The sequence below is a fragment of the Podarcis tiliguerta genome, assembly GCF_965153285.1.
Source record: "Podarcis tiliguerta genome assembly, chromosome: 11".
In the NCBI taxonomy this organism is placed as follows: Eukaryota; Metazoa; Chordata; class Lepidosauria; order Squamata; family Lacertidae; genus Podarcis; species Podarcis tiliguerta.
The window spans coordinates 43,811,295-43,955,473 of NC_139544.1; the positions used below are offsets into that span (position 1 = coordinate 43,811,295).

The 144,179-nt window shown below is 43.0% G+C and overlaps 1 protein-coding gene across 1 annotated transcript; it reads left to right on the forward strand.

Moving 5' to 3' along the window:
- Nucleotides 1–24,377: 24,377 nt before the first annotated feature.
- Nucleotides 24,378–110,411, forward strand: FGF10 (fibroblast growth factor 10). Its single transcript, XM_083403214.1, has 4 exons — nt 24,378–25,262; nt 25,411–26,366; nt 99,881–99,984; nt 104,817–110,411. The coding sequence occupies exons 2-4, from the start codon at nt 25,964–25,966 to the stop codon at nt 105,033–105,035; spliced, it is 726 nt and encodes a 241-aa protein (XP_083259340.1). The 5' UTR covers nt 24,378–25,262; nt 25,411–25,963; the 3' UTR covers nt 105,036–110,411.
- Nucleotides 110,412–144,179: the final 33,768 nt, after the last annotated feature.

The following is a 144,179-nucleotide window of genomic DNA, read 5'->3' on the forward strand; positions in this document are numbered from 1 at the left end:
GGAGTGCCGCTGCCAGTCAGGGTAGAACAAATTGAGCTAGATAAGACCAGTGTTAAATAAGTTGAAGTTCTTGTTATTAAATATACCAAGAAAAAAGCACACCAAGAACTCAGGCCAAGGTAAATTTCAATAGACTATGGACTAACATGAACCTACTGGTTTCTGTTCCATAATTGACTTCTGACTTCTGCTCAATGATTGAAACTAAGACCTCCACGTCAAATCTGACTATGGACTAGCATGAACTTATCTCTACTCACAAACTCTTACAGTGATACCTCGGGTTAAGTACTTAATTCATTCTGGAGGTCCGTACTTAACCTGAAACTGTTCTGAATCTGAAGCACCACTTTAGCTAATGGGGCCTCCAACTGCTGCCACGCTGCTGGAGCACGATTTCTGTTCTCATCCTGAAGTAAAGCACTATTTCTGGGTTAGCAGAGTCTGTAACCTGAAGTGTATGTAACCTGACGTGTATGTAACCCGAGGTACCACTGTATTTCTAATTCTGTAACAAATTATTGTGTTATACATATCTTTATGAGTTTGAGTTTATAATCTCTGTTAGAGTTTGTAATCTCTATTTGAGTTTGTAATCCTTGTCAGAATACATACTTTTGAATGGATTAGTTTTTGTTACTATTGACTAGTGATTTGCGAGTAGGGACAACTCCCACTATTGAAACTTACATTGGCCTGAGTTCTTGGTGTGCTTTTTTCTTGGTATAGATAAGACCAGTGGCCTCACTCATTATAAGGCAGCTTCTGGTGCCCCTATGTGTTTCCCAATAGAAGGGGAGGCTCTTTAAAGAATGGATGGACATACTACCTACTTAACAATATTAAAATCAAAGGAACTTTCTGCTTTATTTTGGTGAGGGTGGAATATATTTCAAAATGATATATGGGCCAATGGGTCATTTAAAGAGCTAGTGCAGTGGAAAGTATGATACTTTTGATAAGGAAACTGAATACAAATCTCTGTTAGCCATGAGTGAGGCCATAGCCACTCTACACATTTAAAGCACTTGTTGGCATCTGTTTGCTTTGAGAGACAGTGGAGTGCTGCTCTGGGAGTCAAGTCAAACCGGTGCATTGCCAGAATCAAAGTGACCTCCCCAGGGCACAAGCCTGGACAGTGTGTGTGGAGGTCCCGGGCTGCCCAGATGATAAGGCCCCTCTCTCAGCCTCGCTGATGTGGTCCAAAGGAAAGCAGAGCAATACGTTTGACACCAGATTAGCTGCAGGAGTTGCCAGAAGGAGGTGTACAAGGTGCCATCTAACTGCCTTAGGAACTCACTAAGGATTTGTGTAGGGTTTGCTCCTTAACCTTTTCTTCTCCTGAAGATATTCCACAAGGCAGGTGAAGTTTTCCTTCTCCTTAGATGGGCTACCTTCCCAGGTTGACAAACCCCATTTGCTCCCATTTAAAGCACTCTGATACCACTTTAACAGTCATGGCTTCCCTCAAATAATCCTGGGAACTGCACTTGCTTGGAGTTCCCTATCTTGCACACAGAGCTACAGTTTACCGAGTGGCTTAATAATCATTCCCTCTTCCTAGGGAGCTCTGGGAATTGTAACTCCTCTTCCAGATCCCACTTGCTCATGTGTGTGTGCTAAACCTTGGTTTGGTTTACAGTGACATGTGGACCAAGCCAGTATGTGTGTTCCTTTCCCCCCCCCAAAAAAAAATTTTTATTGGTTTTCACAAAATTAAAAACACAATAACAAATAAACAAACAGGAATCATAACCTTATTAAAACTAATCTTCTTAACATTGTTAAGTGACTTCCTCGCATCCCCCTAGTTGAATTTCAATGCTTATCATTTTAATGGTTTTCCAAATCAAAGTTCTTCTAATCTTAACTTAATCACTTAACATCTCTTTTTCTTCCCAATTCCGCATTAAACATGATAATTCATCACATTACTTATTTAAATCCTAAGCCTAACTAGTGATTACAAGCTTTTTCCAATTAATTTAGTATGTGCGTTCCTATCATGAAAATCCATCTAACATGAAAATATGCATCTTTGGTCAATTGTACCTGCTTTTTGAGAGCAAGTAGAGAAGTGCAAGGTTGTTCGCTTTCAATGCATGGGATGGCTGTTTCCACTGGACCTACCTCTAAACCAACATAGCCAATGTCCAGGTGTTATTAGACTCCAGCTCCCATCAGCCTCAGCCAGCATGGCCAATGGTCGGGGTGATGGGAGTTTTAGTTCAGCAGCACCTGAAGGCAATTATGTTGATTACCACTGATCTGCACAGTCTTCTCTGGTTTAGGTTGGGAAAGCTAAAGTGATTTTGTTGATGCAACTATCAGGAATAGTGTTTTCTCTAATGTTCCTTTTTGTCTGGACTCAACAGGGTAATGTGCAATCAAATTTGCATATAGTTGAACTCCAGACAACAGACAACAGGGCTGCTAGACACAAACGTATCTGTCAAAAGTTAATGAGCATCTGTTTACTATACTTGGGCTGTAGTGTTAAAAACACAAATTTAACTCAGCTCCCACCCCCCACCCCAGTAAATATGCCTGCTTTGAACATGAAGGGGTTACCTGCAGACAAAAACAACACAAAACAAAAAACCGTAACTTGAATGTATAGAGAGACTAAAGCTGATCCCTGTAATTTAGCTCTTTTGTAGTACAGCAGTCTAAAGAAACAGATAGCTTAGTTGTTTCAGATGTTAGACTTCAATGAGCCAGGGTGGATTTCTTTTAAGATGGCACCAATTTTTATCTAATTTATTGGCTTTGTAGTCTTTATTAGTTTGCTTTCTTAATGCCAACAATTAAAGAGGGATCCACACTCATTTAGTGGTCACCTTCTTCTTTTTGGAGTCCATATATTCTTTTATATTTAATTCCCATGTGGATTATTGGTGTGTCTTTAAAAAAAATAAATCACCTGTCTCACATGATCAGGGCCAGCTTTCAAGATTTAGTAACCACAAGTACAATACCTGAATATCATCTAAAGTTGATGAATAATGACTAGCTAGCTATATGACTGGCCATTCTGTGGCAAAGGAACCACAACAATGAGTTATTACAGGACACGAGAACCATTGCAAGAGGGTCTATGAAGTGTCAAGCCTGCACACTTCAGACAAGGGATCATTGCTCTGTAGTTCAGACAGGATAGTGGAGAAATTAACTTCAGTTCACATTTAAAGACAAATTGACCTATTTTGCCATTTTCTCTATCCATTTTCTCCATGCCATGCATAATTTCATAAATTTCCACCATGTCACCTCTTATTGCCTTTTCTCTGAACTAAAAAGTCCCCATTACTGCAAACTTTCCTTGAAGAAGAGTTGTAGCAAAAGGCAGCATAAACCTTCATAACAGGGCATCTGGCGGGCAGGATTGGGCTGCGCCAACGTAAGATCCACGGGATCCTGGACAGATCCTTCTGCCCTAACATGATGGCAACGGGGTGAGCTCCCGTTGCTCGGTCCCTGCTCCTGCCAACCTAGCAGTTTGAAAGCATGTCAAAGTGCAAGTAGATAAATAGGTACCGCTCTGGCAGGAAGGTAAACAGCGTTTCCTTGTGCTGCTCTGGTTAGTCATGCTGGCCACATGACCCGGAAGCTGTATGCCGGGGCCAATAAATCAAGATGAGCGCCGCAACCTCAGGGGTCCCTTTACCTTTACCTTTATGACTGTTTAAAGTGCCATCGTGGTGTTTTAAATGTGTGGAGTGAATGTAGCCTGATTCACTTCATATCATGATTTAGCATGGTAACTCAATAGCACAGAGTCTCCACCTGTTGACATTTCCTAACATCTTTCCCCTCCTTACCTTCTCACTTCAGACAATATGGCCGAACTCTTGGCTCACATTTTTTGGATGAAATTGTTTGAAACACTTCCATAATTAGCTAGAGCTCTGCCTGGAGAAAGCTGAGAGGAGGAATGAGTGTGTGTGGGAGAAGGGGAGCCTGCCATGTTCAAGATTGTAAAACTTCTGCAGTTTTATAAGTAACACCAGAAAGAGCGAACTCCTGCATGCGGCCGTTCTCATGGCTTTCATTAGCGCAGGGAGTTAATCAAAAACACTTCGACCTCAGGCAAGTACCACTCTGCAACGAGAATATTAAAAGCGGTATAAAAACATCATGCTCACTCTTGCATTGATTTGCTTAGTCCTTTTAAAAATAAAAATAATGAAGCAGTTTTGCCTTTAAGAGAGAGAGAGCACTGTAGGTGTCAGCTAACACCTGGCATGTCTTTGAATTTACTATGTGTGTGCAAACAAATGAAATCCGATCAGTCGCTCTTGAAGGAAGTTACAGAATATCCTCCGGTTGGCTCATCAATTGGATGATCATGGGGATGGTTGAAAAATATAGTAAATGGGAGTGGTGAGATGGTGGGAGCAGAGTGCATATATTCAGGGCTATTTTTCTAGAAAAAAAGAGGAGCCGGAACTCACCACAAACGCCTCCCTTGTTCTCTTATAATGGCAATGGTGCCTACCTGAGAGGTGCCAGAACTGAGCTCCAATGTGTTGCAGCTGAAAAAAGCCCTAGCATATATTGGTGCTGGAAGGGGGTTCCAGAGGGAAAGGGAAACAAGACATTCCAATGAAAATAAAGGTGAAAAGTGGGACTTGAAAGGATCTTGAATAGTTTCTTGCAGGGTATGCATAAAGGAGCAGAACTTTAAAAATGGTCCCAGCCACCTGTAGCTTCTGGAACTTAAGCGGTGAGAAAGGGGGGGGGGGGCTTTTGTCAATGACCCCCATGGCATTAGTACTAGTCTGAGCATTTGAAAGACTGAAAGTCTGAGCAAAGGGTGATAACTGAGAGGTGGAACTTCATCTCCGCTTTCACCTGTTTGAAAGCTGCTGCTGTATGCTGGGAAGACTGGCTACTAAGTGCCCAAGAGTGGTGATTCACTGGTTTGTTTTGTTTGTGCGGTTTTTTTGGTTGGTTGGTTGGTTGGTTGGTTGGTTTTAAACCAAATGAAAGAACAAAAAACATTTAGCTTAAAAACAACAACACTTTATGCGCTGATTTCTTTAAAAGCAAAAAAAACACCATTCACTTCAGAAAAAGAAAAAGAAAAGTATCATGTGCTTAGTAGAGAGCCTCCCTACATCCTCACACTTAGAAGAAAGCCAAGCCAAAGATATCACAAGGTTTTCAGGAAATGGGAGCACTCAGGAAGATGGCAGAATGAAGACCACCGGAGAGATAACTTGGAGAATGGAAGAAAAGACTCTAACAAAATCTCTCAGCGATCTCAAAAGTTGAAGTGCAAAAAAATCGTGACACCCTACTCATGAGAACTTCACCAAAATTTTCTCTCCCCACTTGATAATTTTCAAATGCAATTACTTTTCTCTTTAATTGACGGCAAGGGAAACTGTGAAATAAATTTTCAGCACATTATTAATTGTACCTTCATAGAGGATTGTCTTCTGTTAGGAAAATGCCATTATCAACATTCGGAGAGTTTAAATATTAGATTCATTTGTCCCAGATCTTAAGCTTTGGGAACTTTAGGATGATGTGTGTCCATTATAAGTTATTCTGTTGCACTAATTAATAATAGAGTGGATGCTTTTGAGTATTTCTGTTTACTCAGCTTGCTCTTCTATGAAACTAATCCACACCTACATTATTTATGATTAATGAGCACCTCTCCAGTTTACAGCAACTAAATTATGCAGAATTAAAGGACAACAGACAAATGAATTAATGGAGTCACACCAATTCAGACTGAGATTATTACATCTGTTTGCTCATGATTATCCACAAAATATATTGATTGCAGCCAAACTGATATAACTTCATGGATTTAGAAGAACAGACTTTAGTTGCATTAATGTCTCATGCTCATGAAAGATGGCTTTGGAAGGACAACTGAGCACATCCTTATGACTTCAAATAATAATGATTTGCAGTAGTGAGCATGCAAAGTTGCTCTCAGGTTGCCTTAAATTAACTGCAAATCAGTGACAATGTTGAGTGATCATGTCCTGAAACAAGAGGCATCTATTGCGTTTAGAATAAGCCCAGGCCTTCAAAATAAAGATCCGCAAAACACCAATATACAAAAATAATTTCTGGAAAGCTGTGTTTATTTGTTCATTGGCTACAGACAAACAACCTCTGAACAGGAAATCAGTATTCAGCATCAAATTCACTACAATACATCATTTATTCAACACCTGCAAAATGACAATCACAGCCATCAAATCACAGTTCAAAGGGGCAGCACTTGACAGTTCCCATAGTAGTGAAGAGCATTAATTTGTGTAGAATCAAATCTAAAAAACACACACATGAAAAGAATGTGCTTGGTGATATTATTGTGCCAAGAGCTAATCCTCTGCCCCTTACCTGTCTTGCCATGTAAGTTATCCCATTGCCTGGAACTGAAATATTTCCCACTCCCACAAAAAGAATGGACCCCTAATTTCAGGAACCCAAATTTGCCCCTGAACATTGTGGAAAATTATTATTTTTTGTGGTTTTCAGTTTAGTCATAATGGGTTGTAGCCAAATAAATTCTACTCAGAGTAGACCTTTTGATATTAATGAATCCAAGTTAGTCATGCCTATTAACATAAATGGGTCTACTCTGAGTAGGACCAGCATTGGCTGCATCCCAATATTTATAAAACAGGTATCAGAGTCACAGCCACTACAATGCTACACCAAGTGAGAGAGACCAGGACTAGGTTATGCTGCTAAAGGGATAGAATCAATAAGGACAATTCTGCTTAGCACTGCTAAGTCCTGGATTCCAAATTTGCTATTGCCATAGCGGAAACATTTCCACAAGTGCATTGTAGCACTAGCTGTCAGGCTGAAATAATGCCTTACATGCCCTTTTGTAGCTTGCAGAATTAGCTTTATGAAATCCAGCTGTTTCAAAGAAATCCCTGACTAGCAGTGCCATCTAGCATTTTACAAAATGCTGCAGTGTTCAGATTGGGTGGGTTAGCATTTATGAAACCGGCCATTTGGTGCAATGGATGCATTTATGGAGTTATTTGCCATCCTTGAATACATAACAGGACATGTTTTCACAATCTGTGAATTACCCAGTGCAAAATCTGAACACACAAACCATACTGGCAATTAATATGTCAGAAAGCTTGGAATCTGACGTATCCTTTAAGAGAGCAGAGAAATAGGAAAGAAGAAAAGGGTTGCATTCAATAGCTTCAGGTTGTATTGCAATGTAGCGAAAGTGCTGTAAAGACAGAAATAAGGGATGGCAGGCATTTAGGGTGTCCCACCCCCACCCCCACCCCAGCTTTGTTTTAAAGAGCCCACACCAATGTGAAATGAACACAGGGGAGTGCAGCACAAAAAAATATGCCAATATATTAATGATCAACATCTGCCTCCCATGGCTGCGCAATTTAACTTCTCATAATTTACTGTCATTATAAAATAAAAATGCTCTGTGTACATCTTAGGCACTTTTTAATGTGGTAGACCAGGTCCTGAACTTAGGTCCACTTTGGAGAGAAGTGACTGCAAATTTATAAACAGTGGAGCCCAGAGTAGAGTTTTACCCCAATTCATCAGCAACCAAGCACTTGCTCTTACAACATGAAGACTCAAACAGTCCCCTGTTTTCAACCTTAAGTGGCACAGCCCAACAGGTGCCTGAGTGGGCGGAGTCCGTTCAGGACCTGAAAATGCTTCACTGTGAAGCTGCTACCTACAGTTGAAAGGCTCAGCAAATGAGGGAAACGACAAACAGATCTAGCTGTTCTTGACATTGAGGCAGGTCTCACAGGGAAGGGCCGTAGCTCAGTGTTAGAGCAGAAGGTCTCAGGTTCAACCACTAGCATCTCCTGGCAGGGTTGGGATAGACCCCTGCCTGAAGTCATAGCGAACCGCTGCCAGCCAATGCAGGCGGATGGACCTAATGGTCTGACTCAGTAGAGTGCAGCTTCCTAAGTCCCTTTATCAGGCATGTCCAACAGGTCAATCGTGATCTACTGGTAGGTCCCCGGAAGGTTTTGGTAGATCGCAGTCGATCTCTGGGTCCCTTTTCTTAGCGTTGGCAAAACAGAATCCAGACCTGTTTGTTTCCCCTGTGATCTGTTGGTGAGTGGCTGTTCCCCTTTCACCCTATGAATGGCCAACAGCTTAGCCTAAAAAGCTCAACAACTTTGATCTGAACCCCCCAAAAAACAGGGGTAGATCAATGTCAGCTTTTAATTCTGTGAGTAGATTGCCGTCTCTTGGGAGTTGGCCACCCCTGCCCTATATGGCACAGGGTTAGAAGCACCAATGTTGCCTCTGCTGCCAGTCATGCCCACCACCCCACTTATCACCAGTGGTGGTTCCTTGGGCAATACTGGAAGACAAAGGGCCCCACGTTCAGAAGGATGCATTTGCTTGGACCACAGCAGTCAGATCTGTGTTGGGAAAGCATCCAGCCAACGCCCCCATCTCTCCAAAAGAAACCCAAAGCATAGATGTCCCGAGGGAAGTTCATCAGCCTTCACCGTATCAGAGGAACAGATCAGCAAGCACACATGGTGGACACAGTGTACAGCATGATAGGAAGGTGCATTTGCCAAAAGCCATTTAACTGTGTGTGTCTCTGTGTGTTTTTATAAGCAGTGGAAAGCAAACCTTTTTTAAAAAAAAATTAAAGCATACAACCCTGGAGGGAAGAGGGGCACCTCCACGCTACAAATTCTCTCTTATGAAGCTGATTAGATGCCAGAAGCCCTGAAAACACAATTACCATGAGCAAAGCCTGAAAACTATGGACTTCTGTGACTGTCTGGCCCGATCCAACACTTCAAAGCACTGTGCCACAGTACAAAATACATCTACAGCACAACTCACCCAAGTTCCACTAGTAGAAGTCAGCTTGCCAGTTCTAAGTTTTAAAAGATACTGGACCTCTAGGTGGAGCTAGGAGGCAGAGAGAGGGGGGAACTTGGTGGATTATGGGCAAAGCATGGAAGAACGTGGTAGGGCATGGAAGAATATGGTGCCCTACAACCTGGTAAAACCTGGATTGTGTGAGTTTTCACTCCTGAATACTAGCAAGCCAGCACAATGCAGGTTTACTGCTCAAACTAGTAAAATTCCAGCTGGTTAGTGTTTCAAAGTCCGGGGCTTTTTGCACTTGGTTCTGTCTGTTTTGCCTAACAGGCCATGAGCACTTAAGACATGTTTTTGGCCTTGCTTTTTTGTGTGTTCTTTGTGGGAGAAAATTACATCTTCCAAAAGTAATATGTTATATTAAGCTTTTAGGCTTTGGACTCCAAAACATACAATGCGTTGAGGCATCTCTTCTTTCTTTTTATAATTAAAATCAACTGTCGGAAACCCAATCCCTTCAGAAAGAACGTGGCACCACAATACCGCTTTTACTCTAAAGTTTCTTATTTTTTTTCCTCCCAGTTCAAGGAAGCAAAAATATGTGCTGACTAACTGAATGCCTGTTACAGGGAAATTTCACTCTTCGTCCAGGCAACCTCTGACATTTTTTTGCAACTCTAATAACCCAAAATGTAGTTTATGAAGCAATCAGTATTTCCACTGGAGCTGTAAAGGAAGAAGTCTTTTTCACGTGCCACAGAATAAACAAAAGGTGTTTCCTTCTTTTCTTAGCTGGAAGCTATGTTACTATAAGGCCGATGGAGCAGGAAGACTGAGCTAATAACTTTGCCATTTGTGGATGCATCAATTTGCTGTCACTGCCAGTGAAACCGATGAAAAGTGTTTTCCTATTGCAGGAAAAGTAGCAAAATTACAGAGGCTGCAATCCTACCACCTATTACTCATAAGGAAAATACTGCTCTGCCATCTAGTCAAGAACTTTTTCCTCAATGATCAGAGTGGCCGTCCCATTAAGCAACCTGAGGCAGCCTAAGACATTTGTCTCAGGTGGTGGACTGGGTGGGGTGGCAGAGTGGCGCCCCCATGGCCTACACCCATGGCTCATCTCCACTTCCCTGCCACCCCAATGCCTTAATTTTAGGAGGGGTGGTTTTTAGATTGAGGTATTGTGGGGCAAGATGGACCCAGGGAGCTCCCACACTGCTCACACCGAGAGCCAGTGTGGTGTAGGAGTTAAGAGCAGTAGACTCGTAATCTGGTGAACCGGGTTCATGTCTCTGCTCCTCCCCATGCAGCTGCTGGGTGACCTTGGGCTAGTCAGACTTCTCTGAGGTCTCTCAGCTCCACTCACCTCACAGAGTGTTTGTTGTGAGGGAGGAAGGGAAAGGAGAATGTTAGCCACTTTGAGACTCCTTCGGGTAGTGATAAAGCGGGATATCAAATCCAAACTCCTCCTCCTCCTCCTCTTCTTCGTTTTCACACTGTTACAATCTTAGTATTTGCTGTTGCAGCAATCTGACTGGTGCTGCTCTTATGGGGCTCTCTGAGGCCATTTCGCTCTGGTCACCCTAATGATTCAGTCTGAGGAAGGGCTGTCTGGACATAGGGTCCTTCCTCAGAGTGAGGCATTGTGGGGTGAGAGCCCATATTTTGCCTGTGTTGGTGCTATTGAAGCAGCAGCAAAAATATAGAGATGGTGGTGATGATGAGGCCAGGGGAGGGGGGAGGGTGTGTGTGGTGGAGACAGGCTCCCCCAGGTGTCACCTCGGGGGGGGGATGTGACAAAATGCTGGGCGGCACTCACCGTGGGGTCTGCCCCAAATGGTCCACCACCCGCCTGCCCCTCAGCTGTAGGGTGGCTGAGTGGGAGGAGGCAGGCAGACTCCTCAGAGGCCCTGCGGAGCGCCCTGCCCCAGCTGGCCCCCACCCCTCGGGCAGCTGGCCCTGCCCCTGGGCACGGGCACGCACACCGCCCCAGGTACCCAATCAGCTTGCTCCACCACTGGGTGAGGCCCATTGATCTGGCATTTTGCTGCCTGAGTCAGAGTATCAAACTCTCCCCACTCAAGTCACGGTCCATAGTATCCAAGGCCGATCAAGGTTTATAAGCACCTACGGCAGAAAACCCCCAAAGCATATCTTCTCTTTCCTGGCAGTAAGAATACAACAATAATACATCAACAATTTGCTTCACTTTCATGACACTCAAAACCAGCTGCTTGATGTGGCTTCCTCATTCTACCCAATGGTAGGGCTGGCTGATAAAGACGATACAATATGCCTCCCTTGTTGTAGTATTCAGAAGTATGCTGCCTTAGAACACGGAGGGTTCATTTACCCATCACTGCTAATGTGCAGCCAAATCAGCCTCAAGTTTTCATATAAAGACAAATGCCTCAACCACAAAATCCCACAAATTCATATTTTTTTACTAACCTCAAATGAAAGAAGAGTTTAAGCCACTTAAAGAAGATACGGATTTGTGGCCCAAAACTGTCTGGTTTCCTTCTCCAGCTCTAAAATTATCCCGAGCATAGCGGATGGGGTTTGGGCTGGGCTCTGGCTAGGAGATTGTTGTGGTGAGCCCTTTAGCCACAATGAAATGGATGGATTTCTGCGGGCTTATTGGTAGCACAAAATGTCACACATTTCCCTTTAGTCTGGCAACATGAAATGTCAAAAGAATCAGGTTGCTTGATTGAAATGATTGTGCGGATGCACGGAAAAGCTTTGCTTATTGATCCAGATATATCCAAAATGTTTGGAAAGTAGGATTTTGGATTCATGAAATTAAGATTCATGAAAGTAAAATTCTGGATTCATTCCAGTGTTGTTTGCTGCAGCCTGATGCATTTCAGGTTGGGGGGGGGGGCAACAGAATGTGTCTTATCTAGCATTTGGGGGGGGGGTTGATTCAGTTTGTATTTAAAGGCAAATCTATCAAATCTGCACTTTTCAAAACAGCACGAGAACTGAAACACAGCCATTCGTTGAAATCCAAACTTACCTGAATTTTGTAATGGAGTTATCCAACCAAATGCACCTATTTACAAAAATGCACCTATTAGTCAAAATAACATATCAAAATGCATTACATTGGGGGGGAGTGCTTGCAAAAATGCGTACATTCATCAGAACTGCACACCCAAAGGTGTTTATTAGTAGAAATTTGCACTAAAATGCCAAAAAAAATATCATGAATTACAGAATTAACAAATTGCTGCAGTTGTCCCATGCACACAATGATTAAGTTGGATATGATGCTATATTTCTTCAGCATAATTTTTTTAATATTAATACATAATAGATATACACTTTGTTGTACATATATATATGCCGTTTACATTACGAAACCTGGACTGAATATATGTGTGGCATCGCTGTAATAAAACAGGACTGTGTACATGTCATCATTGTGAAAACTGAATTGTTCCCCTGTCCTGGCCCACCCCATGCGTCTCTCGAATAACTCTGGAAAGATCCTACAGCTTTGACATGAGTGTAGACCTTTTCGGAAGTTGTGCTGATCATGCAACAGGGGCAGGCAGGCACGACTCTACTCTCCCACCAATGCCCTATGTGCATTCGGTGCACACAGTCAAAACATGTGCACAATCTTACTGCCAGCCTTATTTCCCAGTTGTCTTTGAACAAGGCACTGAGGCCAATACCTGCCCAGTCAAAGGAAGAACAATAAAAGGAACATAAATATAGGTGGAGAAGATTTTCGTTCTGGCCAGGATATCTTGGCAGGCTAAATGTGAAGGTGTTCTGCATAACAAGCCTACAGAGGTCAGGAGGGCCCTGGTTTCCCCTGTGATCAGGAAGGCCCTGCCTCTCACAGCACAGTGCCGCCTGACGCTGGTGCAGCTCCAAAGAGCTGTCGAACTAATTCTGTGAGCCCAAGAGGTCTTGACATTTGGTGTGGCCCTTATCACAAACAATTGCCCCCGTGCCACGGAGCCAGTTGTTTTTGAAATGGAAGGGAGGCTTGACATCAGTTTGTGATAAGAAATTTGGGTCTGGGGGTGGCGCTGCCGTGCAAAGAGAAAGATTTAAAACATTATATCACCAGCTAAACATTGTGACACACCGATATATCGTGATGTCTGAAATAAGGGTGGAACTGTGTAGAGAAGAATGGAGTAATGTCCTGGCAACGGCTACTACTTAGGGGTCTAAAACCAATACATTTTTACTTACCGCATTTTTCGCTCTATAAGACACACCAGACCATAAGGCGCACCCAGTTTTTGGAGGAGGAAAACAAGAAAAAAAAAATTCTGAATCCCAGAAGCCAGAACAGCAAGAGGAATCTGGCTTCTGGGATAGCCTCTTGCTGTTCTGGCTTCTGGGATAGCCACACGAAGCCTCTTCAGGGCAGCAGGATGAAGGAAGAGGCTGTCTGTCCCCCCCCCCCCCCCCGCCTGGAAGAGGCTGTGTGTGGCTAAGGCAGAAGCCAGAGCATCAAGTGGGGCTCCGTTCCTCCTCCCGCTTCGCAGGAGAGGCGCTTCGCTGAAGGGGCGCTGCGCAGCTCTCCCTCTCTGCGCAGCGCCATTCACTCCATAAGACGCACTCACATTTCCCCTTATATTTTAGGAGGAAAAAAGTGCATCATATGGAGAAATACAGTACCTTTAACATATTGTTACAACTGTTATTTTATAGTACAGAGGAACAGGGGCAGCAAGAATCACAAGAAAAGTGGTGACAGGCTTCACTATGTTCCCCATATCACAATTATTTACATAGCACACGTGCTCATTGTGATTCGCAATATATATTTGCCATGTCAAATATGATGAAACCGTTATCATGATGTGGACTTCAAACCCATTTTGGATAATATATTGATACATTGTCCAGCCCTAGAGCTCAGTTCTAGCCGGCACACAGATAATGGCCTGTTTCCTAATTCAAACCTAAGTGGCCACATACAGTATGTATTATATGTGGTTTGCATAAAATTTGCAAATACTAATTTATATTTAAAATTTGCAAATACTAATTTATATTAAATAGAGTGTTGTTTGTGCTGTACTTTTGTACTGTTTTGTTGTTGTTAGCTGCCCTGAGCCCGGCTTCGGCTGGGGAGGGCGGGATATAAATAAAATTTATTATTATTATTATTATTATTATTATTATTATTATTATTATTATTTTAAGTACTATAATTTAAAGAGAAGTAAATGCTTCCTATATTCCCAAGACGGTGATCAGGTGAGTGTCCCTGCTCAGTCTTTCATCCAGGGACTAACTGCTGGTGTGCAACTGAAGACCCCTGCTATCCTTTCTTATGATTATTTTGTCTTTAAATTGCACTTGGAATAGACAGCTCTTCAAACAGGGATTCCCCCCCCAAAAAAATATATAAGAATGCCCACTGAGATTCTATAGAACACAAAGAATGTCCTCAGTACTGTAGGACACATGACCACCCTATTGAAGCCCCAGAGTCTCTGAGGCAGAGATTGGGTGGGAAGGGATGCTGGCTTCTCAGAGACATAGCAGGAGCTCAGTCAAACACAGGACATTGAACTAATACATTGGGTGAATCATCTTTCATAAAAACAATCTCAATAATAGAAGGGTGGCGTGCAAATAGTAAAGAGCAGAGCAGGGAGGGGCAGTGCGTGTTCTAGCAAAGACAAGGAAACACAGATATTTCCTTTCTTTATTTTTTCCCGGAGCCCAACCTGTTTTGGTGTAATGTGTTCGACCCCTTTGCTTCTGGGAAATGACCAGAGTGAGACCACTTTTGTAAGAAGTGGCTCCAATGCTCACAAACATGGGAGAAACGCCTTGTCTGTTGGCAAAGTAGGTTTGCTAGGACAGTCTGTGGCTAGCTGCTCTGTGGATTCTGGAAAAGCGCCCGTTGGGCTTTTCTAATATGCTGCAATTTTTCAGAAGAAGATGCCATTCTTTCACATGCAAATAGAAACATAAGCAATGCAAATCCCATTGTTTGCAGTGGGATGAGGTGCACATCAAGCCTAGTGGCGTGTTTAGGGGGAGCTTAGCATGAGGCTGCAGTGATTTGGATCTGTGTGGCCAATTTCTCAAAGGGTTGTAAGATAGAATGACTAAACTTCAGACAGCCTACTAAATCTAACTAACATGCTGGATGAATTTGAAATAATGCTCGAAAGAAGATACCGTATCATTAAGCTTTTGCTCATGTACTCTGATGTTTGTGAAAGCCTAAGCAATTTGCTAATAGCTCTAAATCCTGATTCATTTCAGTATTTAGAGGTTCTGATTTAATCTGACATTTCCCACAATTTAATTAGATTATTCTAACCAGAGCAAACTCGTAAAAGTATGGTCCATCCCAAGCCATGTGGCCCACAGCAATGGCAGGTAATTAAGCTTCACAAAGATACAAAAAATAAAATTAAAAAATGACAATAGCAATGCTGGGAATGAGCAGTGGCCTTTATATACACCTTAGCTCTCCCCTTCAAATTGAAGCTGGCTTGGGAGTCCATAAAACAAAGACTGAACCTGACTGACCAGTTGCCCTCCAGCAGTTGTTGGTTTGGTTTTTTTTAGGAAATGAGGCACCGTATTTCAACATTTTTTTCTCAAACCAGCAACCAGGTACCTGTTACCAATTTCCAGAGGTCACTTGTTCAGGAGCCCTTCTTGAGGAAGCAAGATGGGTCACAATTCTGCAACAGCATGGTCTCAATACTGCTGAATGCAATTGCCGATCTACCTATGGCCTTGAAATACATGTGCAGAACTGAGGAACATCAAACTGGGTGCCTTATGCTCAGATACCTGTTTTTCTCTCTTTCCCTTTCCTCATTGTAGCATGGTCTAATCTTCCTCTGTGAATGATATAGAACAGATACTGAAACTTACAGCCCTCCCTTCCCAAACTCCTGATCTCTCTCATCCATTGGGACAGCTCTGAGGGAATACCCCAAAATATAAAGCTGGCCTTCATAGTAAAAATGAAATTAGTTAGAAGAAGAGAAGAAGAAGAGTTTGGATTTGATATCCCGCCTTTCACTCCCCTTCAGGAGTCTCAAAGCGGCTAACAATCTCCTTTCCCTTCCTCCCCCACGACAAACACTCTGTGAGGTGAGTGGGGCTGAGAGACTTCAAAGAAGTGTGACTAGCCCAAGGTCACCCAGCAGCTGCATGTGGAGGAGCGGAGATGCGAACCTGGTTCCCCAGATTACGAGACTACCGCTCTTAACCACTACACCACACTGGGTTATTCAATATTAGTCCAATTTTCAACATTTGTATGTTGAAATTCTCCAGATTTTTGGCTTTTGAAGGTATTGAATATAAAATATTACCAGCTAACAGCTGTCAAATATGAAACACGACTACATGTCAACTATCCTCTCGACGTCAATCTTCAAATACGTTTCAAATAATGAAATCAAATGCTACTGGGTTGATTATGCACTATCATTGGGTAACAGTGATCTGGTGCACAGTCAACATGAATCGTGGGTAAGATTTAACATTGAGATTTAAAGGTTCAAAGGAAGTTAAAATGACTCTGAACTCAGAATCTGAGATTACATTGAGAAACACTGTGAAGAACAAATTAAGTTATTAAAAACTCATAAACTTAAGTATGGCTACTGAATAACATTGTTTCCCAAAACTATGAATGGGTCTAGCATCTTTCAGTTTGTTATGTGGCTGTTCTAGATTAGCATTTTGTTTTCCACCTTTGGTTTATTTTAATCAAATCAGAATTAGATGGCTACCTATGGTGCCCACAGAGGTGGATTTCAGGCAGTGTGATTGGTTTCCCCGCTCTGGGCGCCAAGTTGGGGGGAGGGGCACCGTAGGCAATCACAACTATGTTGTAGTGCACATGCACATCAAGGTGAGAGGGCACCAAATTTTGGCTTCCCACAGGGCACCACTGATATTTGAAATACCCAAGTCCAGTGGCGTAGCGTGGGTTGTCAGCACCCGGGGCAAGGCAAGTAATTTGTGCCCCCTAACCCATGGATTTGCGCCCCCTAACCCTAACCCCCAGATGTTGCGCCCGGTGCGGCCGGCCCCCCCTGCACCCCCCACGCTATGCCACTGCCCAAGTCCACCCCTGGGTGAAGACATGACTTTTTACGCAAACAATCCTGATTGTTTCCTTCTCATAGATAACCTAGTGTTAAATGTCTGAATCAGCAAAACATGTGAAGGATATGCCTTTTACCTAAGGCACAAAAGCCAAATATGCTGCTGGCTAATACATCTCTAATAAAACCAGTTAAAGAACAACCACTTGCCCTGCCTTTGTACTGCGGTTTTCTATATGCTAACTTTTCTTCCTTCCCGGTGCACCACATTTTTACCATGCTATGACAGCACTAAGCAGATCACTCCATCAGTGCAAGCATTTGTGCTTCCCTGATGGAATGACAGTCCCAGATTTAGCATGGTGTGGGCTGTTCTCCCGCACAGAATGCTGAGCCAAGGGGGTGCATAACACAATAGTAAAACCTATATTTATACGGGTACATACAGAGAAGATCCATAAACAAGCAACTGTACCAAAATGAATTATTGTGAAAATAATAAATATTTAGGTGGAGGGGCACCAAATTTTGTCATCGCTCAGGGCATCTTATTATGCAAGTGCACCCCTAAGCAATCTGCTTTTTCAGGGGCTCTCCTGACTCCACCAAGACAATTTTGCACAGGGGGTTTTGCAGGGAGAGGAGAGGCAGGGAATGCCCCATTGCACTTTTGGAAGTCCTTGCAGGGACTTCCGCTGGCGGAATCTGGCCTGTTGGTTTTAATGGGTATGCTGTGACATAGGTGTGTGACCTTAGGGTCATATACAACCCTTAGTCTTTAAAGGATAATCCTTATGTGTAATGGTTTCCATAAGAGAAACCACATGATCTCTCTAATGCAGGGATGGGAAACCTGTGGCCCTGCAGAAGTTGTGGGATTAAAACTCCCATAATCTCTGACCAAAGTTTTCTCATTCCTGCTGTAATGCAAAAATTAGTGCCATGACTCAGTTTATACGTGTGTGTGTGTGTGTGTGTGTGTTGTATACGGCAGCTTCCTATGTCTGATAGCTAAAATAACATGGCAGGGGCTGGCTACTGCTTTGTTATAAACTTTGGGTAAAGGTAATACTTTCAAGTGAAAAACAAAGTAGACAATAGGAATACAGTTTCATCATGTTACAAAATCATTTAAAATGGATTGAGCATATATCCTCTGCTGGGGTAGCCTATTGCTTCAATGTGAAAAGCTCGGGGTTTATTCTTTGCCCTGAAAAACAAAACAAAACACTGAGTTGATAAAGTGAAATTGTGACACCTCTTTTCTGTTTTCTGAATTGTATTATGAGCCCGTTGCAGCACGGATGTGTCAGAGTTCACAAATGTTTGTAGGACTACATCAAGATGAATAATTTGCAAATTTGCAAAGGTCTTGGAGGGGAGAGAGCGAGAGAGAATGAAACACAATTTTAGAGGTAGTAGGTACCTCTTCTAACCTAGGACCTGTACTGAAGATAGCTCCCTTTCAAACCTAGCAGGGGGAACAATTAATAAAGGAACCCATTAAGGTCTGATTGTTGCTGCTAAAAAGGAAGGTTGAATTTCAGTCCTTTGAAGTAACTGAGAATGATTCAGGCCTCATTACAGAGATATAATCTACATTCATACATTTATGTTAGTGATTCAGATCTATTGGGACAGATTGAATTCCGTTAAATAGTGGATCTTTCCTCTGGAACTTTTCTCAGGCTTTTTCAGGCTAACCTAAGAGGGGGCCTAACAATACAAAGTAGTAGGGTACTTAGGGATTCCACTGTGCTATAAAAGAAAGGCTATACAGAAAGTAGGAAAAAAGGAGTGAGATATAATCTAAAAAGCTATGTCAGCTTTTCATTGGGCCTCTGTTTTGTAAGTGCCCATCCTGTCATCACACAGTATACAGAAAAAAGGAGTCCATGAGTGTTTCTTCACCAAATATTGCACCTGCTGTAGCTGGATTTAATAGGATAGTTTCTAAGATTATTTTTAAATAAAACATTTTGTTCATGCAATCAAACCAAAGCTGCAAAGAGGATCTAAGCAGAACTTTTAACAGCAGGGGCATTGTTGGGGGGGGGGGCAAGGGGCTTTCAACCCAGGTCTTTTGCAAATGGTCCTGGATCCCCTACTCTTTCCTTTGCTCTTTTTAAAACTTTATAAATTTGCCGCATTATTTATTTAAAGCATTTATATACCACTTGCCCACTAGCATTTCGAAGAGTTGAATCGAAAACAACCATACAGCATAGAACATTAAGAATCATCATAAAACTGAACAGAAACCTGAACCACTACCTGAAAATGCCTGAAAGCACAGATTCTAGGAGTTATGAGCCATGCATCCAAACCAACAGAAAGCCCCCAAAAGTTCTCTTTGATCTACAAGTGATCAGGTGTTCCTTATCAAATATATACCCCACTATCCCCCCCCCCCAAAAAAGCAGCCCAGGGCAGGAAACATATCTGTAAAAAAATGCAATTCAAATAATAATAATAATAATAATAATAATAATAATAAATTTATTATTTATACCCTGCCCATCTGGCTGTGTTTCCCCAGACACTCTGGGCGGCTCCCAATCAAGTGTTAAAAACAGTACAGCGTTACAATTAATATATATAATTGCTAAAAACATCTAAAAACAAGGCAACAGGTAACTAACCATGTGTCCGAATACTCACCCAACCAGAAATGTTTTCAACAGACATTTAGAAGATCACAAAGATGGCACCTGCCCAAACTGCAAGTGCTGCTAGACTAAGGCCATGACTGCAGAATGTACATTGCACCACACTTGTAGAAGTCAAGTTCTGTAGACTGATTGAGACAGCACATATAGGGTAAGACAATCCCTTAAGTAAACTGGTCCCAAGCCAGTCACGGATGTATATACCAGTAGTAACACTTTTAACTCAACCTGGTATTGAACTGGCAGCCAGAGCAGATGTTTGAGCACAGGTGCAACACGCTTACAGACTCTCACTCCTGTAAGCAATTATGCTGTAGAATTTTGCACTAACATCAAGCAAAAGGAAAGCCCCGTGCAGAGTGCATTGGAGTAGTCCGGTTCTGAAGTTACCAGTTCCTAAATCACTGTGGACAAGCAGCCCTGGTCCAGGAACAGCCGCAGTTGTCTAACCAGCTGAAGCCTGACACACACAAAATCTACTCACCCACAGAGCCTTTATCTTGCTGGGATTCAAGTTCAGCTTATTTGCCTTCATCTAGACACCAGTCCAAGACCTGCAGGGACTCTCCTCCTTCAGATGTCATGGAGGAAGAGACCCAAATACCCTAATGAGTACTTGCGCGTTATCCTGGGCCCAAGTTGCTAAGGGCCTTGTACATTACTACAAGAACTTTGAACCTGGATAGCTAGTACAACCTTTTAAGCACTGGTGTGCTGTGCTGGTGGTTGTCTGACCCCATCAATAGTCCGACCACAGCATTTTGCACCAGGTGGAGCTTCCAGACCAGGTGGAAGGGAAGACCCACATTGAGGCAACGTAATAACCAAGTGGGTGCATGAGTTCCCAACCACTGCCACCCATCTTAATTTCCCAGGGGGAGCTATACAGATAAATTAGGGTATTTATATGCAATGTAACATAACAAAACACTTGCACCATGGGCACGTGTCCCAGACCCTTACAGTACGTAGCAATGCCCCCAACTTCTGCATATAATAAAGCCTTTATTATTTCTTTTTTAAAAAAATGTAAGAACACTGTACATATCTTAAAAATATAACTGCCCTCCTCCCTCAAAAAAACCCACAAAACCAAAATCTGAAAGCACATTGCACATTAAGGCTGCAGCAGTGGCGTAGCGTGGGTTGTCAGCACCCGGGGCAAGGCAAGTAATTTGCGCCCCCCCACCCCCGCTGCACTGTCCCTCCCCCAGATAGTCCCTTGCTCTCTCTCCGCACCGCACCGCACGCCTGGCACCCTCCCCTCCACAATGGGCGGCGACCCGGCGGCTCGGATCGGATTCGCACAGCCAGCACTGCAGTGAGAGAGAGTGAGTGAGCCAGGTAGGGGCAGAGAGCTGCGAGTGCGAGCGCCCCCCCCCAGATGTTGCACCCAGTGCAGCCGGCCCCCCTGCACCCCCCACGCTATGCCACTGGGCTGCAGTCCTATATGTGCACTTAGTAAGCCTCACTGAACTCAATGGGGCTTCATAGTTGTTGGTTTTTTAAAAAGATAAATAGGATTTGCCTGTAAAATTACTGAAGTAATAGTTAATGAATTAGCACTACTGAAAAATGGAACACTGCTTGCAGTTTTCATCACTATTGTATCACAGATCTTGTTTAGATAAAGGCCACTGACCAGCTCTACTGATGTGCAACTAGTCACACACATCATCTCTAGTTGCCTGAATCAGGATAAACATTCAAATTAGATGGCTTTAAGAGGGATCAGACCAAGGTTCCTCAACCTCGGCCCTCCAGATGTTCTGAGACTACAATTCCCATCACCACTGGTCCTGCTAGCTAGGGATCATGGGAGTTGTAGGCCAAAAACATCTGGAGGGCTGAGGTTGAGGAAGCCTGGATTAGATAAAATCATGAGGGATGAATCTATCAGCAGCTACTAACTCTGATGTGTGTGTTCTACCACCATAGTCAGAGCAGTGGCGTAGCGGGGGGGGCCGGCCGCACCGGGCGCAACATCTGGGGGTTAGGGTTAGGGGGCGCAAATCCACGGGTTATGGGGCGCAAATTACTTGCCTTGCCCCGGGTGCTGACAACCCACGCTACGCCACTGAGTCAGAGGCAGCATGCCTCTGAATACCATTTGCTGAAATCACAACTGGGGAGTGTACGGTCGCACTTAGGTCCTTCTCGTGGGCTTCCCATAGACATCTGGTTGGCCACTGTAAGAACAAAATACTGGACCAGATGGGCCCGTTGGCCTGATCCAACAGGACTCATCTTATGTAATTGTCCATATCAAAGATCACATTCAAGCCGTTCAATGGGCATAGATAAATGCCACCATGTACATGCACATAAACCGAAGCATGCGTTCCTTGGGTGGCTCTCTTTCTAGATTAGGGCAAAAGTATCTTTGTAAAGGGGGTCAACCTATCCATTGGGCTGAAATTTACCTCTACAAGGGCAAAATGTATCACAGGCAGGTGTATCTGGTTGGCCACTGTCAGGGCCGGATTTAGGTTTGATGAGGTCCTAAGTTACTAAAGGTAATGGGGCCCTTTATATGTCCAGCTGTCCTTTGTCAACAACATATTGTTGCTGTTTCTTTGTGTTGAATACAGTGGTACCTCGGCTTAAGTACTTAATTTGTTCCGGAGGTCCGTACCTAACCTGAAACTGTTCTTAACCTGAAGCACCACTTTAGCTAATGGTCCCTCCTGCTGCTTCCGCACCGCCAGAGCATGATTTCTGTTCTCATCCTGAAGCAAAGTTCTTAACCTGAAGCACTATTTCTGGTTTAGCGGAGTCTGTAACCTGAAGCATATGTAACCTGAAGCGTATGTAACCCAAGGTACCACTGTATATGCTACATGGTAATTTATGGACCTAATAGGTATCTAAAGCCATTTGCACATGTTGCCATGCAACCAGTCCATGCAGAATGTAGGCACCATATATATAGAATCGAGCAAACCAGTGATATTTTAGGAAGCCGGCTAGCAGGCGGCGCCCATTACTTACATCATAGGAGCCTACACAATACACAACACTGTTGCTGTACGTAGGTTTTATTTGTTTTTTAACTTATATTTTGGAAATGTACATCGGGGGGTTTTTTGCTTTGAATTTTTTGAGGGCCCCCAAGAGAGAGGGGCCCTAAGCTAAAGCTTGTTTAGCTTATACGTAAATCCGGCACTGGCCACTGTGAGAACTAGATGTGCCATTGGCCTGATCATCAGACATTTCATTCATAACCCTATTAAGCAGCTAGTTATATCACTGAGTGAGTTGGATTATAGTAGATATCCATAATTTCTGGGGCCTCTATGTAATTCCCCAATGTACACATTCCCCCTCCTGTATTATAGAAACTTGCCAATTGAGGACTATGCAACTGATGTAGTAGTCCATGAAAACTTATGCCATAATAAAATTGAAAAGGTGCCGCACAAGTCTTTGTTGTTTTTACAGACAAACATGACTATGCTTCTGTATGTTCCCAATAGCTTCCCCCCTTTTCTCTGTAAATAAAGACCTCAACCGTTCCCTAAATCAAATGCAACCCCACAACTTTCCAAAGCGTTTAAGCACGTGGATCAAACATTAAGAACAGCTATTTCAGAATGGCACAAACAACGTAATAAAACACACGAATTCCAGAACTAGACTTTTCTTTTTCTTTTTCATTTTGAAGGCTGTTTAAATGTTTCCCCCAGAATCATAGCCCATAAATTTCAGAAATGAGTCTTTGGTAACAAAGTGCACATCATAATTAAAGAAAATAATTCCTAATTTTCTGCTGCAGCATTCCCAATACACTCGAAAGCCCAAGCTAATGAATCAATCCAATCTGAGAACTATTTGTTCTGTACATATGTTCTGCTAGTCAAGGAAAAATTGATTCCAAATGCATATAATATAAATGCCCTGGCTATTTTTCCATTGCATTCCATGGATCAGCATTTTATTCAGATCATGCTTTCTTCCAAGTAATCCGTATGTTTACATATGAGAGAATTTCCTTCTTTCTGTCTTTTAATTTGGAAGGCTAATGTTGCAATAATTACTTTATGCTGGCGTATGCCAGCACAACACTGTTATGGCATGTAACTCTCTAACAGCAGAGTAATCTCACAGGTCCTTAGGAACTATCCAGAGAGAGAGAGAGAGAGAGAGAGAGAGAGAGAGAGAGAGAGAGAGAGGGGCAGTCTCTGATTCCTTAACATCGAGGAAGGTATACAAATTTGGCACATCCCACTGGAAGCCTGTTAAGTGTTGGCAACAACAGAGTTCATCACAGGAAAAGCCTAGTATATCTGTCATGATAGCCCTTGTGGAACATGACAAATTCCCTGGGAGGGGTGGATAATAACAGCACCTTCTGTGGGAAATAAATCACTACTTGCCCTTCATAAACAATAGATGGTTACCAAAAAAAAAGTTTTCAAAATGGAAAATGTGCTTCTTTCTGGTAAAGGAAATTGCATTAATAATAAAAAAAAACAGACAGATTTTATGGGCAAACCTTTGCAATGCCAATAAAAGTCCCCCCCCCCCATTTCCCCCTCTTATTTTCTTTTGAAGTCCAAGGCGTGATTTGGTAAGTTGAGTCATGTTAGCAATTAGAAATTGGCTCATTTAAGGGGGGCTTATTTCACGGTGAGTTGGGGAGTGATAAATCTTGAGACGCTCAAAAGGAAGAGTAAGCTTTAAAAGTGCAGTCCCCCCCCCCTTTTTTTGTTTCAGCAACGGAAGCCAGAAATCATTGATTCGTTAAAATAAATGGGAGAGGGAGTAAGAGAGAGAGAGAGAAAGAAAGAAAAAGAGAGAGCGAGAGCGCGCTGGAGACCTCCAGAGAAGTTAGAAGGAGGGGAAGCAAAGGGAGCTAATTATGGATATCTGTATTTCCCTCGGACCAGCTTATAAACTGCTTTCTTAGAATTTGTCTGCACTTATATCCTTTCTTCCAGATCTTACCCACACGGCCTCCTTTCTTTATAGAAGGGGTGCTCGGGGCGGGAGGAGGGAGAGAGAGTCCGTCAGCAAAGCAACAAGCACCAGGTGGCTCTCAACTACACACTGCCAAAAAAATAAAATAAAAACCCTTCTCTAGAAAACAAGTTTTAAAAAGAGGGGGAGAAGGAGGAGGGCTCCCTAGAGGGGATTGGCTGAGAGGGGAAGACAGGAAAATTAGTAAAGCATGAGTCTCTCAAGCCATGCTGGTGGCCAGAAGGACTGCTTGAGGAGCAATTAGCTGAAGGCTGCTGCTTGCTGCTGCTGCTGCTGCTATAGGAGAAGAAGCAAAAAAGAAAAAAAGAAAGGAAAAGGAAAAGGGAAAAGGGCAGATTCTGTTGGAGTCTCTCTCTCTCCCGCTCCCAGTAGGCGCTTGCTCATTGCAACTTGCAAAAGGGTTTCAGATGTCCCAGCACCGCTGCTTGACCCCCTGCAAATAAAACTTGACCACCAGAGGCACGTCCCACCTCTCTCCTTCCTAATCTCTAGCATTTAGGATACAGCTTCCAACCTGTTGGCAACCCTACGGAGAGAGAGGGGGAAAGGACTTGTTTTTCTTTTTCTTTTTTCAGGAAATATATATATACAGATATTTGAGATACAGATATCTATCTATTTCTGGAAGATTCAAGAGAGGGGGGGTGCAAGCCCCTGTTTTCTGCTTTTGAGAAGGACTGCGTTTCTGGGCTTCGGTGAGAGGAAGGTGCAGAAGTTGTTCAGGGTGGGGGGGGCGCTGACCCCCCTCCCGTTTCATTTTTGCTTTCTCCCGGATTTTTTCCCCCTTGTCCGCCACCAGCTCCGCTGCAAGTGTCGTCGCTCACCCGCCTTGTCATCTCTCTCTCTCTTTGCAGACTTTCCCTCCTTGCCTCTGCGAGAGATGGTGCACAGGGCGAAATAGCCTCGCGCGCTCGCAGCAACAACAGCAGCAGCAAAGCGGCAAACCAGCCCCCAGGAGTTTGGTGATGGGGGGTTGAAAGGCCTGGGGGAAGAGAAAGAAAGAAAGGAGGGAGAAAGAAAAAGATCGCCAAGAAAATCTGCAAGCCAAACAACCGCCTGAGCTCGCCCAGAAAACTGTAAGGCAACTTTGTGTGTGTGTGCGTGTGCGCGCTTGTGCGTTTTTGGAAAGGACTCGAAGGATTAATAAAAGGAGGGCGAAGGAAACCGAACCAAGGAGAGCGCGTGGAAGTGGGGGAACCCAAAGTGGAGCGAAGGCACCGTTTCCTGCGGAGCGCTTGGCCCCCTGAGGCATGGAAGTCGGCGCCCTCCCTCCAGGCCAGATCAGCGCGCCGAGGTCTGTGAGCAGGAGGGCTCCCCATCAGCTGTCCCCTCGCCTCTCCCCGGGGTTCCCCCTTCCAGTATGTTTCTTTTCATGAGGCATCTCCCCGCGCCCAGAGCTTCAGTACAATGTGCAAATGGAGACTGATACAGGGTGCCTCAGCCTTCGCCCACCTGCCTTCCTCCTCCTCCTCCTCTTCTTCTTCTTCCTCCTCCTCCTCCTCCCGCCGCCGCCGCAGCTTCGTCTTCCTGCTGCTGCTCTGGATGTCGTCGTCCCTGGCTGCCCCCTGCCATGAGCACGGCCAAGACATGCTGCTCCTCAAGGCCACCAACTCTTCGTCGTCGTCGTCGCCATCCTCCTCCTCCTCCTCTTCCTCCTCCTCGCCCGCCAGCGCGGGGAGACACGTGCGGAGCTACAACCACCTCCGAGGAGACGTGCGCTGGAGGAAGCTCTACTCTTACAACAAGTTCTTCCTCCGGATTGAGAAGAACGGCAACGTCAGCGGCACCAAGAGGGAGAACTGCCCTTACAGTAAGTCTCTCTCTCTCTCTTCTTTTTTTCCCCCTCCTCTTCGCCTTTCCCTCGAAACGCGGGGATGGTGGGCCGGGGAGGGTGGCGTCGCGCAAGGAAGGTTGGCGCTCTGCGCGCGCTCAGAGGCGCCCTCGCCCTTCTGAGGGGTTTGGAACCGAGCGCGCGAGAGGAATTGCGGAATTGCGCCCTGGTTTTATGTGTGTGAGCGAAGTTCTCTTCCCCAACCACTTCCCAGGCATTGTTGAAATGGCTTAGAGCGTTACCGTTACCGTCCTTTTCATCTCTCTCAGAGGTGGAATCACTGTGGGGAAGAGAGAGAGAAGCTTTCATCGTGAAGCTTTCTCTCTCTCTCTCCCCCTGCCTCTCTCAGCATCCCTTCAGGTCGGCGCTGTCTCTCCCTCGTCACTGGAATAACCAGCCGGCCCTTTGCTGCGCCTCAGCCGGGGCAGGAAAGTGTGAGGTCTTAGGGAAAGGCGGCAAGAGCCAGGAAAGTTCCGAGCACAACTTAGAAAGTGTCAAAAATGAATTAATAAAACCGGTGCGCGCTAGTGCGTCTGCTCACACTCAGACTCGGCAGATCAAAAGGCTCGGCGAAGTGAAGGAAGGGGCTGGGGCGGAGGGAGCTCTGGCGGTATCCTGACACGAAGCAAATGCTCTCTTTTGACAGTGCTTTTTAAATTGAGGGGCGATCTCTTCAAAGGGAGGGGAGGGCAACTGGGCAGATAAAACGAGTAAGATCTCTTTTATATGGCCAGTGGGTGCTCGAGGGTTCCCCTTCACTTCTCAATCTCCCCCTAAATTTCATTAGCTGGAAAAGCTGGTACCCTATGGAGTTTATACCGTGACACTCATGGGTTTTGTGTGTGTGTGTGTGTGTGTGTGTTGTGTTGTCAAATTCTATGTGTGGCTTGGTGGCGTCCTGTCAGTCCTTTCTTTCCCCCCCCTCGCCCTGCTTTAAACGGTCTCAAGTTGCATCCCTGAGAGAGCCTTGTAAACATCTGGGGCTGCATCAAGTCATCCAGACCTCACACACATCTCGCTGTCATTTTTTTTTCTTTTAAAAAAAGAAGTCATTCTCACATATATATCTCTTTCCAGACTGAAGTGGATATAAGTAGTTATTTTTTTAGTTGCTTCTCACAGCCTGTTTCAGGATAGTTTTAAACGACTCTGTCCTGGTGGGTAGATAAATAAATAACTGCCAAGACAAATGTCTCTAGATAAGCTGATTTTTAAAATAATAATTAAAAATTGCCTCTTGATATTGATTGGGAATCCAGTGAATTCATTTTATTCAATGTTTTGTTCACGCATGGCCCTTTCTCACTCACTCGTCTCAGGTTTATCCTCACAACAACCTTGCAAAGTAGATTAGACCTAATGATGACATGGTGAATGTGAGCAGGTTGATCCGGTTTGTTTCAGGGAGTGTGTGAAGGTGTGAATACTGATCTTTCCTGGCCAAATCAGTCTACCACACTAGCCTCAGGAGACAGTCAAGGGAGAAACAGGTACACTTCTTTTCTTTTTAAGTACACTGCTCTACACACACACACACACACACACACACACGACCTATAAATAGTGTGTGATTAACTCTGTGCCTCACAGCTATAGCTGGACAGAGCAGTGCCAATTTAATCCAAACAAGAAGCATAGCTAATGGGGGACTTCTTTAAACAGAAGGCAATGTGCAGTTTTGAGAAGTGTGGACAATGTTGCATCTTGCAGAAGATAACTACCGTATAACTCTCACTAACCCGTTTATTTGTGCTTAGTTGGTTAAAGCAGCTGTGCTTTTAACAACTCATACATTCCTCTGCTGTGGCCCCTGCTGGCTGGCTACACTTGACTTTCTGTCTGCTTTCACAGGCTTGTGTTATTTATTATCACATGTGTCAATGTGTGCAGCGGGAAATGCTTGCTCCGTTGAAGAACCACTGTATATGCCAGAGACATTGTTTAGTTCAGGCTTTGTGAAACAGTAATGCCAGAAAGCAATCATATGACACAGAGTATTCTGGGATGCCTGAGGACTGCTTCATGAGTTCCAGGAGAAGCAGGTACATATTAAATATTGTACAGTGCAGCATATTGTATTGGTGCGGTGATAAACTGGGAGTTCAGACAATGGAGACCTGGGTCCAAATGACTAGAGCAGTCATCTTTGCTCTGCTTCACCTACTTTGCAGAGCTGTTGTGACACAGAAATTGGACAACCACCGTGAGATCCCTGGAAATGATGATATTAATATTTTTTGTTTTCAAATATATAATAATAATATCCAACAGGCTCAAAGCATTAGGAGTGGTGACAGCTTAAGTGGTTATGCTTGTGACAAAGGTGCAGCAAGCAAACTCAGTTTTCTAATATTGCCTCTGACCAGAGCTGTCCAGACAACAAACCCGTTTTCATGTGTTCAGTGAATGTGCAAATGTTAGAATGGGATTGGCCAGGGTTCCTGCTCCAGAGCCTTGCATTCACAGTCATGCCAAACAAACATGGACTGTCAGTAGCTGGTGGCATGAACCCCTTACACAGATCTGTATGAACAGCCAGCCAAACCTTCTTGAGAGCTTTGTGCACAGTGAGAATGCAGTATGGTTGAGGCCATGAGCTTCTATTCTCTAAAGACAGCCTTAGCTCTGCATATTCGTCTTGCTGTGTTCGTGAAAGCACATTGCAGGGCACCAGAGTTGCTCCCCAGGTGTGTGCTGGGTATGCCATTTGAGGAACTGAGCACATACAGTTGCCCCTGTTTTATGTGTTGGTAGTATTAAATTCTGCATGCTAAATATTTACTGTGTACTTGTGTCAAGCCGGCGTTGACATATGAAGCAGACCTTTGTTTTCGACTGGCTGTTATCTTTATTCATGTAGGCATCTCCTCTTACAGAGCTGGCTCATTGTGTTTACGGAAAGTGCAGTTCTTAGGGCTTGTGCTTTTCTTTTTTCTTTTTTCGCCTTTGCAGGATTTTCTCTAGGGTATATTAGTTTTATCCTAGAGATGTTGCCATCTGTCGTCACCTTATGTTAGAAGTAGGCTGCATGTATTCTGATCAGAAGTTCCCCTCTGCTCCTTCTCTGTCTCACAACCCTAGAATGAAGATTTACCAAATGAAGCTGACAGGGCAGCCCTTTTCAAGGCAGGCTTCTTTGCGTAACTTGCAGAATTCAACCGCTGCAAGATATAGTGATGGCTGACAGCTTAAACTGCTTTGAAAAGGATTATTAGACTCGTGGAGGTCTGTCAACAGCTATTAGCCATGATAGCTTAATGGAACCTCCACAAACAAGTAGAGTATACCCCTTAATACCAGGTGCTGGACAAACATGCTAGAGAAAGCTATTGGTTTCATGCCCTGCCTGTTAGCTTCCCATAGCCATCTGGATAGTGTTTGGGTCAGATCCAACAGGGCAATTCTCATTCTTTCCCATTCTGAATTTGCTGCCCTCTCAGTCACAGTGCATTCTGTCTTCCTATGCATTTTGCTTTTGGAAATAGAGTTTTGTTTGGTCATAATTCTGACCTTGGAAAATAACATGGTGATATGTTTGCCACCTGCCTCTCTGCCTCTCTGCCTCTGCAGCTTTTTAACATGATCCACAACTTGACACAGAGGTGTGTAGGTTGGTAGTACTGCCGTTGCAACCCACCTTAGATCCGGCTGTGGTGAAGGAGTGGGTCCCGACTCATGAGTTGATGACCAATGTGGGTGCAAATGGTCTGAATGCACCGTTAGTCTATGCTTCTCATAGGAAGATATCTGTTAGATACATCTCCCATTAAAATTAACTTGTGACTTTATGTTAACAGGAGATGTATCTAACAGAGAACCCTGCAGGCTATTTCTCAGTGTGGCCACAGAAGAAGACCTCTGAACAGATATTCACAAAAATAAAACCCACATTTTATTTTCAGCCCTTTGGGACACATTCTCTTTTGTTTTGGGATTCATTTTGGATGCTCTTCAGGTTTTTGAGTTTTTGCATTTCTTGCAAGTAGCATTCACGTGGAACGTTGGCCACATGGGTAAGCTGGGATGCAGAGGACTTCAGGCGACAGATAATGGCTGCACCTAATGGCAGCAAATTGCCAGTTGTCCATTTGTTTGCAATCTGAGCTTTCTACTGCAGGTGTCATTATCTTGGGCAGATGCTGGGGATGAACATAATGACAGCAGTTTAAAGATGGGTGCTTGGGAGCAAAATTCAGAGTGATGTGGGTGAACAAGGAGGACATAACTTGGAGCCTTATTTAAACTGATTTTCCTTGTCTGTGTATGCAGCACTAGCACAGCAGAGTTCAGGGCAGGCTGCTATATCAGTTGCTGCTTTTGCGCGCATAGTGGGTAAGATCTGTTTTGACAAGGCATGGGGCATGTGCAATGCCACCTGGGCTAATTCTTCGTGCCAATTCTGGAGTCATGCATTTAAATGGGTCCTGACTTCACTGGGCCTGATTGCCTAGGTTATTCTTAGGGTTTCAGAGGGGGTGGGGTGGGGAGAATAAACAGAAAGTTGGGGAAAGTAACCAGCACCCGCTGATTAAAGTAGCTTCAACAAGATTCATTTCCATAGCAGGTTTGCTCTATAAATACTGTATATTAAGCACTAAATAAAGGTTTACTTTGGCAGATGTTTTCCAACTTGATTACACAGAGCTATTACCTCAGCCTTTTCTATACCTTTAGGATAATGGGAATTGGGGGTGAATTATGGTGGTTCTGTCAAAAGTCTGGGACAGCTTGCATAATTTAGCATTGCTGGAGTATATCTGTCACTAGATACGCGTAGGATGGCTTGGGTTTTGTTTTATTTTCTTTGCAGTTAGAGCTTTGCCCTGAAACTTGACCACTCAGCACTCCTTCTTACCTCAGTGTTGCAGCTGCAAAGGTCCCCCTGAAAAGCTGCTCTTGAGAAGCTGATTTCCAGGAGTGAAAAAAGCAGCTGTAAGTCTCTCTCTGATGATGATGACTTATAACATGTGTGAAATAATAGTTAGGAGTAAGCACTCCAACTTCACCCCAGAGACGGCCCATGAAAAGTTTGAGGATTGGGTCTCTCTCATCTGTAGTAGATTGCAAAATAGAGGACCAAATTTTGGGATGTTTGCAATTCTGTCCTAAACATGATTACTCAGAATTAAGCCCTAAAGAGTTTAATCTGTCTTACTTTCATTCTGGATAAGTTTGTATAGGATTGCAACCCCAGTATTGGTCTAAAGATGGGAAATGTAGACCCATGTGAATTTCACAGTGATAAGCTACTGATGGGGGGTGGGGGGATAGGTGCTTGTTTTTGTAGTTGCAATCTTGGGGTTGCATTAGGAATATGTTCTGCTGATCTTTCAAGCATTTGTTTTGGGGGCTTCAGGCTCTGAATAATAAATGTTGTCAAAAGCAATTTGAAACTGGGGAGCAAAACGAGTCAATAGCCTAAGGATGCATTACATATAAACCTTGACAGCTGCTTTTTCCTAGGGAAAAGCCAATTTGGTAGGGGACAGTTTCGAGCAGAGAAGTGCAGGGGAGGGGTGCGTAAGCTGTTCTCCTCCTGCCGCTCTTCTTCAGTGATTTTTCCTCTTGCCACTTGTACTGCAGCTATCCTTTCCCAAGCTGATACATACACCCAGCCTTGTGAGTTCCAGTTGAATTGTAACCCCTAGGAAGAAAAGCATCAAGGGGAGAGGGAGCTGCAGTGGGAGAAATGACAGCCACCTAAAAGGTTAAACACACACATGCACACATTATGGATTCACCAGTGTTAACAAGGTTCTTTAAGACCAGGATCCAAATCCTCACTCAGCCATGCATCTCATGGGGAAATGTGGAACATAAATACAATATTAAATAATTTCACAAAAAGGAGGTTGCGTATTCACAGGGGTATGGGCTATTGAACAGCATAACTGTCAACCTTTCCCTTTTTTAAAGGGAAATTCCCTTATTCTGAATAGGATTCCTCGCAAGAAAAGGGAAAAGTTAACAGCTATGTTGAACAGCGGTTTCCAAACTTCTCCTTAAATAATCACTTTCAACTTCAGCTTGTTTACTGAAGAGACGCTTCCCGCCTGCCGTGGAAGCCCTCTGTTTACTTGCAGAGGATTCTGGGACATATTGTAGGCTAGGGCTAAGAAACCTGCGGCCCTCCGGGTGCTGCAGTACTGCACTTCCCATCATCCCTTGGCCAATGGCCATGCTGGTTGGGACTGATGGGAATTGGAAGTCCCACCTCATCTGGAGAGCCACCGGTTCCTCATCCCTGTTCTTCTGCTTTGAACAAAGTTGGCTTCTGTTGCACCTATGCCCTAGAACATACCCATTGTTCTCCACATGGCTGCACAAACTGTCTTTCTCGGAAGTTTGTCTGCCATTGCTCTTGTCATTGACAAACTCTGATGGGTTCCTGAAGATCCCTAGTATTTAGTTTGAAAGCTACTGCTATGTAGCATAATTCCTGTCACAGGGAGTTTATTCCCAACATAGCCTGAGTCCAGCTCCTCAGTTTTAAAACCATCAAACAATAGTATGGCCAGTTTGCACTTGCTGAAGAGGCTTTGCAGTGTCTGGTTACATAAAAACGTTGGTTCCTCTTGAGTCTTTGTTGGCCATTATATTAACTTGAAGGACTGTTGGAAAGGTTAAAATGGAAATAAGAATGTGACGAACAACAGGTGACCATGAGAAGGAATGAATCTTTTGGATTAGGCAGCAGTTCTTGGATGTTTTATAGGAGAAGGATAAGTGGACAGGTCAATCCACTTGCTGAAATACTGTTACGGTGCTTCCTACACCAGAGTAGCATTCTGTTCCTGGATTCGTTGTGAAGGTTATTACACACCACTGACGCAGGGACGCATCATTTAGGGTTGACCCGAGTTAACATTCTCTAAGCAATAAATGTTAAATGCAGCCTGAATGCAATAAATTAGGCATTTATTTGTTTTTTAATAGTATGCATGTCCAATTCAATATCCTTCTGCCTTCCAATCCACTTTCCATTTGCGTTGCATCTTTAGATTGTAATCCTGAGGCCAGGGGCCATTTTTGGATGTTCCCCTGACTACAGCATTATTAGTGATGCAGTTATATATCTCATTCTAACCATGACACTTAGAAATCACTGATTGCTGCAGATCGTGTCCCAGCTTGGGATAAGGCAGGCATAGGCAAACTTGGCCCTCCAGATGTTTTGGGACTACAACTCCCATCACCCCTAGCTAACAGGACCAGTGGTCAGGTCCACTGTAGTTCCAAAACATCTGGAGGGCCGAGTTTGCCTATGCCTGGGATAAGGCTTCGTTGTAGTAACATGAGAGTTTGAATGGAAATGCAGCAATTGGTTTTCATTGTACTAAAAGCATTTCACAAATATGCTGCTCGCTTTTTTCAAATATGTCCTATAAAATACAAATGGGATCAATTTCTCTGCCATCAACACTGCTCCTCTTATTTTGAGATTGGATCTAATCTGTAAATTTGTCCATGTCGGCAACCTTGAGTATCAGTTTCTAGTCTTGCTCTGATTGTTTTGAAATTTAATGGGGGAACTGCTTACTTTCTTTCATTTTGGGGGAGGACTTCATATATATATATATATAATGATGATGATGATGTTTTGAAAAATGTATGTGGCAAAACTGCTATTTGGTTATTTTCTTTCAGTAGTTTCCACATTAAGAGACAGATCTTACTTGCTGTCAAGAGTAATTAAATCATTTCAACAATTCTATAAAATAAGTGAGATAACGGCAATTTAAATTCAGAGCTAAAACCTTAACCAGAATAAAAGCAGAATTAGCAATGTGTGCTGTTTTATACTGAATGAAAATGCTTCTGTAAAATCACATTTAATGTTCCTTCAAAGTTTTGTCTTGCATGTTAAACAAGTAAATTGGTTTTTCTTAGAAATAAGTCTTCACAATATTACTGTTTTTCACTTTCTAATAAAGGTTAGTTCATGTTGCTGATAGATAAAACAAACAAACATGACATCCAGAAAATAGAAAATTATATACGGCCTTCTAATAGATACTGCTGTTTCCTGGGTAGGGAAGTTGTTGCTTTTTATTATACCAACTGCTTTCTCATTTAAGCCTGGACCCAGGTTACATAATTTATAACCAGTGACTTACAACTGTGGGCATTTAGGATTTATGAATGCGGAAGGGATTGTATTCTTTAGTGTCTACATGACACTCTCCTGTTACCTTTACCACATTCCCATAGGGTAGACCCTCCACACACATCACCAAAGCTTTATCATAAATCTATTAAAAATATACAGTTGCAAGGAGCCTTTGTCTTCATAAATCTGATTTATAGCCACCTGCTAAAGATGACTATGAAAACATTTGGTAGGAATCACCCTGACAACCTGAGAGGAGTACAACACAAAGGCCAAAGGAGCTTGAGTGTCCCACGCTATTTCAACAGGGCTAATCTTACATAAGCAAAAAACACATGCTCTGGTGGGGATTTTGCACAGGGAGATGGAGCATCACATAGGAACATAAAGTAGGGGAAATGGGTCATGGCCCCACCAACCTCAATCTGTCCTCAGCCAGCACCAGTACCACCCCTTACCTGCTGTCAGAAACTGGTTGGATGCAAAGGAATGCTGGAGGAACCAGTTGGGGAACCCTCAAGGGAAGCAGGCTCAGTGCCCAGGGAGAGGTGGTGGGATGATGATGAGTAGTCAGAGGGAGAAGACTGGGAGGAGGAGGTATCAGAAGCTGAAGAGGTTACAGGGCTTAGTGAGAGGGGAAGGTAGTTTCATGCGGCCACAGTCTCAGATTGCTTTGGGTAAACCTTGGAGAGAGGGGGACTTAAGCAGCTGTGGAGAGGCAGGGACCTTCAGTCTTAGCAACTGCTTCATTGGGGAAAGACTTATCAAAGATGAGTTGCTGTGTCCATTAGGCCTGACACTCCTGTGCAGATCCTGTTTTTGCTAACTCCACTTGCTTGGTGCAATTTACTGCAGGTTTGCTCCTGTCACCTGCCTTCATACTTACAACCAGCTTGGTGGGTGACACTGCCTGTCAGCTTCCCCCTCCTTAATCTCATCGTCACCGTGTTGGAACAAGTTCTCAACCTCAGGAAAACTGATTATAAAAAGTGGAGAACTACAAACTGACAATTGCAGCTGGTCTAAGAGCTCTGGCAAAGGTTTAAAAATGGTGCCACCTGCTCAGTGATAAAGGGCCTCTCCACAGATGGTTTAGGTGGACCCTCGGTGATACTGTGATGATCAGGGATGGTTAATACATCTTCAACATTTCGTGAAGATCTGCATATCTGAGTCATCAGATATTAAATTGCCATCAGGTAAAACTTTCATATTCAGCCACTGAACTTCAAGTCACCCATTCAGCCACTGAAGGGTTGAGAAGCCAAGTGTACACGTGTCTCTCTCTTTGTGTGTATCGGTCTTACGTTGCACCTTTAGCTTAGAAATAAATATTTTTGTATGCAAAGCACTCACATCTAAAGTACTCCCACTAGAGACTTGTTTAAGCCTTTGGGAGTTAATACGTTAGGGAATTGCATTTTTTAAACCTTTGAAACAACAAGTTTAACAAGCTCTACAAATACTGTGTAGTTTTCCATTGGCTTCAGTGAAAAGTTTGATGGGGACCATAGTCTACCTTCACTCTTGTACTTAAGGCACAACAGTCTACAGTAGAGCTGGGTGATGAGAGCTTGTACACGTACTCCACTGTAATGTGAATAACATAATTATTAACCCCCCAAAATGTGTGTGGATTCACACATGTACATGAACTGGACACCCACCCACCCCTGCTTCTCAATCTATGGTGAAATGGATAGGGCAGCTTTGGATTACTTCTAATTTGTTTAGGGATAACTTTTACTACAAAATCTTAAAATCATAAACCTTTTTGAACTTACCCCCCCCCTTTTTTTTTTTTACTTATCATGCTCCAATCTTCTTTGGAATAATTCAGGATACATTCTAAAGCACACACAAAAAGAAAGTAGAAACCATTTCTCAGAATTCTGTATTCTCCTTCTCCAGTGGATTGGTTATTAAAGCAAGGTTAATTATATTTGGTCCAGATTTTTATTTTTATTTTTACTCAAATGCGATCTAGGAGATATGAGGACCTTTAAAATGTGACTTGGGTCACACATTTAAATAACAGCTTTACAGGCATTCTTTGCTTTTAAATTAGGTCACTGGTGTTCTTTCTTTGAACACTCTGTTCTAATTGGAACAATAAATCATTGACGATATGCAGAATAGATTCCCTTCTAAGGTGGACAACTGGACTGTGCCTTATTACTGCTCCTAACATGTGCAGTGCATTCTGTTATTGCCTGTTAAGAGACATGGTGTCAGTATGAAAGCATTGCCTTGTTTCATTGTTCAGCTAAAGCCAATCTCCTCCTGCATTTACTTGACGTTAATTAATGAATTGAGGCATACCTTCTACATGCCTTTTGCTGGAAGAAGAGCTTAGGGTGCCCTAAGATATGTTAAATCAGGGTCATAGATGACATAAGAGATATCACACTTGCAGATAAGCATTTGTGTTCTCAAGCTTAGATATTTGCGAAAGCAAAAACAAAAAACAGTAGCAAATAGATTTTTTCCTTATCCCTTTGCATAGGTCATGACTTACCCATGCAAAGGATTCTCTTTATTCCACTTCCATTGATTGATCACTGTATCATTCTGGGTTTCTTGTTCAGAAAATGTATTTCCTCTTGGTATATCACAGTCCTATGCTTATTTACCTGGGAAGAATTCTCACTGAACTCAGTGGGGCTTATGACTGAGTAGGCATGAATAGGACTAGATTGTTAAATGTAGTTTATTAATTCTATCTCAATTTTCTCCAGCTTTTCAGTTCTCCCAACCCAGACAGGGGAGAAAAAAAATTCAGCTAAGCGAATTGCAAATTTGTAATACAGCCAAATTCTTCACATCCTTCTGGTTATTACTGTAATATACGAACATGACATATGCAAATGGTGCAGACACTAGCTATATCTAACATGTCCATACCTCAGAGTTTTGCATTCAGGCCGAGGCAGAGTGCGTTCATCAACTGGGTTTGCTTTATAGGCAAATCACACTGGTGGAAAGTAATAGCCTTTGATTGTTGTTCTTCTTCGTGCCATTTGAATCTATGACATTCAAGTCCATTTATTTTCAGTTTGTAGTGTTGATTCCTACCCCTTTTATTGCCTCAATCCATGAGATTATTCAAATCCTCTTAATCTAGTGTACATCTATTTAGGAGTAGGTTACATCGAAGTCAACTTGCATTACTTCTGACTGAATTCTGCATTGGATTTGACTGTACACATCTGGACAGAGAAATGAGTGTTTCTTCTGTCCCCCACCCCAAGTGGAAACAGCTCCAGATTGCACCTGGAAAAGCTGTGTTTTCCATAACCAGAGTTGAAAGCTTGTTAAATATGGGCAATTCTTATTGGGAGCTGCACACCCTAGTTGGACTTGATGGTTCTTCTCCCTATACAACTACTGGAGCTAGCGTACGTAGCTTGGTTAGAAAACTAGCTTTGATCAAGTAACACAACTGCAGGAGGGGAGGGGTAAATTTACTGACTCCTGTGTGCGTACACGTTTAGATCAGGCTGCTCAAATGGCTTCTGAAATGCGAGCAGATTTGTCCTCACATGTCAGATGTTTTGGTACAAGACCCAGAGGTGGACTTAGCCTATAAAAGAAAACAGTCTTTTAGTGCTGGAGGTGCAGCTCCCTGAAATTATTTACCTGACAAAATCAGGCAGGCACCTAGCATGTTGCTGTTTAGGCGCCTACTGAAGACATTTCTGCTTAGGAAGGCTTTAATGGAAGATATTAATGTCATAATGGAAGATAAATTTTATAGCTTGTGAAATGGTGCTGTTGCTTTTAAAGGTTGTGTGGATGGGTTTATCCTTTTTAGTGTTGGATTGATATTATTGTTTTTAGGGCTTGTGTTTTTTATTTTCTATATTGTACACTGCCTTGATGTTTTTATGCTATGAAGCGGTTTATAAGTGTGTTTAATAGGTAATGAATAAATATTTGTCTATCCTGGTGTAAAATCGATACATGTTTGCTGCATAGCCTTGCATGGCTTTCCAAGCCCTGTTCATGCAGCAGCAAATAGAAACATTTTCTGTTTACCACTCTGTTGGGTGGTAAATCAGAAACAAAAGCATGGGACAATGGATTAGGATAGGGTCACTGAGTAGCTATAGGCCAAGAAAACTACATGTTGTAGCCATGGTGTTTGTGTTAAGAAGCCTATTTTCACATCCCCGCCTCTCAGGTGTTCTGATGATAAGTGTTGGCAGAACATTGTCACGGTATAAATCTGTGAATTCCTTCGGAGTTGTTGTGGATATTTAGTTAATCTACAGTGATTAGTATATTGGAAAGCTTCTTTTTGGACTTAATTTTTGTTATAGGAAAGAGAAGTTCTGTTCACATGCTGAGATCTTAGATGCATCAGGTTTCTGGTGGAAATATCATTGTTTCCTCTTCGCTTCACTTTCTAATCTATCTTCTCTTCTTCAGCCTATCCAGAATTCTCTTTCTGAGGTTTCCTGGCATTTACTCTTGGCTGATGATTGGCAGTCATTATTTCATCCTTTTAAGGGGACCACATCATTAGACCGTTAACAGTCACTTACTTGTCTCAATAGAAGTTTCTATAGGGATTGGGGAATTTTCAGCACCTCTTCAAACTTTATTTCCCAGGATCCTTGGGCCATGACAGTTTAAGTAGCAGAAGCCTATGAACACTTTGGATATAGATAAATGCTCAGTTTCGAGAAATCATTTTAGAGCTAATCACAATCCTTTTTTAAAAAAACCAAACTAAACCATTCTGAATAATTGAGTGTTACCATCAATCATCACAACCCCACTGATGCAGGCATCTTCAACCTTTACAGACCCAGGACACACTTTTTACCCAAACATGCACTTGGGGATCCATTTCTTAACCATTTACTATATATTTGCATGGTGCTCGTGCTCCTCTTGTGACCTCCATTGGATCAGACCACAGCCCACTAGTGGGCCCTGACCCACAAGTTGAAAACCAGTGCTCTAATGAATTTGTTATGACTTGCATTTTTCACATTCAAATGCTACATTTTTAGGTGTATGCATATGTGAAGACTGGGAATGAGGAAGAATTTTGATTCAGCATTTAAAGGCGAGCCTAACACAAGTCACACTCTTCACAACAATATGCAAACTTCACACTTCTCCAAATTTTGCAGTGCAGAATTTATCCAGACAAGCAATAAGTACCGAAATGCATGTAATAGGTTAAAGTGAGCACATAAAGGTATATATTAGTGGAACTAACATATTAAAAATGCATTATATTCAGGAAAATGGCTTTACAAACCTATCTGTGTTAGGCAAAAATGTGTCTATAAGGAGAAACATGCAGTAAAATGCTGGTTTATTTTCATGAGGACTAAAAAAATACCACATAATTTCATTTTCCAAGGTTAGAAAAATGAAAAACTTAGAGAAATCAAAATTGTCAGATCCACCCATCCCCAGTGAAGAAGACTACAATTCATAGCCATTTTAAATGGCTGAGAAGAACCTCGGAATGTGTTGCTACTTCTGGTTAAATTGTCCAAATTGGCCTTGCAACTTGAAATATATACTTTGTGAATGTGTTAGGTTAGCTTTTAAAAAATGGTGAGACTTTGTAACAGGGCTGGGGAACCTGTGACCCCTCTGAAGTTGCTAGCCTAGGCTTTCTTCATCCCTGACAATTGACCATGCTTGTAGTTGGAGTTGAAGAACATCTGGAACTCTAAGGCTCACTACCTTTGCTTTCTAGAAACGAATTAAGTAAAGCAAACGAAAGAAATGTTATGATAATTCAGCATGTTATATGCTTCCCTGAGCTACCCTGCAATTAAACTCAGACATTTCAAATACTGAGGTGAAATATTACCTTATGCTTTTTAGTTAATATTAAGATATTATATACACTCGTTCAAAAGTAGTATCCACAACTTTTGTGTTGTGCATAGAAATTGGCAAGTTGAGAGAGAGAAACTTCAGTGTCTCCTGCCAAACACAGAAGCCTGTGAGATGCCAAAATAACAATGTTTGACATAGCCTTGTCCAGTTCTGGCACTAAGTGATGATATTTCAGCATGGCGTAGGTTGGAACTGGTCTGGAAACTGTGCTGAGGGGAAAGGCAGGCACAGTTCAGCCCCCAGCTAAATCCTTTCTTAGGCAGCATGCATGGGGAAGCCGCACAGGCTTAAAATCTGTTGGCCTACTTATTTTATTGGCTCTCAATACAGCTTACAAAAATTAAAGTAAAACATAAAGACACAACTGAAGATATCAGGAATGCCTTTAATTTAAGTTACAACTTTTAACACACACACACAGAGAGAGAGAGAGAGAGAGAAAGAGAGAGAGAGAGAGAGAGTGCTGGTACACAAATGCATTTCTTCCTTTACTTGATTCTTCAGTACCCGATGACTCTCGGTTAATGTGTGAATTGTCTCAATTGAAAAGTTTTGTTTGAGATGAGATTCAAGTACAGTGGTACCTCTGGTTACATACTTAATTCATTCCGGAGGTCCATTCTTAACGTTCTGAAGGAGCATCTCCACCCCCATCATCTAGCCCGGACACTGAGATCCAGTGCCTTCTGGCGGTTCTCTCATTGCGAGAAGTGAGGTTACAGGGAACCAGACAGAGGGCCTTCTCGGTGGTGGCGCCTGTCCTTCAGATGTGAAGGAAATAAGCAGCTATCTTCTCTTTTAAAAAAAATCTGAAGACAGCTCTGTTTAGGGAAGTTTTTAATATTTGATGCTGTATTGTTTTTAACACTTGATTGGAAGCCACCCAGAGTGGCTGGGGAAACTCAGCCAGATGGGCAGGGTATAAATAATAAATTATTATTATTATTATTATTATTAACCTGAAACTGTTCTTAACCTGAAGCACCGCTTTAGCTAATGGGGCCTCCCGCTGCTGCTGCTGCACCACCACCGCGCAATTTCTGTTCTCATCCTGAAGCAAAGTTCTTAACCCAAGGTACTATTTCTGGTTTAGAGGAGTTGTAACCTAAAGTGTATGTAACCTGAAGCATATGTAACCCGAGGTACCACTGTATAGGGTTGCAAGGGACCCCAAGGTTCATCTTCTCCAATGACCAGCAATTTCTGTGTCCCTTCCATGAAGAACTGTCATATAGACATAGCCTCCACTACTGGGCTAAACAATCTGACAAAGGTGCCTGAATAACCTTACAATCCCCACTCCCACCCCCTTTTCAAATGTCCATAGAAGTGAAGTGCTGCCCTTTAAGATACCTATTTCACATGAGTTTTTGGTTCAAAAATGTGTGGTATGCAAGAAAAGGAATGAATTAATAACATCTTCCTGGTAGTTACCTTCCCTTGGGCAGCTGTTGTTTTCTCTTTATGCTTTCCAGAGAGAATATTGCAAAGTCATGTTGTGTCATCAGAAAGAAATAAAATAAAATTCAGTTCTCCCCAGTATATTTTTTGGCTGTGGAATGGAAGCATCTTTCTAGGCACGTACGCATGCATTTAGCCAAATGTTTTTGGAGGTTTGGCAGCCACTGGCACACATGCATTCATCTGGAGAGCCAGTCATCTGTGGCCATGTCGTATGGTGGACTTGATCCTATCACAACCTTTTCTGCTTGGGTTCTGATCAGTGGTGTGTATGTGGTAGAAATTGTTTTGCCATGCAGCCAGATGAAACATGCAGTGCCTTATCTTCTTGGGAGTAATGTGCAACCCACCTGCACACCTGTATGCCACCATCAAGGCATTGGGTACTAAGGAAGAAGGGGAGGAGGAGGAGGAGGAGGAGTTTGGACTTGATATCCTGCCTTTCACTCCCCTTAAGGAGTCTCAAAGCAGCTAACATTCTCCTTTCCCTTCCTCCCCCACAACAAACACTCTGTGAGGTGAGTGGGGCTGAGAGACTTCAGAGAAGTGTGACTAGCCCAAGGTCACCCAGCAGCTGCATGTGGAGGAATGGGGAAGCGAACCCAGTTCACCAGATTATGAGTCCACCACTCTTAATCTCTACACCACGCTGGCTCTCTTTATGCAACATTTCATTGTCAAAATTAGGCAGCCCTTGAAGCACTGAGAATCTATGCCTCCTATGGATGGGTGGATTTGTCTCTTTGTAAAGGTAAAGGTAAAGGACCCCTGACAGTTAAGTCCAGTTGCAGATGACTCTGGGGTTGCAGTGCTCATCTCGCTTTACAGGCCGAGGGAGCTGGCATTTGTCTGCAGACAGTTTTTCCAGGTCATGTGGCTGGCATGACTAAGCCACTTCTGGCACAATGGAACACCGAAACCAGGGCAGTGCACAGAAATGCCATTTACGTTCCCGCCAGAGCGGTACATATTTATCTACTTGCACTTTTTGGCATGATTTCGAACTGCTAGGTTGACATGATCTGGGACCAAGCAATGGGAGCTCACCCCGTTGTGGCGATTCGAACCACCGACCTTCTGATTGGCAAGCCCAAGAGGCTCAGTGGTTTAGACCACAGCGCCACCCGCGTCCTTTTTGTACTCCATGTCAATTTTACCATATGTTCACTCATAAATGCATTCTGTCCCATTTCTGCATAAACCTGCATTTTTTCAAAAAACAAAACCAACCACCATGAACAGTAATATTTAGATACACACCTCAAAAATATTGAAATAAGTATATTATCTTAATGTATGCATTTCTTTGAACTGAAAACTCTGTTGCAAAATTAAGATAAGTGTGAAATCTGAAGGATAATAGCATCCTCATCTATGCATTAGACTGGGACTTGTGAAATAGGTTACTTCCTTAAAAACATGGACTGAAAGAAATTCACCTCCATGCTTAAAGCATCTTAGTTACTATCTGTATCATACACAAATCAATAACTATAGCACAAAATTAAAAGATCCCAATATACTCTGGCACAATGCAGGAAAATCAATCATTTCGTAGTAAAAGCACCAGTTGGAAACCGAGTGCTCCTAGTGGTAGATTTCCAGTATGATTTGAGTTAATGTGGTTTGATATTTGGCACCATTTGTAACCTTGAACATTATCATAATTGTTTCTCTCTCCTGCAGACGCAATCCTCTGTGAATATGGTTTCACACAAAACCAGCAATTGCAAGATAAACAGCAGTTGATTGTGGTACTTTGGAAAGCCTATCTTGGCCCTAAAAGTCCTCTCTCTCTGTCTCTCTCTCTGGCAGGAAGGAGGGAAGCATATCAAATAACATCAGCATTTAACATCTGAATATGGGTTTTCACCACTTGTCCCATGGAGAACTCTGTCCCTGATTTTCCTCCCTTCCCATGCGGTCTCTCAAAAACATGTTTTTTATTCTTCTTTTCTTTCTTGTTTTCACCGCACCTCCTTTCTGGAGAAGACAGCAGAATGTGTGTACACTACCTCATGCAATAGATTTGGAAAGGGGGCATTACACACCCAGTTGCCTTTTTTTACCTGCAGCAACACAATTGCATGTATTTCTGCACTTGTGGGGTTTTAAATGTGTTTAAGGGGTTCAATGATGGCATAGTTCAATAGCTTTAAACCTTTTCAGATCTGAGGTCCAGCTTGAGCCCATCTTGTGCTTGGAGTTACATTTATTTTAATTTTTGAGCAAATATTCCTGTCCTCAGTACTCTGCCTTTCTTCTTCCTATTCCCCTTCACTTGATGCCGGTTTTTGGCACCCATCGATACTGCACTTTTATTTATTAAATTTCACTTTTACCCTGCCTTGCCTCCAAGAAACGCAAGGTGGCATACATAGTTATGATCATTGCTTCCTCATAAACAGCCTTGGACACTAGGTTAAGCTGAGAGATAGTGACTGTGCTCAGAGTCACCCCGAAACATCCATGGCTGAGTGGGGATTTGAATCTGGGACTCCCCAGTTTGAGTCTGATACTATGATTCAGGGATGGGAAGAGCCTGTGGCTCTCCAGATGTTGTTGAACTCCAGATCACATCAGCCTCAGCCAACATGGCCTGTGATCACGACTGATAGGAGTTGGAGGAGTCCATCGACATCTGTACCAACACAGGCCCCTGCTATCCCTGCTATAAATGCTAACTCACACTTGACCGACTTTACTCATCAGGAGAATAATATTTCTGGTTTTGATTTTTTTTGATGCTACAATTTGTTTTTCTGCACAAGCATTTCAAGAATGTAAAAAAAAAAAAAAGCGTGTTCAACAAGAGGAAAGGAAAAACGAAAGACCACTGAGAGTGAAGGGTGGAGATGTAATCTATATTGGATAATTACCTCAAGGAATACAACAGAACATAGTGGAGAAATTTCACTCACCAGTGAGGCCCCTATGGTAAGGTTATATAAGGTTCATTAATAAATCTAACTTGGAGATCAAATAAAAGCTGAATCGCTTGCGTAGAACAGTGCTGCAAGCCAAAGAACCTCATTAGTTTGAGAATGGAACTGCGTAAAACTTCTTGAAGGTCATTTATATGCCGAACAGACATATACCAGGACCAGCATTTTTTTTTTATCATGTGCCCACATAAATCAGAGAAAGTAAAGCAGAATCAAATCAACACTAGGGTAGAATAAAGAATGTAAGCAGACGGATGCTGCCATGTTCCCTTGCAGGTTCTCATTCGTCATCCCACAGGCTATTTAGCGGGCAAGCCGCAAACTGGATTAACCTGCACAGCATACCTTAGAAAGGGCCAATTTGGACAGGTGCAGCCCAGGATAGCTTGCTCTCCTATGTAGCTTTGGATTCTGGGGTGCAACTTTAAGCTGAAGCTTTTACAGGGGATCCTGAGGAAGGCATCCCTCTCAGATCATGTGATGCCTTCATGGGCACTCCTAAAAAGATTTCAACTTTGATTAGCCACCCCCAAGTTTGCATCAACACAGCCAGTGGTCAGGTAGAATGGTAGTTGTAGACCAGCTTCGCTAGAGGGCACCAGGTTGAGGAAGGTTGGCTTAGGTTGATTTTGTAATCTAGCCAGCCAGGCAGAACTATCTACCAAAGTGGTCTCTCTTTATAACACAACTATTGCCTACTAAACAGTTCTGCCTGATAATGCCTGAAGGAATAAATAACACAGCTTCAGTGCTTTTTTGGCAACTTTCCCATCACCCCTCCTATAGGGGACAGTTTTTTCCCCTCCTTCTCCCAACCTGGAGAGAAGTTGGGTTAGTCCAAAGATAGACATTGGGATGAGCTACAGATATTCCAGATTACTTCTCTCTTCAGCCCCAGTCAGCATGGTCATAGAATCATAGAGTTGGAAGAGACCACAAGGGCCATCAAGTCCACCCCCTGCCAAGCAGGAAACACCATCAGAGCACTCCTGACATATGGTTGTCAAGCCTCTGCTTAAAGACCTCCAAAGAAGGAGACTCCACCACACTCCTTGGCAGCAAATTCCACTGTCAAACAGCTCTTACTGTCAGGAAGTTCTTCCTAATGTTTAGGTGGAATCTTCTTTCTTGTAGTTTGGATCCATTGCTCTGTGTCCGCTTCTCTGGAGCAGCAGAAAACAACCTTTCTCCCTCCTCTATGTGACATCCTTTTATATATTTGAACATGGCTATCATATCACCCCTTAACCTCCTCTTCTCCAGGCTAAACATGCCCAGCTCCCTTAGCCGTTCCTCATAAGGCTTCGTTTCCAGGCCTTTGACCATTTTGGATGCCCTCCTCTGGACACGTTGTGGACCCTGGTCAATGGAGTACCAGGTTGCTTATCCCTGGTTTATTCCATTACCAACTGCACCATCCTGAAGTCCTGATTATATAATAAAACAGCATCTGGAAGTGTTCAAAAATTCAGAAAGGAATTGATCTAGTCTAGTATTAGATGTGTAACGAGCCCCTCCTATCCGTATGGTCACTTCTCCATGACCTGACTTAAGGGAATATGTGAAATTCATTTCAGTTAGTAAACGGTATTCTGTGGCTCTGCGCCTCAGACCACACACCCAGAAAGAAGCATCCAGATTTTTCTTCAAAATTTACCGTATTGGCTTTGCTTCCCAGATTTTGCCACATATACACTTGCAGACAGAGCTCACAGCTGATTCTGCTTATGGAACAGGAAGTGTTTTGCAATGGCAAAAGGTTCACAAAGGGAGGAGGAGGAGGAAAGAGAATGAGGGCTTCTACAAAGAGATTATTTTGAAAAAGGCAATGTTCCCTTCACCACCGGTTCTGTGCATGTGTTATAACGGTGAATAAGGCTCAGACAGGATGGCCTGTCTTGGGGTAATAATAATAAAAAAGACATTCTGATGTGGCAAAGGGGTTTGAAGATGAATGTGTTTCCAAACTATTTCCAGTGCACCTTAAGAATCTTTTTTCATACTAAGCCATAGGCCATGCTGTTGACATGAGAAGTCAGCATATTCATCATTCGTTCACTGCATTACAACAATTCACAATGGTGAATCCTGGAACTGGAAGCGACCTCAGAGCTCATCTAGTCCAACCCTCTGCTGATATAGTGTATCTGCTGCTACAGCATTTCTGATTGGTTGCCACATGGGCTCTGCTTAACAGTCTCCAAAGGAGGATGGGCCATCATCTTCCAAGGCAATCTGTTCTATTGTCAAACAGTCCATACCATCAGGACATTCCTCCTAATCTCCTCTCTCACAATTTCAACCTTTGTTCAGGGCTTAGAGTTACAGAAGACAAACTAGCTCTATCATTTTTTGTGACAGATCTTCAAATATTTGAACATGGCCATCACATCACCCTGTAATGGAGCCTTATTCAGGCTAGACATACACAGACATACCTTACAGAAGCCAGTCTCCAGGACCCCCAGCCCCACACCATGATGGCAACATAAAATGGCCTCTCACCACCTTTCTTGGAATAATCCAGTATTGATGGTGCTTGTTTTCTGAGCAAACCTTCGTACTAAAAACGCAACACGAATGAGGGCAGGGATACACCAGAGAAAGAACAAAGCATGCCTGTTCAGCCTTCAAATGGGCATAGGATCTAGAATTGGCAGCAAGTAGGAGCCAATGTGTGTATGTTTATAGGGGAAGCAAAATACATGTGCATAGAATGAATTCGAAATATAATATCATGTTGACCAGAGTTGAGAACTTGTGGCTTTTTAGATGTTCCTGGCTTTCAGTTCCCATAACCTCTGACCAACGGCCATGCTGCGTGGAGCTGATGGGAGTTGGCATCCTACAAAATCCAAGGGCCACAACCTTGACTTAAAACACAACACCAGAAAATGTGCTGCTTGTGAAACTGCCCAAAACATGGTCACTACCAGCACTAATGTGTTTCCCCCCTTGCTTGTATCAAAATATTCCTGCCAAGTAATCATGCTCACTACATGGGATATAAGAAAACCAGACATGCTTGCCTCACAGCCAGCCAGATCCTTACTGCTGCCTGAAGGATGTCTTGTTTGAAGGAAAGTTTTGCAATCCTGGTTCAGTTGATCTCAGCAAACTGGCTATCCAGCAGCTTGAGTTGGCCAATGATTTTGAGCAGCTGCAGGACCTCTTGCGAAGAGGCCATCTGGGAACTTAAATTTGTGTTGGACTAACAGTGGTCAAATAATCTGGGGCTAGAGAGAAGGTGTTGTTGAGCAGGTGCAGATTATCTTTTCCAAAATTCTTCAAGACCGGATTGATTGTGCACAAAAAAAAATGTTCATGTTATGCTTTTCATGTAAAAGGTGAGCCATAAGAATGTTACTATATAATTCCTGTTTGCTGTGTAATATTATTACCCGCTTTGAAGGCAGGTTGAAATTTTCTTTTGCAAATATTGTTTTGTACAGCTCCAGTTACGCAATAAAATTAATCAGATATGCTTAAGGGCCTTTGGCTGTTTACAGCACTTGCTATTAACTACAATCTGCAGAGTATTAAGGGATGTGGTGGGGTGATCAATCTAATAAACTAAATGTGGCTGGGCACATGAATGTTAAAAGTTTTCTTTGGTGTGTGTTTTTGTTTTTTGTTATGGAGCTTGGGAAGACAATTTGTTATATCCTGTGAAGTTACATCTAATGCTATAATTGGCACAGTGCCTCTCTATGATGCCATTTTGGGTTACTTCCTAGCAGCCAATTCATAAAATTGACAAAAAGCAGGAGATTCTTTTTCACCACAGTTTGGCACAATCCAGCAACAGCAAGCTGCATTTGGAAACAGTCTCTTTTCTTCATGGAACCCCTTATTGACCACACTCTGTACATGTACAGAGAGTGATGCAAAGGGTAAACAGCAATAAATAAATAGAGTGCTATTCATGAGTGGTAAACATGGAACAAGCATTTGTGGGGTTAATTTTCCAAGACTTTTTTTTTTCCCCCAAGAAAAAAATAAAGAATCTCTGAGAGATTTTGGTTCAGTTAACACTGTTTAAAACTCTGTTGCTATTTCATATTGATGAATAATGGAATTAATGAGCTGAAAGTGGAGGACTGAGAGGATTAGGAGACAATCCTATTGCTTCCTTCAAGAATATTAATATAAACAATATTAAAACTGGACCCACAGTTACACCCAAAATTCATGGGTGGTGAAAATCAGAAGGCTGTGTTGCAAAAAAAATAATTTTCCAGACAAGGACTGAAGTTTCCAACAATTGAAAAAGAGCTCACGAAGGAGGAAAATTCGTGTGTGTGTGTGTGTGTGTGTGTGTGTGTTGTATTCAGTCCACAGAGTTGTGTGCTCAACCAAAACACAGCCTTGTCTGTAGCATCTACTCCTATAAGTCTGACAACTTTTCCTACAGATAAGGATGTAAGTACGCATTGTTTTTCATCCCATCCTGTGTTTGTTGCGTGCAGCTCTGTTTCTGTTCCGCTGCAATCCATCTTCTGCCAAAAGGTACATTATTGGTTCTTGCTGTCTGCCCTTGGTGAAAATACACAACTTAAGTAATTTGTGTAAACTACGTTGTCATTATGTTATTCCACCCCTTTCATTTCAATGCAGAAGAAACGCAATGCAAATGTGGAAAAGCCATAATCAGTTGCATATTGTTTGCAGACTGAAAGCAATAGCGGTTGTATTTGGTGGATTGATTTCCATCCCAGACATGGGACAAATAAACGAACACTCGCAATTTCTGTTCCCACTTCCGTTTGTGTCTGAATTCCCCAAGTACCGGACTCCTAAGTTTCATCGCCAATTCACAAATCTCTTTCTCTGGGACAATTGTAAACTGGCAGAAGGTTCCCCACAAAACAAATACTTTGCACATAGCAGCCATACACTGAATGTAATCCCAGCCTTAACATCCCAAATCAAGCCTCACGTTTGCAAAACTGGTCTGGCATGAAGTAAAACCAATCATGAGCAGGACCAACTGGGAGAGGGTTGAAAAATAGCTGCACCTTGAGGCTAAATGTCTTCTGTGATGATAGAAGCCTTGTTCACCCTTTTGACGTAGAGTTTCCCCTCCCTCATGGTAGAATGGCTTCATGTTTGACAGATATTCCACAGATTTACAGGATGTCTAAAACTAATCCCAAATTTCATTCAGATAAAGTCTTTTCCTGTTTCAGCAAACGCCTTGTTAATGACCTTCCCTCTTTATATCAGTAATTTGCAACTGAATGTTAGCATTCTGTGTACAAATGGTAGATTTGTTTTTTCTGGCGTGTGTTGAGTGGGCGGATGGGGGGCGGCTGGTACTCACAAATCGTATGTCAGAAGCCACTAAAAGTGTCAGAATCCCACAGCAGGCTTTTGGTGGCTTGTTAATATCTTCTCCTTTCAAGGAAACAGCCTAATTCACTTAAATATAATGAAAGCCATGCCCTCAATGGTGAAACCTCTAAACAGCGTCAACGTTTGCAAGTCCTGCCTTCTTTTTTCACCTCCTCCTTTTCTGGCTTCAACCATTTCAACATGAACTATGATGTTTTTCTGTCTGTGGTCTCTCAGATGTCACACATGCGGAAAAATTGAATCTGTAGTTATTGGAAGGGGGGGTTCATATGCAAAAAAAGAGAAAAAGATAGGCATTCTGTAACTGGTTTCCTTCCACCCTCATCTACCTGCTATCTTCTAAACTATTATCTGCACCATGTAAAAAGAATAATCCTAAATGCAGTCTGGACAGTTAGGAATATCCAAAGCTGAAAGCACAGAAATATTTACCTAAGGCCACCCAGTATATGCATGGCAAAGAGGAGATTTCAACTGGGGACCCGTCCCAAATATATCCAGCCCCACAATGATGATACTACAATTGGAAATTTAGTTCTTTATTGGCAAAGTACATCAGCTCCTAAGGTGCAAGAACAGCAGGCACTGTTCCTGCTAAATAGCTAGCTAGGCATCACCTTCTTCAGACCTGTGCCCCAACCCAGATGGTTGGAGCAACAGCACAACCACAGTTAAAACCCCTGCAAGCAACCAAAAACGTCTCCTGTGCATTAGTCCCAGCTGCCCCTGCCACTTCAAACCCATCACTGTCCTTGGGGACAGTGTTGGGGGGGGGAGAGATTTTAATGGTCCAACTCTCTCTGGGACTGTATCTTCCACCTCTGCACCTCCCTCCTCTTCTCCCTTCTCTGCCCGACCTATTCCTTTCCTCCCTGCCTCATGGGTGGCACAGAACCCCCAAATCACTGGCCCCTCCCCCTGTATCCTCCTTCTGCTGCCTCCTTTGCTCACCCTTCGGACTCCTGCCTGTCCCTGACATCACCTCAGATCAGTTACTTCACTTCTGTTTTACAGTAGCTCATTCTGACACCCCTCTGTTGCAAAGGTGTTGACAGCAAACACTGAACCTGAAATCTTTAAGGCATCTCTCATCTGTCAGTCAACATGTTCCTTACATTCTTTTTCAGTTTTGGGTGGCTAATCAGTTTGATCTGTTTTAAATATTTTAGCTATTTTGCCATTTATTACCCTGTTCCATAGATGGCATACCTTGCAAAGCAATCATCTTTGCTCATTATTCAGAATTTCCTTGGGAATTACTGATTCTAGTTTCTGTGGCCAGTGCTATAGACCCATTGGCTGAGATCCCGAGCTCCACATGACTCTCTGCACATCTCTTTCAGTGTGGGGAATGTTCCACATATACAGTCAAGAGAATTAGGCAGGTCTTGCTTCTACAGAGCTATATTCCTTTGCAATAGAATCACATCTGTTGGCCTATCTGTTTCTCTATCTATGGGTGCTTCCAGATGATGTGTTTACCAAGCATTAAGCCCGATTTGTTTGCATGTAGATTTGACAACATTGGCTACTTAATGAGCATTCATTCTGATTTGTTTGCTGTATGATGTCAAGGCAGGTTGTCATCCTATACTTTCCAGCACATTTCACTGTCACTTTCCTTATTGCAAAAAGTTTGATTTTTTTCCAGGGAAGCAGGTTTTCTACAAACAGTTTTAATTGGGCAACCTGGTTTGCTGGTATGTGATTAAATCCCACCAGAGTGTGGAGTGGGGGCAGGCAGGCAGGCAGATTGCTGGGCCAGCTTGGAGCTACCACAGTGATTGGGCTAAATTTGGTCACATGACAGCACCTAAGCCAGCATGGGATCCAATGGCTAGCTGCCATCGACTTGGATCCTACCAACTGCAGTTCTGGCTGCTCACAAGTCCAGTGGGCAGAATGAGCTTGTGTGACTCCATAGGCAGCAGCCAACTGAACGCCAACAAAGACTGGCAGGGCAGGAGACGGGGGCATTTCCACTCATTTCAACCCCATGAGCCTGCCATAAATGGAGGTTGAAATGCTTTATTGGCTAGCAACCATCACCTCATCTTGTTTCAGTGAATTGTGTAAAGGAATGAAGAAGGCACATGCCTAGTACACTTTCAGAAATATAATAATATGCTAGTGCTCGTTTTTCAAAATCAAACATTTGGAAGGAATTAATTCCTTCATGTTTAGACTCCAAAATGGCTCCTAAATAAGAAGTCAGGGAGAGAGGGAATTTTCCATGCATACAGGGCATTCCATCTCTCTCTACTTAACATCTTTTTTGGTTATGGATGCTGAACTCCAAAACCTTAGGCTGTTACACTGACAACTTAGATGCTGTATTAGTTTGACGATTCTTTATGGCATTTCCTGTTTTCGCCAGTGATGGATTAAAACAGGTATAAAAGGACCCCAGGGGTAGAAAACAAAAACTGGGCTGTGTGGTATGTTCAGGTTAAAAAAAATCTTAAATATTACTCCAGCTTTGAACTGAGAGGGTGGGCTTGGCCCTAAATTTCAGTGTTGCAAGCCAAAATCTCAATCTTTCTTTCTTTTTTCAAGAAATGAAAAAGAAAAAAACAAATAAATAAAAAAATCATTCCTTTGTACTTTACACTTGGCAAACCCGGGGAACTAAAGTGCTCATGCTGTGAGTCTAGCATCTACCCAACATGTTTTCATAAAGCTCTAGGAAGAAAGATAATATACTTTGGCCCTATTTGACACATGAGTGGGGAAAACATTCTGAAATCCCAAGAGTAACAGAACAGAGTGGCCAGCAATAAAGGTAATGGCACAGCATGTTGTAATGTGGCAATGTAGGGGAAAAGAAGGAAGACCAGAAGGGATATGCCGTATTGCAAATTATCTGCCCCTGGAATGTTCTGTACTTTGGAGCAGCCTATCATGTTTATGTGTATTTCCCAAAAATGTCCAGGCGTGGTCAACATCTGGCAGCTCCAAGCCAATTGTGGCCTTTAAAAAATGTCCTCCTCTGTGTCCCTGTGCTCCCCCGCACCGGATTGTGTAGCCATAATTTCTATAGCATTAGAGCCAGTTTCATGTTGGCATGGAATTACATTCAAGAACGAGGAAGTAGAGAACTGGGTACTTCATAGCTAATCCAGACCCTCCAAGGGTTCCTATTTTCCAGTGACAGTCCAAGATTTACAGAAGCTGCCCCAGTTTCTGATTTGATACAAGAATGTCCTGCTTTTCCTTAGGACATCTCTACTTCCATGAGAGAAATGTTGGAGGTTATGGTAGAACATCCCTATTTTCGTGAGAGAGATGTTGGAGGTTACGGAGTTATGTAACCCCTGAGCCAAGGAGATAAGTAACTATACAGCTTTTAGAAGACATCTGAAGGCAGCCCTGTATAGGGAAGTTTTGGTGTTTAATGATTTATTTTGTTTTTATATATGTTGGAAGTCGCCCAGAATGGCTGGAGCATTTATACTGCGGGGTATAAAAAAATAAAGTTGTTGTTGTTGTTATGGAATAGGACATCCCTATTTCTATTGGAGAAATGTTGGAGTTTATGCATAACCTAGAGGTAGGAAATGCTTTTGCCTGATAGACAAGCTGATTCCCTTCCCTCTTCTCCTCAACCCCTGATTCCATGAATAATCTTCATACCTGCATGAAGTTAGCTATAATAATAGCAGTGCCCTCTGCCTATTCAAGCAACAGCACCATCAATTCCAGGATAGTTACTCTGCCATGGCCAGGAGAATGGAGGTGACACCATTGCTTGGTGGTTGCCTGACAACTGCAACATGGTCACCCTCTTCACCGTTGCCCTCCTCCCAGATCAAAGGGATCTAGCAAAGGCAGGAAGCCTAGGGCAAAGGACAGAGCCAGAAAAGGGTGGAAATCTTGTGAGAGATGCAAAGCTAATCACCCACTTGGAGACCTCTTGTAGTTTGGGCCAACACTATTGGAAGACCCTTCCAGAGATCTCTGAAAATGGCTTCCCTGGCACAGGCATTGCTAGCTGCTCAGCCAAATCACTTCAGCCTAGCTGCTTCCTTTCCTAAAAAAGCAAATTAAGTTTTCCAGGTGGAGGGATTCCAGGCCGCTTTTCAGAGTTCAAGGACATTCTGTTAATGGTGCTGCATGGTGCTGCTAATATTCTGGTCGTGAATTGAACTCATATGCACAACAGTGCATGATTAGTGCATGGTTTCATAGAAGATATCTAAGTTAGGTGGGGTATAAATATTGTGATGATGATGAGCTGAGATAGGCCATGAGAGAAAAGCAAAACACTCCAAAAATACTCAACATATGCCATGTATAATCCTGTTTGGAAAAGGGCTGAAGTTTTAACAATTATGATTTCTATAAAAACCTTCACTCTACTGGCTAGGGCTGATTGGAGCTGTAACCTAGAACATCAAGAGGGTGCTAGGTAATACATTAGAAAATGAATTTGTAGGTTTTAACACTCCTGAAAGCTATGCTGTACGTTTGAAGTTTAAGCTTGTTGTGTTTTCCAAAGAGTCTTTGGTGATTTATTAACAATGTATATAAACTATTATCCTGCAGTGGTTATTACTAATTAGTGCTGTGCCCAAACCAGTTGTGCAATTTCCATAAAGTTTCCTTGTGCTTTTGGTTTTCTATGTCATTCACAGGGCACCTTAGAATTTCTTTAGGATTTTGGTGCATTGGGTGGGTTCCTCACCACCACCACTTCATCTTTCCATTAAATGTTTTTCCTGCACTCTGCAGCCTCCCTGGCTGCCTGTACCTTCTTGATGTGAAAAGGCCCCAAAGATGCACCTGCCCTGGTTCATCCCTTTGAGATCACCAGCACACCTTCCCAATCTTCAAAGGGACATGCAGAGTGAAGGAGCTTCACCCTGGCGTACCTCTTTGAAATTGTCAGGAAGTCCAACATTCAGGTGGCACCTTGTCCCCATGGAGTTGGTGCACTTGACCCCATGGGCACCTGGTTGGCCGCTGCGAGAACAAAGTGCTGGACAAGATGAGCCTTTGGCCTGACCTAGTAGGTTCTTCTTATATTTTTATGTCCTTAATGTGTATTTTGGGTATGCCTGGAAAGAACGTTTAGTGTTTCTTCAGCCACACACACATTTTTTTGAATAAAGTTTTAAAGTCCAGCATTAAAAGCAGCAAACTCTATGGAGCGCTCATTGAATACATTTCTTTGTTGTTCCATGCATTTTGCCTCATTGCTTCCATCTGCAATTGCTTTGACAGTCTGCTGAACATATTATATCTGAAATGTGCAATGCATCAACAAGAAACAAGAAATACTTTCTGGCACACCCCATACTGGTGGCAGTGGTGGTACAGGATGAAATTTATTATCTCTTCCCAAATATAACAGATCTCCTGAGATCTGCATGGAATCCATGGCAGGAAATCATTGATTTAATGGAACATCTCCACATATTGTGCCTCTGCACATAGTCTGTAGAAAGATTGATTGCAAAAATAAATTCAAGCAGTTTCTCAGACATCGTAAAATCATCTCCTCCCTGCCTCCTCTCTTCTACACCCCCTCCAAGCATCTGACGCTGAGTTTGGAAACATTATTTTGTTCCAAATCAAACCTGAAACCCAATTATGGATATATATTTTTCTTAAGCTTTTGAGTCCAGCAAAAGAAAGGGTTTGGGCAGAGAGAAAGGAGGAAATGACAAGCAATAAGATCAGAAGATCTACACAAATAACCTAAAATGATATGTGCATAACTTTAAGGTATGTCATTCCTTTTAGCTGCTCTTAACATTTGGTTCTTAACAACAAAAATTTAAACTTTCCTCGGTTTTTCTTTTTTCAAACTCCTTCAGAACTTCAGTCCTTCCTGGATAACGTTCAGTGCCTCCCCAATTTCACCATCCATTAATTTTATATTCAGGTGTAATATTGATTAATGTTACTTTAATAGTATTGAAGGAAGCAATGGACTTGTCCCCAAATCCTACCTGCCTTCCTCTCCTAGTGCATTGCAACCTTCACCCGCTAGAATGAACTAGCAACAGTTTAACTCAAGAATGGTTTCTTTTTGGCATCCGTCTGTCTCAAAAGACAGTGGATTGCTCCTCCGGGGGTGAAGTTAAACCACTGTGTTAGCAGCGTTGAAGTGATCTCCCTGGGGCATAAGCCTGGGCAGTGTATATGGAGGTCCTGGGCTGCCCAGACACAATATCCCCCACTCTTGGCCTCATTTATGTGGGGCAAAGGAAAGCACAGCAGTACGTTTGGCAGCAGCTTGGTTACAGAAGTTGCCAAAACGACGCCTACAAGGCACTATCCAACTGTCTTAGGGATTCGACTCCAGATTTGTGAAGGGTTTCCTTCCTTTTCTTCTCCTGAGGATATCCCACAAGGCAGTGGGGGGTTTAGTATCAAAGTTTTCCTTCTCCTAGATGTGCTACCTTCCTAGGTTGATGAGGCCCACACCAATGAAGAGATGAAAACTGAATTATAGAAATATCCTAACACCCTAAAGTTCCAGCACCGAAACCTCCTTCATATACTGAGTGGGCCAAAATCTTTCAAATGACAATTTTCTGAGAAAAACTGTTGGCAGATTCCTCTTCCCGCTCTTGCTGACCACAAAGAGCCTGGAGAATTTTGGGAGGCGATTTTCACTTGTCCCTAGATTCTATGAGGTGCAGATGTATCCTAGACTGTTGTCATTTATGAGACAGTCTGGGAGATGGCTGGCTCCCATACCTTATTGCTCAATGCTTATTTATTTATTTATTTATTTATTTGTCATTTATTTTAGTTATTTATTATATCCCAAGTTTCAGGACCAAATCTTGTCAAGGCAGTTTAATCCAATTATGGTAAGCTATATCAAAACATAACAAGTCATTGCGATTTTCCTCAGAGGGTAGTTCACCATTTAATGTTCCAGGAATGATATGCAATTTTGGAACAGCTTACCAAGCAGATGATTTAAAAGCATGCCTCACTGAGTTCAGTAGGAATCACTCCCAAGAAAGTTGGTATAGGGTTGCAACAATTACAATTGTTTTTGTAACTTTGCTTCATGTTTGGGACTCCTATCTGCAATATCAGTAGATAGATCATAAAGGTAAAGGTAAAGGACCCCTGACAGTTAAGTCCAGTCGCGAACAACTCTGGGGTGTGGCGCTCATCTCGCTTTACAGGCCGAGGGAGCTGCCATTTGTCTGCAGACAGTTTTTCCAGGTCATGTGGCCAGCATGACTAAGCCGCTTCTGGTTAAACCATGCTTGCTTCTGAGATCCAACTCTGTATGATGCATCTTTAGATACAGATCTAGAAGTTTGTGGAACATGGACAGAAGCTCTGAGCTATGCACTGTTCCAATCACAAATTTTGAATTATTGTATATTTCATTCATTTTTTACCTCTAGAAGTTTTCAGAAACATTTAGAAGTCTCCCATCCAGTATGATGCAACAGAAATAGGATGCCAGACCAAAATATTAAATCTGGTGTTCTGAAAGCCTAATCAAAGCATTTAATCTATCGGAACCCAAATATTGCTACTGTGGCTCCTTAGCCAGAAGCCCATGGGTTTGGGGCAATCACCAAGCACAACTTGTTTGTACCACACAAATCCACCTTAGGTCATGAAAAAGTTCCTGGAATTTACAAACCAGGATTGAAGCTGACCAGTCACCATCACTCTTAAAAAGAAACAACCACATTTTAAGCAAATAACAGTATTTACAATTATCTGCACTATGTAAACATATGGAAATGAGTAACAGACAGATTTTTATTCCAGGAGAGGACGGATATAATATTGTAGCTAATTTTGTGGTGCAAGTATAGTCCATGCTCTACACTGTTACTCCACTTGAAAACAGTAGCATAATGCATTTAATATCTGGTACTTGCATGAATTAACTTTTAATCACTGATAGCAACTTATCCACTAAAAAGTGCCATTTCTTTCTCTCTTTTTTGAAAGGTGAGATATGAATGACCCAGAATCTTATTCAATATCAAAATGTATCTTTATTTTAGTATGTAATGTGGCTCTTTGAGTATGTAAAGCACAAAGAACACATTTTAGCAAAATTTAATAAGATCATTCTTTCTATAAACACCTCCTATCTATGATCCACCAATACCTCTGTTTCAGGAGCGTTTAAAATAAACAAATGAATAGAAACCTTGATAGATGTGTTTTCCTATTGTGACAGATCTTTCTGATATAATATTTCCTGGGGCCAGTGTGTGCCGTTTTATCTGTTCATCACTTTTCCTGACAGATGTATCAACAGGGGATATTCTCAGCAAACTGACTTTTAAAATATGTCATGGCTAGAGTGTTCACCATTACAACTGATGTATGCAGATAATGTACACCACATGGTTGGTTGGGCTTTTTGTTTTTTTCCTTTAAGAATCCATCTTCGCGTCTGGCTTTAATCATTGACTAATCCATGAAATGTTGCAATCTTGGATTGGAAGAGCCATTACACTCTTCTGTAGAATATAACTGTGGATTATAGGTGAAGCTGCATTAAGAGACTACAGGAGTTAATTATGCCTGAAGGTTTCCAGTGCTATCTGCATCAGCTGACGCTCTCGGAAAGCTATATAAACAATTGGGGAGGTGTTATTAGTGGAAGGAGAAATCAGCCAGCATTTTCCTTAACCGGCGGCAATATCTTTGGGAGGGCTGCCGAAGTTCTGCCTCTTACTGTACACAGCCCTCTCCCACTGTCTTTTGTACCTCCTGACGTATGGGTCTTCCATCCCTCTGGTTATCCCCTTTGCCAGTGGCTCTGAGACCACAAGGGAGACCCGGTGAGCTGCCGCTTTTCTAATTTTTCCTGGCAAGGGCAATGCCGGGCACCGTTTCTTTCATTATGTCCCTTTCAACAACCCCTTCCCCCTTTCTCCCTCTGTCTTCCTCCTTTTTTTCTCTCTCCCTTTCCTTTCTTGGAAGGAGTATTCTTGGGGGCCAAGTCATCAGGCCAAACTGTAGAAAATGTAAATTTCTATATGTGAAAAAAATAAATAAACTACACCTAGGAATATAAGGAAGTGGAATCAGACCGCTGGGACGTCTAGCTTAGTATTGCCTAGAATAGGGGATGGGGACTTTTTACAGCCTTTCTCAGAACCCTTCCAAGAGCCACACACCAGAGACAAATGTGGACTGAACAACAATTGTAATTTTTACCTTTGTACAGTAAGCTAGTTTCAACATACTCAAGTACTCCACTCTGTGTCCTCCACCTGGACGAGCAAGAGTAATTATCAGAGTTCAAAACAGGGATAATGAGGGGTGTGGACCAGGGAGAGTTCCAAATACCAGGTGGGGAGGTCTGGAGGACCACATCTGGCCCCCAGGCCTGAAATATTCTACAATCAGGCTGCAGTTCTTCAGGGTTTCTGAGAGGGGTCTTTCCCATCCCCAACAGGAAGTGCTGAAGGCTGAACCTGGGACCTTCTGTATGCAAAACATTGGCTCTATCGCTGAGCCATGTACCTTCCCTTACTGCTGAAGCTATTAGGATTTGAAAGAAGAGAAGATGCCAGCCTTCTTTTCTGGCCAATCCACACTTGCTAAGAAACTCAAGCATAAAGGTCAATTTAAGGTACCATCAACAGCAGTCGTGCATCTCCTTCATCCTCTCTGTGTGTCATCTAGAGAGGAAATAATGTGGCATCATGCTGGTGTCATCATGTGATGTGTTTCATACACATCTACTGCCCTGCAAAAATAAGGGACATGTTGCTTTTTCCTGTGGGAACATGGCTGCCATTATGGGCACCTTGCTCTCATGTGATTGGGGGTTGAGCTCTCACCCTGAAAAGGCACTTTTCCCAGTCTACAATCACCTGGAAGATGGTGTTTCAGATTTGGGCCATGTCTTGTTGGAGGGTTTCCTTAGCGGACTTTATTGCAGAGGGATATCTTCGTGATAACCGTCATAGAAGGCTGTCCACACAATAGCAAACATCAATTCATTGTGTAGTGTGAAACAGTGAATGTAAACTTAAAGACTTTAACAAATGATTCACTACATATTACCTTAGCGCTGTCTCCCCTCTACCCTGTTCTTATTGGGGAACCTGTCCTGAAAGAGGCAGGGGTGAGAATTTTCTTAGGCTGCATCTGAACTGATCACAGGTGAATGACTAAGGAGTATGTAAACCAAAATGATATACTGCCACTTCAGATTCCTTGGAGAGATGTGGCTGAAATTCTCTGCAATCTCACTTGCTGAGATTGGTAATTTAAAAAGTTTATCAGTCTTTCCTTACATTGTGTTTAAGGAAGTTAAGGACAGATACTTATGATTTTAAGAGGAACATAGACCCTTCAGCCTAGGAACTGAAGACAAGATAGATCACCCACCCTATTTTGCCTTCACAATAGCCATGTGAAGTTGTTTAGGATAAAAATCCAAGGCCTCCCAGTGAGCCTCATGGATAGATGGGCATTTGAACCCAGGTTTCCCCAGCTCAGCTTCAACACTCCATGTACAACTCCATTCAAAAAGTGAATGGTAATCCTCCTGGTCTCTTTGAGGGAGGCAAGGGTAAAGGAATGTCATGTACATTAGATATGCTCAGGTCCTCTGTATCTGCAAAGTATCGGATTAATTACATAAGAGATGCTATAAATATCTAAAATATCCAAATACATTAGAGAATATTTGAGAATTCAGACCTGGCCCATTGCCCAATTAAATACGTGTTTATCAGCTTGCCTTTACCCGCCCCCCAAACCACCATCTCTACCCTTTGGCATTTTTTTCTATGTATTCCTGCCCCCTCTGCCTTACCATTCATCCCATTATTCTGTTTCTTTCCTCTCTGGCCTATACTTTCTCCTCTATTTGCATTCAGCCGGGAAAGACGGGTATGAAGGGAGAAAACTGAAAATCTCCAACCCAGCTGCTTGATGCTGATACTTGGGGAAATGAACAGTTTTAGTGGGGATAGGGGGTGAGGGGGAAGTGCTGCTATCTCTTCAAACTTGAGGGATAGCCCTTAGGAATTTGAAATATTCATTTTCCAGCCTGCCATGAGGAATGGATGAAGAAAAGTTCCCTAGGCTAGTATATATACATCGATGAGCTGAGCGTATTAGTGCAGCTGTTTCAAACCACTTTGGCAGATGCTTGAAAAATTAGAGCTCTTCTGAAATGTTCAGACACTGGAGGATTCCCTTTCCCCTTCTTATTGATGTTATGCAGGCTTCCTAAACCTGATGCTCTCCAGATATTTTGCACTGCAACTGCCATCATCCCTGACCATAGGCCATGCTGGATGAGGTTGTGGTCCAACCCCAGGATGGGAAAGGCTGCCCACGCACACTTCGGCTTTTCTTTCTGTCTTAACACTAGCCCAATGAGTGTATCGTACCAATACTCTTTACATGTTTAAATAGTTTAGCTACAGGATCAGAATCCAATGATCTGACTATACTGGAAAGAAAGTTACTGTGCTGTGCACATGTACCAACAATTAAAGTAAACTAAGGACTCTTACAGGAAGTGAGCTACTGCTCATGATGATTACATGGTACCTCTAGAAATATAGATTACTCTTTGCTTTGGGCATGAATAAGAACAAACCTCCATGCCATCTTCAGCAGCAGCAAAGCAACCTTTTAAAAACATGGGTGATGGCAGTGTGCAAATTACAGGCTGGGGGTGCCCTTCTTCCCCTTTGTAATGGCCCCCTTTAGCTATTGGTTTAGATCAGGGGTAGCAACCTTTTTCAGCTGTGGGCCGGTCCACCATCCCTCAGACCATGTGGAGGGCTGGACTATACTTTTTTGGGGGGAGGGGGAATGAACAAATTCCTATGCCCCACAAATAAGCCAGAGATGCATTTTAAATAAAAGGACACATTGTATTCATGTAAAAACACACTGATTCCCGGACCGTCCGTGGGCCGGATTGAGAAGGCGATTGGGCTGCATCCGGCCCCTGGGCCTTAGGTTGCCTACCCCTGGTTTAGATTCTAAACTTTGGAGCAGTGGCGTAGCGTGGGTTGTCAGCACCCGGGGCAAGGCAAGTAATTTGTGCCCCCTAACCCGTGGATTTTAGTAGGGGCAGAGAGCTGTGAGTGCGAGCGTGCCCCCCCCCCAGATGTTGCACCCGGTGCAGCCGGGCCCCCCTGCACCCCCCACGCTACGCCACTGCTTTGGAGTGCTTGAGGGAATGATTTCCCATGCACACATCCCACATGTCTCTTTGTGGCTCTGTTCTTGGCTGAGGTAGGCAGTCTGGTCTTCAGCTCAGTCTCATTTTGTTTACTCGTGCTACCTATCCAGAAAGACCCATGTCCAGTGCTCGGATTACAAGAGGGCCAGAGTCCATTTGCCCTTGCCTCCTTACCTTTTGAGATGCCTCCCCCTTAATTACTGTTTATAGAAAGCTGTAGGGAGCATGAATCAGCTAAAACTGGGAGGAGGAGGAGGAGGACGAGGAGGAGGAGGAGGAGGGAGGGAGGGTGGAAGAGTTGGGAGACCTGCCTTTCCCCCCGCAATTTGAACACTGTTGATGAGCTATGTCATTCAGTCATGTAAAGGAAAGAGATCGTAGGCATTTAATTAGCTGGATAAGTGAATTTGCTTACTACGTGAGCACTGATGTTCACTTGATGTGTCTAGAACCATACCTGCCTGCCAGGGTGGAGACTGAGGCCAGTACGCTGCCTTCTCTGGACATAGGAGGGCTGAATTGAGTTTTTGCTATAGACTGGCAAGAAGTTGGTTTGTGAATCATGCTGTGGGCTGTTGCTGCTCCGAAGATAGAGAAAGTGGTGTGTATGTTTTCCCACTGGAGAGTTGAAAGCAGTTTGAAAGAGAGTTCGCAGCTCACCATGTGTAGTCTCATTTCCCTTTTCTATCGGCAAACAGGTTTCTGTAAGCTACTCTTGTTTCAAAAACCTACAGGGCCTACAGTGGGATAAAGCAGTTAGGTATTTTTGTCGTGTTGTTAGCCACCTTGAGCATAGTTTGAATTATGGAAAGGCGGCATACAAATAAAATTATGTATGTATGTATGTGCTTCACATGGGTAAGGTCCTAGGCTTAGTTTCCAACATTTCACATTAAAAAGGGATGAGGTAAAGTCCTCTGCCTAAGGCCTAGGGTTCATTGTAAGTCACAGCAGATAGCTCTAGACTAGACAGTCAAATAGTGTAACCTACTGTAAGACAACTTCCTGTGTAGGGGTGGGTGAATCTGTAAATTCTGGTTTCCCTTGGTTTTTCATTTTTCCAATCTTAAGTTCAGTTCTCTACATTTCCACATCAGTTTGTGATAGTTTTAAAGTCTCGTGAAAATTCAACTGCTCTTTAGTGTGAATTTCTCCCAATATAGACATCCTTGTATGCAGTTTTGTTCAATCTAAACATTTCTGCAAAGCAATTTTATCTTACATTATGTTTTTTCATATGCCATTTTCGTATACATTTTTCTATGCTACTTCGCATTGCAAAATTCAGAGACGTGTCCATTTCAAAGGATGACTATGTTTCAGTTCACATGTTGCTTTGGAACATTCCAGTTAAGAAGGTTCACCTATAAATGCAAACTGCACCAAACGTCTCCCCCATCCCTATGCCTAAGTCCTTACATCCTTAGCTTGGAGTTGCCTATGTACCTGCAAGTTCTTTTCTTCCACTCAACCCAACTCTGCCTTATGTTCTTAAATAAATTTTATCTAATTACTAAAGGAATCCCAAGCCTCAGAGGTCACCTACCTTAACAGGGGGGTGTGTCCTGTTGCCACATTTCCCCATGGGATAAACTCTCATCTCCCAAGGATAGCTGCCATGGCTGCCACTGTGCAGTTGTTACTGTCTGGGGACAGCGGATATAGTTAATGTGCAATTTTGCATAGGTCCCATCCAGTGGCGTAACGTGGGTTGTCAGCACCCGGGGCAAGGCAAGTAATTTGCGCCCCCTAACCCATGGATTTGCACCCCCTAACCCGTGGATTTGCACCCCCTAACCCTAACCCCCAGATGTTGCGCCCGGTGCAGCCGGCCCCCCCTGCACCCCCCACACTACGCCACTGGTCCCATCTTCACTCTACATTTAAAGCAGTATCATACCACTTTAAACCACTATGCATTCTCCCAAAGAATCCTGGGAATTATAATTCCCCTCACAAAGTTACAGTTCTCAGAGTGTTTTAACCATCAGTCCCTCTTCCCAGAACCACCTGGGAATTGTAGCCCTGTGAGGTGAACAGTATTTCCCTAACAACTCTCAGCACCTTTACCAAACTACAATTCCCAGGGTTCCTTGAGGAAGGCCCTGGCTGTGGTTTGAGACTGCTTTACATTAATAGTACAGAAGGGGCCCTGTTAGCTTTCCTGAAATAGCTTGTGGGCCAAGAGTGCCAAGGCACATACAATTAAAATCTTTTCCCCAAAGCATTCCTTGACAAATAATAATAATAATAATAATGGATTTCATTTTAAAGTTAGAAACGCAAATGCATGTTAAAGTGTGGAGATATAACGCAAGACATTTCTTGCTGTCAAAATGTGCTTAGAAATGTATAGCAGAGGCCAGCAGGATGTTGCGGGGGGTTGGGGAGGGGGGAAAGGTACACATTTTGCTGGTGTCAGGTGCCAGTAAATGTCTGCATTTGTTTATACATTAATACTGCATGCGAAATCCAAGATGGTCAGTCGCCAAATGTTGCGCTGTGCTGTCCAACTTGGTTCTCATTCTGAAATCCTCTGTGCCAAAAGTGATGTTTATAACATTTTAATGTGTTGTGTAAGAAGAGAACTAGGTAGTTAAGCTGATTGAATAATTAATCTTACTGTCCTGGGCTGCATGGATTTAAACCGAGTGTACATTCATGGAAAAGCATTTCTTTCGAAGGAATTGAAATAGGCTTGGCGATTGCTGCAGTTTAAAATCCTCCAGATCAGCATTTTAAGAGTTGATTCTGCTAATAAACAACATGTAAGCTGCTGAATACCAACACCCACACACAGGCTTCTGCAGTCCTTGGCCGTGCTTATACCAGAGCAATTTTTTTTTAAATAAGGAAAGAACCAGGTATAAAACAGTGTGACTGCAAAGGAGGTACACATTTGAAAGCAACAACTGAGCTACCCTGCCTTATCTTATTTTTTTTTCTCCTTACCCCATATTTCTTTTTCCTGGCTCCTTCAAACCTTGTTCTTTTTTCAATCTTATCATTTTTGAGAATAAACAATGTCTATAATGAGCGAAATACTAATATGCTTTATGTGACATATTGAATTGAATTTTTCATCATTTTGATTTATGTCACTGGATAAAAACTCGGAAAAAATTCAAAAAACACTGGAGAAAAACAACTCAGAAAACATATATAAGCATATATGCTTAATACAGCCACTGAAAGACAGTCAAAAGTGGGAGGTCTTCTTTATTACACTTCCAGAAAATTCAGGATCCTTCTCTGTACACTCTTGCCGCACAGTGCATCATATTCTCAAAGGGCTGAACTTTTGGAGTCAAACTGATTTTTTAAACAAATCATAAGAGCGTTATCTAAACTGCAAATCTCAGGAAATTGAAGCATTTCTCTCTTTGCGCCTAGGGCAGTTCCTGCTCTGAATAGACCATATGCCCCTAGTGACTCTTTTCGTGATGCACAATTTGGGAATTAGCCTCTACAACCTATGGGGATTTGGAATTAGTGAAAGACCTTTCCCAATGTTTCTCCATACATTTCTAGTGCTTTTTATGCCACATGGATTAGAAACAGGACAAAGCTTTGGGCACACTAGAAACAGCACAGGGAATGTCAGAATTATAGTGATGGACTGTCAGGGCTTAGTTAGTATTAAACTTGTAGGTTTGGGACAAAAAAAGATCCTAACAGAGTTTCAGCCGCCATCTCCTCCAATATGGGCATTCATGCTCCCTGGCCTCCATCACCTTAATTTCTTTTCTTTTATAACTATCACTTTGAATTCTCCAACCAAGTAACCTGTGCAAAAATACATACATTAGAGGGAAGTGTGCACAGACATACAGCAATGCATCATGTCAGGGGAAATTCCTTATAAAAAATGAGAATCTGCTCTAAAATGCTGACAAATGTTCATGAGGACTTCTTTAGAAATGGAATTTGCAAACTGGAAGTGTGGAGGACTGAATGTTTTGATCATCTGCAGTTTGATAAACAAACTGCCTGCTGTGGGAAGTTTTTAAAAGATTCAGATTGTTATTTCACATTTGTGCATTGATAGTTCAGCAATGGTATGGGGGAATGGATATGCAAACTTTATAATGACTCAAAATATGCATGTTAAAGAAGGGGACTTTCTCATCATTTGCGGGGGGGAAAAACTTCCCCTTGCGCTGTAATATTTTTCTAACGTCTCTCAATTTATAACCTTCTTTGGAGGATCTCTCTGTCAAGTGCTTAAGAATGTGTGACTTTCTGGCAAGGCACATCCATTCAACAGGCTAATTATATCAAGCATGTGCACTTTACATTTGCAAAAGCTTTGAAAATGTAAACTAATTAATGTTCCAGAAGCACAGGAAGCAATAAAGTTTTAGTAGGGCTTAGCATGGAATGGAGCAGTGCAGCTTTAATCAGTCTGTTGGACTAAGCGGGAAATTGGCTCAGATGAACACCCTGGTATTGGGCTAGTTGGAGCTCAGTGTCTGAAGCAGAAACTAATTGGAAGCCTTGGCTATGTGCAACAGTCCTTCATGGGTCCTTCTTACCCCCCAAAAATATGCCCTGGCTTTTCAGGTGTCCAATCAACATGTTTAGCCTTAGGACGTCCACAAAGTAGTATATTCATAGAGCAGTGTCTCAGTACTATACAAATCTACTAGGAATTGAAGTCCCATTGAGCTATCCCTGTCATCTCTGGGTAAGACTGGGTAAGACCCACTGTTGCCAGTCAGTGTAGACAATATTGAGCTAGATGCACCAATAGCCTGACTATTACGGCAGCTTCATGTGTTCCAATTCCAATAGGTAAAGAATGGCAACACTCAAAAACACAAGCTTACTACTTCAGTATATTATATAAGAACTTTAAAACGCAAAGGTAAAGGACCCCCGACAGTTAAGTCCAATCGCAGACGACTCTGGGGTTGTGGCACGCATCTCGTTTTGCAGGCCAAGAGGCCGGCGTTTGTCCGCAGACAGCTTTTCCATGTCATGTGGCCAGCATGACTAAGCCGCTTATGGCGCAATGGAACACTGAAACCAGAACAGCGCACGGAAACGCCGTTTACCTTCCCGCCGGAGTGGTACCTATTTATCTACTTGCACTTTGGGGGGGGCGTGCTTTCGAACTGCTAGGTTGGCAAGAGCTGGGACCGAGCAACGGGAGCTCACCCCAGCACAGGGAGTCGAACCGCCGACCTTCTGATCAGCAAGCCCAAGAGGCTCAGTGGTTTAGACCACAGCACCACTCGCGTCCCGCTATAATAACATAGATACTTATTTATTAAGGAAAAAGACATATAAATTGGGGTCACGTCTGTGGGGTCGCGGGAGCACAGCCAGTTTAAGCAAATGCTGAAAATGGGTTTATAAACTTGGCAGCCCCCCACAAGTTGGGAGCCAGGGTGACTGCTTGTTGGCTCTCGTTGCATGTGTAGAGGAGCAGATTGCATGGAACTTACAAGTTGGGCATGCGACTGGCACAATTTCTGAAATCATGGCAGCTTGAAAGGAGCTGTTTGTCTTCTGCCCATGGAGATGCACCACCTGTACAGCGCACTCAACTCAGGGTGAAGGTGACTGTAAGTGTACTCTTTGTACTGAGCACTAGAATGCCACTGTTTTATACTTTGGATTTGACAAGTACACCCGTGCTGAAGAAGGTTAACAAACAGGTATATGCCAGAACGTTTATTTTCGGAACGTGAATTGGTTCATTATAAGCATTTCGAGTATCTTCCCTACAGTTTCCAGAAAGTTTTTAACTTTTCAAATTTGTATGATTTCCACCACACACACACCCCTCATTAGAGGAAAGTTTTATGTGCCAGCTAAATATATCCAGCCAATGACAGCTCTTAATTGTACAAAAGAATTTCCTCATGGGGGCAAATAAACTTTCTTTCTACTTTATTGCTTATTGGACATATGGATCTGTAGTCCACTAACTAGAAGCTTGTGCAAGGACTTCTGCTTGTGCAATGGGACTTTCCCCACTTTCATTTCTGTGCAACCCATCCCATTGGTTCAGGGAGGTTGGAAGAACCCCATTTCCACCACCGCCACCCGAGAACAGAGGAGGAAAAGGGAAGATTGATCCATCTGTCAAGCAGAGATTATTTGTTTTCATGTAGACTTAGTAACTTTGGCTTGGCCTGGTGATGTGTTCTCGTTTCAACTGAGAATTGCACATACAGCACATGCAGTCAGCACATTTCTACACAGTGGTTTGAGATTCATGGGAGAACAGTTTAGAAAAAAGGGGAGTCAAAGGAAGCATGATAGAGGTGTATAAAATGATGCATTGGTGTGAAGAAAAGGAATAGAGGAAAGATTTTCTTCCTCTCTCATAACGCTAAAACTTGGGAAGACCCAGTGAAGCTGAATGTTCAGAACAGATTCAGAACAGACAAAATAAAGTAGTTCTTCACACAGTGCATAGTTAAACTATGGAATTCACCCCAAGAGCCCACTGATAGGATGGCTTTAAAAGAGGATTAGACAAATTAATGGAGGGTACAGTGATCAATGGCAACTAGACATGATGGCTATGTTCTGTTTCCACTTGCTGATGAACACTCATGGGGAGAGTGATGATGCACTCACAACCTGCTTGCAAGCTCCATTTTGGGTCATTTGGTTGGCCATTATGAAAACAGGAATGTTGGACTAGATGGACCTTTGGCCTTATGCTCGTCTGCCATGAAAGAAATCAGGGTGAGTTTGGTATATGGATGGTAGTGGTGCCATACAGTGTCTAAAACTAGCAACTCACAGGCAGTATCTGGCTTTTGGGTGGCTACCATCTGACCAACAATCACTGAACAATACTGTCCTACAGTTTCATCATATGCAGCCAGAAAATTGGTGGACCATGTACTCCTCTATTGTTTCCCACACGAGGCATCTCAGATTTTGTCCTAGGTCTGACCACTGGTGGAGGAAGGGGGTGCGGTGGGTGCGGTCCACCCCAGGTGTCATCCCTGGGGGGGTGACATTGCTAGCCCCGCCTCCAGATGCACAGCATGTGCACCGCTCTGGGTGCCAGAGCAGCTAGCTCCACCTCTGGGCCCGACTCCTGGAATTCTTAGTAATTCAGTCACTCACAATCATCACAGCTAGGATTGCAATCTGATGGATGTTTTCTTTTGCCTCTTTGGATCTTGCTGTTTTCTGTCCTTGCCAGGATTGTTGAATGTGTGACCCTCCCAAGCTGAAGACAGCACATGAGCCCAGCCAGCAGAGCTCATTAAACCGCCTGTTTTTGATGCCTGCCAGTGACAGCGGGTGAGGGGGGGGACCCAGCTGTTATCAAGCACATGGTAGAGCGCAATGCATGACTGCTGCTGAGGCATATAGAATTGGGCCAAGAACATTTAACACGTGTATGTTGTTAATGACATAGCATAATTCTCTAAGAAATCTGTGAGAGTAGTGTTCCCCCACTTCTGTTCAAGAAATACTAATCCTGGGTCACATCCACACCATACAATCAAAGTGCATGACACGTCTTCCCCAAGAAACCGAAGAACTGTCATTTTAAATGTGTTTTGAATGCATCGTGTGGTGGAGCAGAGGTCTGCAAGAGCTAGTTGCAGGAGAGCATTCCATTGCTAGATGGTGTGCTTCCATCTTCATTTGATTGGAGTGTTTCAAAGTAGGTGGTATGTACTTGTCAGTCAGCTTTTGCCAACTTCGCTGCTTGCTAAACGTTCTCCTGCTCTCTTCGTAAGTATTTATGTCCCAAAAGAATGAGTGAGAGCTGCTGAGTGAGACAGTTGCTGATAAATTATTGTGCCAAGTGCAATTCAAAATAGGGAGGTGCCCAAATAAAAAACAAATGTTTCAGCAGATGGGAATTTTTTCAGCGAAGGATTCAGGGTTTTTGTTTTTGTTTTAACAGGGCTCCGTGGTTGGGATCTGCTGCTAATTCTAATCCTACTGCTGAACGCTGAAAAATATATTTGCTACACTCAATAACTTCTAAAGAGCTGTTTCACACATTACGCAAGGCAAGCCAAATTTGCCACTGCGCACACACTCAAAGAATCCCCATGACGGGGTGAGCTCGTTGCTCGGTCCCTGCTCCTGCCAACCTAGCAGTTCGAAAGCACATCAAAGTGCAAGTAGATAAATAGGTACCACTCTGGCGGGAAGGTAAATGGTGTTTCCGTGCGCTGCTCTGGTTTACCAGAAGTGGCTTAGTCATGCTGGCCACATGACCCGGAAGCTGTATGCCGGCTCCCTCGGGCTGTAAAGCGAGATGAGCACTGCAACCCCAGAGTCAGTCACGACTGGGCCTAATGGTCAGGGGTCCCTTTACCTTTACACACTCAACAAGGAGCGTCACCCAATCCAGTTTCCCCAAAAGTATAATACACGTTTGTCACATTCATGTTTTACATTTTTAGCTTTGCACTTATGCAACTACTGCACGACAACCTGCAGTTGCTGCTTGTTAATTTAGATCAGGGATTGTGAACCTGCAGCCTTCCAAATGCTATTGGACTTCCAACTCCTTCAGCCTCACCCAGCATAATTATTGGCTAAGGATTATGGGAATTGTAGTCCAACAAAAACTAGAGGGCAATCCCAAGCAGGTATGAAAAACATAGTCATTGAGCCCATGATTGGTGAGTAGACCTTAGCTGATCACAAGTAGTCCAGGCCCACAAAATACAAATAACAGGACCCATCTGCACTATACAATTAAAGCAGTATCATACCACTATAAATAGTCATGGCTTCCCACAAAGAATCTTGGGAACTGTAGTTTGTAAAGGGTGCTGATCGTTGTTAGGAGACTCATATTCCTCCCAGAGAGCTACAATTCCCCGAGTTCCCTGGGAAGAGCGGCTAACTGTTGGCAACATGGGGGAGCCATGATTGTTTAATGTGGTGTGATACTGATTTAAATGTATGGTGCAGATGGGGTCTTAGTTTAACCACCATGTAAGCCTTGTGCAAGCAAGATGAATGCTCAATAAACATGTCACTTGCAAGAGCCCTTAGCTGTGATTCTTTGAGAGAAGCCATAATGGTTTAAAGTGGTATGATACTGCTTAAAATGTATAGTGCAGATAACGTCTAAGACTCAAAGCATTCCATTTGGGGTAGTATTTTCAACGTGACCCTGAACTTGCCCTTGACAAATCAGAAATGTTTGTTTCCTTATCTCAGCAAAAGCCCTTACTTTCTACTTGGACCCCACTTCGTTTACTGATATCTTGAGGCCTGGTCACTAGAAAAACCCTTTTTTTACTCATATATTCCACATTTCTTAGGTCTTTCTCACTCCAGTCTCTATAATGAATTGTATCTCATGGTGATAGATGGATAGATAAAGCAGGACCAACCTTGACACAGAATTTCTTGGTCATAATCCACCTATTATTTAACTCCAGCAAGATAAATACTGAAATCATTCATGTCATTAGAGCAAATCTGCCAACAATTTGAGTGCTTATCTTATATTGATCCATCACTAAGATAATTAGTGCTCGGCCAAAGTATACAGACCAGACTTTTATCAGCGGGCAAAAAATGGATTAATCGGGGGGGGGGGTTGGAATATGAAATCAAAGAATCTAGGATGGGAGTGACAAAGTGGAAAGGTTCTTCTTCTTGACGTTCAAAAAGTGTGTAGCAATGCTCACCAAAAATGACTAGCTGTAGTCTTATTCATTGCCACCTTCATTGCAGCACTAGTGTTCTGTATTTGAACATTCGAAGACTTCACAATGACATAGTTTGTGCCTGAACACAGTCTCAATAATCCCAGAAATCCTGTTGGGATTAAAAAGCAATTGTCAAATCCCTTCAAAGAGTGTAAGAACATAGGAAGCTGTCTGCTGCTAGGTCAGCAGACATCTGACAAGCCCTGCCGTTGCTCTCCAGAGTCTCAGGTGCTGCTACCTGATGCTTTTAGTTAGAAGAGTAAGAGGCTGAACATGAAATCTTAGTGCTTTGGCACTAAGGTGTGGTCCCTCCCCAAATATTATACTATCTCACCTGAGTTTTGGATAGTAATCTAAAGCTGCAATAATTCCTCTAGGCTTGAATTTTCCAGGGCTTGGGGGATAGTAATCATGAGTTAACTTTGGTTACACATGTTCTCCATGCCCAACAGAGTTACGACTGAGACTGCATTCAGACCAGTGGCGTAGCGTGGGGGGTGCAGGGGGGGCCGGCCACACCGGGCGCAACATCGGGGGGGGGGCACGCTCGCACTCGCAGCTCTCTGCCCCTACCTGGCTCACTCACTCTCTCTCACTGCAGTGCTGGCTGTGCGAATCTGATCCGAGCTGCCGGGTCGCCGCCCACTGTGGAGGGGAGGGTGCCAGGTGTGCGGTGCGGAGAGAGAGTGAGGGACTATCTGGGGGAGGGACAGTGCAGCGGGGGGGGGGCAGATTACTTGCCTTGCCCCGGGTTAGGAGGCGCAAATTACTTGCCTTGCCCCGGGTGCTGACAACCCACGCTACGCCACTGATTCAGACATGGGTTTATTGCATTGGTTTTGCTGGTTATAACACTAGGGCATCTGTCCTGGTTTCCAACATTCATTTTACACCACGGTAGCTGTTTGCATTATGGACCTGTGGCTTTTTCACCTATATATTGTTCCGTCGTGCTACATTTTAAATGACAGGAAAGAACTGTATGCTGCCTCAAAACACCTGTGATTTTCTAAGTTAAGATGGGTTGCAAACATTATTTTTTTTCTGGAAACAACAGTGAAATGAGAGCTAACTTTCGACTAGGTTCCACTAGATTTCCAGAAGTGGCCTTTTACAAAATGTAAAAAAATCACATAAAACGTGAAAATGAACAGATATTCCATGAAGATGGAATAAAGTGCCACCTAAATGCAGCCAGAGTGCATATTCTGCAGAACACACATTATTGACCAGGTTTTATCACATACAATTAGCTTCCAGTGCCTTTGTTCCAAAAGGACCAATTTCCAAAAGCTTAGTTAAAAAAAAGAGGGTTCATTTTAATTACCATGCAGACCACAGATATGCAACAGGTCCCCGTACATGCAGGAAGTCCCAGGTCTAATCCCTTGTATCTCCAATTGAATGGATCTCAGATACAGCGACTAGAAAATACCTCTGCCTCTTGTGTGGTGTGCCTCTGACAGTTGTAGCAAATAATTCTAGCTCTAGCAAATCCAGCTCAGTACAAGGCAGTTTACTGTGTTTGTTCTGCTGCAAGCAGCTTATTCATTGCATACTTGTAACACAAAGGTGAAGACCTTTTTCCAGCCGATGGGCCACAGTCCTTTGTGGGCAACCTTCTGCGCCCCACATGCTAGGAGTGGGGCAGGGCCAGGGGCAAAAGTGGGTGAAACAACTGGTGTGACTCTTGCCTTTTGTATCAAACTAAGTTGCGCTCTGAGTAGACCCACTGAAATTGGCCACTTCCATTAAATTCAGTGAGTCCAATCTGAGTCAGACTAACACTGGATGCAATTCTTCGAATCTTTCTTTACATTTACAACATGACTTTGCAACATGGTCTTCTACGAAGTGTAAAACTGGTGCTGCAGCATGCAAGGACTGCGAAAAATTCATGCTATCCTATTTAGCATAGCAGAATCATAGCACTGTAGAGTTGGAAGGGGCCCTGAGGATCATCTAGTCCAACCCCCTGCAATGCAGGAATATGCAGCTGGTCCATACAGGGATCGAACCTGCAACCTTGGCGTTATCAGCACCATGGTCTAACCAACTGAGCTATCCAGGCTCATTTCTTGTAGTACTTTTATTTTTTTTAAAAAAAAAATGATCTTGCCTTTTTTTTCTTTTCTTTTTTTTTGCCACACTCTAGGAAAATATTTAGGAACACATTAATCAGTTGGACCTCAAGAAACAGCTGTCTTTTAGAGCAGGGGGATTTTGTGAAGAAAGATGTTCCATCACCCACTTCCCTACTGAATTCCATGAAACTGTAGAAGTTATTTATCCCAGCTCCCCCCTTCCCCCACCCCCCGCTGCTGAAGAGGAAGTTGCCAGGAGAGCTTGTCATAATCCTGTGCTGGGTAGTGTGGCCCCACACACTGTGACTCCTATCATCATAAATTTCTCCTTCCCCTTCCCCTTCCCCGCTTAGACACACACAAAAAATCTATTGCATTAGAGTTAACCTTTTCAGTTGATGTAGTACCTGGCAGCTCACATAACTCTGACAGATAGAGAAGGTGTCAAATGCTCAAAAGCACTTGAGAGCAGAGGCACTTTAATCTGTCAGCGGGTGATCATTATGCTTATGGTGTGTGACATACTTGTGATCACAGCTCTTGCTTTAGAGCTAGTTGTCTGGCCTGTGGACAGCCATTTATAATTGGTGCAGGGAGCTCAAAATATTGTTTTGCAACAAGCAGAACCTGTAGCTCAAGTTCAAGATCCAATGCAGAGATTTTTTTGTCCTTGGATACCCATACTGAAAAATCTTCCCCCAAATTATTGATAGAGTCAACCAAGTTTTACTCCGAGTAGACCCAACTTAAATTAATGGCCTTAATTCAGTCATGTTCGTTAATTTCAGTAGGTCTACTCTGAGCAAGACTTAGTTGAATACCTCCCAATAATTGCAAATGAGAAGTTGGGAGGAATTCAACATTGCTTGGATGGAGCTGATTGTTCCATCAGTGGAAGCATTCTTGTTTGCCAGACAGAACAATATCCCCTCTCCTCTCCATCCCATGCACTATTCTGGGCGTTCTCCTGCCCCTACCAAGCTGTTGGGGGGGCATGTGTGGGGAGGAGAGAATGTCTCATTGTGCTAGTGGCTCCCACTAGCGCATCTATTTAGTTTGATCTGGCCCAATGTGTTTTGACTGTAGCTGAGCTTCATCTCTGACTTACATTTAGTTCTTAAGATTACATTGCTATTGACAAATTTCGGTACAAGTAAAACGATAGTCTTTATTGACCAATTCTTGAATTCCTAAGTTGTCCTTCAACTACAAACCTGCAACTGACGTGTCATGTCTCATGCATAGTCCTTCTTCATGCAGTCTGCAATGTGTAGGTGTCCAGCGGTGGGGACCACTAGATGTAATCGTATACCCAGTCTCAAGAGTGAGTCTTGGCATTCAGTTCTACAGCAGCCTTCTGTATGCAAAAGTTGATGGAGCTGGGAACTGCCACTTATATCCCAGTTAAATTATTTTTTTAAAAAAAACAGACAAAGCATTTATATCCCACTGTTGGACTTAAAAGGTCTCCTGCTGCTGCTGAAATTGGACTTGAATAGAATAGGCTGTGATACTTGCTTGGCTGGGAAAGGTGTGAGTGCCCACATCCATGCCTCCAGTTTGCAAATGTACCCACAGGCTGAAAAACATTGGTGACTCCCAACGTTGGTGAATTTTACTGAGCTGAATGGCTCAGCATGCATATCGTCCCATTTTGAAGAGGTGACTTTTTATTGTAGCTGCCTTCTCTTTCTAAGATCTCCAGCTCCTGCTCTTCATACGACCTCTTCACTCAATATGGTTCCTTCTTTGAAACAACCACATGCAGCTGCAGTGGCCCTTTCATTTCAGCAGCACATGCACACATTCCAAGCAAGGCCCCTGGCAATGGAAAAAGAAACAAGGAAGGTTTTAAAATTGGATAGTTAAGAGTATCAGATTTTGTGGATGTGTATAAATAAGTTTAAAATAATGGAACCAGGAGGGAGAGTTGGAGGGAAGTCAATTAAGGTGTATGATTTGGATTGTGATGTTTGGTTTTGGTTTTTTTGTTATTATAAAATTAATAAATTGTATCTTAAAAAAGGAAAAAAGGAACAAGGGAGTGATAGGATTGGTCTACAAGAAAACAGTAGCAACGTTTATTGAAATGCCTTTAACAATATGTCCTTGGTGCATCTTCCTTCAAAAAGCAGTGCAGACTATTCAGCTCCTCTTGAAAAAGTTGTATGGGTTGACTTTGGCATGCATAAATAAAATGGCCCATGGATTCTCCAGTTCTCCCTTAAACAAATCCACAAACTAAAATAACACACAGTTTATGTTAACATGTATTAGTCTAATTATTGTTCCTATATGTGCAGGTTGATTTCAGGTTAAGATATAGATATTGCAAGGGCAAGTATGGTCTGCAACAACCCATGGCCCTCCAATATTCTCCATGGGGACTTTGTCCTCTGCTTTGAGTAAGACTGTAATAACTTCACTATCAGGATTTGACACGTTGCAGCCAGGTAAAAGGGGAAGGTGTGAAGCTGGGCAGGTGTGTGTCTAGAGAGCGAGGGTGGCCTTTAGAGGGACTCCTGGGGGCCAGATAGGCCACAGGAATTGGAAGGCTATAGGGTGTTCCCACCCTATTTTACAACTTGCTTTCCGCCCTCCCTCATATTTTAAATTTCAGCTTTAATAATCAATAGGGGGAATCACTGGATTCCCTTTATTCACAACATTCCAGCTATAATCTTTGGAAACATCTTATTGGACTTAAAAAGTGAATGGGGGGGCATATCCTGGGTTCAAACACCTCCCACACGCACACCAAACTTTTTTATATTATCTTTGTCTCCACACCTGAGGGAGGGAGAGGAGGCCCAAGCAGCTCTTTCAGAGTGTGCTAGATGAAACGGAATATACTAATCATTACACCGCTCACTAAAATTAATAGGCTACACGGCTTTGACTCAGATGTGGAGGCATTTCTGATAAATAAAGTTATACTGATGCTTCTTTGGTGTTGCAGCAGTTCAAAGCGGCTAGGAAGCTTTGGTTACATTTAACCTCCTTGTAGTTCTTTGAACTTGTACCTCAATGAGGGGGAAAGATGAGAAAAGGGTTTTCCTGAAATTCTAAGCACATCAAAGGCTTAAGAAACTAAACACGTTGGACAGATGCTTTTGTCGACCTGGCGAATATCTCCTCTTCCCATCTTCCGCAGCACAATCGTTCCCATTTCCTACCAATAAGAAGGGGGAGTGCTAGCATAACACCAGGATAATAATACAGGGCCTCAGTCAATATCCATCGTGGCATCTGCCAGTTCAAGTGATGATGCCCCACAGAAACCTGCTGAAACAATGGTGAGAAGAGGAGGTTGTGGCTGAACTTTACCTCCGTGTGACAGTGCTGGCCCTCTGTTCCGCAGCTTCAGCATCTTGCACTCTCCTTTCCTGTCTCTGCAGCCCTGAAGCAAAACAACATGATCAGAGAGGCATATGGAATGTGTTTTAAGCTTCTGGCCAAAGCTGGAGGGGGGGCGGGCTGGAGGGGGGGGAGAGAGAGAGAGTGGAATTTGTTATTTCTGGGAAACGGGGCTTTGGCTCACCTCATTTCAAGGAACAGGTGCATCAGTTGATCTGTGTCCGGTAGACTTTGGCCATTTCCTTAGACTACAGAAACATGGGTACTTTTGCTTTTCTTTTTCATGCGGCAACTTATCCGACAAGCAATGTTTTAAATTGGTCCTTAACCCACCCACCCCACCCCAACAAAACTTACTGCTTGTGATTTGGTAGTTTCTGAATGCAGGAATTGAGCCCAATACAGGATTTAACATGGGCAGAGGGAGAGCTTATATATAGCATTGCTTTGTTTGTTTCTCATGCTAAACCCTGCGTTGTCACTGCAAGGACCTTTTGACAAAACTCTGACAAAACAGGCATTCCCAAAGGATTGTGTGGGTGCATCCAATGATCTCATAGGAGAAATGAACTTGGAACAGCACAATGACATCACATTATTGGCACTCTTCCAAGTTAAGAGGATGCATAGCTTGTATGTTTTGGTGTGCAACAGAACACCAGCCAAAGAAGTATACCGTATTTTTTGCTCTATAAAACTCACTTTTTCCCTCCTAAAAAGTAAGGGGAAATGTGTGTGCATCTTATGAAGCGAATGCAGGCTGCGCAGCTATCCCAGAAGCCAGAACAGCAAGAGGGATTGCTGCTTTCACTGCGTAGCGATCCCTCTTGCTGTTCTGGCTTCTGAGATTAAGAATATTTTTTTCCTTGTTTTCCTCCTCCAAAAACTTGATGCGTCTTGTGGTCTGGTGCGTCTTATAGAGCAAAAAAATATGGTATATAGTTTCTGATGCTTGTGAGTTGTCTTGGTGAAACTATTTGGGAGTTAAACCTTTTGATATCTATGATGAAATATGTTGTGATTTTAATCGTAACATCCAAGATTAGGTTTGAGGCTTTTTCACTTAGAGAAATGGTGAGCAAATGGGGAACATGGAATGGATGTGTAAACTTTTGCAGGGTGTGGTGAAAAGTGTGTAGAAAGAAGTTTCTCTCTCTCAGGATACTAGAATTAGCTCATCCGATGAAGCTGAGTGTTAGAAGAACAAGGGGACTTCTTTCTCCACACAGTGCCTAGTTAAACTATGCAAGATGTGGCGAATGCCATCAATTTAAGGTAAAGGTACCCCTGCCCGTATGGGCCAGTCTTGACAGACTCTAGGGTTGTGCACCCATCTCACTCAAGAGGCCGGGGGCCAGCGCTGTCCGGAGACAATTCCGGGTCACGTGGCCAGCGTGACATCGCTGCTCTAGCGAGCCAGAGCCGCACACGGAAACGCCGTTTACCTTCCCGCTAGTAAGCGGTCCCTATTTATCTACTTGCACCCGGGAGTGCTTTTGAACTGCTAGGTTGGCAGGCGCTGGGACCGAACAACGGGAGCGCACCCCGCCACGGGGATTCGAACCGCCGACCTTTCGATCGGCAAGCCCTAGGCGCTGAGGCTTTTACCCACAGCGCCACCCGCGTCCCACCATCAATTTAGATGGCTTTTAAAAAGGATCAGACAAACTTACAGAGGGTAAAGCTATCGCTGGTCATCAACCATTATATTTATGTACATAAGTACTTAAATACTTAACTATGGAATTGTAGAGTTTTCAGGACAACCCCCCCCCTCAAGACAGCTAACAAAAGAAAAAGATTTTCAGATATTCATAGTAGGATAAATATGCTTTAAATTAATAGCAGAAACATTGTGTTTCCAAATGATTCCCATTACATTTCACTTGCAATGGCACAGACCCCTCAGTTACGTATCTTCCTTCTCCAAATCCACTTGTGATGCATGCTTCTGTGTCCGTCCACCAAAGTTGTTCCGAACCCTTATATTATACCTTCCCCTTTTGGCTCCAGCCCGCACCTCAGATGGACCCGTGCCCCCGTCTGTGGATTTATTTTTTGTTCTAATGCTGGAAAGATTTTGGAATTTGAACATCATGGTTAGACCGTCAGGCATGGTTTAGACCATCTTGGCTTCATCTCCAAAGCCCTTCACATCCGCGTGACAGGCAGAAATTGAGCAGGTCATGGAACTGGATCCAAGCGCAGTGGAAGAAGGGCTGCTTCTTATTCTCCCTCTGGCAGCCTCAGCATTACTGAGCTGGTAGCTAGCAGGACAGGGAGCTTTCTGATGGACCTGTCTTCAGGCATGATGATAAAGGGATACCTGCTTGCTGGTGCTTCTTGCTCTGATGCTCCCCAGGAATGGCTATATGCTACATTCAGGATCAAAGGCATCGTGCCTCTGAATACCATGGGAGTCCAATGAGCACACTGGAGAGCTAGTGTGGTGTAGTGGTTAAGAGCGGTAGACTCGTAATCTGGTGAACCGGGTTCGCGTCCCCACTCCTCCACACGCAGCTGCTGGGTGACCTTGGGCTAGTCACACTTCTTTGTGTCTCTCAGCCCCACTCACCTCACAGAGTGTTTGTTGTGGGGGAGGAAGGGAAAGGAGATTGTTAGCCGCTTTGAGACTCCTTCGGGTAGTGATAAAGCGGGATATCAAATCCAAACTCTTCTTCTTCTCCTATGTGAGGAGTGAGACGCTGGACCAAATAGGTCTTTAGTTTCATCCAGCAGAGTTTTAATCATGTGTTTTTAAGTTTGATCCTATGGGGAAATCAGTTTTTTTCCCCCTCATTTGCTTGTGTAAATGCATTTAAAGGCTTTATATGTGGTGCTGAGCATTTACCAGGAATGGAATTTTCTGAAAGCCTCATGTCAGGCTTCCTCATATATATTTTCTAATTTCTGACTGCAGTCCTAAGCAAATTTACCACCCCCCAACCCCTGATTGTACTACTTTTTTGGAACAAGTCTCCCATTTTATGTTCATTATTACACATACAATATTATATGCATATATTTAACTCCGGGGCTGGATCTAGACACATCAAAGAAACCTTTCAGTTTAAAGGGTAAATGTAAACAGGGAAAACAGGCAGAGAAAAACAGGGCTCCATGTCACCATCTGGTGGCACAATGTTATATTGCATATACAATGCATATAAATCGCTTTTTCTTAACCAGTCTAGCTGAGTCCCAGGTTTCCTAAGTAACTAATACATAAGCAGAAACACAAAACAGTGTGTGTAAGTGTGTGTAACTCTGTTTTATTAGCGCGACTTGGCTTTAAAAAAGAACGAATGAACATCCTCCCGCTTTTTATTGCACTTCCAGTTGCCTCATAACATGGAATCACATTATAAATATGTGAGTTGCATTCTACAGTATGAATGGGAACCAGTTGTGGTGATTGTATTTGCAAGATATACCAGTACAGTGCTGACTTGCAGGTTGGAGAGTCGTCAGTGTGGATCTGACCTTGATTTAAAGAACAGGACTGTATGGCACATCCCTATTCAAAAGTAGAAATCCTTGCTTTTATTCACCAAGAGGCTCTACTGAAATTGACCATTTGCACTGAAAGTATCTGTCTGAGGCATGTCTGTGGGAACAATGAGGCGACTGAAAAATTACTTTCTTTTCGAATTGCTCATCTGTAGAATATAATACTGTCTTCTCCCTGTTGCCAAACTTCCACACACGGGCAGTTCATAAATAACTTTTAAAAGTACCATCCAAAATACCTCTTATTTTCTGCAAGCAGGGCCTCAATTGCCCTCTTCCAGAGGAGAGAAGCCAGGAGGACCATGAGGTTCTTTTTATGTGGAAACAAATATAAAATGCATATGTACTGGGGGATGAACACAGTGCTGTCAAATCCAGGCAGTTAAACACTCAAGAGTCTCTCCCTTTTGAATCGTAAACTTTCCAAGACCAGGGTACGTAAGGGCATCCAGTCTCTGAAAAGAACTGCTGCTTGACGGCTACTTTAAAATGTCACCATTGTGTCAGCTGTGTGAAGAGCACTGGGTTTAGATTAAAACAAAGGGTGGTATTCAATTAGGTTTTACTCAAAGCAGACTCATGGAAATTAATGGACCTAGCTAAGGTCCCATCTGCACTGTACATTTAAAGCCGTAGGTATCAGACTGCCCTAAGCAGTTGCGATTTCCCACAAAGGATCCTATCCCCCTCACAGAGTGGCAATGCCCAGACTTCCCTGGGAAGAAGGGTTAAACCACTCTGGGAATTGTAGCCTCTCCTTCTGGCCCTTTAGGGCTCTCGCCAGGCCACACCCCTTTAATGGTGCCTTTGTTGACTCATTCCTTGCACTCTGATCACGCTTCTTGCTTGTCTCAATGGGGAGGACAGAAAGCGGTGTGTGAGTGCATGTCAAAACTGGCCTACTGTACAAAGCTTCATGTGCACACTACCCCTAAGTGCACAGGGCCCTTTCATGCTGTTGCCAAATGGATGGCCAGAAGCAGCCACAGGCATCGCTGGCAGGATTCATGCATCCCTCTCACACATATTTTCAACCTGTGCAAACTCCCCTCTAGGAATGTGAAAAGAAGATTTCAAAATATCCCAGTTCACACACCATGGCTTAACAGGAATGAGCGAACGTGGCGGTTATGCAGAGCGAAGATCACAGGTGCTGCACTCCTCACACGGTCATGCTGCTGTCACAGTACCCCAAGCTATTCCATGGTTTTGGCTTAGCATTATGTCAGAAGAACCCAGACTCGTGGTTTTTCTCCCACAGACAAACCAGGAGCGGTAAACCAGCAACAAACCTTGGCTACAGCTTGTGGGGTTTTTCTGGAGCAAGACAAACCATGAGCCTGGGTTCAGATGTGACACAAAGCCAACTCATGACTCAGCCAGAGGTGGTACAGCAGCAGCAGGAGGACCAAAGAGATATTACCCACAATCACAATCCTATGTTCCAGAAACCTGCATGTTCCTTGTTAAGACTAAACCAAGGTTTGGCTTACCCTAATATGTGAACCAGGTCAAGTATAATTTTATCAACTTTTGTAATTCTATAAACCTAAGTCGTTTTTTCTTCCAATTCTTTTTTCCCCACCACCACAGATTGGTTACGCCACTCCACTTTCACTGATTTTTTATGACTGCAATCTTTTTTTCTTTTTTTAATGCCCTTCTGTTCAAGAACTACTCATAACTGCATCCCCCCATGAGCATTTCATTCTCATGCCCCCACCCCCACACTTTGGGGATTTCCTTATCTTGCTTTAACAAAAAGAAAGAAATGAAGAATGTCAGCTTTGCTTTACTCTCCTATAATAAAAGTTCACAGCCTTTAATCATTACCAGCAATATTAGTGGCACACCAGTGTTTACATCCTAAATATGCTTCTAATTTTCCCAGTCAAAGCCAAGTTGTTGGTGATATCTTAATGTTTTGTTCGTTTTAGGCAGTTAATGCCAAACTTCAAGGTTATGATCTTGAACTGAATATTTCCCAGATGTGTGGTAAAGTGAAAGGTGGCACACCTAACAGAACCTGACTTCCTATCTATGTTAGTCTAACTTAGGTGAATTTTAAGTCAGGCTTAATTAAAGAATGAGCCCCGACAAGCTTTCACCTTTGCAATGGCTTGAGATGAAAGGTTCAAGATTGTGTGCGTGGTAACATAATCCACATGTAGGAACCAGCTGTCACAGTCTGCATAGTTTATAGCGCCCCCTTAACCAGTCTCTTGTCCAAGCTAAGTTGTCTTGGGAGAGCTAAACTATGCACATATATTATTGGATTTAGGGCCTTTCCTTCCTCTCGCTAAAGTGGCTTGCAAAGACCCTATTAACTTCAGTGATCTGTGTGATTCTGGAATATGCTCAGCTCAGCATCTTTCAATAAATGTCCAAATGATCCAGTCCTAATCAAGCTTACCTAGAAGTAAATCCCACTGAGCTCAGAGGGCCAGCCGGAACCCAGTCAATTCTGAACAATAGCTATTGCTGGGAAAAGTAACCAAAAATTTAAGGTATATAGTAGAGGACAAACAAAAGGCTTGTTTTCAACTGCATGGCAAAGATTTATGAATGAGGACAATTTTGCTTGCAGTAAACAAGTTTCCTGTGCATGTATTATTTATTCAATTTATATCCTGCTCTTGCTCCTGAAGGAGCCCAGGGCAGCAAATACGTCAGTGCAACCTTTTAAAAAGCATTCTAAAAACAATTTCAAATATTTTCTCAACTGATGTTTCCAGGGTTTCCGGGAACTGTTTTTTTCAGCCATCAATAGCCTGAGTAAACAGGAATGCTTTGATTTTCCTCCTGAAAGTCAGTAATGTGGGAGACAGAAACATTCCACCAAAAAGAAAGTTCCACGAATGGGGAGCCATCACTGAAAAGGACCTGTCACAGGTCAGTGCCCACCAGACACCCACCCCCCATTAATATTTATTTAAAATCACTTTTTTACCACCTTTCACCAGAATGGCAGAAACACTATGAAACCACACATATAGAAATGTTTTTAAAGTTTGAAATTAGAAGTCTGGTTCACTGTGTGCAGTTGGACTTTATCAGTTCTGTTCCAACAACTTCTGTAAAGCCTCCTAGCATACGGCAGGCTAAAAACCTAAATAAGTAAACAAAACTTGAGTTTGGAACTGAAAATGTCCCCGTGGCATTAGCCAGGGACTTTCAGCAGAAAACATATTGTTCACCCTAAATTTGCTGGAGAGCCAAATACGTTCTGTACAAATCATATTCTCCAAATCATAGTGTTGACATAATAGGGATCTTGCGCTGAAATGGATTTAAAGTGACTTGGGGTGAAACCACTCACTTCTATCGCCAAGAAGATAATGTTTACTCTGAAGTATTCAATGGAGATGTTTTGACTCAGAGATTCCAGTATGGCAGTGTCCCATCATAGCTGATAATGAACAGAAGAAGAAATCTTCTGGATCGGGCTCAAAGCCCATCTGGTCCAGCATCCTGTTCTCTCCATAGCCAACCAGATGCCTGTGGGAAACCTTCAAGGCAGGACCCAAACACAAGAGCAGTCTCTTCTCTTGCAGTTTTCAGCAACTGGTATTCACAAGCATTACTGCTTCCGACTGCTGAAAGAAAAGCAGACTTGGGGGAGAGCTACATTTGGTAAAGGGACGCGGGTGGTGCTGTGGGTTAAACCACAGAGCCTAGGACTTGCCAATCAGAAGGTCGGCGGTTCGAATACCCAGGATGGGGTGAGCTCCCATTGCTCGGTCCCTGCTCCTGCCAACCTAGCAGTTCAAAAGCACGTCAAAGTACAAGTAGATAAATAGGTACCACTCCGGCGGGAAGGTAAACGGCGTTTCTGTGCGCTGCTCTGGTTCGCCAGAAGCGGCTTAGTCATGCTGGCCACATGACCCGGAAGCTGTACGCCGGCTCCCTTGGCCAATAAAGCGAGATGAGCGCCGCAACCCCAGAGTCGGTCACAACTGGACCTAATGGTCAGGTGTCCCTTTACCTTTTACCTTTTACATTTGGTAAAGCACATTGGATCACACTTTTTCACTGAGGCTATACAACTAAGCTAAATTAAGATCATGCTTAAGTTCTACGATACTCAAAGTAAGCGTGGATAGAACTGGGCTCTGTTTTCCATGTAAATACTTGAAATCTGTGTGAAAAGGTTCTGTATTAGGAAGAGGGTCTTCACCTTATTTCTGAAAGGAGGAAGTAGAATTATTGTGGATAGCCAAGACATGGGGCAACAGGCTTGCGCAATCAGATCATGAGGTCCACTGCACAGAACGCAATGACTGCCTATCATCTGAGGCTATTGGAAAGCAAGCTGGTAAAACGATACAGAAGTAGACCAGCGCATAATGAGATCTGAAGGGGGCAGAAAACAATTGTGCTCTTCAGACAGGCCTTCCAGGTTTCCCAGCTAGACTTGAAACTTTGCCGTCTTGCTTTCGGTTCTGGTTTTTTTTGTTTTGTTTTGTTTTAATGAGGTGTTGAAAGAATGTTTAGGGAAATGGTACTTATTGTTATTACATCAGAGTGAATGTTAAAGCATTTGCTCCGGGGAGACAAGCCACATGATCCAGACAAGCGGTTGGGTATAAAAGATGAAAATACTGAGAAAGACATATGTCAGGTGCATGCAGTATAGTGTGCAATTGTTTACATATGTGTCCGAGAGTCAGCGGTCTTGGGTTCTTTTTATTGCAATTGCATAGGGAGCATGGAAAGGCACCTTGTTAACCAAAGCGTAGCAACGAGCAGTTTCTTTTGAACCACAGCAAGTTGCCATTGGGGTGCAGAGAGCTCATCAAAGGTGAAGAGGAAGTCAATAAAAACTACAGCCAAGTCCACTATGTCTCCATGACCTGTAGAAATTCATTACGCTATTATTCTGATTGAGATAAAGGATATTTACTTTATTGGAATGCGTGTCCTGTCTGAATAAAGGAAGCTGCCTTATACTGAGTCACAGCATTGGTGCTGTCTAACTCAGTGTTGTCTGCAGTGACAGGCAGAGACTTTCCAGGATTTCAGAAATGGTTCTCTCGCAGGCCTACCTGGAGATTCTGGGACATTCGGCCAGCAAAGCAGATGCTCTGCCACTATCAGGGACCATGCTGAGGAGGGCTGCACTGAGGAGGAATGGTGGGAGCCTCCCCCTGCTCCTGGATCAGGATCCTGAATCTTCCCAGGAGCAGGAGGACAGTATAGATTTGGAACAGTGGTTTGCAGAGGGACATAGTTCAGAAGGCAGAAGCTGGGAAATACTGGATGGGGAACAGCTAGGAGAAGCACTGGGAGAGAGAGGGTTAACACTGTCTCTGGAAAGTGTTCATCCGCTCAGCCCAAGGTCAAAGAGCAGATAAGGTGGCAGCACAGAAAGCACAGTGGTTACGAGATCAGGTTACAAGATGTGGTAGTGATGTGGGTGACTTGGAGGGATGTGGGTGGAACCCTTAATTGGGAGCACCTTCATTCCTATGAATAGATTCTTTGTTCTCTCGCTGTGATCATTAAAGTTTCTAACTGGTAAGAAGACTCCTTTCCCTTTGTTCTGCTTATCTACTGCCAAAGCAGGGAGGAAGCTGATTCCCTGAAGCCTGACAGCCATTGAGCTGCAGCCCTTCCCGCAAGACATCAGACCCTAGGAAGCTACCTGCCTTACACTGAGTCAGACTGTTGCTCCATCTTGCTTCGTATTATCTACACTAACTGACAGTGGTTCGCCAAGGTTTCAGACAGAAAGCAATTCCAGCTCTAGCTGGAGATCCTAGGGATTGAATCTGGGGCCTTCTGCGTGCAAAGCAGGTGATGTACCAGTGAGCTACAGCCACACTTTCTAGCAGTTTTAAGAAGATATCGACAGTGCAACTAGGGGATGAAAACCCATCTCAACAAAAATGGAGTGTTTCAGTTCGGTCATTTCTGAATGGTTTCATGTCTGATCACCTTTTTTTGGATGACCAGTAAGTCAAGCAGATGAATTTGGACAGAGAGAGGCAAAAGAGAGTAGTGGGCTGACTTCATAACAGGACACTTGGCATCATTTTGATAGCAAGTGATAGCAAGTGATAGCAAATTGGGCAATACTGAGTTATCCAGGCCTTGTAAATGCTAGAACACAATCTAATTTAAGTGGCAGGAGAGATCTGTGCCTTGTGTGGGTCAAGGGAAAGAAGACAGAAAAGACGGTTGTCTTGCAGCAACAGGTAGCAATAGGCAAAGGATACACTAAAAGTGATTCAGAGGACTGGAATGATTTTGCATCATTAACTTTTAAGTGGGGCGCAGCTGGAGGATTAATAATGCAAGTTCCAATAACCCAAAGGCCTCAGTTTTTAGCGTTGCCTTGAGCTCCTGAAATATTTAACTGGTAGGTGACCATCTGGTAAGATAACATAGTTTTGACTAAGTATGTAGCGATCTAAGAGAACTGATAAGAAGCCCTCCCTGAAGTAGCTCTGCTGCAGGGAACCTGCACCCTCTCAAACCTATGCCTGTCTTTTGACTTCTTAACACAACAGCTGCTTTATCAGTGGTGCTTGTCACCCAGTTGCTCCGAAGGGAAGGGAGGGGAAGGGGGTTTCTGGTCAGACTCCTAATTGGATTACCATTAAGTTGGGCTAGCCCACCGACCAAATGGTTCACAGAGAGGGCTTCAGGAATTTTACAGCCAGTGATGCAAATAAAATATACATTGGGGTTAGGTATGTTTATGTTTGCAATCCTTAGGGGTTTTAAGTGAGCTGATAAAAAGGGAGGAGAACAATTGAAAGTTGGAACCATTTGTGAATGTTGCTCCATAAGAAAAATTCAAAAATCCATAAGTGGATTGCGGGGGACATGTCTCTAGATGTAAATCACTTTCCATCTTGTTTAACTCTCAGACTCAGAGCTGCCGATAAGGAACAAAGCACGGATGATGCCCAACTTGTAGCATGAGTGCAGCATGTGTGACACATGGCAGGAGTGTGTGTCACATCTGAGTAAGAACCACACGCCTGGGAACTGGCTGTCCCATTCTGTGCTGATTCCTGGGTCAGAAGACTTGGAGCGCACCTAGGCAGTTTGGGGCTGCATACATGCAGTCCTGTACACTAGATCATCATCATTTTATTTGTATGCCATCTTTCCACAGTTAAAACAATGCTCAAGGCGGCTTACAATATGAAAAGATTTACATGGTTACAAACATAGCAAAGTAGTCATAAAGATAATAAAACACATAACCAAACTGAACAATTTCCACATAAAAATAAAGATACGAAAAATTAATTTCAATAACAGCAAAAACTCCCGACAAAACTTCCCCCAAAATAACCCAGTCCTTGCTGGGTGGCAGCAGCAGAAGCAGCAGTTCTTATGAAGCCTGTCAGGCCCCGCCCTGGGCCAGGTGGAGAGAGGCAGGAACGGGGCCCTTGGTCTCCCAGCAGGTCAGACTAGATGGCACATTCTTGTGCTTTTGACTAAACTTAATGGGACACCTCCCAGCATACACCGAAAAAGGGCTGGCTACTGCTAAACCAAGGAAAGTAGTTCTGTGAAGGAGTTGGGGACCTTCAAGAGATAATTCTCAGCATCCTCACCAGACTACAATTCCTAGGCTTATTGCACTGTGGGGAGACTATGACAATATATACCAGTTGCAGTACAGATGTGCCCTTGTGTTATTCATGACCCATGAATTCATGAGGTGGCAAAGCTACTGGCTGCCTAATTTAACATGGTCTGATCTTACTTGCCCTAATGCAGTGGCAGCTCTCAGTACTTATTGCTGAAGAAAGCAAACAAGAAGTACCAAACATGGCATGGAGAATTAGTTGAAAAGTAAACCAAGGCAGATTTGTCGATTTGTTTCAGCTGGAAGCAGTGCTCATTCTTCTTCATCTGACAGTCATTCCAGCATGGAATGACTAACGCTACTGGACCGAGTCACTTAAGAAATATTCACTTGCTTACTCAAATGAGCCCACCCATGAGAGTGACTGCGAAGAGTACGCGGCAACACTGTTGAGAAAAGGGTGCATCTAATTTTGGGCCCAGAATACGCTCTTGCTACTTTCCCGCTGTGAAGGCGAAGAAAACAAATATATCCGACAAGTATCTTTGGTTCTGTTTCTTATTTGCTTTTGAAGCTCTCTCTTGCTTCATACCCAAAAGCTAACGATGCATTTAAAAACTACAAAGCAAGCCACTTGCAAGGGAGAGAGTAATACTTAACACATATATTGAATACTAGCTTAACCTCAGCTACCAAAAGCCAACAAACAGAAGAACACAGTGCTTTCAGAATATCCTCACATGCAAACTTTGGTCTCTAGCGCAGGGCTGGGCGGCCTCTAACCTCTAGTCCTCCAGATGTTCCTAGACTGCAGCTCCCATCAGCCCTGACCATTGGCTTCGCTGGCTATGGCTGATGGGATTTGGAGTCTAACAACATCTGGAGGGCTGCTACCCCTGATCTAGCAGAGCATTAAGGATAGCTGTGAATAAATTTCTCCACACTCTTGCAATCCTCACTGGGCAAACCGCTGGGCGTAACTATGACTCTTTAGAAGTCAAAAGTCTTTTATTGCCATAACTACTGGGTGACCCTGTGCATGATCCTGTTGGAAACAAGTGTATATTTTGCTACATGCCAGACAAACACTGTGTTTTCTTTCCAATATTAAACTAAACAGGCACTCTGATCAGTCATCCTCCCTTCTGTGGGTAAGTTCTAAACTTCCTTTAATGAAGTTGTTGGCATCCATCTGTCTCAAGAGACAATGGAGTGTTCCTTCAGGGGTGAAGTCGAACTGCTGCATTAGCAGTGCCAAAGTGACCTCCCTGGGGCACAAAGGACAATTCTTGGTTCATTTTAGTACAAGTTTCCAAGCTCATTTCATAACCTGATGATATTCAATTGATGCTGCGAAGCAGAAAGCCTGTTCCATAATATCTAAAGCACTCCCAATTTTGCAAATATCTGAAATGGGAACTGAACTAAAAATGAAACCAGTTATTTGCAAGTATTTGAATTATAAATGCATAACCATTTTCCTGTGGGCTCTGTAACATTTTCAAATATTGGTTTAAATGAGGAAGTGGGATCACCTATGAAAACGAACTGTTAATAATGTGAGTTGCATCTACTGAAAAGTTGAGAAATGGTTCATGCTTTCAGAAATATTCCAAGAGAACATTTATTCTACCCACAGTTGATAGTTGTTGGTTTTCTTTCTTTTTATCGGGGGGGAAATGACACCACACAAAACTGGATTTATTTATGTGAACTTGGTTCCCTTTCTTGTCATGTATAAATGTAGGATCTGCTGAATAGCATGCTCCAAGCACTCATGATTTTGGAAGGGTATCCTGTCCTATTAGTAAGGAGAAAAATAGCAAATGTATTTTAATTACTTCTGCCTGTCAGACAAAATTATTAAAATGCATTGTGACACTTTGTTTTATAGAGATCAGGATTCATCAACGTGGTACTTTCCAGAAGTTGAAGCCACAGCCAGCATGGCCAATCACATAATCAGTCTTGGGTTAAGAAGCTGGATGCTAAGCAGGACTGGAGAGGTCCTGGAACTGTGGTTCTTTTTAGACGCCACTAAGAATAGGATGTACTAGGAGAAAGGACCTAGGTAGACGGGGGTTGTTTGTGTGGACCTACCAAGGACCTGTAAAGCTCTTTCTGAATCCCATACTTCCAGTTGAGGGACTCTTGCCAAAGGACTCCCAGAGTCCTGGTGCCACCCATGAACAAATTGTTCCTGCATTTGGGAACTGATCTTCCTTGAATGCTATAATATGTAGATTTCCTGAAAATTCAGTTGATAGACCAGTAGCGCTAACCTATGTAGTAATTTGCTGTTTTAGCAAATTGCTGTTTCATCACCAACATTTGACTCTTTCCACAGTTGCCTGTGATTTTCTCTGAATGCATTCAGTTTGCTTGTCAATATTTTTTGAAAAAAATGTGAGCGCAAAGAAGTTAGGAAACAATGCTCACAACCACATAGGGCTCTTGCTAATGATTCCCCTTTGTGGGGCAAGATGACCAGCCATTCTTTCTCTCCCTTGTCATTTTGTGTAATGAGTACTTGCTTTAACTATAAAAGGGCAGTTGATTTTAAGGTAAGTATATTTGGCTCCTCTGGGGAACATGCTTCAGACTTCAGGGACCTATAAAGCGAGCACATGTAATGTCCACAGGGCATATCTCATGTTGATATTTGGAATGTTTCTAATTATAATGAGTTGGGAATGATTCGGGCACTGAGAACCATGCTTTTACAGTGGATGTGGTCAAGCGGGATTTACCATAATTGTTGCAGTTTACAGAGTTCCGACTGCAAAAGAAAACCCTCAGTGTGCTATCTGTCTTAAAACAATTATAGAGACCACAAGTGTGTGTTCCCAAAATTCCACAGGGAGCAAACATGAATTGAGCAACTACTGACGAGAATCAGTAACATTGTTTTATTGCTTTTTTGCTTGTTGTCGATGTCGCCTTCTGTTTTACACATCTAGCAGAGGTAAATGCTTTTTATCATTAAAACCGTTGTTTCCAGCTTTTATTATCTGAACCTTCCTGGGGACCTCAGAGCCTTAGAGACTGTGAGCCTTCACAATCACTAAAATCAATCAGAAACACCAGCTTAATTCAACCACACTTGCACAGGTCAAATGGCAAGAGCCTGAGTAGATGTGTTAGTCCCCCCTCCTTCTTCCTTGGTAGATGTAGAAAAACTAAGAAGGTGGAGCACCCAGTTAGCAGGGATCCAAAAGAACAGAATCAGTGATGATCGGGAGTAGAATTCCCCTCTGATGTACACAAAGCATTTTGGGATTCCCTTTTATTTTATTTTATTTTTTTAATAAATCCTGTTTTGTACCTATGCTAGTCTGTAACCTTTTTGGTTATAAGACTTCCTTGCATTGGAGGGTCATTGGAATCATTTACAATGGTACCTCGGGTTAAGAACTTAATTCGTTCTGGAGGTCCGTTCTTAACCTGAAACTGTTCTTAACCTGAGGTACCACTTTAGCTAATGAGCCGTGCTGCCGGAGCACGATTTCTGTTCTCATCCTGAAGCAAAGCTCTTAACCCGAGGTACTATTTCTGGGCTAGCAGAGCCTGTAACCTGAAGCATCTGTAACCTGAAGAGTCTGTAACCCGAGGTACCGCTGTATTCATTTACCACAGTTGTATCTCAGCTTTCATCCAAGGAGCTTAGGACATTCAACAAGGAATAAGCCCGTTGTATGCATGCAACTACCATGAGAGCTACTGTGGAGTAGCAGGTAGAGTGTTGGCCAAGGGTATGGCAGATCAGGGTTCATATCCCTACTCAACCATGAAATTCACTAGGTGATCTTGAGCCAGTCTGTCAGCCAAATTTACCTCACAGGGTTGCTGTGGGGACAAAATAGGGAGGAAGGGAACAATTTACAGCACCTTGAGTTCTTTGAAGGAAAGGTGGAGTATAAATAATAAATAAACCTGTGGTGACTCAAGCCCCTTTGAGTCCCAGACTGGGGAGGTAAATTAAATGTGGGATGTACTGTAAATAAATTGTTGACATCCAACTGTCTCAAGAAACAATGGAGTGTGCCTCTGTGGGTAAAGTTAGCAGCACTGAAGTGACCTCCCTGGGGTGCAGGCCTGGGCAGTGTTCATGGATGTCCTGGGCTGCCCACAAGACACCCTCCCCCCTTTCTCAGCCTCACTGATGTGGTCCGAAGGAAAACAGAGAAATAGGTTTGGTACCAGCTTGGCTGCAGGAGTGGCTGGAAGGAGGCCTACAAGGCAACATCCAACCTTCTTAAAGATTCCACTCTAGATTTGTGTATGTTTTGCTCCTTAGCCTTTTCTTCTTCTTAAGATATCCCGCAAGGCAGCAGAGCGTTAGGATCAGAGTTTTCCTTCTCCTAGATGGGCTACCTCCCCAGGCTGATGAGCCCAACTGCCTCTCACTTTCTACAGCACATGCAGAAACTGCCTTCTTGACCATTGGACCAACTATTAGCCTCATCTGCTCCATCCACCAGAGCCTGCAGGGGAAGTTGCTAAGTCACTTAGGATCTGAGAACAATTGACTACTCTTGCCTTGTTTAGCCAGCCAGTCGAAGCCATTTCCCAGGATGTGGCCACTGTTGCATGCTGTCAGTTTCTAGGAGCCACAGGTGAGAACTGAGTGCAGGGTAGGACCAAAGGTGAGCAAACTACCTCAGAAGGAGTATGACGTGTCCCCTACCAGACCTACTACTTCTTCCCTAACACCCCGTACACCCCAGTAAATAATGATAATAATGATGATGATATGTTAAGGTGAGAGTTGAAAGGTTAAATTCAGGGCAGGGGTACACATACAAGGTCCCAGTCTGGCGCTGGGTTGTTTATCAGATCTTCACGCAACTAGGGACCTTTCTGCACTTACCATATACAGTTGCTGCTGAACCCAGAGTTTTTAAGAATGAATTTGTAGCTGATGGTGTGTTCTGTTGGTCACATGTCACTGTTATTACAGAGTGAGTAAATGGCTTTCATTTCCATACTAGAAGCGATTTGTTCCTAAACTGAGAAAAGTGAATAGGCTGCACCCCTTATTTACCCTCATATTCCTCCAGCCAGCAAATGTCAGAGAATGAAAACATGCAAGAGGGCATTTGTGGTGTGTGTGTGTGTGTGTGTGAATGATGCCTAGCATTCTCAAATTCTAATTTTGTAGATGAGAAGGGAAACTCTGCGTACACCTCAGCTATGGTGAACTAGCTTATTGTGATGACATTTTGTCTGCAGCTAATGACTGATGTCACGGGGAAGCACTTTGACTCAGTGCCACTGTCTCTTATCTACCAAATCTCTCCTCTGAACTGAGCTCACCAAGTGACAGCTTGCACTGGTCAGAGGGAAGTGGTGTCTTCTATGATACGCCCACCAGCCCCAGACCCTTCACTCAGAAGCTGGGGTGATGCTTGCACACATGCCACATGAATTAAAATATTAAGCAGACCTTACAGAACTTTCAGAAAAGCTGTATTTTTTTTACAGAAAAAGAAAAAGTGGAGGTGGGGGTAGTAATGTCATTCCTGAATATTAGCTGAATAATGGCGACGTCATGAAGCAGCATGCCAGAAAATCTTGAGAATCTTTTTTAAAGCCCAGCAGCTATACCACTATAAATGATAAGTGCAGAAAAGTCCTTTCACAAAGGTGTTGGTTTCTTTTTTAAGGCAAGTCCAATGGAATGCTCTAAGAAACCTCCCTGCAAGCAAGAATTCTGGACAGAAATCTAGTGACTAAGATTCGTGCCTGAAACAGGGTTTGAACCCAAGCGCCCCTGGATTTTTACTCTGCACTGTTACTTTCGCTTGGCTTGAATATTTTCCAGAAGTGAAACTTTTTAAATATTTTGTTGCTTGGGTTAAGCAAGCACAGTGTTGTTTTCAACATCTATGCAGGGGATTCATAGAATCATAGCGTTGGAATCGACCACAAGGGCCATCGAGTCCAACCGCCTGCCAAGCAGGAAACACCATCAGAGCACTCCTGACATATGGTTGTCAAGCCTCTGCTTAGGTAAAAGGTAAAGGTACCCCTGCCCGTACGGGCCAGTCTTGACAGACTCTAGGGTTGTGCGCCCATCTCACTCAAGAGGCCGGGGGCCAGCGCTGTCCGGAGACACTTCCGGGTCACGTGGCCAACGTGACATCGCTGCTCTGGTGAGCCAGAGCCGCACACGGAAACACCGTTTACCTTCCCGCTAGTAAGCGGTCCCTATTTATCTACTTGCACCCGGGAGTGCTTTCGAACTGCTAGGTTGGCAGGCGCTGGGACCGAACAACGGGAGCACACCCCACCACGGGGATTCGAACCGCCGACCTTTTGATCGGCAAGCCCTAGGCGCTGAGGCTTTTACCCACAGCGCCACCCGCGTCCCGCAAGCCTCTGCTTAAAGACCTCCAAAGAAGGAGACTCAGTTGTTGCAAGTACAGAACGAGGTCCATTCACACAATGGCACTTCCCACCCCCTGAAAGGCAGAGCAGAACAGGTCTAGGTGCATGCAAGGAGGCAGTCTTGTTGCACACAGAAACCTTGTCCCCTGTGTGCATACCGCACTTTGTGCTGCATTGAATTCCAGCCAGTATTTTTAATATTTTACATTGGGTCCTATTATTCCCATTCAGAACTAGCTTATAAATTACACAGAATGAGATGGGAGATCCTATGGTAGGAGAATTTTTGGTATACCACTACATCACACATTTTTCAATTATGTCCCTAATTCTTCTTCTTCAACAACAAAATTATCCTTATGTAGCCAGCTAACAAACCAGACTGACAGGTTTAGCATAGAGCTCTGCCCAATCTGCTGGTTTGTGCAGGAAGTGTGTTTTTATGTAGGGAAACATGAAAAAATAAGACAGGCAGACATGCAACCTGAAACGGTAGATCCCAGAATTTCATCACCTCTGGCAAGTACTATATTCTGCATAATATGTAGAACAGCTGAGGTCTGGATCTGCCGAGAGGCAAGAAGGAGAAATGCCTTGTACATCTGATATTTTGTGCTATTTTCAGAGAGCTATTTGGGACCAAACTATATGTGACGTTAATTGCGTGGTTTTCTCTTGAGTGCAAGCTTTTTCTTTCATAAAATGGCAATCTGGATCCGGGCCATGACTTAGGAGGTAAGTTCACCCCTGCGTCTGCTATTTGCATTGGCGGAGTCGGAGGGAGGCAAAGGTATTGAGGCTACTGGGGAGGCGAAGGGTTAATGCCCCCTATCACCCACATCAGGGTTCTGATCCGGATTGGGTCATCCCCACCCTGCCAATTTGTGAAAGAAAAACTGAAGGACAAATGTCATCTGTAGTTTGGACTTAGGAGCTTTTATTGTGGGTTTGGGGAAACTCTTGACCCTCCAGATGTTGCCGAACTACAACTCCCATCATCCCTACCCATTGGCTGTGATTGCTGAGACTGATGGAGGTTGTACTTCAACATCATTTGGAAGCCCTGAAGTTCCCCACACCTGCTCTGCAGCATTATTACTAAGAGAAATAAAGTTTTAAGTGGACATCGTTACTTCAGGCATCAATATCTCCAGCCCTATTAGAGAAATAGTAAACTGACAACTTAAAAAAAAATCAATAAGGAACTTTGTGGGAAATTGTGAAACTATTTAAGATCTGTCTTCCAAACCCATAGCTTATACAACATTGCTGCAGTCTAATGATGTGTTTTTATGTTCCATTTTTACAGAATAGTGTCCTCACATGCTTTCTGTTATAGTTTGTACTTTTTTAGACATGCTTCTTCAATCCCAGCCCTCCAGGCTTGGAAACTGACAAGATAAGGCCCAAATCCTGGCTTTCCTTTAACATGCAGGCAAATGGCTCAAACACTCAGACATGTCAGGCATGTAGTTGTTTGCTGCTTTTCATGATTTATATCCTGTCTTTCATTCTAATGCCTTTTTACGGTGGCTTGCAACAAGCTACAATAGTACAAAGAACAACAGCCAAGATTTGCACATACATACACAGGGCAGCAGCCCTTACATCTCTGGCTGATGAATACAGCTTTCCTTTCTTTGGTTTTGCAGTCCCAGGGCAACTGTTGCTTGGAATCTTTCTTTCTTTCTTGAGTCGTATCTGCATCATGCTAGATGGACTGATGATTCCTTTGCGGATCCAAGTAGTCTGGCATCCTAAGTTTTATAACCACTTGAAAGAATACTGATGTTCTGTTTAAGGTATGGTCTGCCTTAGTGAAGAATTACAAATTCTCTGGGAAGAGTTCTTGAGTGATTCGACTAACTGCTGCAGATTCTAGAGGCTTTAGGGTTTCATGTATGTTGTGGTATTGTGAAACTGAACAGAAAATATCAACGCTTGTCAGGTTGAGCCATATAGACAAGACTCACGTAAGCCCAGAAATTCTCGTCATGGTTCTAAGAACCAGTGAAGACTGTAAGAGTAAGAGTGCACACTCTTCAGGAGAGTAAGTTAAGAGTTTTGAAGCATGACTCCTCAGTTAGAAAGTGTTTGCCACTTTCTGTAAGCCTTTGTTATGCCTGTTGGTTAAAGGTCTGACATTACATAGGGAAAATGGAACCACACTTTTGTTCACTCTACTTTTATATCTGCCGTCTTCACAACACCCTTTTCCTGTTACTCCCAAGAATTTTGACCGAGCTAATGCAACCTATGGGGTTATAGGCAGGGATCTGAGTCCATCTCTCCCATGCTGATACCTAACCTTTGAATTTTACCGCTCTTTGAGAGTTGGCCTCAGAAGCCACAATGCTCACAATACTGATCCATCTCACTTTTTTCCAATTAAGCTAGAAATGCAGTGTAGCCTAACAGTACATAGTGTGCACCTTGCAGGTCTAGACCACAAACCAACACAGTTGATGCAATGAAACCCCAAGGTCAGGGCTTGTGTTTGGAGTAGAACAGGGTGGAGGTAACTTGGAGTGTTAAGGTAAGCAGGGAGGGAGATTTGAAGGGAGTATGGAGGGATTTTGTCAATGGACAGTTGGAAAAGGAAGACAGTGGCAGGTACAGGGGACTAGCCAGGTGCAGATGGGTTTAGAGCAGGGATGGGATGGGAAACCTGTGGTCTTCTGGGTGTTGTTGGACTTCAGCTCCCATTATCCCCAGTCAACTTGTTCAGTGGCTTGGGATGATTGGGAGTTGTAGTCCAACAACACCCGCTGGCCTTCAGGTTCTCCATTCCTCGTTTGGTAAATTGCTGGTCCTGACTGCATCCACCCCAGATTTCATTTTACTGTGGATTTGTTTCCATAGTTCATTAAAACTCTGCCTTTGTGAACCCAGTCCATAAAGGGTTTGCAGTGTTGCTGGTGCAGATAGACTGTGACAGCATCATATCTGGTTTGATTTAAACAAGCATAGTGGAACACATTCACATTTCATTCCTGTGGCACACAGTGTAAATGTGATAACTTCACTTCTGATGAGTTTCTTCTAGGTTACCTAAATATGGCTATAAAGGATAAATGGGAGGATGTGACCAAGTGTTTCTAGAAAAGTGTTGCATTATGATATAGTGTACTAAAATGCACTGCACAGGCCAAGCGGCTGTATCAAAGCAAAATACATGGCTGGATCATTCCAGTCCTCAACACTCGCCAGTTTCAGATTTAAACAATCTGCTTTCCCACTCTACAGCACCCAGAAGTTTCACAAACATTTGAAAAATGATACTTTATTAGTCGATCCAACTGCAGTTTGTTTTAATGTGTTGCAATCCTTACAACTATAATATGATAAAAATATATAATTCAATTTTGAAACCATTTGAGCATAAACTAATAAAATTCCTTGAAAATGCTAATGCTGTGAGGAATTAATCCAACCTGGCATTGCAACAGAAGCCACAACAAACAAACATGTCCTTATGAAATAATAGCTTGTGTTCTTCCCCATTTCTGTCTAACAAGTGAAGGACCAAAAGCATATCAATCACGACAGGGAAAAGATGCCAGCTAAAGCGACAGTGGGAAACAACTAGGCCGGCCCTACCATTTGCCAACAGTGGATTGCAGCAGAGTGCACATAATCAGCCTGACCGTTTTCTCCTTCCTATTTAACAAAACTAGATTAAAATGGACAGAATTCTTTTGCCCCTTTCTTTTTGAGACTGCCATGCCATCTGTGAGTCAGATACCAGACGGCACCAGTCTGTCTGTATGGCGTTTAACATGTGATGGGCTCCACACCCCATGACCATTGAACCACATAACTGTAGCGTTTCCAACAAGCAGTGGCTCTGGAGTCCATTTTTGGAGCCAGTCCTTTCTGAAGATTGAGTTCCATTTGATTCTAACTGGGGAAGTCAGCACTGCTCGTATTTATTTTCATTCTCACATTCACACTCCGCCCTTCCTCCACCCTTAACAAAAGACTTGACTATATAGGAAAGTTGGCTTTGAAATTGATGCAAGGGCACAATCTGATTTAGGAAGGGTCTCGTATATGACATGCCACTGTACTTGTCCTAATTAACACACAGGACATCACAAAGGTCTCTTGAAATTTGTACCCATGCATCTCTTTTAGAAAATATTACCAGCATTTAGAGATTTTGATTATATCAAGTAGTATAAACATTTTATAAATAAATGAATATGCAAGTTTTCAGACAGCTACTAAGACCAAAGAGGTATGTAGATTAGTGTTGATATATTTTGTGTTTGTGCATATATGGCCAATAAAGCTAATCTGCTTTTTTAAGTGTGTATTTGGAAGTGCTGGACATGTACGCACAGCCCATCCCTGTGAAACGCTGCCCATAGTTGTTTGGGGCGGGTGAGAGAAGCTAAACATATTTTATTATGAACAGACTGGAGTGGTTTTTCTGTTATCTGACTGAGCGAGACAATGTGTGGCATCAGAGTTAGCCTAACTATACTCCAGAATGTCAAACACGCTTGCCAAGAGTGGATGTATCAGCTTTATATGGCTGGGAGATTTAGCTTTATCTTAATGTCCTAAAAGGAATAAAGTGCTTACCACTGTTTCTGTGTTTTGGGATGACTCCGCCGCTCTATTGCCATATGCTATAGATTTAATTTAATGCTGTGGTTCCTATGTCTCTTTTGATAAATTTCGGTGAAAATCTACGCTAAGAAGGGTTGAGCTATTTCAATATTTATGGAGTTTCAAATAGAGGAATAGGAAAGGAAACACGGTAATTGAAACAACATTTGTGTATATCCTTGCCGTGAAAGTTTCTGAAGCGGGTTTGTCAGTCGCTCTGGATATTAACAGGATTTGAGTGAGGTCTGAAAAGATCCATTTTAATTCTAGCTCTTTATCATAGTTATCCAAAACATCCGCCCTTCCCCGCCCCCCCGCCCCCCGCACTCTCTCCCCCTACTTTAATGATGAGATTCCAAATCTTAGACCTGAACCATTCTCATTTTCCTTTTCCTTTTCTCCTTGGATTGTAGGCATATTGGAGATAACATCAGTGGAAATTGGAGTTGTAGCAGTTAAATCCATTAGCAGCAACTATTATCTAGCCATGAACAAGAATGGAAAAGTCTATGGTTCGGTAAGTATGTTTTTTCTGCCTTTATTTATTTAATCTGTTGTATACTGTTCCTACGCTGGTCCCATTGTTCTGAGCAGGACTGTTTTTGGAATTGGGCAGAAAGAGAGTCTGCTAACTTGTTTTCAGAAGCAGTTGGTTTTTTACACACACACACACACACACACACACACATCATGGAGTAATATATCATCTCTGAACAAGTTTTGGCATAGATTATGGCATTTGATTTGAGGCCATGTTTACTGAAGTTTTAGACCACTCTTCTTCAACCTTTGGTCTCCAGATATTGTTGGACTACAACTCCCATCATCCTAAGCCAATGTACCAATGGCCAGGGAAGTTGGGAGTTGTAGTCCCAAAACATCTGGGGACCCAAGGTTTGAAGAATATTGGTTAAAAAAAATATATAAATATCCAATCTTGATCCTCTTATCATCTCACCTCAATCTTCTTCCCAAACCTTTTGCAGCCCTATTAAATTTCCCCAGTCTATTAATGCTCTGTATAGTTCAGAAAGCAACCCTTTTACTCTGTTTTCAGCCACCATTAAAATAGTTTCAAACATAGTGGTTTGAGAGTTCCTCCCCCTTTCTAGAATCATTAGATCTATCAATTTCTGATGATCTACAACTCAGCCCAAGAAGTTGTCATAAATAGATATTTGTGGCTGTCTGGCCAAGCCCCGTAACTTGTTGGAATCCCCAAATGGTTTCTTCCACTTCTCTCATGCCCAACTGTTTTAACCATATTGCCTCTTTAATGTAACGAACATTGCTAGGTTGTACCAGATGCTAAATGATACAGGACCGTAGCTCAGTAGCAGAGCCAACTGCTTTGCATGAAGATGATCCCAGATTCAATCTCAATGGAAGACCAGGAGATTCCCCCTGCCTGACACTCTAGAGAGCCACTGCCAGATGGACCAATGGCTTAAGGCAGCTTCTAATATTCCATATTCACTCTGCCTGATTCCTGAACTATAGGAAGCTTGCTTTATCACTTCACACCATACATTCTAAAGCTCTTTGAAACCGCTTTAAACCATCATGGCTTACCCAAAAGACCTCTGGAAGCTGTAGTTTGTTTAGGGTGCTGAGAGTTGTTAGGAGAATCTTGCTCCCCTCCCAGAGCTACAATTCTGAGTGTGGCTTAAACGTCAATCCAGGGAACTCTTGAAACTACAGAAGTCTTTGTTGATGGCAGGGATTGGAACAGGGCCCTTTGGCATCCAAAACATAGGCCCTTCCACTGAGCTATGGCTCTTTCCCTAACTATGAAGCCACCTCCTACCAGGTCAAACTATTTTCCTTCTCGGCAGTGGCGCCCTCCTTCAGTGGAATGCCCACCCCCATCAGATGTCAAGGAGATAAGTATAGCTTTTAGAAGACACCTGAAGGCAGCCCTGTATCAGGAAGTTTTATTATCTTTTTATGTATGTCGGAAGCTGCCCATGGTGGCTGGGCAACCCAGCTGTATGAGCGGGGTACAAATGATTTATTATTATTATTATTATTATTATTATTATTATTATTAATTTTATCCCTTTAACTGGTGATGCTAGGGATAGAACCTGGAAACTTCTGCCTGCCAATCATTTGTTCTACTACTGAGCTATTGTCCGTCCTTTCAAGGTAAAACTACCTCTTCACTCCTGAGTGGGCAATGATCCCACTCATGACTCAAGCAAGCAGCTAGAGAATTCTCTCATCAGCTCGTTTTGCCTAAGAAGCTGGGTGTTAATTATTTCAAGAAATGCTTATATTTGCTTCCTGGATTAAATAGCCCCTGAAATATCATGCTATTTAAACTTCATTGCTGCCTATGAAAATAAACACCTGCCATTCGGTAGCTACACCGTTTGAAAGCCATGTTATGAAATCTCAAGTAAAGCTGAAGCCCAGCTGCATTAATTTTTTTAAAAAAATAATCAAAAGCTTTTAAGTAATTCTCAGTTTTCTTTTCACCATTTTTGCCAAACAAACTTGCCGTGATATATCTCTCACAACTGTGTTGTAACATCACGTAATGTGAAAGCAGGACTGCAGCAGTGGGATTTGAGAAGTGGGATTCAAAATCAGCCCACCCCGTTTGCAAAAAAAGGGACAATGTCGGCCGCTTGCAATTTCTAAAAATACTTCTATTTTAAAAATAATTTATATTGTTGCCCAACAAATCAGGCGTGCCTTTTCGGCTTCTTAAAAATGATTTAATTGATTGATTTAATCAAGCTGCAGTTCTCCAAGCTAGACGTTGATCCATAACATACTTATGCCCACCTGTTGACTTCCTATGTCACAGCGCAATCCTGACAATGTCTCCTCAGAAGTAAATCTTACTCAGTTCATGGAGGCTTACTCCCAGGTAAATGTGATTAGGATTGCCGTCTCGACTCCAAACATCTAAAATTCACAAAATATTTAAATGTTAATTTTTTAAAAATTAAGGTGTTAAACATTGATCTTTCCTCCTCCCATAAGGCAAAGAAGGAATGCCTGCCTGCAAAATAGGTATTTAAAAATTGCATATTTTTCCAGAGGCTGTCGTATAGTCAGAACAATGGAACCCACATGCTTATGATCCAGATTTGGCTGTCTGGAATTGAGATCAAAATACCAGAGGGTCGAGAGTGAAAGTTCCCTATTGGCTCTGATATGCAGAACGTTTTGTACCTTAGCACCAAACCCATGATTAACAGGTTATTTTATAACCTTTCCAGAATGTTCTAGTTAGAACTTTTATTCCCAACAAGACCTCCTATGCCTGGATTCAGACTGGCATAGAAGTTTGGCTTTTATAAGCAGATGGATATGAAAAATAGCCTCAATAAATTTTTCCTAAGAAAAGCTCTCAAAGATTTCCAGCCCAGTTTTTTCAATAAGGTATGAGGCATGTGCAGAACATGTGTAGAGCAAAGGCGAAATCAGTTCATAGACTTGATGCTCAACAGAACCTCCATGGAGCTATCCTCATGCAGGGAGAGAAACTATTCACTTCACACATATACAACCATACTTTGAAATTTGCACTTCTCTGAATTTTGCAATGCAGTTCTCTTGGCAAGTAGTGTCTATGGAAATATACACTCACTAGGGTAAAGCTTGCATAAAAGTGCACATATTGGTACAAATAGCATGCAAAAATGCATTCTATAAGGGGGAAATAATTTTCAAAATGTGTATTAGGCAAAAAAACGCATACAAATGTGTGCATATTAGGAGAAATTCACACTATAACACTGATAAACTGTTACGAGAACTTTTTTAAAAAATAAATCACAAACTGATGTGGAAATGTGGAGAATTTAAGAGTGGGAAAATGAAAAACAAAGAGAAACCAAAATTCTCTAATTTGTCAGTCCCTATCCTCTTGTTTGAGTTGCATACAGTGGTACCTTGGTTTATGAACAGTCCTGTTTACGAACTATTCGGTTTACGAACTCTGCAAAACCGGAAGTAGTGTTCCAGTTTGCGAACTGTACCTCGGTCTACGAACAGAATCCAAATGGTGGAAGGGCACTAGCAGCGGGAAGGAAAGCACACCTCAGTTTAAGAACAGATTTGGTTTAAGAACAGACTTCAGGAACAGATTAAGTTCGTAAATCGAGGTACCACTGTATGTACTACTGTTTAGGCCCTAAAAGCCCTAAACGGCCTCAGTCCAGTATACCTGAAGGAGCGTCTCCACCCCCATCGTTCAGCCTGGACACTGAGGTCCAGCTCTGAGGGCCTTCTGGCAGTTCCCTCACTGTGAGAAGCAAAGTTACAGGGAATCAGGCAGAGGGCCTTCTCGGTAGTGGCACCCGCCCTGTGGAACGCCCTCCCATCAGATGTCAAAGAAATAAACAACTACCAGACTTTTAGGAGACATCTGAAGGCAGCCCTGTTTAGGGAAGCTTTTAATATCTGAAGGACTACTGTATTTTAATATTTTGTTGGAAGCCACCCAGAGTGGCTGGGGAAACCCAGCCAGATGGGCGGGGTGTATGATGATGATGATGATGATGATGATGATGATGATGTTAGCTTCCTTGGAAAGCAGGAGGGAGGCATCTTAAATGAATTAGATTATATTTACTTTCCCACCACACAGGAAACACAGGGAACTACCTCATACTGACTGGCCCATATTCAGATCATTTGCTCAGTATTGTCTGGTGTGATGTACAGTATTCTGGTCTCATGAGACAGAGCGTTCCACCAGGCTGGAGCCAGTGTTGAAAAGGCCCTGGCTCTGGTTGAGGCTAATCTAACTTCCTTAGGGCCCAGGACCACTAGGGTGTTGCTATTTATGGACCTCGAGGCTCTCTGTGGGGCATACCGGGAGAGGCGGTCCAGTAGGTACGAGGGTCCTAGGCCGTGAAGGGCTTTCAAGGTTAAAATCAGCACCTTAAATCTGACCCTGTACTCCACTGGGAGCCAGTGCAGCTGGAAATCATGCATTTAAAGCACTGTTATATGACATTAACAGTTATGGAGAATCCTGGGAATTGCAGCTTGTCAAGAGTGCTGGGAACTGCAGCTCTTTGACGTCCTCACCCTACACCAGGCTTCCTCAACCTTGGCCCTCCAGATGTTTTGAGACTACAATTCCCAACATCCCTGAACACTAGCTAGGGATCATGGGAGTTGTAGGCCAAAAACAAATGGAGGGCCGAGGTTGAGGAAGCCTGCCCTACACAATCTACAGTCTCTATGACTGTTAAAGTGGTATCATAGGGCTTTGAATGTACAGTGCAGATGTGCCCAAAATTTACCAATTATTTCTTTCTTGCATCACATTGCATTCTAATCTTCTCTCTGTGCATGTGTTTCTTTTTTTTCCATGTGAAACAGAGGGAGTTTAACAATGACTGCAAACTAAAGGAGAGAATAGAGGAAAACGGATACAATACGTACGCGTCGCTGTTTTGGAGAAACAACGGGCGGCAAATGTTTGTGGCCTTGAATGGAAAGGGGGCCACGAGGAAAGGACAGAGAACCAGGAGGAAAAACACAACCGCTCATTTTCTCCCCATGGTCGTCGAGCAACAGATGAAGGGCCTGTTCTATTGATAGCAGTTGAACCAAAGATCATTTGTCAGGAATACTTGGTAATCCTCTTGAAGAGGAAAGGCAGAAACAGTGCAGACGTCTGCTTGATTGAAAAGAGGGGGGAAGCCTTTGAAGGTTTTGTGCTCTCTGCTGGCACGTGAAGTACTGCTAATTAGTTCTGTGTCATATCTTATAATCAAGACACAAGCTGAATCAAATGGGATGGGAGCTCTTTCCAGTGTGAACAAAATTATTATTATTATTAATATTATTTTTTATCTCCGCGATAGAACTTAAAGGACATGAGACAATGTATGGAATGATGTTGGGGGAAAGTTATTTATGGAATACTAACTCATATCAAAGACCTTCATTGCTCATTCAAGCCTAATGATCCCATGAACAGTTAGGCACGCAAGCATTTACTGGAAATTCATGGATCCTCATATGCAGCGATAAAGAAGATTCTGGAATGGTCTTGTGAAAGAAATGAATAGGATTAAGAAATATAAGCACATTAGAGTAAAACTGTTCTAACAAAATAAATAGTATGGTTCCCCCGCCTTGTATGCTTATGCCATGCTTTTGTATTTCTCCCTAAGTTATTTATTTAATAGGATGTTAAATATCTTTCTTCTCTCTTTTTTGTTTGTTCGTTTGAAGGATTTTCTCAGTTGCTTCCTGTTGCCTTGTTGTTCTTTTTCCTCCTCTGTGTTTCATACAAGATTGACCAAGTCAGATGTCAAAAAGCTCACACAAGTGTCCAAGAGTAGAGAATAGATAAGGATAGGGCTGTGGTTTTTGTTTGATCTTGTTTGTTTGTTTGTTTGTTTGATTGATTGTTTTTCCTCTTGAAACTGGGTTTCTTTTTTTTCTTTTTTTTAATTTTGCACTTAAAATCAATAGGATCAGATATGCATGGGAACTGCAACGTGACCTGTGTGTTTGTGTGTGTGTGTGTGGTTTTTGTCAGCATCACTGATAGTCTTTCCCTGCCACAGGAACAAAAGTTCTCATCCTGCATCATCTGAAGAGTCTTGCTGCTGTTTTGAAATGGGCTGAGTTGAACTGGTACCCAGATGTACATTCCTCTCCAACTTATTTCAGTTAAATGCCTGGTCCCAAAGATGCTGAAATTTAATCAGAGCTCTTCGGCAGGTTTTGTGGAGCAGACCGTAAATGCATCCAACTGCATCTTATATTGGTGGGATTATATGTTTTCAGACTAAAGCTGAATTAAGTCTATGGAGTTGCTAACATCTGACAGAACAAATTTGCCTTCTCCTTCTCCCCCTGAAAAAAAAGTAAGACAGAAAAGAGCCAAATCTTTTGACTGCAGTCAAACAATTTCAGAAGAGCCGGGATGGATGTGGTGTTGAAAAATTGCAGCCTCAATCTGAATAATCTTCCCTTTTTAGCATAGGGTAGCTCCAGATGTTACATAGGACCTGAGGGAGAAGATGTAGGAGTGAATGGCTCTGCTAGTGTAATGAAAACTTGCCTGTGGTCCTCTGGAGAGATGCAGGTGCTTCATATCTCTATCTGTGGGAAAGATACTAACATTCCAACAAGGAGTGGGCTCATGCTGCTCCTATGTAACATTTGGAAGCTGGCCTACAGCTATTCATCATCATACTGGCTTTGGATACAACATACATACCACTGGTGTGAAATAGCAAAAATTAGTGGTAGCCCCTATTACAATCATTTGGAAACAACAGGGAATATGCCCTTAACTGAAGATATGGGGTTGGGTTGGATGATCGTTTGCTATCTGATGAGAGCATTGTGCATCAACTCTTGTGTTCTCATTCCCTTGCTTTTGAAAACCTGAGGAACAATGGCTGAGTGCAAAATGGCGGAACATGTAAGTGGGGTGGTCAACTTTTTGTGCAAAACGGGCAGCAGGGAGCCCTAGAAACACCTGGGAGTGATCAGCAAGACCGAGCAGTTGTCTCGTGCCTCTCTCATGTCAACACTGTGATAGTTTGGAGATTTAGCTGTACCTCTGAGATAGGAGCGGGCGAGAGCATTCTTTCAGCTTTATGCCATTTTAATTTTATCCCTTTCTTTGTTTCACTGAAAAGAACCAATGGCATATAAGGCACCCCAAGCCAGCTTTGCTTTGCTCACCATGCACATGAGCCGGTGACAGGCCCTTGTGTCTCTGTCTGACTGGGACCTAACATGGAAGAACTGCATAGTCCTTTCTCAAACCAACTCGGACAAATAGGGATATCTGGAACCCCCTCCCTGCGAAGTGCCTCTGAATCACTGATAGCTTATACAAAGAGCAGACCATGTGATAAAACTATTCCTGGACTTTGCCATTTCAGTCCGTTAGGGAGGGCATCAACATCTACTGTATATACTCAGTGTAGAGAAATGAAGGTACCAGGGAGATACTAGCATTCTTCCTGGTGGTTTTTTGTTTTTTGTTTAAATGTGTAGGGACTTTTCCATGGGAGAATATTCAAAGAGTGGTCTGAGGCAGTATAGCCTGGAAACAGTTTGACCATGTGATCTGCTGTTTGTGTAGACTAGACGTGAGACTGGAGGTCTTCAAGCTGTTGGGGATGCTTTAGCTCTGGATTGGGCAACATGGCGTACAAGGTCCCCTCCAACTCTATGATTCTAACCCTAGAGCCCAGGATTTCCTGCATTTAGCAGGAAATGGGCTGTGTGGCCTACAAGTTCCCTTCCAACTCTATGATTCTGAATAAAGCTGTTTGCCCTCTTGCGGTAGACGTTTCATAACCCCTCACTGGCAAGGTGGATACTGCCATTCTTGCCCACTTTAACACTGACTAGAATAACCACACTAAAGTGAACAGATCTACTCTGAAGTAAGTGACTTGAGGATTGCAGCCACTATTATTCATATGTGTATATAACTTCTGAGAGCCAGTCTAAAAGCAACATCTTAAATGTTCTTCATTTATCGCAATATATACAATGGCTCTGAAATGCAATATTGGGCACATTTTTAAAATGAAGTGCTCCTATTTTCACAGCTTACACTGAGTAAATGCGATCTTCAGTTAAACATAATTATCAACTTCGTTCAATCTGAAAAAAAACACCTATATGATTTTTTTGTTTTACTTTTTTTTTCCTTTAACGTTAGAAAGCTGTGGATAGTTCATCAATATAACCATAAAGAGATTCATTTTGTTAGAGCAAGTTAAGTAGAATACTGTACATCAAGCCAACATGTACCACTCTCTTCACATTGTATTCCACTAAATAAATGAATAAATGCGTATGTCTTCTTTGCAGTGTCTGTAGCGGGAAACAGAAGTAGTTTTGTTAATACTTTGATTTTGTTCAAAATACTTTAAGGGACTATGTCGATGCTGTGACTTTGATATTTCTCGTCACGAAAGAAGTCAGTTTGGTTTCTCATTTTGTTTGGAAATAGAATTTTGATACAGAGATTTGTTAATTGTGTCCCTTTTTAAAAAAACAAACTAATGTATAACCTCTACAAAGGCTGATGATTTTGCAATCTGTTATTATCTATTAGCTACTTACCCAAGTCCCTGTTAAACCAGCATGAGGGGAAAATCTATATGCACAATCCATTATAGTGTGGAAGGGATTGGTATAGGGGAAACACAGCCTGGCTTCTGTTCGCCCCATTTTTGGCAGATGTGCAATGCGTCACCTGAGCCATGTGATATGAGCCATGGAAGGAGAGTGCATCAAACTATCCTCATCCGGCTTTCCCTCGCACCTGGTTGTGAGTCATTTGGCCAAAAGGGCCAGAACATTCAATTGAGCCCAAAGCCAGTTCTTTCCTATTTGGACTGTAGATGTGTGCTAGGATGGAATGTGCCTACAGCTTTCTCCTCGAAGTATGAAATGTTCAAGCTGTATTTCCTGAAGTCTCCCTTTAAAAAAGCGCTTCCCTTATACATGGGATACACTAGGAAGTTCTTCTACACAAGCCGCCCCCCTTCCAGTGAAACACATGGCAATCCCAGGCTGATGTGGCCTGAGCCGACGAGGCAGCCATAGGACTTGTGGCTAACATGGTGTTCTCCATTTCTTGCTGGACTACAGCTCACATGGCCACTGGGCCTTGCTGATGGAAGCTGAGGTCCATCAACTTATAGAGGGCACCACACTGACTACCCTGGGGCTAATGCATACTCTTAATTTCATTTGTGGATGGAAAATAAAAAAAAAATATGTAAAGCTACAGGCTTTGGGTGTTTTGAGATGCTGGAGGTAAATCTAGTAACCTCAGACTGAATAACGAAATGCTCGATGTCATATCAGGAGAGCACTTCCCTTGCGCTACATTTGCTTTTGTTTTGTTTTCAAAGTGATAATTGCATCTGACAGGGCACCGTGGACCACCCACAACAAAAATTAAATGTTTGTTTGGCAAATAAAGGATTGAATGACCACTCTTCTGAACAGCATCTAGGGTACAAACAAGGTTCTCATATCACAGAACCATTAACGTTGCTTTGGGTCGGGGGGGGAGGGGTGTGTGTAAACATTCAAAATTATAGCATTTCGGAAAGGTTTTTTTTTTAAAAAAAGCTTCTTGCAAAAAGAAAAAAGATATACTGCTGCTTGCAGAAGCTTGGAAGCAATGGTCCCCATCCCATCATGCAGAAAGACAAGAGTATGGATATGTGTTTTCTTTGGGGTGGGAGTAGCTGAATTTTTCTTTTATAGCCTTATAGAAATTTGTTTGTTCTACCCCTCCCACCTCAAAATCCCGCCGATGTTTCACCTGAGGAGCAAACATCCATATTTGATTTTTAGTTTGCTTTCAGTGAACTCAGGAGACAATCCTGGGGTGTGCTGAAAGTAAAACTCACTCCCTGATAAATTCTGCTATTCTTATTGAAATTCCTCTGGGGTTTCCTTTGAAATCCTCCAGGTAGCGTTTCACTTGAGGAAGAACCACCAAATTCACTTCGCATTTTGCTTTAAGCAAAATTTTGGGAATACCTCTTTAAGTGGAAGCTTTTAACCACTTTTCTGGTTCCTGGGGATTTTTTTTTCTCCTCCCCCCGCCCCCAAAGCTGCCAAAAGCCTTTGTTCAGCTGACGTGCTTTGGTGCCCTCTGTGCTGCAGTTGGGTTTCCCAGAGTAATACCGTTCCACCAGAACACCGGCATGATCCGCGAGGAACTTCTTGTGCACAAATCTAATTGAAATGAATCTGAGCACTGGTAGGATTCTCATTCATTTCAAAGAGGCTTGGGCCAGAAAAGTTCCCAGGTAGACGTGCCCTAAGTATTTTTCTGTCTCCGTCATAAATATGAGACAAGATAAAAAGAAGGTTATTGTATGGTGTTTTTTTATTAAAAAAAAAGATTGAACATGTATAGTATATTTAAATAATAAAAAATAATAAAATTCTGGGAATAGAGAATGTTTTTGTACGTGTGTGTTTTTGTTTTACTACTTTGAAACAACATAAACTGTAACCCATAAATGCAAAGGAAGAAAAGGGCATATGCAATGAAAGGTGGGGTTTGAGAGCCTCCATACAAACACTGGGTAAGGGGGAAATCAAATAAAAAATATACTCATTTAATACAGGTTGGAACAGTCACCTTGACTGACTCCATTACACTCAAAAAAATAATAATAATTAGCTGAATTTCATGGAAGAAGTGCCATAGTCCATGGCCATTGATGGGTACAGAGAATTTTGATAAAAATTGAAACAGGAGTAGAAATTACCAAGGAATACAATCGGTATTTGCTGTTGCTGCTTTCAGTTCATAAATGATAGGTGGTAATTGATTATGTTTCTTCCCCTTTTGCATTGTGTTTTCTTTCCATTGAAATTAATGGGGTGGTAATAACGTAATTATTAATGGGGTGGTAATAATGTAAGGGTTGTGGGTGGTGCTGTGGGTTAAACCACAGAGCCTAGGACTTGCTGATCAGAAGGTCAGCGGTTCGAATCCCCGCGATGGGGTGAGCTCCCGTTGCTCGGTCCCTGCTCCTGCCAACCTAGCAGTTCGAAAGCATGTTAAAGTACAAGTAGATAAATAGGTACTGCTCCGGTGGGAAGGTAAACGGCATTTCCGTGCGCTGCTCTGGTTCTCCAGAAGCGGCTTAGTCATGCTGGCCACATGACCCGGAAGCTGTACGCCGGCTCCCTCGGCCAATAAAGCGAGATGAGCGCCGCAACCCCAAAGTCGGTCACAACTGGACCTAATGGTCAGGTGTCCCTTTACCTTTTTAATAACATAATGATGTCATTTCACCACAGTGGATGGTGGTTGCAAAACATCACTTTTCATGGAAGATGAACTGCAGCAGGGGCCCTCCAATGGTCCTTTTTATTATGTAATCAGTATGATTTTTGTTCATGGCAGTATATTGTTAGTGCCTGCAAAAGTTCCGGGGTGGACCTTTGGCTTCATTCCCATCTACCACATGCCCCACAACTACCCGTTGAATTCCTGTAGCTTTTTATACCACTAATGTTCCTGGCGTGGTTGGGGTGTCCACTTTCGCTATACTATAGCACAAGAGTGCCCCTCCAGGTCAGGTAACACTAGTAATCCAATCCCAAATGTGCAAGAACCATCAACTTCAAGGGTTTATTTATATACCAAAGCCCCCCCCCCCCCATTGGTCAACAGCATATTAATGCAAGAGAAATACAGTGGTACCTCGGGTTAAGAACTTAATTCGTTCTGGAGGTCCATTCTTAACCTGAAACTGTTCTTAACCTGAGGTACCACTTTAGCTAATGGGGCCTCCTGCTGACACACGATTTCTGTTCTCATCCTGAAGCAAAGTTCTTAACCCGAGGTACTATTTCTGGGTTAGCGGAGTGTGTAACCTGAAGCGTCTTTAACCCGAGGTACCACTATATGCAATAAAAGCACAACCAATCATTCAAAACAATAGCAAAGTCCCAAACTACCCATCAATCACACTGAATATATCTTAGGAATGCCACTTAACCCGCTGTTAAGAAACACAGAAACCACTCAACATGCCAGCAGGTACAAACTGCCCTCCTGTTCCACCAGTGGGTTCTCTCCCTGTGGCAGATACTCCTCCTCTCTCCCACTACAACCTACCAGCCAGGAAAGAACATGCTCAATTAACCCCACATTGTAATAACCAGAGGCTGGAGGTAAAAAAAAGGGAGGAAATCCTACAAGCCAGAGGGTGGGAGGAAGAATATCCAGCAGACTCTCATCCTAGAGCATGAAACAACTTATTTCTCTCTCTGCTAAAGTGTCCCCACCAGCCCACTGGTTTGAAGCAGGATCAAAGTCAGCTCAGCTTTGCCAGGATTTGCATCAGTGCTGCACCAAAACAAAGAAAGAACATCCTTCCATGGGTCTTTAGGATGTGGGAAAGGCAACAGATAGAAGCCCATTTTGTACATTACTGGAGTGATGTGAACTGGCAGGATGGCAGGGAGGAGGAAGAGGAGGAAGACGATCCTGGTGAAGGGTATAGCTGGGACTGGGACACACTGGGGCAAGCAGGGGATGGGGAAAGAAGTAGTCACAGGGTGATGGAGGATGGCAAGGGGATTGGGGGGGGGGTCGGTGCACAAGAACCAGAGCAGCAGGACCCATCACCAGAGCCAGAGGGGTCACTGTTTCCATAAACACAGCAGGCTCTGAGGGAGCATTGGGAGGGGTGTTCAAGGAGGCTGAGGCAGGTAAGTACCCACAGCCCAGCTCCCTAGCTGGCCATGTGAGGCTTGCTAGCTCTGGGGGGAGGTGTGTGATTCCTCAGCTGGAGTAGGCTCACAACTGGTGAGGGACGCATGTCTCATCAAGTCCAGATGCTGCAATCAGCATGCAAAGTAGAAAAGAAAAACAGCGCTGAGATGCTGTGTCTACTCAACTGCCCACATTGATAGATCTTGGCTTGGATGCTCCTGGACCTTTATGGGAGTGTGCTTTGTGTTTGACTCTGGACCGTATCCTGACTGCTGGACTTCAGACTTGGCTCCTTGGGTTAACCTTGTACTGTGTCTCTTGACCTTTGGACTTTGCTTGTGTGGATTAACCCCTGGACTTTGAACTTTGGACTAGGCATACTGACTTGCTGCCAAGTAGACCAGGGGTTCAGGACAAGCAGAGAGGGGTGTTCTTCTAGGTGGCTTTGTCCCATACTGCTGCGGCAACTTCTTCTTTTTTACTGTTTATAGAATTTATATCTTCCTGAAGGAGCCCAGGGTGGCAAACGCACAAGCACCCTATAGATCACCTTATGTACCCATGCATGCACGTAAAGGATGATCTTAGCCCAAAGGTGCTCTCTTTTGTGGTAAAAGATCTCCAATTATAGGGAAAGCTAGTTGGAATCCATTTTATACCATTATGAGAGAGAATCTTGTTCTAAGGATATAGATTCTGTCGGACATGCACCTCCCCTATTTAACTTTTAATGTTTTCAATTCTAGTTGATTTAGCAAAAGCAAATGCAAAATTGTATGGATTGTATACTTTGGGTTGTATACTTATATATGGATATATAAATTGTATATGTGGAGTCTATATGTATTTTATTTTTGCTGTCTTTTGATATTCTACTTTGTTCTATGTACAAGTTGATGTTACTCATGAGGAAACCAGGCAGCCTTTTTCATAGGTTACTCCTTCTCCTTTGCAAACCGATTTCCAAGAGTATCTTATCTTTTAGTTCAGTCAGATGCCATTACCTAGCTCATACCTTTATCATTGCACTGGAAATGGACTCTTGTTGAATCTCTTAACTTGGAATCCCACAGGTAGTAAAGGAGCCCATTGTTACATGTGAAAATGTCATGCAATGGGGTTGGATGCTACAACATATTAATGCAACCAGATGTTAGCAGGGGGGAGAGGAACTGATGCAGTGGAAGGTAGGCTGTTAAATCATTTGCTCAGCTGTCTCCCCACTGAGAGGAGGACTTTGGCATGCCTGCGGAGTATGACTCATATCTGACAGCTCCTTTTAAAGACTCAAGGCAAATACAATCGCTAACACACAAACCAATTTATTATTTCTGAACGGTGCCAATTTTCTGTGATTTTTGTCATCCATTTCTTTCAGCTCTTCTTGCTGATTTGGCTTTTTCTTCCCCTTCCTCCCAGGCTCTTAGGACTCCTTTGGCATCCTTTGCCTTGAGATCAGCATATTTGTTTGAAAATAAAAGTACAGAGTCTTTGCCATTACAATCTCTCAGTTCTCTTTGCTGGCTTCCCTGTCAGTTCCAGAATGAATCTCATCACCCTTTCTTGTTTTACTTTACCCCACTTTCCACAGCCTTCAGTCTTGCAAAAAGAGAAAGAAGGTACTTGCCATCTTTTAGACAAAGCTTTTTAATCTGCAAAGTGCATTACAATCTTTATTGTAATTGGTTGCTCTTGTTGTGGGTGCGTTAAAATATTTTTATTAAACTCTTAACATAAAAACGGTTACATAACATTTGCAGTGAGCATGTCACTTCATACAGAGTTGGCTTTGTTAAGGACGAGACCTCTCCAAAAGATTGTATGGGGTGGGACCTAAGTCCTGCTGATGGTTGATAAAATCAACAAATGGCTGCCTTATAGCCAGAGCTGTAGCTAGGTGATCTTGCACCCCTGGCAGAACCATCCAGATTGCACCCCCCAGCCACAGACAAATTAGCTCTTCTTTCTGCCTCTCCTCAAATCCTGCCCCTGCCCTTCCACCCATTCAATCCACCCTCTATTTAAAACCATTTCTTATGATGCAATAATCAATATTTATATTTATGGATATATTTTTAGCCAATTTTGCTCCCCTCCATCGCCTGCGCCCCTGGTGGGGGCCTACCTCACCACCCCCTAGCTACGGCCCTGCATATAGCATGGGACCAGTCCTTTTTTTGGTGGTGCCCCTTCCAAGCCAGGCATAGTGAGTTAGTTTTTCTATCAGGGCTGCCTGCCAGACTCTATTTAGCTACTTGCCATATGGGAGGCCTGCTGCATCCTTTCAATGTGATGCTCATTCCGATCTGGCTGCCAACAATAGCACAGAAAGGAGCGTTTTAATATGGGTGGGTATATTGTCTATTTCAGTGATTGACAGGAGGGCTGTGACTGGGCTGAGCAGTGTATTGTGTCCAGAGATGGAGAACTGGGTGGCAAATATATCCCTCCAGAGGTTGGTCATCTTTGTACAGGTCCACCACATATGAATGGTAGTGCCAATTTCAGGCACATTTCCAGTAGAGGGATGATAAGTGATGTGTTAATTCTATGGAGGCAAAGGGCTGTCCAGTGTCATTGGAGTGGTTTTCTTTCTTTTCCTTTCTTTTCTTTTCTTTTCTTTTCTTTTCTTTCCTTTTTCCTTTTTTGTGTTTTGTTTTTCTTTCTTGTTTGTATAGCTTTATTTTGAATTCAATGTTTGTAATTTTTGTTGTAACTTTGCATTGAAAATGAAAAAAAGAAAGAAAGAAACTGACAGGATGATTTGCACCCATTTTCAGGAGTATTGCACATACCAGTGAACAAAACAGTATGTCCTTTATACATTAGATCAGCAACTTCATTCCATCCCTATACCATGGGGGGGGGGGGAATCTGCGCACTTTCGAAAAACTTAATGAGGTGCTCCAAGGGCTTCCCTGAATGCAGGAAAATATGGGTTTCCATATTTACCTATGGGGATAGCAATATATTTTCCATCTTCTTCTCTAGCGATTACTGTTAGCCAAGTAAGATTATCTTTCATAAACATGGTTTTGAGTCCGTAGGTGGCTGTGGAGGCCAATTTTGGATCCCCACATCCTTCCACAGTGGGGACATTGGTTTCTGGGTGGGAGTTATCATGGTGTGGATTTGCCAAGCATGCCTTCCTCTTAGCATATTTCTTTGCGTCCTGAGTTCAAGTGTCTTCAAAGCCCATGACACCTTTGGTATAGGCTGTTCTCCAATTGGAGCACCCACAGGCAAGTGTTTCCCAATTGTTGGTGTTTATACTACTTTTCCCCCCATACAGTGTACATATTTTCCATAAAGTGTACCTGGCAGTCCTCTGTACGTTTATCCTGGCAGCCCTCTGGACAGTTGTAATCTAATTACCATTACATTACATTGTGACTCTGTTGTGATACACCACTGCTTCCAGGAGCTTATTATACATGCAAACGGAGGGCAAACCAGTATTCCAGAGGTATTTGTGACATTATCACAGATAATTTGTGAAGTTATCTGCATTTCTGTTTTGCTTCTTGATCTATACAAGTATTGGGGACATAGCTCGCCATCAGATGGATAGATGAGCAGGTGTTTCAAATTCTCATTTAGCCTTCAGTGCCTGTTAAAACTGCTAGTTATTTTCAGTGGTTGTGGCTGTTATGTGATGTAATGTGCATTTACCTGTCCACAGGGAACAAGACTGAGACCACCAGGCATGTGCTCCTATGTAAAAACACTACACAGCCATTACTGGTAATAGTTTTCCATCATTAACAACCTGAGGTCAAATGCAAGGCAACAACTTAGAAAGGAAGTGCACCATATCCTATTACAAATCCCCTGAGCCATCCAGTCTCCCAGAATTAAGTGTACAAGTGTGCTTAGAGTGTTGAACAGACTGGGGAACGTAAGCAGCTAAAGCCTTAGCAACTTAAAAGATATGGAAGCCAACCCAACTCTGTTTGGGGGCAGTTTTGTGTTTGTTTCTTTGTTTTGCTGACTAAGTGGTGAGATGTATGTCTGGTGCAATTTGAGAGCAACAAGACCAACCACGTTATGGTAGGTAAAGTATGCAAGGCAGCTATATCTGGCCCACCAGTGCTTTTTGTTCAGATCTCTCTTGATTATTGCTGACAGTCATGAAATGACTTATCCATGAGATGGTTGATCAAGGAACAGGAAGCCTAGAAGTGAGAGGGGTCACAGAGAGAACTCCATAGTTCCTGAATTGGGGTGGTCCATGTAGTGCCACCCAGATGTTATTGGACATGTAACATGCACATTGGAAGTGTGTCCAAGAAACAGAACCTAAGATAGGGCTATGCATATGAAAGGGTGGGACAATTCAAGGAAGAATCACAGAATCACAGAATCATAGAGTTGGAAGAGACCACAAGGGCCATCGAGTCCAACCCCCTGCCAAGCAGGAAACACCATCAGAGCACTCCTGACATATGGCTGTCAAGCCTCTGCTTAAAGACCTCCAAAGAAGGAGACTCCACCACACTCCTTGGCAGCAAATTCCACTGTCGAACAGCTCTTACTGTCAGGAAGTTCTTCCTAATGTTTAGGTGGAATCTTCTTTCTTGTAGTTTGGATCCATTGCTCCGTGTCCGCTTCTCTGGAGCAGCAGAAAACAACCTTTCTCCCTCCTCTATGTGACATCCTTTTATATATTTGAACATGGCTATCATATCACCCCTTAACCTCCTCTTCTCCAGGCTAAACATGCCCAGCTCCCTTAGCCGTTCCTCATAAGGCATCGTTTCCAGGCCTTTGACCATGTTGGTTGCCCTCCTCTGGACACGTTCCAGTTTGTCAGTGTCCTTCTTGAACTGTGGTGCCCAGAACTGGACACAGTACTCCAGGTGAGGTCTGACCAGAGCAGAATACAGTGGCACTATTACTTCCCTTGATCTAGATGCTATACTCCTATTGATGCAGCCCAGAATTGCATTGGCTTTTTTAGCTGCCGCGTCACACTGTTGGCTCATGTCAAGTTTGTGGTCAACCAAGACTCCTAGATCCTTTTCACATGTACTGCTGTCAAGCCAGGTGTCACCCATCTTGTATTTGTACCTCTCATTTTTTTTGCCCAAGTGCAATACTTTACATTTCTCCCTGTTAAAATTCATCTTGTTTGTTTTGGCCCAGTTCTCTAATCTGTCAAGGTCGTTTTGAAGTGTGATCCTGTCCTCTGGGGTGTTAGCCACCCCTCCCAGTTTGGTGTCATCTGCAAATTTGATCAGGATGCCCTTGAGTCCATCATCCAAGTCATTGATAAAGATGTTGAATAAGACCGGGCCCAAGACAGAACCCTGTGGCACCCCACTAGTCACTCTTCTCCAGGATGAAGAGGAACCATTGATGAGCACCCTTTGGGTCAGGTCAGTCAGCCAGTTACAAATCCACTGAGTGGTAGCATAGTCAAGCCCACATTTTACCAGCTTCTTTACAAGAATATCATGGGGCTGCTTGTCAAATGCCTTACTGAAATCAAGGTAGGCTACATCCACTGCATTCCCTTCATCTACCAGGCTTGTAATTCTGTCAAAAAACGAGATCAGGTTAGTCTGACATGACTTATTTTTCAGAAATCCATGCTGACTATTGGTGATCACAGCATTCCTTTCTAGGTGCTCACAGACTGTTTGCTTAATGATCTGCTCCAGAATCTTCCCTGGTATTGATGTCAGACTGACTGGGCGGTAATTATTTGGGTCCTCTCTTTTCCCGTTTTTCAAAATAGGGACAACATTTGCCCTCCTCCAGTCTGCCAGGACTTCGCCTGTTCTCCAGGAATTCTCAAAGATGACTGCCAGTGGTTCTGAGATCACATCTACCAGTTCTTTTAATACTCTTGGATGCAGTTCATCTGGCCCTGGAGACTTGAATGGGAGTGCTTTGCAGTGTTAGGGACCTGCCTCCATAGGATCATGGAGTTGGAAGGTCCCTCAAAGATTATCATGTCCAACCCTCTGTCCATGCAGCCTGCCTGAAAGGTGACTATCCAGCCTCTGCTTTAAAGATAAATAAGTAAATAAGTAAATAAACCTCCAATGAAGGAGAGTTTATCACCTTACAAGGCAGTCTGTTCCACTGTCATACAATGTTTAGGTTCTTTCTAATGTTTCTTCAAAATCCACTTTCCCGTCATTTGAACCTGGTGTTATGGCTTCTGAGAAGAGAAGAAGAGTTTGGATTTGATATCACACTTTATCACTACTCGAAGGAGTCTCAAAATTCTCTTTTCCCTTCCTCCCCCACAACAAACACTCTGTGAGGTGAGTGAGGCTGAGAGCCTTCAAAGAAGTGTGACTAGCCCAAGGTCACCCAGCAGCTGCATGTAGAGGAGTGGAGACGGTAACCCGGTTCCCCAGATTATGAGACTACCGCACTGAACCACTACACCACACTGGCTCTGCCCTCTGGAGCTGCCTTCCCCAACCTGGTGCCTTCCAGATATTTTGAAACACTGCTGGCCATTGGCCACGCTAAGTGTTATAGTCTGAAAACATCTTGATGGCACTAGGTTGAGAGAGCCTGTTGTGGAGCAACAGAAGATCCATTTGCTTCTAAGTCCATATGGCAGCATTAACTGGAGTCCTTTTTGAAATCGGCTATCATATCACCTCTTCTCCATCCTGATGGGCTATCAAGATGAACCCTTATATTCTGTGTTTGGGGAGGATTCCATTTGCCCCAAAGGTGGGGGAGAGCATGCTGTTTACGCAGGAGACAAGATCACTCCTCATTCTGAGATTTTATTCTAGAGACTCTTTGAAGGAAACCAAAGTCTGACCAAGTTACAACTCGCAACTAATAAAACTTTAACAAGGCATTCTCAAAAGGCAAAAGTGGGGACAAATTAGGGACTAGTAAATAGTAAATAGCTAGGGACGCGGGTGGCACTGTGGGTTAAACCACAGAGCCTAGGACTTGTCGATCAGAAGGTCAGTGGTTCGAATCCACGCGACGGGGTGAGCTCCCATTGCTCGGTCTCTGCTCCTGCCAACCTAGCAGTTCGAAAGCACTTCAAAGTGCAAGTAGATAAATAGGTACCGCTCCGGTGGGAAGGTAAACGGCGTTTCCATGCGCTGCTCTGGTTCGCCAGAAGCGGCTTAGTCATGCTGGCCACATGACTCGGAAGCTGTACGCTGGTTCCCTCGGCCAATAAAGCGAGATGAGCACTGCAACCCCAGAGTTGTCCGCGACTGGACCTAATGGTCAGGGGTCCCTTTACCTTTAAATAGTGATAATTGGAGCTTACAGACCATTACAAGTAGTAGGTTGTTTCCTTCCTCCCCCTCGCCAAACTCTTGGCTGAGACTTAGTACTGGGTGGTGGGGGGAGGCGTTTAAGAGTTAACTTTCTCGTTTCTTAAATATCCCATGCCATACCTTTTTAAGGTTCAGCAAAGTTTCAGAATGGACCCAAACTGCATTTTATCCCAACGGCTTCTCCTGTCTGCAACACGCAGCCACTTTTTGGTTTTAATTATTGATGTTGTCTTTGTTTGTTTGAGGCCTTCCCAGTTTCTCTGTGTTGTTAACATTTCTCCAGTAACATTGCTGTGCCTCATGTAAATACAAAGAATTTTCTTAAGTCGAGCCAGATCGCCTTTAATACTTCACCGTATAACTAGTGCAGCCCTAATTAAATAGAGGACAGATGGCGGTCCTCATATAATACACAGAAATCTTGTGAGGTTTGCTCTTTTTTTATTGAGCATGAAATACATAACAGATTTCTTGCCACCTAGGTAGAATTGAACGAGATACAACTTCCCTCTTCCCTTTCACGTTTGTAGAGTCTTTTGGAAACACGCTGAGCAAAAATAAATTTCAAAAATTGTGCTTTCAAGGCTTTTGGAGCAAACACTTGAAAAGTCCAAGTTCTTTGAGAGCAGTGACCAAAGAAATAGAAAAATCAAGGTATTAGGTGGGGCAAAGGTTGTAATACAGAGCATCTCCTCCACTCTTTGGAGACAAGGCCCATTGGGGCCCATTCACATGGAATCCATGCATGCAGTACAACAGAATTGTCCTCTCCCCCACCCCTTCTCTTCCTAGATCTAGCTGTTTGAGCATGCTCAGTAGGTAGCATTTGGAGAAGCGACTGACTACATTGAGAAGATTCCAAAAATCCAGGCTGGCCCCAAAAGAGAGAAGCACCTGTTCGGGTGTTGGGAATTTTGCTAACTTATATGCCCGCTGTTGGAGGTATTTGCAGATACAGTGGTACCTCGGGTTACACACGCTTCAGGTTACAGACTCCGCTAACCCAGAAATAGTGCTTCAGGTTAATAACTTTGCTTCAGGATGAGAACAGAAATCGTGCTCCGGCGGTGCAGCAGCAGTGGGAGGCCCCATTAGCCAAAGTGGTGCTTCAGGTTAAGAACAGTTTCAGGTTAAGAACAGAGCTCCGGAATGAATTAAGTACTTAACCCGAGGCACCACTGTATGTCCTGAGATCAAAGCATCAACTAGAGGTCCTTTTTAAGACAACAAAAGGAAGTTAATTATTTCAGGAGTGGTTAAGGGTATTTTCTGATGGAATTAATATGGGGCCTTAATAGTGAAGCCAATATGGTGGTGAAATGTTTATTTTTTGCTAGTAAGTGTTGTCAGATTCCTCAACGAATCAGTATTTTATTAACATTCCAGCAATCTAGGCTGGCACGGGAAGAGAGAAACTGCTCTAGAGTGGTTGGGGAGGCCTGCTTTTAAGTAGAGGGCCACATTCACACCATACATTTAAAGTGCTATGGTCACCATTTTAAACAGCCATGGCTTTGCCCAAAGAATTATGGGAACTGCAGTATGTTAAAGGTGCTCAGAGATATTAGGAGGCCTCTATCACCCTCACAGAGCTACAGTTCTCAGAGTTCCCTGTGAAGAGCAACTGATGACTAAACTACTGAGACTGAATCACTGGCATCTCCAGGTAGGGATAGGAAAGATTACCTGTCTGAAGCCTAGGCAATGTAGACAAAGCTGAACCAGAAGGACCAATGGTCTGTCAGTATAAGGCAGCTTCTTATGCTGCTTTCCATGGCTGTGACATCATGGATCTTTCGCTGAACAGCTCATTCATGGTGCAGCAACAGTGATGGGTTAAGCAAGGGAATACTGTCAATCATATGCTATGTCTCAAAAGTTTTAAGATGTGTAACATAGGTGTCCCTCCAGGGTGAGCTTTCAATATGTATTTCACTCTTCTTCTTCTTCTTCTTCTTCTTCTTCTTCTTCTCCTCCTCCTCCTCCCACTTTGCTGGATCAACAAGGGCACCAGATTTTGATACACTCGTGGTTGCAAACTCCACAAATGATGTAAATTCTGACTAAACAATTGGTGTCTTTTGTCCCAGGATGATAGGTCAGTCTGACATGTTTCTCAGAAGCTTCCCCATGAAACTAACTGCAGAGACATGTTCAGCATGGGATTTTTGGAATTACAGTAGCTTTCCCTGATGTCATCTCTTTCCCTGATGACACATCTCAGAGGCAAGACGTAATCTGCTTTTCTTTTCTTTTCTTTTTTCATTTGCAAACTACAATGCGTTTATGACTATGAAGAAGAGCCATACTGGATCACCATCTAATCCAGCATTCTGTTTTCTACAGAGGCCAGGAGATGCTTCTAGAAGGTCCATCAATTTTCCTCCTTTCTCATTTGCCCCCAGTGTTTGGTGTTGAGCTCCATGGCTCAAATCCATTCATGGCTCTGTCCTCCATGAATTTGCATAATCCCTCTTCAAAGGCTTCTAAGAGGCAAATGACAAGATGGTACCTCCATCCAGAAGCCAACCAGGTTGGCAGTTGAGTCTTATTTCAACACTGGCAATGGGACAGCATCCTGCACCAAAGGGTGGCAGGATAGCTGGGGGGGGGGAGGAGCACAGGGGAAGCCAAATGACACACACAGCTCTGGAAACAGACTTGAAGCCAGTATTGGAGGTGGTATAAAGCCATTGTGGCTAGTGGTTGTTGATGGCCATTGATGTGTCCAATGCTCTTTTAAAGACATCCAGCGAAGTCCTGGCATAATATGGTCTACTCCAATCTAACAGTTCTGCACTTAAGTCTATTCAGGACCAACCAAAGATCCCAGGCCATTTTCTAAGGCAATCTCACACACAAAGCATTGCAACAATCCAAACAAGCAGCTCCCTATTGCTCTAGCAATTAAGTATGATCCCATGAACCAAAAGTTATATTGTTAGGGGCTGGAAATAACTGCCTTAGATGTCTTCAGTAATGACCTTTTTCTGATAATTACCCACAAATATTACATGAGCTGAAGTAGGGGGAGGCTGTAACGTCCATAAAAGTTATGAGCAGCTGGTTAACACAATTCAGAACCAGGAGAGCTTGTAAATTATTGTTCTCCCACCCCCCCAGTGCCTTAGGAAAAGGATAACTTAAATGCAGCTGTTCTCACATTTTAGACAGAAGTGTTGCTTGATATGCAGGAGCTCCCAGGAAATCACTTTCATCTTATAAAGATGGCGGGTGATAAATTCAGATCAAGGGGCGCAAATAATTCCATCCTGCTGGAATTTCCATGTATCAAACACTATTGTCACTTGTGCTTTTGTGTAGCAAAATGTAAATGCCCAGCTCTACTAACCAACCTCTGCAGGATGTCACAAAACAGCAGAGTCATCAGAGGTGCAGGGAGGACTTAATGGTCATAAATGGGGAGGGGCTATTTAAATGGTTCATGTGCATTACCACACTTATTTTAAAATATGGGGAGCCAACCCTGATGTATTTTTTTTTGGGGGGGTGTCCTCTTGTTCATTCTGCTAGGTGAGGCCCTGGACTTCTGCACACACACACACAAGTCCTGCCCTGGTGGCACCACTAACGATCATTAGCATATTTTCGACCCCACTATGTGGAATCCAAACTGGATGTGATGTGCAGGACACATAAAGTGTCTTTCAAAATTATTTTGAAATTCAATTCAGCTATGGTCGGCAGAGAGGAGGTGAGCAATCCCACATGTGTCATTCATATCACACCTGAGACCCTTTAACTGGAGATAAAGAGGTCTGAGCTGGAGAGCTCATCAGTTCAAAGTATGAGCTCTACCACTGATCAACAGTACCTCCCCTATGTTCTAGCACTCTGCCTTCTTCTCATATCGGAGGCAATAATAATAATAATAATTTGTTATTTATACCCTGCCCATCTGGCTGGGTTTCCCCAGCCACTCTGGGCGGCTTCCAATAAAACAGCAAAATACAATAACCTATTAAACATTAAAAGCTTCCCTAAACAGGGCTGTCTTCAGATGTCTTCTAAAAGTTTGGTAGTTATTTTTCTCTTTGACATCTGGTGGAAGGGCCTTCCACAGGGCGGGTGCCACTACCGAGAAGGCCCTCTGCTTGGTTCCCTGTAACTTGGCTTCTCGCAGCGAGGGAACCACCAGAAGGCCCTCAGCACTGGACCTCAGTGTCCGGGTAGAATGATGGAGGTGGAGACACTCCTTCAGGTATACTGGACCGAGGCCGTTTAGGGCTTTAAAGGTCAGCACCAACACTTTGAATTGTGCTTGGAAACGTACTGGGAACCAGTGTAGTTCTTTCAAGACCAGTGTTATATGGTCTCGGTGGCTGCTCCCAGTCACCAGTCTAGCTGCCGCATTCTGGATTAATTGTAGTTTCCGGGTCACCTTCAAAGGTAGCCCCACGTAGAGCACATTGCAGTAGTCTAAGCGAGAGATAACTAGAGCATGCACCACTCTGGCGAGGCAGTCAGCGGGCAGGTAGGGTCTCAGCCTGTGTACCAGATGGAGCTGATAAACAGCTGCTCTGGATGCAGAATTGACCTGTGCCTCCATGGACAGCTGTGAGTCCAGAATGACTCCCAGGCAATAATCCAATCCACCATTTTCCAATGTTTTACATGTGAACGAAGTGACAGTATGGTGTATTTGTAATACCTCAAGCTTCATACCAAGAATCACAGCCTAATCTCTCTCCCATCCACAATGCTAAATGTTCCCCTCTACCGCCTGCATTCATTTACCCTGCAATAACCTATCCTGTGTTGGCTTTTGAAGCAGGTGTGGTAGTAAAGAAACTACAACACTCTCCATTTCTTTAATGTTTAATACAATGTTTAATCTTACAGTGGCTGTGATAATACTTCCAGAACAGTGGTAGTCCAAATGCCTGTTTTATTTATTTATTCTCACACTATCTGGATAAGTAGCTATGATGGAGTTTGGAGAGACATAGCCCATGAACACAATATAATCAGCCAACGAAGAAAAAAATGGTGCGGCCACAGCCTAGATACAAATTGTCTCATAATTTGTTGGTTGAACCGTTTCGAGCAGGCCTTATTAGCTGCCGTATGAGTGTGAAATTGCACTTAGACATCACCGAAAAGTGATGATTTGCCTTAAAGATGTGCTGCCCATTACTTGGCTGGATAAATGCACTGAAAAATTCAGAAAAGTACAAATTTTGAAGGATAGTTGTGTTTGGTATAGCATATTGTTAAAAAAATAAAGTGTGAATTAAGTAGGTTCATCTTTAGATCTGAACTGAATCAAATTTCTCCCCCACCCCTAATTGTTGGGCTGTAGAGTGTATCAGTTTTTAGATTATGCAGGGTGATCTTCATATCTAGATTTTGATTCGCATGGGTCCTGGGGAGGGGCAAAATGGGTTGGTATGCTCCCAAACCCAGAAGAAACTGAAACTCCCCTCTGTGTAGACACTAACTCTGGCAGCTCGGCCATCAATTTCTGAACAGCCACAGATGAGACTTCCCCACTGCAAATCCTTTGTTCTGCCTTTGTCTGAGTAATTATGAGAAAGTCGGTGGCTGAACAGCAGTTTGTTGTTGGGTCATCTCATTCCCCTCCCCAGCCTCCTCCATGAGTGGAGGATCAAGTTCTCTGTTTTGCTTCCCAGTAGTTCCCTGCACCTGTGCTGTGCCGGATGGATCACATCTGTACTTTGAGCAAAGCCCTTTGTAGTTACACGTATTGGTACATGTTTTATGGGAACCGAACAGGGCAGGGGCAGCCCCGAGAAGTTATAATATATTAGCAACGGTTGCTTCTTCCTCTTTTTTAACTCGGTGAAGTCATTGCATTTCCACTGCTCCGTGATGCCTTAGTTGTTTTCTTAATTAAACAAAAGATTTCAAAAGGAGGCCTTGTTTTACTTGTAGGAATTGAAGCTGCATGGGAAACTCTAGAACGGCTGTGTATTTAATTTAGAGAATGGTCCAAAGCATGTTTACTCAGATGTAAGCCCCACATAGTTCAGTGGGACTTTCTCTCTTGTAACTGGGCTTGGGATTTCAGGCTTAATTCCAATTAGGAAAACAATAATAGGAGGGCCCCCCCTCTCTCTCACTCACTCACTCTCTGTATACTGGTGCATATGGCATGTATCAACACTTATGAAATGCCTTGTGTCTGTTGAAAGGTCACCATCAATGACATCATTTCTTGGATGCTTCTGTATCTCATTGTTCCCATAGACTCAGAACCAGCGCACACACGTTGCATAATGTTAGAGGCTCTTGGGACATGGCTTGCTAGCACTTTGTAAGCCATACTTACCTCTATTTTCCAGGAGCAGTTGCCTCTCTACACGGCACCATCAGGCCTAGCCCTCAATGAGGTACTAAACATATGTCTTGTCTGTACCATTTTAGACTTTGGGTGGGGATTCACAGGACTGAATTGGCTTCCTTGCAAAACTTTAGCATGTAGAAAGCTTGGACTACTGCAATGTGCTCTACGTGGGGCCACCTTTGAAGGTGACTCAGAAACTACAACTAATCCAGAATGCAGCAGCTACACTGGTGACTGGGAACAGCGGCCGGGACCATATAATACCGGTCCTTGAAAGACTTAAATGGGCTCCCAGTATGTTTCTGAGCACAAGTCAGATTTTGGTCTGACCTTTAAAGCCCTAAATGGCCTTGGCCCTGTATACCTGAAGGAGCATCTCCACCCCCATTGTTCAGCCCAGACACTGAGGTCCAGCTCCGAGGGCCTTCTGGCGATTCCCTCACTGCGAGGTTACAGGGAACCAAGCAGAGGGCCTTCTCAGCAGTGGCACCCTCCTTGTGGAACTCCCTTCCATTAGATGTCAAGGAGATAAGTAACTATACAACATTTAGAAGACATCTGAAGGCAGCCCTATATAGGGAAGTTTTAAATGTTTGATGTGTTGTTTTGTTTTTATATTTGTTGGAAGCTGTAATGGTTCTAGGGGTTGCTCGTGCATAAGCCAGTGCTTATCTCCCTGGCTGGGTGCAAACACCTGGCTCGGTTGCCTAAGTGAACCTTTTCTGTCCGGACAGCCACTCACCCGTGGCTAACTCAATCGCTGGCAGAATCCGTCAGTGGGCGTTTCTTAAACTTCTTCCAGCAAAGAAGCTCTTTGACGCCTAGTCTTCTTCTACTCTCTCTGCATGAAAGCCTTCTGCGCAAGGAGGGCGTGGGCAACGGAGGACCCCTACTCTCCCCACTGGTCCCAGTCAAGCCTTGCCGCTTCCCCCATCTGCCCCCCTTCTCCACTGGTGCTACGCTGATTCTCTTCCCCAGAAGATGGGCTGCTTCTCCCAATCCCTGAACGCTCTCTGGAATCCCTCTGGCTTTTGCTCTCTCCCTCCGGCACTGATGGCAGTTCCCTGACAGAAGCCATCCAGAGTGGCTAGGGCAACCCAGTCAGATGGGCAGGATACAAATAATAAAACTCTTATCATTGTTATTATTTTCTTATCATTATTATTATTACAGAAATATTTGGTTTGGCCCTGTCCACCACATGGCATAACAGCCCCCAGACATTTGCCCACAGGGTGTTATGGGGTTCATACAGAAAAAGGCTCCCCCCCCCCAGTGGTATGAGAAAACCTACGTAAGTTCAAATCAGGCCTTAGTAAGATCCCTGTAGGGGGAAGTCAGCTTTATTAAGCCCATACACAGGTGGCAAGGAAAATGGTGTCTTTGTCAGGTGAGAATAATAATAATAGTAGTAATAATAATAATAATAATAATAATAATAATAATAATAATAATATATTTATACCCCGCCCATCTGGCTGAGTTTCCCCAGCCACTCTGGGCGGCTTCCAATCAAGTGTTAAAAACAATACAGCATTAAATATTAAAAACTTCCCTAAACAGGGCTGCCTTCAGATGTCTTTTAAAGAGAAGATAGCTACTTATTTCCTTCACATCTGAAGGGAGGATGTTCCACAGGGTGGGTGCCACTACCGAGAAGGCCCTCTGTCTGGTTCCCTGTAACCTCACTTCTTGCAATGATGGAACTGCCAGAAGGCCCTTGGCACTGGATCTCAGTGTCCAGGCTGAACGATGGGGGTGGAGATGCTCCTTCAGTTATACTGGACCGAGGCCGTTTAGGGCTTTAAAGGTCAGCACCAACACTTTGAATTGTGCTTGGAAATGTACTGGGAGCCAATGCAGATCTCTCAGGACCAGAGTTATGTGGTCATGGCGGCCACTCCCAGTCACCAGTCTTGTTGTTGTTTAGTCATTTAGTCGTGTCCGACTCTTCATGACCCCATGGACCAGAGCACACCAGGCACTCCTGTCTTCCACTGCCTCCCGCAGTTTGGTCAGACTCATGTTTGTGGCTTCGAGAACACTGTCCAACCATCTTGCCCTCTGTCGTCCCCTTCTCCTTGTGCCCTCAATCTTTCCCAACATCAGGGTCTTTTCCAGGGAGTCTTCTCTTCTCATGAGGTGGCCAAAGTATTGGAGCCTCAGCTTCACGATGTCCTTCCAGTGAGCACTCAGGACTGATTTCCTTAAGAATGGATGCGTTTGATCTTCTTGCAGTCCATGGGACTCTCAAGAGTCTCCTCCAGCACCATAATTCAAAAGCATCAATTCTTCGGCGATCAGCCTTCTTTAAGGTCCAGCTCTCACTTCCATACATCACTACTGGGAAAACCATGGCTTTAACTATACGGACCTTTGTTGGCAAGGTGATGTCTCTGCTTTTTAACATGCTGTCTAGGTTTGTCATCGCCTTTCTCCCAAGGAGCAGGCGTCTTTTAATTTCGTGACTGCTGTCACCATCTGCAGTGATCATGGAGCCCAAGAAAGTAAAATCTCTCACTGCCTCCATTTCTTCCCCTTCTATTTGCCAGGAGGTGATGGGACCAGTGGCCATGATCTTCGTTTTTTTGATGTTGAGCTTCAGACCATATTTTGCGCTCTCCTCTTTCACCCTCATTAAAAGGTTCTTTAATTCCTCTTCACTTTTTGCCATCAAGGTTGTGTCATCTGCATATCGGAGGTTGTTGATATTTCTTCCGGCGATCTTAATTCCGGCTTGGGATTCATCCAGCCCAGCCTTTCACATGATGAATTCTGCATATAAGTTAAATAAGCAGGGAGACAATATACAGCCTTGCCTTACTCCTTTCCCAATTTTGAACCAATCAGTTGTTCCATATCCAGTTCTAACTGTAGTTTCTTGTCCCACATAGAGATTTCTCAGGAGACAGATGAGGTGATCAGGCACTCCCATTTCTTTAAGAACTTGCCATAGTTTGCTGTGGTCAACACAGTCAAAGGCTTTTGCATAGTCAATGAAGCAGAAGTAGATGACTTTCTGGAACTCTCTAGCTTTCTCTATAATCCAGCGCATGTTTGCAATTTGGTCTCTGGTTCCTCTGCCCCTTCGAAATCCAGCTTGCACTTCTGGGAGTTCTCGGTCCACATACTGCTTAAGCCTGCCTTGTAGAATTTTAAGCATAACCTTGCTAGTGTGTGAAAAGACTGTGATTGTGCGGTAGTTGGAGCATTCTTTGGCACTGCCCTTCTTTGGAATTGGGATGTAGACTGATCTTCTCCAATCCTCTGGCCACTGCTGAGTTTTAGTCACCAGTCTAGCTGCTGCATTCTGGATTAATTGCAGTTTCCAGGTCACCTTCAAAGGTAGCCCCAGATTTGAACCAGATACTGCAAGGCTCCTAGTTTTCAGCCCTAGGCAGCTCTTACACCTCACCATGTTACTATCATGAACATTCAAGCACGGGGAGTATTTTAGCATCCATTGGATCTAGCTCAGTCACAGAAACCTCTTCTAACTGGAAAGGACAACCTCAGAGTATTCGGTTTGCTCCACTCCCAAACCGGGATTATTATCATTAAGTCAATTATTTTTCCAATAATTGACATATTTTGCATAATCTGTCATAATGTTTGTACTGCTAAGCCTCTGCTGCTTTGAACTCAGCTATGTTTGTTGAGGGGGAAATGGCTCCCAAGAGTTTTCCATCCTTAAGTGAACCCTAACCTGGTCTGCGAAAACAAACTCAGTGTGGCCAGAAGGGGTGGGGAATGTAACACAGGATTAATGAAGCTGGTTTATACGCAGTCAGGTCATTGGTCCATCTAGCACAGTGCTGTCCACACTGACTGGCAGCAGTTCTCCAGCACAAGTTCTCTTTCAGCCCTATCTTGAGATGCCGGGTGTTGGACCTGGGACCTTCTGTATGCAAAGCGGAAGTGATATGGCCCTTGCCCAACTTAAGGAGTGACAGATAGGTGTGTATTGCACTAAATCAAAATAAATGAGCTAACAGGCGTCATAATAGGAGTTCGTAAATCTCAATACTGAATGTAGAAAACCTTGACCAGTTTACCCAAGATGCATAGCCACTGAGGCCACCTGAGCCTCCAGCAACAAGATGGATTCACAAGTACCCCCCAAACTCTGAACCTGTTCCTTCAGAGGCAGGGCAACCCCATCCAGACCAGGCAACTAACCAACCTTCCAGATATGGGGATCCATAGTTACTCCAGGGTTACAGCTCAGGTTCTTGGCCTTTATCCACTCCACCATTGCACCCAGACAACAGTCCACATCATGCACAGCCTCTCCTGACTTAGATGTTATGGAGATCTAGCATATTTCAAGTGCTCTGTTTCACCCTCGTCCAACAAATCCACTTTTTAAAAAGCCCAGATATTTCGAGGTTTTGAAAGTGACAGGGTTTTAAATCGGCACTGAAAAATGTGGGATGGATGACTAATGAGAAGATGTGTAAACAGCCCACGAGCAAATTAGCACAAATGTTCATTGCTGTGTAACCTCCCTGAAAACAAATTGGAACAAATGCTCAATAAAGACCAGACATTGTCGAACCTCTGTGTAAGCTTTGTGCAAGCAAATCAGGATGCGTGTCCAGTAAGCAGGTCATCTGGAACAGTCCAGCAAAAATAAAGACTCAAATTAAGGGAGGTCTTTATAATGAAATATCATGGAAAGCACCAGAGTACAAGATTCTGCATAACATTCCAGATCCTAGCCATAAAAGCCACTGAGCAAAGTGCCTCTGTTCTCCTCCAGCCTTCCCTTGCCTTTATGTATCGGAACAAAATCAACTCTAATTCTAAGTATTTAATATAGACTATATTTTCAGCAGTGTCCAATATTGTCTTTGGGCTGGCTGTTTTGTTTAGGGGGACTGTTTGCAGCTGCAAGAGATTGTAAACTATCATAGCAAAATGTTTTCCTTTTCTGGTTGAGAATTAAGCCTGTTGTGGGGAGAATTCATGCCTAAGTCAAATTGTATGCAGTCGTGTTTGTGTGTGTGTGTGTGTGTGTGTGTGTGGCAACCATAAATGCCCATTTGCTTGCTAGAATTTGTCTTCATAAAGAAATGGGTCATTACGATGACTGCCCTTAACAAGTTATTTTTACGTAGAATTTTCATCCTTCACCCACCCCAAAATCTTACTTTCAATCTTTGTGTTTCGTTTCAATTATTCCAAGACCTTATTGTGGTTTCCTGAACAAAATTACATCCTGAAGTCTAGGGTTTACTAAAGACGGAGGATCATAAAAAGTAAAAAGCCAGCAACAGGGGACAATATGTTTTATATGTGCATTTAACTACCCCAAACTGGAAAATATTGGCAAGTGGCACTTAATTATGGCACCCTTGGTTTTCAACCACATTTTCAAGAAGACAAATTGAGCCATGGCTTATTTCTTGAGGTTCTTTTAAGGCATTGCTTCTCAGGTCAGCTTTGTTCAAAGCTGATCAGTCCTGGTTGCTTCAAGATGGAAGGAGCTTAATTTTGCAAATAGGACACTATCACAAATGGGTAACAGTGTTTTTGGTTTTTTTTTTAACTTATCCAATTTCTGCTGGAAAGGATAGCTCTTAATTACATTTGGAGCAAAGGAGATATCCAGTGCTGGATTTACGTAAAAGCTAAATAAGGTATAGCCTAGGGCCCCACTCTCTTGGGGGGGGGGGGCAAAAAAATTAAAGGAAAAAAACAACTGGATGTACATTTCCAAAATATAAGATAAAAAAAACAAATAAAATAAAACCTACATATAGCAACAGTGTCTTGTGTTGTGTAGGCTGCTATGATGTAAGTAATGGGTCCCGCCTGCTAGCCTGCTCCCTAAAATATCACTGATTTGCTCGATTCTATATATAAGGTGCCTACATTCTGCATGGACTTTGGACATGCTTGGTCTACTCTGACTGGTAGCAAGTACCCAAGCTTTCAGACAGGAGTATTTCCGATTCCTTCCTAGAAATGCTGAGGTCTGAATCTGAGATCTTCTGCATGCAAAACATGCCGCTTACGGTATACTCTCCTTGCCATTTACAGTAGAGATGGGGAGGGAAACTTGCACTCCTCCCCAGATGTTGTTGGACTACAACTACCATTATCCCTGATGCTTGGCCAGGTTGGCTGGGACTGATCAAAGTTGGAGCCCCAAAACATCTGGAGTGCTACAAGTTCTTCATCCCAGCAGTAACGGCTGATGTGTTCTGGGCAACGTCTTACTAGGGCTGGGACCAGGGTCATGCTAGTTCTGGAATCAGGGAACAAGCTACCTCCCTCCTCCCCCAGAACCCAAGTTCTCCTATCAGGTTTGTATTTTGCGATCACTAATAGAATTATCCGCCTTTGTTTATCTTCTCCGTTTATGTTAAATCCTTTTCAATTATTAATTGGATTGAAAAGTAGTTTCATGTGAGACACATTACAAAAGAGAAAGGGGGGGGGGGAGAACTATAATTCCAGACAGATGTAATTCCAGTTTATTTACCATGTTGATTTTGGGCTTGTGAGTTTTAAACAACACCATAGTTGGAGAATTTCCTGCTGGACAGCAGAACATCTAGATCTGAAAACAAAACAGGGCTGGGAAGGAGCCATGGAAGTGTGGAAGTGAAACGGCAGGGATGTTGACAAGACGGCATTTCATCTAGTGGCAGAATGGCTTGAGTGAAACATCCCTCAGCATACTGCAGAATTATAGTGTTTTTTTCATACACTATCCAGAACCAGGAGTGGTTTATTTTATTAGCCTTTGGGATAATTTCTTGGATAACCCTCGGGGGGGGGGCAGATGCCAGTAGTGGGCATGAATGATCACTCTTAAGTGCACCTCACAGCTCCCCCCCCACCCTCAGCTGATCCATACTAATATTATTGTCTCCTCTCAGCTCATTGAATCATTGATCTGATTATCAGAGATGCGGCAATTTGCTTCCCAGTGTGGTGTAGTGGTTAAGAGCGGTAGTCTCGTAAGTCTGGGGAACCGGGTTCGCGTCTCCGCTCCTCCACATGCAGCTGCTGGGTGACCTTGGGCCAGTCACACTTCCTTGAAGTCTCTCAGCCCCACTTACCTCACAGAGTGTTTGTCGTGGGGGAGGAAGGGAAAGGAGAATGTTAGCCGCGTTGAGACTCCTTCAGGTAGTAATAAAGCGGGATATCAAATCCAAACTCCTCCTCTTCTTCTTCTTCTTCCCCCAGTCAGGGTGCTGGGTCGAATAGAGGCGTTTAATCCACTGCTCATCCCAGCACTGTGTCTTCTTTATTTTCTTTTTGCCATCCCTGTCTAAATTGTTGGAGTCTTGAAGGATGAGCAGAAACATTTGCTTGAGGGGAGCAGATCAGCCTTTCCGTGGGCCAGATCAGTATTTCAAACTGATGTCGATATGTAGAGAACTGAACTTATTAAGAATAAAAGAAAAGAGAAAGAAACTGAAATTGACACGATTCATCTATCCTGCCTGATGTTACCAACTTCCTGTCCCTATTGCCTCCAATTTGAGGGGAGGGACATTTAGGCCTTCCCCCAACTGTGTTGCCAATTGCAGTCAGCTTATTTTGTCACATAGAACTCCATAAGAGGCAACTAACAATCAAGGTCACACCTACCTTCAGAGACCCACTGGGGTTCTACTGTGCAGGCAAATCCTATAAACATTTACACAAAAATAAGTCCCATTAAATTCAATGAGGCTTACTTCCATGGTTGTGTATTTCTACTCAGAAGTAAACCCTATTGAGTTCACTGGGGCTTGCATGCAGGTAACTGCATGTAGGACTACAGCCTTAGTCAAGGTGACAAAGGGACTATTGGGAACGGACAGTGACGAAGAGACATTAATTTATTTATCTATAAAATATTGTGCTGAAATATTGATATTATTCTGGAACCATATATAACAAACTGACACACTTAACAACATTTGTGGATAATAATATTATTCCATTCAGCATTTAGGCTTGGGAGGAGAAATAAGATAAAGCATTAGGCATAATAATAATAATAATTACCAGACACTTTTCAGAACCTTACAACAAAGTTTCAGTGAACATTATTCACTTGACAGTGATCTGGGTTTGCCCCCTAAGGTTAAAAATAGTTCAAAATTTGCAGTGTTGAAAGACCACAATTCCTGACATTTTTAGCTAGTTTATTTTCTCAATACAATGCAATCTCTTACAATAACTCTGCTTTATTTTGAGCAGCTATATAAATGGAACTGGGGAAAATAGCCCAGATTCATAGCCAATATAAACTGCCACTTCAATCCACAAGCCAGCTGAGTTCAGATAGTTGGCTTTAAGGTGATTTATGGAGCAATACTGTGAGCGGTTATGATCACAGGAGGTGGAGTAGGGCCTGGTAAGTATGATTTAGAGGCCAGGGAAGGAGCCATTCCATCCGACTGCAGAAGAAGGAGAGATGGGAAGAAGGGAAATCCATCTGCTATGTTGAGAGATTACCTGTTCTTGCTTCCTCCACTCCCTAGTGCGGCAGGAGCTCACGAGAGTCCCCGTGGCCACACCCATAAGTAGAAACCCAGCATGCAAACTACTGTGTTGACCCATCTCACATCAAAGAGCAGCAAGTACATACCACAACATCTATTTTACTGGGGTCAGCATGAGTGAAAAACTCTTTTCATAGTTTCCTGGAAGTAAGCATCATTGAACTGAGTGGGACTTACCTCTGACAGGTTTAAATTTTAACGTACTTTGAGCTTCAACAAAAATATATTTAGCCAGCTGCAACGCAAGCAAACTTGCAAAGAAGTGCCACCATTTAACCTGTTAGCGGTAGCCTTTTCAGATGAAGAGCAAGGCTAGGAATGCTAGAAATCAGTGCTTTGTGAGCTTCATTCATGTGATTGATGGCAGTGGGTCTGCAGAGTAGCATGTGTGTGATGGTGGATGAAGCATGGCGGTATATTTTAATGTAACAGGTTGTTTGACCATTAGTCGCTTCTTCTAAAAGCAAACTCAGGTGGCGAGTTCTGATGGAACTGGAGGCAAACAGTCCAATGAGTACAGAGCATGCTAAGTAGCCATAGAATGTTGAGCATCAGTTGGGGTGGGTGGGGATGGATGGAATAGCAAACTAGAACAGCACTCCTGCTGGAGGGAGGATGCAGTGCAACTTTTTTGTTCCAGGTCCCATTGTTGGGACTAAACTGAAATTATCTGCTCAGCTGCGTCTATGGTATTGGGAAACCTTGCCCACCCCCCTTGTATTTTCAACACTTCATATGCATTTACATAACCTACATTATTTTTCTACCTTACCTTTTTTTCAAGGAGTCCAATGCGATGGTTACCTCCACCCTTGTTTAATCCCCACAGCAACCCTGTGAGACAGGTTAGTCTGAGAGGCAGCAACTGGCCCAAGGTGACAGGACTTGAACCCTGGTCTCCCAGGTCCTAGTCCAACATTCTAACCACTACACAACACTGTATTGCTTCTCTGATCAATAGCATGTGGATTTCAGCACAATTACATGACTGCCTATACAGTGGTACCTCGGTTTATGAACAGTCCTGTTTACGAACTATTCGGTTTACAAACTCTGCAAAACCAAAATTAGTGCTCTGGTTCGTGAACTTTACCTCAGTCTATGAATGGAAGCCGAATGGTGGAAGGGCACCGGCGGTGAGAGGCCTCATTAGGGAAAGCACGCCTGAGTTTAAAAATGGATTTGGTTTTAAAACGGACTTCTGGAATGGATTAAGTTCATAAACCGAGGTATCACTATACTCAGAGTGTGTCTAGACTAGTGCAATTCAGCCTAAAGCGGTTGTACAATTATTCCCTCAGGCCAAGTGGCCTAAGATCTGTTTGTGTATGCACGTGTTCTAACAATGAATCGCAGTCTCCAAATATTCACTGACCCCATGAAACAATCAGAATATGCTGAGTAAGGAATCTAACTATAATTTGTGGTTGAGACGAATCTTCCATTACTTGGCTCTGTGGGTTTTTAAAAGAATTTTAAAGGCATTCATATTTTCCAGCTTTTTCTAGAGAGACTAATACTTTCTCAGCAGAATAAAACTTTTCAACAAAGAGGGGAAATTGAAAGCAATTAACAAGAGCTTTATATATCCAAGAAATAATAGATCTTCCTATGTGGGCCTTTCATTAGAACAGAGCGTGGAATTGTACCTTCTGAGTCATGGACATAGCGGCTATGTATTTTATTATATTAAAATATATTGATAATACAAATTACATTCCTTTCTTAAGTGATGCCCTTACATTGGTAAGAATAACACAGCCCCTAGAACGTTCCTGTACTACAGACATGTATCACTTTGATACCAGTTTGACTGTCATGGCTTTTTTTCTAACCACATCAATTTACCACTTTCTGACAGCAATTCAACTCTGCTGGTTTCTAGTTTAAAACAATGGTTTAATCCAACAGACAAAAATGGGAGTAGCAACAAAAATTTGCAGCATGAAGTGCTCTGGTCCAATGTTTCATTCAGTCAGTTAGGCCTCTTTCAGGGGAAAGTAGGGAGCAGAAATTACCTGGAGACCCTGAGCCAAGGGTGTTCACCCAAAAACTTGAAGCATGGGTAAAATGTTTGCACGCTTCAGATTTATAAGATCCAGCACTGTTCTGATTCAGTTCACATAGCAGTTGTTACCTGTTGGCAGATCTTATAAGTGTAAAAAAATGTATTGCTATTGTGGTCCCAAAATCTGTCTCCTTTTCATGTCTCCTTTTTATGTGTGTGTGTACAATACACCAGTTGAGCAAGGGGGAGAAGGCAGGATACACTAGTCTGTTAAAAAAACAAAAATGTCCCTTCCCTCAGTTGCAAACAGCATCCACCTGGTCTCACCCCTGTTGCTTCACACAAGGCTGTGTCTTCTAGCCAGCTGCAAATCATAGAATCATAGAATCATAGAGTTGGAAGAGACCACAAGGGCCATCGAGTCCAACCCCCTGCCAAGCAGGAAACGCCATCAGAGCACTCCTGACATATGGTTGTCAAGCCTCTGCTTAAAGACCTCCAAAGAAGGAGACTCCACCACACTCCTTGGCAGCAAATTCCACTGTCGAACAGCTCTTACTGTCAGGAAGTTCTTCCTAATGTTTAGGTGGAATCTTCTTTCTTGTAAGTTTGGATCCATTGCTCCGTGTCCGCTTCTCTGGAGCAGCAGAAAACAACCTTTCTCCCTCCTCTATGTGACATCCTTTTATATATTTGAACATGGCTATCATATCACCCCTTAACCTCCTCTTCTCCAGGCTAAACATGCCCAGCTCCCTTAGCCGTTCCTCATAAGGCATCGTTTCCAGGCCTTTGACCATTTTGGTTGCCCTCCTCTGGACACGTTCCAGTTTGTCAGTGTCCTTCTTGAACTGTGGTGCCCAGAACTGGACACAGTACTCCAGGTGAGGTCTGACCAGATCTCTGTGTCTTTTTGGTCAAATTGCATTCCAAAACCAATCTTTTTATTTTTAATTCTTTGCACGCATACACATACAAACGTTCAGAACTTTTATCATTCTCCACCCTACCCGGGCTGGGAAGTGCGCCCTTGTTGAGAGTAACCTCCAACTTTAATGGGTCATCTAAATAACCATCTTCCAGATGCCCAGGGAAGAAAGATCCACTGATCATCAGCAAGCAATCAAGTGCAAAAACGGGTCACTTCATGGCAGTTCCCCACAAATATGCTCAGCTATGGTAGATGTTTATTTCTCAAAAGTACCAGTCTACAAGCTCCATGTTATGAAAAAGGGTGTCTGCAAGATTTCAGTGTGAGCAAACAAAGCAATGTTTGAGTTATGGAAGTGTGGAGGGACATCTGCAAGTAGTAACTTCCTCTACCCCCATCCCCCTATCAATTTTGTTTGCTTTCTTACACTCCTATAATTTAAAAATAGACACACACATTCGACGGAATGGGTTCCTCTTCTCAAACTTTTATGAAAATAAATACGCTGTCAGGCTAAATGCTTCTGTTCATAACGTCAGCCTCTTGACTGCATCTTTACAAGTGCGTCACCCAATTCACTCCCCGCGAGTTGACAGTTGTTGCAGCAACAGCAATTCCATACTGGCTAGTCCAGCTCCAAAAATAAGGAACACATTTTATTCTTGATGCATAGGTAACCCAAATTTGGGCCTTGGGTCAGAGTTGTCAAAGGAAGGCATTTGAGGGAGGATTCAGCTTAAGGGAAAGCATGTCAAGGGGGATCTAACTTTAAAGGTCCACACTAAATACCGTATTTTTCGCTCTATAAGATGCACCAGACCACAAGACGCACCTAGTTTTTGGAGGAGGAAAACAAAGAAAAAAATATTCTGAATCTCAGAAGCCAGAACAGCAAGAGGGATCGCTGTGCAGTGAAAGCAGCAATCCCTCTTGCTGTTCTGGCTTCTGTGATAGCTGCGCTGCCTGCATTCGCTCCATAAGACGCACACACATTTCCCCTTACTTTCTAGGAGGGAAAAAGTGAGTCTTATAGAGCAAAAAATACGGTATATCTAGATCTGGCGAAACAGGAAGAAATGCTTTCATACCATCCCACCCAATGGCATCTTTTTCTTTTGGCACACAGTTTTGTGTAATTGCACTAGGATCACTCTTTACTTCATCATAGAAAAGCCACCTTTTTATAACATGTTCCAAAATACTTTAAAGCATGATTTTATTGTTGGTGTATATGCAGGATAACCTCTCCACAAACAAGTCACTTTTTGTGGATTTTTTTTCCCCCCACAGAAAGCTTAGACTGCAGTCATTATGGGATTGGCTTCCATTTTGGTTTCAGTCATGCTACCAGAGAGTGGCTCTGATACTCAAATGATTTATTCCAAAGTAACCCAACAGGCTTCAGTATAACTACTGCACATTAACATCTTGAGGCCATGCAACAAAATCCTTGCTCAGGAATAAATTCTCCTGATTTCTATGGGACTTTGAATCCAGTGTGTTCATGACTAGTCAGAGACACTGAGTACCTAGGAGTCATTAGAGTTTAGTTGAAACTTCATCTCATAAAACATTTCCTTCAGAATATTTGGGACTGTGGAATTCATTCCTATAAGCTTTTCAGTTACATGGCGTTCTATGCAGACTGGAGTCAGGGACAATTTTTGATGGTGGTGGTGGTGATGAATATAGTGTCATTATTATTTGTGGTGCTTTGCAGACAGGAGGATCTTACAATCTTCTGCACAGTGAAGGCAACAGAGAGAGGAAAAGAGAAAGATGAAAATAAACAGAATAATATACATCTTCAATTCTGTTATGCTTCTTCTCTCTTTCAGACACCTTTTGAAAACTTTTTTTGTTTAAGACAGGCCTTTGTAATATGAATTTTCTTTTTTAAAAATAAAATCCAATTGGTTTTGTTGATGTTTCAAATTACGTTTTTATGGGCATCTTTATTGACTTTATTTTTGGTTGGAAAACAGTATTTCAAAATTCAGAAAAGTGAGAACTTTGAAGGGTAGCTCATTTTCAGTTTGTTCATTGTTTCTGCCCCACCCTTACTCCAGCATCCATCCAGCTGAAACCATCATAGTTTTGTAAAGTTTCAGTAAATTGTGCTAAATATTTGCCTCCACCATGCAGACTTTTCTCAAACATTAGGACTTCTCAGTGGTCACTGAATAGCGCCTGCCTCTAGATGGAATAATGGTTACCTTACTTTGTTTACCCTCTACAATGTTTCCATCATTCCTGTGGGCAAAGTTAGATGTCTTTTTTTGGCATTTTTCAAATTGGTTCCCCATTTTCTGTCTGTGGTTCACTGTTTTCTGGGAGATAGGAAGCACAGTAATAGAGGCAAATCCTTAATTAGAGATTATAACTAATGATGTTTTTTGGTGCAAAAAAACCTCCAATCTCCCACAAAGGCTGGAGAGGGACCATAGATGTGATGAGTTTCGGCTTTCATGTATGCTAATAGTTTCTTATTAAATTAAACCTTAAATACCAGATATTTGTGTCTTGGAAACTTGAAAATAATTTCTGGCTTTAATGTTAGATTTTCTGGGCAAGCTGATGACCCATTAAAGCCATTTACTGATACAAAGTTTTTAATTTAACCCAGTCTGTGGCATTAAATGATTGAGTGTGTTTTAAACCCAGAAAGAACCAACCAGCAATTTGACAAAAGTCATGGCCAATCACTCAAACAGTTGAACAGGGCAAGAGCACCAATTAACCCCATCGATACCATGCGACTAAGCAACATTTTAACCTCAGGGAGACATCTTGAAACTATCAAAGTACAGAGCACTTCATTTCTCATCCAGACTTCTTCTCATGAAGCAATAATATCTGCAGATATTATTCAAAGTTAGTTTAGCAAAGCTGAAGTGTAACTGCATAAAAGCTACACAACTCCAGTATAAATAACAATTATGGCTGCCTATCTACTACCAATTCAGGTTCAATGTCCTTCTATTAATTTACAAAGTTGGTTGTGTGTCAATTGGATGTGTGTTATGAGAGGAATCATTAGGAAAGGAATTGAAAATAAAACTCCTGATGGGGTCTGAACTGGTGGTGACTGAGCAGGAATGAGACCTTGGGGTTGAAGTGGATAACTTGATGAACATGTCGACTCAGTGAGTGACAGGTATGAAAAAGGTGAATTTCATGAGAGGAATCATTAGGAAAGGAATTGAAAATAAAACTGCTGATACCATAAAGTTGTCATACAAATCTATGATGTGCCCGCACTTTGAATACTGTATACTGTTCTTTTCTGGTCTGGTCAGCTAACCTCAAAAAGGATATTGTGGATCTGGCAAAGGTTCAAAAAGGACAACCAAAATGACCCACAGGATGGAGCAGCTGCCCTCTGAGGAAACGTGACAACTGGGGTTTTTAGGGTAGAGAAAAGGCAAGAGGGCACATGATGAGAGGTGGATGAAAGCATGCACAGCATGGAGAAAATGGACAGAGAGAACTTTCTCCCTCAGACATTCAATGAAGCTGAATGTTGGAAGATTCAGGTTGGACAATAAGAAGTATTTCCACACGTAGAATGCACTCCCATATGAGACAGTGATGGTCATCAACATGGATGACTTTAAATGAGGATTAGACAAAAATTCATGGGAGGATAAGGCTGTCAATGGCTATTAACCCTGATAGTTATGCTCTACCCTCCACTGTTGAAGGCAGTGTGCTTCTGAATACCAATTGTTGGGGACTTCAGGAGAGGAGGGTGCTCAGGTTCTGCTTGTGAGCTTCCCACAGGTATCTGATTGGCCACTGTGAGAACAGGGTGCTGAATCAGACGGTTCCTATAGTCTAATATGGTCCACAATGCCCTGTGAACATGGTACCAGCTGCATTGATAGACCAGTCCTTTCGACAGCACATATCACCTGTATGGTTGTATGGGGGAGTCTAAATCTTTCCTCATTCTACAGCATATAATTGACAGCTGGAGATGGGGAAGAAAATTGATTCAATTCTCATTTAAATATGAACTTACCTAACATACAAGCGTGCATTGTATTTGGGGAAATTGCCTTGCAAAAATGTTTCTGTTATGCAAAATTACATACAGAAATGTGTATATTAAGAAGAATTTGTACTATAATGCCGGTGAATTTTTCAAGAAGATTTTTATATTTTAAAACTGAGAGAAGCCAAAATTGAGATGGGTTCATCCCTACATCCCTTAACTTGATATATATATATATATATATATATATATATATATATATATATATATATGCAGGTTTTGGTGTCCTCGGGTGTCTTCCCGTGTAAAAGTTGGGGTGTCTAGGCGACGTTTCGACGAGGTCTCACTCGTCATCTTCAGGCTGGTGCTTTCGGCTTCTTGTTACTGGAACAGAGCAGGATCTCAGTGTTTGAGTTCCTATAAATACTGTTGAGGAGGTGTGGTGTATAGCCTCCAATGTTCTGGGCAGAGAGGAGGTTCCCAGGCTAGTGTGCCTTTTCTTCTTTTGTTCCTTAATTACTTGAGGGTAATCACTCAAGATATCCCTCAAGTAATTAAGGAACAAAAGAAGAAAAGGCACACTAGCCTGGGAACCTCCTCTCTGCCCAGAACATTGGAGGCTATACACCACACCTCCTCAACAGTATTTATAGGAACTCAAACACTGAGATCCTGCTCTGTTCCAGTAACAAGAAGCCGAAAGCACCAGCCTGAAGATGACGAGTGAGACCTCGTCGAAACGTCGCCTAGACACCCCAACTTTTACACGGGAAGACACCCGAGGACACCAAAACCTGCATTCCTGTACCCGTGAAAATCTACGAAAGCATATATATATATATATATATATATATTTGTTTTCTATTTTCAAAGAGAAAGCATTAAATACTCTGGGAACCTTTTGCAAGAGTTTAAGGTAACTCAACCTAGAAATGACACTTTTTTATTTTAAGAAAGATGGTACTTTTTTAATGTACACCCTCTTTTAACTTTTTTTTTTTCCACCAGTGAGCTGAACTCACAGGGAGCTAATTGCTCTCATTTATTATTGGAAACTTAATACAGTAAATCTTTTGCTGCATACTCATGTAAACATATAAGCATAAATACACTTTTGGAGTTCCCTATGCTATCATAGATACATTAACCCAAGTCCATTTAGAGAGTGTCATGACAAAATCCTAGGGGCATTTTTTCCATAGATTAAAGAGAAAATAGAAGCAAGATGAGAGAGAAAAGTAAGCAAAACAAAGCCATTAAGTAAATCAGAGTTAGAAGAGGGGGATCCATGTGTAACCAATTTAGCAATGTCAACACATCTGGCAGGCAGGGTCCTTTCTCATGTATTCACATGATAAATATTTTTTATATGTAAACTGTACATTATCAAGTATGAGTCAATTTTGTTGAAACAACAGTTGGGGTAATTATATATTATCAGGCAATACAGAACAGCCCTGTTATCTGAACACCTTGCAAGATGGGGATTTTGTCTATAATGCGCAATGTCTGGGAGACGCTAAATAAAATGGTTAGTTAAGACTTATTGGTGGCTTATCTCTAAACAGCAAATTAGTAGGCAGTTGAACGTCTTCATGCTTCTTGCCTAGACTGTGCCAGCTTCACTGGCTCCCAGTCCATCTTTTCTGAGCCCAACTCAAAGGGCAGACTTTGATCTTTTAACCAGTTTACAATGTAGGAACCAGGTACTCAAAGGACTCCTTGTCTCCATGCCTAACCTCATGCAGGTGCCCCTGCCATCGGAAGGTGCAGTTGGCCGATTGTGGAACACGGTCCCCAGACAGGTTTGCCTAGCACTGGAGATGGGTGAGAAATTTCATTCAGGTATATTTATTATTATTATTTTATTGTGAACCTGTCCAATTCATGTCTCCAGAAAAAATACGCAATCTGAAATGCAGTTACCCTTTGAAATTCATACTTTTCTGAATTTTGCAATGTGGTCCTCAAACCAAACATCACATACAAAAGTGTATGTGCTAGTGGAATGTGTATTCAAAAATGCATTTATTAGTGAAAAGAACATGCAAAAAGTCATTGTATTAGAGATTATTGTTTGCAAGAATGTGTATATTGGGCAACATTGAATGTGAATGTATACTGTAGATTTCGGAGGGAAATGTGCTAAAATCCTGGTAAATATATGTGAGATTTTTGTGTATGTGAGAGAGAACTTTTGTGAGAACTTTTATTTTAAAAGAATTGTGGAAATGTGGAGAACTGAATAAAATATTTGGGAAATGAGATAATGAAACTGAACAATGTGGCCATCCCTACCCAGAAACAACTTTTATTGTCTTTTTGGTGTCATGCAAATACATTTGGACCCTGCTGACCATTTTGTGCTGCCTTTATAAATCATAGAATCATAGAGTTGGAAGAGACCATAAGGGCCATCGAGTCCAATCCCCTGCCAAGCAGGAAACA

Excerpts from the sequence above, each read along its gene's own strand:
- FGF10 (XM_083403214.1), top strand. The coding sequence starts at position 25,964 with ATGTGCAAATGGAGACTGATACAGGGTGCCTCAGCCTTCGCCCACCTG. Across the intron at positions 26,367-99,880 it reads GAGGGAGAACTGCCCTTACA|GCATATTGGAGATAACATCA; the intron begins GTAAGTCTCTCT and ends CTTGGATTGTAG. Across the intron at positions 99,985-104,816 it reads ATGGAAAAGTCTATGGTTCG|AGGGAGTTTAACAATGACTG; the intron begins GTAAGTATGTTT and ends CATGTGAAACAG.